The sequence below is a fragment of the Mus musculus genome, chromosome 9 (assembly GCF_000001635.26).
Source record: "Mus musculus strain C57BL/6J chromosome 9, GRCm38.p6 C57BL/6J".
Taxonomy (NCBI): domain Eukaryota; kingdom Metazoa; phylum Chordata; class Mammalia; order Rodentia; family Muridae; genus Mus; species Mus musculus.
Window position 1 is genome coordinate 96,671,967 of NC_000075.6, and position 138,739 is coordinate 96,810,705.

Genomic DNA, 138,739 nt, shown 5'->3' on the forward strand with positions numbered 1-138,739 from the left:
GAAGACCACACCCCTTCCCCCAGCATTCTTACTCGTCTGTAGTTCTTTGTGAAGGGGTTGAGGCTTTGTGGTCTTTTGCCCTTCAACTTTGGCATGTCTTTTGGTGTCTGGGTTCAGCTCATATTCAGGCAGTCATATTGGTGAGACTATGGGTGTAGCTTCTGGCAGTACTAGGAGACACAGTCTCACAGAAAACTCCCTGACCTTCTAGACTCTGACTCTTGACCTTCCTGCCACAGTCTTCTGAGTGGTAGGATGCGTGTGCTACCACACTATGCTTGAGTTTAAAAAAATTATTTTGAGACAGGATCTCAGTATGTATCTCTGGCTGACCTAGAGAACTCACTTTGTAGATCAGGCTGACCTAGATCCATATGCTTCTGCCTCCCAAGTGCTTGTATTGAAGGCATACACCACCACATATAACGTCGTCGTCGTCATCGTCATCATCATCATCATCATCATCATCATCATCATTTAGTATGTGTGTGTGATGTGTTGGTAGTGGTGATGGGGCATTTCCTTTCTGTTGCTGTGATAAAAATACAAGATCCAAAGCAACTTAGGGAAGGAAAGGGTTTATTTCAGCTGACATCATTGAGGGAAGTGGATGCAGAAACTATGGTGGAACGCTGCCTACTGGATTGCTTTCTGACTCAGGCTCACCTGGCTTTCCTTCACAGCAGAGTCATCTGGCAGTGTGCCAGGCCCTCCTGTGTCAATCACCAACCAGGACAGTCCCCCAAAGACATGCCCATAACCCAATCTGATGTAGGCAATTCTTTTTCATGATTGCTCTCTCCTTCTGACTTTAGTTTGTATTGACAGTAAAACCTCACCAGCCCAGAGCACTCACAAATCATAGCACAAACTATAGAGTCAACTGTCTCGGTCCACTGTGGGTCTCAGGTATTCTGACTTTCAAGTTCACTATGCACTGTGGCAATTCTCCAGCCCCTACTTTCTCCTTTGAAGGATGTTTTCTTTGGTCTGGAGGGCTTGGCTGTGCTAAGTATAGACATCTTTGCCATAAACCGGCAGAAGCTAACCCTGAGGGAAGTAAGCAGGAATGGGGGAAAGAGGCAGAGGAGGAGAGAGGATATTATTGTGTGAGTTCTTCTATCCAGCTTTGCTCAATGCCTATGATGGTGTGTATCACTTAACAGTGGGGTAAGCTCTGAGCTGTGTCACTAAGCAAACTTGTTATGGAAAGAACCTCATACTTGCACGGACTTAGTATTGGTGGATTGCTGGATGCACTGGAGAAAAATGGCGACCATGAGATGGTTGAGGCTGTTGCTGGCCTTACTGGTGTATTCCTCAAAACAAACTTTGACACACACAAACACACTCTGAAATCACCATAAAAGCACAGTACCGGAAATGCATAAGCCAGCAACACAGTTGTTACACTTTGAGTCTGAAATGTCCTCCCCAGGATCCTGGTCCCTAGCTGGTGGTGCCATTTCTGGAGACTGGTGGGCCTGGACGTAGGCTCCTGGAGTGGGCCTTTGAGGCCTGCTTTTAGTGGAGACCTTTCTGCTTCCAGATCCACCAAGATATGGACAGACCACCCGTACGTTCCCATGCCTTTCCTTCAGTGGTGGATCCTAGCCCCTGAACTTGTAGGCCCAAATAAATCCCCCTTCCTTCATTCTGTCTGGTATTTGGCCATGTAATGAGAAAAAGTGACCCAGTTAGTACTTTATGGTCATTATCAAGTATTGTGCAATACGCAGAATTGTGTTGCCCTGTTTTTATATGGGTGTGTATATATAGTGTATACAGTGATGTAGAAGTGCTCACACTAGCGTGACCTAAGTCCTGAGTGACATTGGCCTTGACGTTCTGATGGCAACTGTGTCACTAGGTGCTGAGAATTTTTCAGCTCCATTATACCCTCATGGGGCCTTCCATCTATATCCAGTATGTCATTGATCATATAGCACAAGACCATTCATACAGTCCTTTCCTTATGCTGAACAATGCCTTCTGTCTCTGGCATCTGGAAAGTTCTCAGTAAGGTCCTACTCAAGCCCCAGTCACCTGATCCTGATTTCAGATCTGCTTGGAAAGCAGGGCTGTTGAAGAAGAGGGTCAGGGTGGCTTTTGAAGGAACTTTAGGGGTTTTCCTCATAAAAATAAGAAAGGGCTCAGCAGGAAAACCCACAGATATCCTATACTAAGAAGACTTGGAAAGGCCAGCGCTTTTTAAAAATTCTGGGGGAAGTGCCTTGTGTAGGCAGCCAGAAGCCACTTGCTCTTCAGAGAACTGCGAGTGGATGGAGCTATGTGAGTTGACTGAAGGACTTCAGTAGGGTCTGCAAGTGGGCCCCATGGGGATCCCCTCTCTCTCCCAGCCTGGACATGTACAGCCAGGACGCATTTCCATGTGGTCCGATTTCTTTTCCTTCACTTAGGTTCCCAATTCCTTCTCCTTCCATTAATGGGTAGCTAGTTCCTCTCCCCAGCCCCACCTTTCTAAAGAGACTTCCCATTTCCACGACCAAACATCCATCCTCACTTGTCAGTGTTCATGCTAAAAGGTCTGCGTGCTGGGAGTGGCCTCAGTCTTGGGCAAACTGGGATGTTGGTCAGGCTGGATGGCAGATTGTATGCTCGGTGGGTGTCTCACCTTGATGTCACTATACAGTTGCTTGGAGGACCGTGCTGGGGAAAGGGACCCTGGGCTTCACTCTTCTCGAGGGTCCTGCTTCACGTCAGAGGCTGAGTTGAGGATGGATTTTCCCAGAGAGCAGGCCAAGACCTGAGTGGCTGTGGGGTTGACCAACTGGAACAATGAAGGGATCTTTGAAGAAAGGACAGACACACAGACATGCATACAGAAACTCTGAGATCAGGTGGGCTGTATGCTTTGATGGAGACACACCAGCAGCTGCCCAGAAACAGGGCATTTATTTTATACATCCAAATTGAGGAGATGGATATCTGTCTGTCTGTATGTCTGTCTTAATGAGGAAGCAGATCTAGCTTATCCTGGTAGGAGGTCTCTATAGGGTAGCTGTCTCAGGCTGTACACACTGGGGAGGAGGAAGCCGTAGTGCATTCTTTTCTGCTCATACTATCAACATCTGCACAAGGGTAAAGGGAAGGTTTCATCATTCCCATGCATCTGAGGCATTAGGGTTTGTGACACAGCTGTGCTCATGTCCACAGCACATGCTCACCAAGGACTTCATCCCACAGAGTAGCAGTGAGGCCCCAGGCAAAGAGATGCAGAGGTCTGAGTCTGTCTCTCACCAGCACTGGGGTGCAGAAACTGTCATATTAAGTGTTAAGAAATGACCCCATGGACAGAAGAGACCATTTTAATAGGCCAGGAGCTTGAACAAAGACATACGGTGGAGAAAGGGCTAGCTGGTGTCTGTGGGAGTGGTGACAGCCGGCCCCTCCCTAAACTCAAATGTAAAGGACAAGAATACAGATGGAATCCTGTATATTATGTGTCTGGGTATTTGAAAGCTGTAAGCAGGGCTAAAGGTCTTAATTAAATATGTTCTCTTTGCCTCTTGTACGTGGTCTCAGGTTGGTTGACTGTAGGAGAGAAAGCAGCCATCTCAGAGATGTGTCAGCTCCTCTCTGGCAGTGCCTGGCTGCTCCTGTGACGTGAGTAACCTTCTATGGCTGACATGCCATTTCCTTGCCCTACCATTAGGGGGACCAGGGTGTGTAGCTGATTGCCCAGACTTTGGGCTTTTGCTATTCTACAGCAGAGGGCACTGAACGAACCTGATCTCTGCAGACACTGGTTTGTCCTGAAGATTCTGGCTCCCATCTAAGCTCTGGCCTTCTCCACATGTCACCCTTTTGGGGGGGTGGGTGCATTTCTTTGACTCATCTTTCATCTCTGGAACTCTGGCTTCTTTCTTATATAAGCTTCATGGGAGACATCTTTCATTTCCGGTATGAATCATTCTAAAACCAAAAGATGATCCCTGGTCCTTCCTTAACCCTAGCGTCTCAAATCCAACCCAACACCAAGTCCCACTGATTCTACCTTCTAAGTCTCTCTCAGCTTTTCTCCTTCTTCCCCATTGCCACTGCAGACATACAATCTAAGTCACTATCACCTTTAGCTCAGTCACTTCCTAACAGCTGTTTCTAGCCATCACCGTCCACCAAGGCATTTTCTACATTCAGCCAATGTGGCTTGCTTTTTTTTTGAAACAGGGTTTTTCTATCTGGCTGGCTCGAAACTTAATATGTAGACCATGCTGGGGCTTGAACTCAGGGGGCTTCTCTTTCCTCTATTTCTCCCTTTCTCTCTCCCTTCTTTTTTCTTCTTCTTTCCATCCTTTGGATTGAACCCAGGGGCTCACACATGCCAGGCAAGCACTGAGCCACGTCTCTAACCTAAGTGCCTCTGGGTTGCTCTTCATACAAGACCCAGATCTACAGCACAAAGGCCCTGCATATCTCAGCCCTTTGTCATCCCTATTGATCTCAAGCCTGGCTCACCTGCATTCTGGTCAGGACCGGCCTCCCATGCAAGGCGATCTCTCCAGAGGCGGACCTCAGCACACACCATTCCAGGGCCCAGAACTCCTCTCCTTGCTACCTGTTACTCAGCTCACATGTCACTTCTTCAAGGCCAGTTTTTCTTAAGGTTTAAACTAGGGCAGTGGCTTTCAACCTTCCTAAGTCTGTGACCCTTTAATACAGACCCCATGCTGTGGTGATTCCACTGCTCCTTTCTAACTATAATTTCACGAGTATTATGAATAGTAATGTAAATATCTGATACACCGGGTATCTGATACGTGACCCCCAAAGAGGTCACGACCCATAGGTTGAGAATGACTGGACTAGGGCATGGCCTGCTAGCACCAGGCAGTAAGCGCCTCTTCTTCACAGCACTTTACAGTGGTTGCAATTACTCATTTTCTGGTGTGTTTCTCTCCGGATCATGCAAACCGCTTTCTGCTTCTCCTGGATTCTCAGGACCTAACTCAGCTGTGCTTCAGGGACTTGGTGCCAGTCTCATTTGAATCTCTGAGCATGTGGCTAGCGGTCTGTAGGCAGCCCCATTCTTCCAACTGCTCAAGTTTGAAAACTTAAAGCGTTAGCCTTGCTTCGTTTTTCTTATGTCCTGGCACCTAACCAACACCACCAACAACTATTAAAGCTATCTTCAAAGTCCACTCAACGTCTTCAGCGTTGTGTGCTTCCTAACGGAAGAAGAGGGTTCCACTGAGGAAGACTTCTTGGCAATTCCTACATTGTGAACACCTCATTTCCTTATGGCTAAATTTAAAAGGGGGAGGAATGGCGTCTACTGATCAGGAAATGATGCCGCAGACCTCACTAGATTCTCATTCAAATTATTAAATAATAGCAATTATGAAAATAGGATATCTTAAGATTTATGTGTATCTTTTATAGTCATGTGTGTGTGTGAAGTGACGGCAAGAGAGGCTCTGTTCACACGAGTGCAGGCTCCTGCAGAGGCTAGGGCTTTGGGTCCCGTGTAGCTGGAGTTACAGGTTGTTCTGAGCTACCTGACATGGGTGCTGGGAATCACATTTTGATCCTCCTTAAGAGCTGTATGCTCTGTTAGCCACTAAACCATCTATCTCTCTGAGTGAGCAGAGGAAGCCTGGGGGAAACATGGATAGTTGACATGGGGACACCCATGAGCCTAAGACTCATGGCAAGGCCTTCCCTGGGTCCATGTGCAGATGGTGGTCCTGTGTGCAGTATCAGCCACAGCTTTTCTTCTTCTTTTTTTTTTTTTTTAGATTTATTTATTTATTTATTATATGTAAGTACACTGTAGCTGTCTTCAGACACAGATCAGGGCATCAGATCTTGTTTCGGATGGTTGTGAGCCACCATGTGGTTGCTGGGATTTGAACTCCGGACCTTTGGAAGAGCAGTCGGGTGCTCTTACCCACTGAGCCATCTCACCAGCCCCAGCCACAGCTTTTCTTCTCTCAGATGCCTTCAGGTCACACAGAGAACCCCACTGAGATGAGCTAACCCACCTCCTCCTAACCTACCTCCTCGTGTGTGTTGTGTTTAATAAACTCATTTGAGTTTCCCAGCTGCTGCCGATGCATCAGCTGCTCAGTCCCAGCTTCTCTGCATGTGTGCCTGCCTTCATCATTCCCCAGTACCCCAGGCAGGTCAAGTCCAAAGCCGAGACGGTCATGGCAATCTCGATAGTCCAAGATAATAAAAAAAATTCGAGCTGATGAAATTTAACATGAAGTAACATTTTTTTGATGTGATATGTGGTGTGTGTGGGTGCGCGTGCATGCATGCACATGAACTCCCACACAGAGGCAGAGGTTGTTATCAGGTATCTTTATGGTGCTCCACTTTAGCCTTTGAGTCAAGCTCCCTTGCTGAGTCTGGAGCTCACTGGCTGGGCGGGCTGGCTAGTGAGTTGTGGGGATCCCATCTGTCTCTGTCTCCCCAGAAGTAGAACAAAAGGCATGCAGCTTTTTTAAAAGAAATATTCATAGCAGCTTTATTCATAATAGCCAGGAACTGGAAACAACCTAGATGTCCCTCAACTTAAGAATGGATAATGTGGTCATTTACATACTGGAATATTACTCAGCTATTAAAAACAATGACATCATGGACTTTGCAGGCAAATGGATGAAACTAAAATAGATCACCCTGAGTGAGGTAACCCAGACCCAGGAAGACAAACATGGTATATACTCACTTATAAGTGGATGTTAGCTTTAAAAGTAAAGGATAACCATGGTAAAACCCATAGACCCAAAGTAGCTAAGTCAGCAGGAGGGCTCAAGGTGGGGATGCACGAATCTCACTGAGGAGGGGAAGTAGGATAGACATCATGGGTGGAGTCGGGGAGGAAACCAGTGTGGGAGGGGCAGGGGTGAGAACAGGAGGGATCAAGTGAGGGGATGTCTTAGGGTTCTTTGCTACGGAAAGACAACATGACCATGGCAACTCTTATGAAGAAAAACTTTTACTTTGGGGAGTTTCAGAGGTTTAGTCAATTATCATCACGATGGGAAGCATGGTAGTGCGCAGGCAGACATGGTGCTGGAGGAGCCCAGAGTTCTACATCTTGAACCACAGGGACATGCAGCTTTTTACACTGGTGCTGAGAAGCCAAAGTCAAGTTGTCAGGCTTGAGTGGCAAGCACTTTATTGACAACAGTCTTCCAAGCTGGTAACTATTAATTTTAAAACATATTTTTTAGACTTAATTATCTTAAGTATATGAGTATTTTGCCTGCATGTATGTATGTATGTATACATACACCACGCACATTCCTAGTGCCTGAGAGGGCCAGAAGAGGACATCAGAACCCCTAGATCTGTAGTTACAGATGGTTATGAGCCACCATGTGGGTGCTGGGAATCGAACCCAGCTCCTATGAAAGAGCAGCCAGTGCTCTAAACCACTGAGCCATCTCTCCAGCCCCCTGCTTACTTTACTTTTTAGAATGAGCATAGAGGCATTAGTACATATGACATGGAGAGGGAGAGCAGGACAGGGCACAGCTAAACCGTGATTGGTGTTGAGTCACTGGCATGGGATTATGGGTCTATGGGAGCTGCACATTTGAAAACGTCCACATCAAAAGATCTAAAAACATATGTCCAGAATGCAACATGCCCTTACTGTTTCTATCCTGTCACCACCACCTCCCACCCATCCACTCACAATCTCTCATCTGCTCTCCTGTCTCCAACCTTCCCTGTCTAGTGGTCTGCTCATGACGCTGCAGGAAGAAGTGATCCTCAAATGTACCAGATCTGTACCAGATACCCTTCTGTGCAAACCCTACTAAGGGGTCTTACTTTGGAATGAATTCTTGGCACCTTTCTGACCACATCCCCCTACCACCCAGTCCCTCGCAGGCAGCCCCATGTGTCAGAAGAGAACTTCAGGGCTGTGTTAAGGTGTCCTTTGACTGCCTGTCCAGGCTCACCCAAACACAGGCGTTTATATCCACCTATGGTTCCTTTGTCCCTATCATACCAGTATGGACCTGAGCTTGAAGTAGGGGCTCTGTCTTCTTTCTTCTCTGGTTTTGAACCCTTGGGAACTCTGGCTCTAGTTGTTTTTTTGTTTGTTTGTTTGTTTTTTGTTTTTTTTTTTTTTTGGTTCAAGACAGGGTTTCTCTGTATAGTCCTGGTTGTCCTAGAACTCACTCTGTAGACCAGGCTGGCCTCGAACTCAGAGATCCGCCTGCCTCTGCCTCCCAAGTGCTGGGATTAAAGGCGTGCGCCACCACACCCGGCTGGCTCTAGTTCCTAATTCTTTGTTGCTTCATCAGCCTCCTTCATGAGACTTAAGTACCTGGAACATACATACACGCTGCCTCATGTATCTGTGGCCCAAGCCTTGATACAATGCACAATACTAAGAAGTGTGGGAAAAAGAAGAAACTACAAAGTAGCAAAGACCACCACTGTGTGTGTGTATGTGTATGTGTATGTGGTGTGTGTGTATCTCTCTGTGTCTGTGCGTGTCTCTGTGTGTGTGTTTATGTTCCATCACAGCTCCTGAGGAGGTCAGAGGGCACCCTTCTGTCCTTACCTTCCACAATGTGGGTCCTGGGGATCAAGTCCAGTGGTTAGACTTGACTGCAGGTGCTTTTACTAAGCCATCTCCTTGGCATACAAAAAACATTTAAAGGAATTGACATCTTTGCTACTGCTAATTAATAAATATAGCAATTCAATTATGGCTAGGCTTTTCATCCATTGTCTATAGTTGGAGAGATTACTGCATACCAACATCATGCTCAGTGACCATAATGCAGTGATGAACAATCAGGGTCAAAGGATGTAAACCAGGGAGGGAAAAAGAATTCCTACCAGAAGGTAAAGTCAGTAGATGGCCAGAGTTTAGTGAGAGAGGGTAAAAAGTTCTTAGATAGAGACAAAAGTCTTAAGTGGAGACATCCTTGCCACCTTAGAGGGTGAAGGTCATAAAGAAGCTACACCAACCAGGTGTTGACTAAAATATGTTTAAAACTATGTAGCAATGGGGTTGCCTCACCTGACCGGTTTTAATGTGGGTACTTTTCTAATCCTCACCAGCTCTTACTTTTTGAGACAGGGTCTCTCTGAATAACCCTGGCTGTCCTGGAACTCACTATGTAGATCAGGTTGGTCTCAATCAAACTCACAGAGATCTACCTGCCTCTGCCTCTGGGCAAGAATCAAAGGTATGTGCCACCACGCCTGGCTACAGGATGCTTCACTGTTTAAAATGTTGTACAACTAGATAACACATTTTTAAAAAGCAGCGATAATGGTGATCAGTTTTGGGGTAAATCTGGGTTGTTTGCCCTACAAATAGAAAACGGATGCTACAAGTAGCCACTTGAAAGTGTAAAAATAAAAATTGACTTTGTGTTGGTGGATTGTATTTGCCGAGCTTAGAACCCTCTTCACATTTCCCTTCATGATTGCCTGCATTTGCCACCGGATAACTGGCTAAGGTTAGTGTGATGGTTTGTATATTCTTGGAGCAGGGAGTGGCACCATTTGTTGGAGTAGGTGTGTCACTGTGGGTGTGGGCACTTTAGTTGCCTGGAAGGCAGTCTTCCACTAGCAGCCTTTAGATGAAGATGTAGAACTCTCAGCTCTGCCTGCACCATGCCTGCGTAGATGCTGCCCAATGCTCCCACCTTGATGAGAATGGACTGAACCTCTGAACCTGTAAGCCAGCCCCAAATAAATGTTGTTTTTCTATAAGACTTGTCTTGGCCATGGTGTCTGTTCACAGCAGTAAAACCCTAACTAAGTCAGTTAGTCTGTGGCAATGGGATTCCTTTCATGTGAAATATTGCCAGCTGATAACAGCATGAAGCTATAGTAGGTTTTATGGGACAATATCCCTGGCCCAGAAGAGGAACTCAGCGCTCAATTCACATGACACCAATCTGGAAACAGCCTCCTTCAAGCCCATTTCACAGAAGTCTACAAAATGGTGGTTCTCAACCTGCAGGCGGTGAACTCTTTGAGGGTCGAAGGACCCTTTCCCAGGGGTCACCTAAGTCCATCAGAAAACACAGATATTTACAATGCAATGCATAGGAGTAGCAAAATTATAGTCATGAAGTAGTAATGAAAGTAATTTTATGGTTAGGGGTCATTAAAGGGTCGCAGCATTAGGAAGGCTGAGAACCACTGATCTAGAACATTTCAAAGCTGCACGACTTTGTCTTGTCCCCTCACTCTCCAGTGTCTTATAAGCATTTTTCTTGAAAGAGTCAAGAAAGTTCAAACTCCCTGCCTTGCTGTGAGACTGTCTCGAAGTCACTACAAAACAGGTAATGGGGATTTCTTCAGAGCTGGGGGTTAATAATGAATGCCTAGATCCAAATACATGGCTAAGCATCTGGGAATTCAGTAAATATTTGTTTTCTGTAATACTTCCAAGTGAGGATTTCACTTTGAGGTACCATAACATCAGGCTTATCCCCAACACTTACCGGAAGTATTTGATGTCTCTTATTCAGGTTTTCCCCCTTCCCCCTCGGATTGGTTTGTTTGGTAGCTCTGGCTGGCCTAGAATTCATTATGTAGACCAGCTGGCTTTAAACTCAGTTCTGCCTGCCTCTACCTCCTGAGTGCTGGGATTAAATGAATCTGCCACTATGTCTGGTCCCTATTTTAATATCACAGTTTATGAGTCCTAAGCATGTAGGTTCCATGAAATACACGCAAGGAAACAGTTATGGTGAATGAGTGTTGTATGTAACAAAGCCATGACTCATAAAGATGAAATAGCTACACAGAAGAATTAACAGTAAGTCACTTAGAAAAGACACTTAATGTAGGAATAAGCTATTTTAATCAAGCAAAACAAATTTATATTCATTATCTCTAAAAATAAAATTAGACCTTTCCAACCCTTAACATCTGCATTTAATCATATTTCCTAACCAAAATACAGATGCGAAGACAGTGAGTTACAGTATATCTCGTATGGCATACAGTATGTCCACTGTTTACACTTCAGTTCTACTTGGTCTTTACGTACTCGATGCAAACTTAAACACCAGTCATAACATTTATACAATCAACAACAACAAAAACGTCACCAGTTGTCTTAAAATGGCTCTTCTATAAATTGTATAGAATGTACAGAAATACAAAGTCAAGTATTTTATCAAAATATACACCCCTCCCTGAAACTAACACAAGCTATCAACATTTTAAACGAATAATACAATTATAGAAAATATTTGCAAAATTATTTGTATGTATAAATATTCTGCCATATTTACTTTGGTCTAGAATTATCAGCATACAAGTCCACTTAAAAAATATCCACATATAAGGGCCAGGAGACATCCATACATATAATTATTTTTGTAGTTAAATCAAAACAACTTAAACCTATAATTTTTTATAATTATAACTGAGATAAAACAAATTAGTGGATCACAGGATTGCTTGTCATCTAGTTATTAATTCAAAAGTGATTTTCATAAGCCCTTTGTGACTCTCTCAACAAAACTCAAATGATGTGGGTGTACATATATACAACGGACAAAACAAAGCTCAGTTTGCTTGCAGTTCCCCATCTCCTCTAGTATATAATACTGTATGTAGGTGGACGTAGATGAGCAAATGATAAATGCAGATACATACTGGGGTTAACAGCAAAGTGCTACAGTATACAAGGTCACCTTGAATCATGTCCTTGTTTGTTCTGGGTGTTTAAATATTTTTTTATTTATTTTATTATTATTATTTTTTTTTTGCCTACCCCAAACCACACTAAGCCTTCTTCATGGAGACAACACAACATTTGGTGCGAGAAACAGGAGTCCTCTGATAACCTTCCAGCCTTGGCTTTCCATCTACTAAACCCATTGAACAGGAATGGCTGCTTGAACTGTTCTGAGTTTTGCCCATCCTGGGGCTGGAAGGGCAGGGTGTGCTCTCCCTCCCTCCTATTCTGGAAGTTTTAACAGTAAGAATCTTTTGAGTTCCAGCTTTCCAGGATCTTAGTTCACAGGAAAAAAAAATACTTGTAGGGCAAGCAGACTTCTGAAGGCAATGTTGACAGTCATGTTAATATAAAAATTATTTAGAAATGTAAGTGGGGCTAATGTCTGCACACATGAGGACAGAGCATCTGGCTTTGTGGATGCTTCTGAGTCCTGTCTGTAAGGGACAGAGCCCTGTCCTTCCATATTCTATCTCCCCAACCCTCAGAAACAGTGCTGCTGTTAGAGGCAAAGGAGGTCACCAGGTCCCCTTGTCCCCATGTTATCAGTGGGGGACAAGAGCCTGTTGTTAACCACTATGTACCTGTGGGCTGCATTATCTCCAAGGATGTGTAAGATTGAGGAATTAGGCTTTCTGCCATTTCCAAGTGCCTGAGACTTGATTACCACAGAGGTGTGTCTTGCTCTCAACCTCCTGCGTGCTGATTCAGCGGAATGGGAGATATCAGGATTATCTGACCCCTTAAGTCTGGGTAGGGTAGCCCCCAACATCCATGGCCTTGGAAGACTGCAGAGAGTTCTGAAGAATTTGACCATTCTTCATTCTCTGAGGTGAGGCCACTGCAGAGGATTATATGGCCTAGGTAAGCTTAGGTAAGTCTGGGAAGGCTTTCCCCATAGATAAGGCATGACCTATGTTCTGTGTGACTTGAGTGGACCAGTTCTAATAACAGCTCAGCTGTACTTCAAGGGAACAGCACAGCATTCCATTGAGCAGCATACACATGCTCGCCAGTCAGATTCCAAGTGCTCTACTGATTTCTACAGCAGTCCTCATTCTCTGAGGTCTATTGCTCGTTAGGATTCTCTACAAGGGACATATAGACAGCTAAAAGTTATAGTGATTCATATATGTATTTTACAAGGTTTATGTTGCAGAAAAGTATTTCTAGATGATATGTGAATGTCCTACTTTAGGTTATCCATTACATATTTTCAGTTATATTGTTAAGTATTTTGTAAATACCCATTAATTTACCAAAGATTAACAGTGCAGAAACTCAATGGCAATAAATCCTGTCATAGCTCGTTAGCACGTCTCAAAGACGCTGTCTTCATGATCCTGACCCTTGCTCTCTCCAGTGACTAACAACAGTTCAGCAGACCTCATTAGTGCTCGTGAGAAAGGGTTAAATTAGGCTAAAATTCCGTTGCTGTTTTCACTGTTCAAAATCCCACAGCTAAGAACTTCATTAGCCTTCACAAGATACTAGGGTCGTTAGAGGATTCAGCTATTTTGTTTTTTACTCATTCTGTGTGAAGTAAATGATAAAACCCAAAATAGTTGTTAGGATCCTTTTTTTTTGGAGTTTACACAAATGAAAATTAACACTGCCCCCCCTATCCTTTGTGACTATTATGTGAACAAAACTAAGCTTAAAAAACTAAAAAAAAAAAAAAAAAAAAAAAAAAAAAAAAAAAAAAAAAGAAAGAAAGAAAGAAAAATCACAAACAATTTTGAAGATTTCTAACTGTTGTTGTCACTCAAAGGACGTTTTCAGCAAAGGCTTTTATGTCATCCTTTTGTTCGCTGTCTTCGGAATCAGTGCAAAGCTGACTTTCCAAGAGATCCGCGTTCTCGTGGCACGTGTCGCCTGTTTCCTCTTGCTTAGGTAAGGTCTTGTATAAGTGTTTCTTTTGGTGCATTCTGAGGGCAGCAGCTGTTTTGCATATTTTGGGGCACTGGAAGCAAGCAAAGCCTTTCCCATCATGCTCCCGGATGTGCCTCCGCTCGTGGTTCCGTTTGGTGGAGAGATACAAGAAACCCTGAAAGCAGAACTGACAGTGGTAGCGCTTCTCCCCAGTGTGGATTCTCTCGTGGATCTTGAGCGTCTCGTTGAGTGTGAATGCCTTGTTACAATACTGACAGATGAACTCCTTCACGCCCAGGTGTATGCGCTCGTGCTTCTGTAGGTTCCCCTGCACCGAGAAGCACCGCCCACAGGTCTTGCACTGATACGGCTTTTCTCCAGTGTGGCATCTCATGTGCATCTTGAGTGTGGAGGAGCTCTGGAACTGCTTTGCACAGAGCTCGCAGATGTAAGGCTTCGAAGTGAGATGCTGGTGGGGCTTGCCTTCGGCTCCCGCCCCTGCTGCCCCATCAGGGCAGCCATCACAGAGCTCACACTGCAGCTTGGGCATCTCTTTATTCTCTTCTTCTTCTTCTTCTTCTTCGAAGGCCTTATCTGGGGGCAGTTTCACCTCTGCACGATCCAGTTCGGCTGGGTATCTGCACCGGCCGACGGGGCTTCTGCTCCTGCGTTCCTTCCTCCATTTGACTTTCCTCATTTTTCTCAGCTGTTTGGATTTCTTCTTGGGTTTGTAGTTGTAGTATGGGCGCCACGGCTTATCAGTGGAGTCCTGGTCACTCACTTCATCAAATGCTTCACTCATCTCTACACATTCAGCCTGGCAAAGCCCAAGGGGGCTGTCCCCAGGGGTTTCTGGGTCATTCTCCCGAGGCAGTGTCTCTTCCTGCATTTGATACTTAGGTTTTCTCCCTCTTTTGTAAAACAGCTTAGACCCAAGGATATGCCTTTTCACGATGGCTTCGTTCCCAATTTTTACTGTTATCTGGCAAAGGGGTGCAACATTGCTATTTGTGGAGGTACCGGGCAGAGCAGGTTTTGCGATATAAGTTTCAATCTTACTGGTTTCTTCAGCGTTTGTGGTTTTGCCTGAAGACCCTCCGTGATCAGCAATATATTTTGCCTCCTCTGTTATTTCTCCCCTGTTACTCGGAGCAGTTTTCTTTTTCTCCTTAATGCTTTTGGGTCTGCTTGCAGGTTTACTGGCTTTATCTGTCTCGGGCTTGCTGTCCTTGATCAGGGACGGGCTGACCACCGGTTGTGAAGGGGACTTGTGGTTGCTGTTGGTCAGGCTAGCGATGGTGTTGCTGTGCTTGATCACCGACGAGAACTGGCTGCTGTGCACAATGACGGAGGGCACCGAGCCGCTGTAGCTGATCACAGAGGCCGAGTGCTCACTGCCTTTGCCCACAGATGAAACACATGCGGGCTCTGTCTGTAGGGTGGCGCTGACGGTGTTTCCAGTGGAAGAAACTGACACCTCAGTTGAATCGAAGTTATCGACGAGATTGGTTTTCACTGCCTGCTTCCTCCATTTGATGCCTTCTGCATTTTTTACTCTGGCAGAAGTGGGTGCGCCCTGCCGTGAAGGTGTTTCCACTGGCACGGCAGGGCTGCTGGGCAACGTGTTTCTGCCATCTTGGAAGTCCAGTGTGGGCATTTCAGAGCTTTGCAGATTCGGAACGATGAACGTATCAGGGGCAGATTCACCCCTTTGACTGCTTCCTTGAGCACTTACATAGGAAGAATTCCGGTAGCTCTTATAAGGTGCCCTCTTGCATCTCATAGGCAAGAGCCTGTAAAGTTTGTATGGATAGACAGTAGGCTTCAAGCCTCCGTTCGCTGTTTTTTTATTGATGGAGAGTCTGTGATCTATGGCATGAAAGGACTTCTGATGGTTTTTTAGTATGTAGTAGGTCATAAAAGTTTCAAGACAGAAAATGCACTGGTACCGCCTCTCCCCAGTGTGCCAGATTTCATGTCGCGTCCTGTACTCAGCCAGCGCAAAGACCTTGTTGCAGTAATGGCAAGGGTATGTTCTTCTCCACGAGTGAACATTTGCATGCCGCCGGAGGCTGGACAAAGTCACATAACTACGTTTGCACACGATGCAGCTGTAGAGCATCTGCCCGTTCACAAATTTCACCATGTGGTCCGCGTCTGACAAGGCACTCCCCGCGCTGGATAGTTCGCCAATCCTATTTTCTGGCCCTAATGATTCCGGGCTTCTGAATGAAGTTCCATCTTGACCAATAGTGGGGTAGTTTTCCAAGAACGGTGGGTTTCCTCCTGGGATGGGCACGTGGCTAGACCTCATGCAGATCTGCTCGTGCCGGTCCAGTCTGTTGAGGGTGGTGAACTGCTTGTTGCAGTACTTGCACACAAAAGGCTCCTGGGTCGGCTTGTGGAGCTGCATGTGGGCACTGAGCAGCGTGCTGCTGTCAAAGGACTTGGAACAACAGCTGCAGTTATAAACGAGGGGCGGGACCTCTGCTGCTCCTGGACCCGGAGCATCAGAGGGCTGATTTTCATCTTCCCTGGGAAAATGGATATCCCCTTCATTGCTGGGAGGCTCTGAGTGTGACAGATCTGGAGCTGGCTGTGGGCTTCTTTCTTGATTCACCTCTGGGCAGGTTACTAGAGAGAGTGGCATATTTTCTGTGGTTGAGTCAGAATCCTGGGTTTGGGGCTTTGGCTTTCGGCATGGCTTCGCTTTTGTGGCAAGAGCATCACCAGTTTCTTTTCCTGTTTTAGCAGATGAGCTGCTGTCCTGTTCCCTCGGAGGCTGACTCCTGTAGGCCTCAGTGATGGACGAGACGGCATACGAGTGCTCAGCAAGCGTGCGGACAGGCTCTACCTCATGGCAGACGCTGGCTCTCTCCTGGCAAAGGCTGGCTGTCCTCATGGAATCAGACACCTTTTTGAAGCTTGCTCTCAAGTCCAGGGGAGAAAACATGTTATTACTATTTTCCGTCTCAATGATGGAAAACGCGTTTGTGATCCTTGGCCCATTAGTGACAGCTGGTTCTTCGTGCCTTTTCTCATTTTTTTCTTCTTTAACCACTCCCTTTTCAGTAATGCAGACTACGTAAGGACCTGGGGAATTTGAGAAGTTGCGGTCACTAAGGTCTTCTAAGAATGATATTCCCAGCTTTTTCCCTGCAGCTGCAAGATCAGTGACGGTTTCCTGTCTTTTGACCACAACGGTAGAGCTGTAGATATAATTAAGTATTTCTGTAAACACTTCGGCTTTCAGATCATCCAGCTCCAAGACGTGACTGGAAATGCAGATCGTATGGCTCCAAAAGATGTTTTTGAAATAAAGACTTGAGGCGGCCAGGACATTGCTGTGGGCTTTAAACTTGGTGTCTTCCACGATGATGGTGACATCACATAAGATGCCCCGAATGCGCTGCTCATTTAAGATGGAGAGTACTGTGTCACTGTGAAAGTCGTCCTTGAGGTCCCTGGAGAGGGACATGACTGTCATCTGAAACAAGAAACAAATGGTCAGGGCGCCTCCCATAGGTGCCTTGGTCATTTCTAGGCTATGTGCTACTTCTGGGGAAACTTTTTTTTTTTAAACACATAAGAACTCAGCCGGTTATCTCATCCTGTTGTTTTCCCTAAATCTTGGAAGTCAACAGAAGGCCAGCCTTCCTCTTGCCCCAGACTGTTTCTCATGCCATTGCAAGTAGCTTAGTTGGAAATTCTCCCAGGATTCCTTCCCCTGCCTTCTGCAAAGGCTTGGCTATGTATATGTGTCCAAATATGGGTAGGGCAAGTTTCTGTATCTCCAAGCAGAAAGGGTGTCCCCACTTGAGGCTGCTGCACAGAGACTCTAGAGCTGACCGGCATCGTGGTCTTTTAGAAGCATCCACGTTTTGTCTGACTTTCTCCCTGTAACACAAGGTCTTACTATTTTGCTCCAACTAGCTTGTAACTTGTTATCTAGACAAAGCTGGCCTTGAACTCAGAGATCCACCTACCTCTGTCTTCTTTCAAATGTTCTCCCCTGATACTCCATGACCAGGCTATCACATGTGCTAAGTGAGTCACATCCCAAGTCCTACTGGCCTGGAACTAGTTTATGTAGGTTAGGCTGGCATTGAGCCCACAGAGATCAGTCTGCCTCTGCTTCCTGAGTACTAGGTATAAAGGCATTTGTCAACATACCTGGCTTCATTTGATATATGTGTGCGCCCATGTGTGTGCGTGTGATTGCGCATGTGTGTGCTGCTGAGGACTGAATCCCTGGCCTCTACATGCTGGTTCAAGACTCTACTATTGAGACATAACCTCAGCCTCTTCTATATGTTTTCAAAGATAACCTTGATAATCTGATCCAAACATAATTCATAAAGCCGAAACAATTTATTGATTTACTTTTAAAAGCTTCCCATAAGTGACTGGTAGCTTTACATGAGGGCTATCTGCTCAGAGAAGCAGCAAGAAAGGAAGGAGTCATTCTAACTTGTTCCTCTGAGATGCTTCTCTTCTGAGTGGCAATGTCTGTAACTGATCTGACCACCAGAGACACCCTGCCTCCTTTCCACACATGGCCTGGGGAGAACCAGCCTACTCTTTGATTCTCCTTTTATTATAACCAGACTAGACTAGAGCTTTTAAAACGAACCCTGTGGAGTACTAAAGGCAAACCAAGAGATGACAAGACAGTAGGCCAGGGAAGTATGTTTCTAAGTCTATAATAATTCAGTTTCATCACAGCTTCCAAAGTTAGAACACTGAAAGGCCCAGTGGCTCTTGGATGGTCTAAAAATGTTACCCTCTTTAGACTTGTCACTGTTGTGAAATGTGCAAGAAACAATTGTTCAAAGGGTTTAGTTGACTGTAGAAAAGTCAGTTCATTGCAACTGACAGATGGAGGTAGGAGGAGGGGGAAAGAGAGGGAGGAGAGGGGGAAGGAGAGTGAGGGGCAGGAGGAGCCTGGGCTAGCTAGCTTGCTTCTCCCAAGGCCTTTACTCTAGTTAAACTCCCAGTCTGACGCTGCCCACATTCAGGCACATCTTTCCCTCTAATCCCTTCCAATGCATCCAGAGCCATGTGTTACAAATTTCCTACAGACCTCTCAATCCAATCAGGCTGACAATTAGGGCTGACCACCTGTTCTTATACCTCTGCGTGGGTGGCGGCGGCTGAATGACCTTGTCAGTCTACCATAGAGAGAATGGTTTGTCACAATAGCAGCAAAGAAAGCAGGATGTAGGCAAGAGGGGACTTAGGGCAGCTCTGAAGGGGAGGAAGGGCCATTCACACCAACATCTGTACTCTCTGACATTACAGACTCAAGCACCTGGCAGCAAACCCTCCAGAGTTCTCCCAGAGAGTAACTGAAACCACGGGGGAGTCTCTGCACAGAGGACCCACAGTAGATTTTGTAACAAAGAGTGTAAGTCAGAGAGAAGGTAAGATTTGATTTACGTGTAATCGCTAAAATGTTTTCTAAAAGGAGTTTCACGCAACAAGTTTGTCGTTCTCAGCAGTGTTACTGAGATAGAGAAACATGAAGAGATTGGGGGTGGGGCAGGGCTGGCTCGGCAGTTATGAGCACTATGGTTGCTCTTCCAGAGAGAACCCATGTTTGATTCCCAGCACCCACACGGCAGAGCACAACTGTCCTTAACTCCAGTTCTGGGGAATATGATGCCCACTTTTGACCTCTCTGGGCACTAGACACACATGTGGTAGACAGACATATATGTAGGTAAAGCATCCATACACATAAAATAAAAAATATTTTAAAACGCTAATAAAAATTAAAACAATATGTAACTAGAGAACTGTCACCACTCTCTGTGCTGTTTAACTTTACTGACTATTATCGTGTGTGTGTGTGTGTGTGTGTGTGTGTGTGTGTATGTGTGTATGTGTGGTGATGGCTGCGTGAAGGAGCACACATGGAGGGCAGGGGACACTTTAGTGGAGTTATTTCTTCTCTTCACTCTTGTGTGGGTCCCAGGGATTGAACTCAGGTTGTCAGCCTTGCCTGACAAGTGCCTTGATATCTTTTGAGCCATTGTATCAGCCCCAAGTTTGTATTTTGTCCAGAATAACTTTTAAAAGCACCTTTTATTGGGCAGTGGTAGTGCACACCTTTAATCCCAGTGCTCTAGAGACAAAGGCAGGATCTCTGTAAGTTGGAGGCCAGCCTGGTTTATACAGCAAGTTCTAGGACAGCTAGGGCTACATGGAAAAAGCCTGTCTTGAAAAGCCAAAAAAAAAAAAAAAAAAAAAAAGAAAAGAAAAGAAAAAAGAAAAAGCCGGGCGTGGTGGCACACGCCTTTAATCCCAGCACTCGGGAGGCAGAGGCAGGCGGATTTCTGAGTTCGAGGTCAGCCTGGTCTACAAAGTGAGTTCCAGGACAGCCAGGGCTATACAGAGAAACCCTGTCTCAAAAAACCAAAAAAAAAAAAAAAAAACCCCAAAAAAACAAAACAAAAAAATCACCTTTTAAATATATATAGCATATATAATATATATTCAAATATATATATACATGCATGTATACATGCATGAATGTATATAAACAAATGAAAATATGCATATATTACAATTCTATTTTATAAGTACAGATCTAGAAATAGGGTGAATTATTCAGCACCCAAAACAAGGCACTAGAGAAAGAAAGAAGTGTAATTAATAACTATGCCAGGGAAATAGCATGCACTAGGACTCGATCCCCAAAAGATAAACGGTCACCCCATATTTACATACCTCAATATGAAAACAGAGTATATGGTTCTATAAACTTCAATATAAACATTTTGTGTGTGTTAACATAAAATATATCTTATTTGAGTATTTTACAGGGAAATTCTAGTTAATCAGCATATGTGGACTCTTCTGCTGGCTTGTCTCCTGCCATACTACAGGTATATAGAACAAATACACATACATGCAGTATAAGCATGGGCACCTAAGTGTGATACTTCCCATGACTAACATGACTTTGCAAGGCCAGGTGCCTTGCTACACACGTGTAAACTTGTAATCCTAGCACTTAGGAGGCCGAGGCAAGAAGACGGTAAGTTCAAGGTCAGACTAGGCTACATGGGAGAACCTGTTTAAAAATAGATAAATCTAACAAATAAGTAAATACAAGTAATGAAATTATTCTGCTATACTTTCATTCAAAATTAACTACCATGTGCATGTGTGTTTACGTGTGTGTGTACAGATGCATATACTGGGGGGTTCAGGGCATGTGTGTACATGCCTGTGTGGAGGTCAGAGGTCACTCTAAAGAGCCATCTACTTGTGTTCTGAGACAAGGTCTCCCTTTGGGACTTAGGACTCGTTAAGGTGATGCAGGTTCCAGAGCTATGCCTGAGTCTACCCTCAGTGCTGGGACTGCAGACGTGCCCAGCTTTCTCTCATGGGCAATGGGTCTTGTGGAGCAAACTTAACTGAGTGACCCAGAGTCACAGCTCCAGAATTGTCTACCTCATAAGAAAACAAAACAAAGTCTGTTCATTAGATTCAAACAGCCAGGGGCAGCAGTCTCGACTCCATCTTGGCCTTCCTGTCTCACACCCAGATGTCCAATCGGCATTCTCTCCCCTTCATGGACCACCTGTCACAAGCTCTGGAAGACCTCCACTTCCTGTGTCCATCTTGCTTCCTTTCTCTTCAAGCTCTGCTCCTCCTCCAGCCCAGAGGTCTCCTTGGAGAGTAGCTGAGAGGTTCAGAGCGCCTGAGACAGATATGTTTGTTCACATGTATCTTTCTTGATGACTCCCCAAAGAGCAGGAACAATTTTGCCCGGCTTTGTACTCTCTGTAGCTATAGCATGAGGTGTGCTGGCCATGTTGATGATGAGCAGAGAGCAGTTTGAGCAAATGTCTTAATATACAGACTGTGCAAACAGAACCTCCTGCGGGAGAACCTTAAAAACCAGACCAAAGAGCCCAATTCTACTGTACTGGGAGCAAAATTAAGAAGAAAATAGAAATTAGTTCTTGCCCATCTGTATTCCTTTAAGCCTAGCTGTTTTAAAAGCACGTTTCAAGGGCCTCTGGGTTTCCTAAGACATTTTCCAGATTTGTGAGATCAAAACTACTTTGTGATGATGTAGAGTTTTATACTGAAAAGTGTAGTCTGGGGCAAGGGATGACAGGGAGGTGCTGGCAGGCACCGTGCCAGGCGTACCCAGGGGAAGAAGTAAAAACTAATCATTTTATTAACTTTTATTCTTAAGATGTGTGTGTGTGTGTGTGTAAGCATTCTGTGTGATAAAACAAAGTGGTATTTGTAAAACACTTAAAGAGTGTATACTGAGTGCTGGAGAGATGGCTCAGGGGTTAAGAGCACTGACTTCTTCCAGAGGTACTGAGTTCAATTCCCAGCAACCACATGGTAGTTGCTGTAATGGGACTGATGCCCTCTTCTGGTGTGTTTGAAGAGAAGTGTGCCCACATACATAAAATAAATAAATAAATAAATCTTAAAACCAAGATAATGCATGTGTTAAAAGGTGCAAAAGATACTAGGAGACTTAAATGTAAAAAAGGTTCAGAAACACTATTGCAACCAACTTGTAAGAAATCATGATGTTAAATTTGGGTGTAATATTTAAGAACATCCACAGTTAACCAGAAAGGCTATTTAAAAAAAAGTCTTTTTCAGCTCTTTTTATGCAAGATGAATTTCTTTCTATACCTCAACTAATATAACATACTGTATTACAACCGGATGCAGGAATAGATGTAAAATCAAGTTGTCTTTCTATTAAGCCAAAATTGACGACATTTGACAAAATATAATATCACACTCCTCACTGGGGTTTGGTTTTTTTTTTTTTCCCCACACAATCATCATTTTAAATGAAATGTTTCTTTATTGTTTAGTCATTTTGCATGAGTATTTAGATACTCACGTGGATTTTTGAATATGCTAAATGATGGCAGACCTCAGATGAACAAAGCCGCTTTGGATCTTCAATGATAAGTAAGACAGTTCCCAACTGCAGCAGAATTTTCCCTGTCCAATTAATTTAAACATTAATACAACAAGAAGCCTGTGATTGGACGCAGGAGGGGGAGGCGGATCTAGGAGTTTGGGAGACAGGGGAGAGGAGTGAGGAGGGGAGGAAGGAAGATGGAGAGAGGGGAAGATGATCCAGATTCCGTGTGTCTATAAATAGCCACACGAAACCATCCATAACTCTAGGTCCAGAGGAGCTGGCACCTTTTTCTCGCCTTTGTGGGCACTGGGCATGCAAGTGGCACACAGACAAACATGCAGATAAAACACGCATACACATAAATAAAAAGAGGATTTTTTCAATTTACTGTGCTAATCTTCAGGGGAACACTTATAATACCTTGAAATAATTTCTGCCTCCAAGAAATTATTTTACTAAAGAAAAAAAAAATCACATGTATGCCCTAAAAGAACCAAATACAAAATGACTGAAAGTAAGCCGTAAAGCAGATATGCCGGCAGACAGTGGGGGAGACCGGGAGAGGGAGACATGTGCACTGCTACACAGATGTGAGCTGTTGCCCACCTTGATTGCTCTCTTTGAATTTGAGTCTGGCTAAGCAGCTGGGGGTGAAAGGTCAGGGGGAGGGACCACACAGAGCCCGCTCCCGACTATTCCCAGTAAAAACCGTTCTTTAATTGGCATGGCTGCCATCTTACTCTATACAGTTTACTATTTGCTTGCGTCTTGTTTTCTAAGTCTCAAGGACTACTTTGGTCACAACAGTCTTCCTGCTCAGATGATTCTGTCCACCCATTTATTTACACGCCAGGCCCTCACCGTCCTAAGGTGAGGATGTGCAGGTTAGCAAGATGCTGTTCTTAGGCCTTTTCTCCCAGACTGAGTATGAAACAAGGAGGCGGCGCGTCTTGGTGACGATGCACCCTCCACTTCCCGATACTGCCAGCTTCATTAACGCTTCGTTCCCTCTAACCAGTTGAAACAATTCTACTAAAATATAAAGAGGTAAAAATGGTCAGAACTAGAATTCTCATATAAACTATATGATTTACCATATACCTCTGTATAGGGCTTCTTATTAAAATCTGGCATTTGGTGTGCCTGTGTGTGCATGTGTGCACATGTGCATGTCCATGGGTGTCTGTCTGTACATATGAAGTCACCTTGGGTTTTTTTTGTTTGTTTGTTTGGTTTTTTTTTTTTTCGGTTTTGTTTTGTTTCTTTTGGTTTTTTGTTTTTAAGAGCCAGGGTCTCTCACTGAGCATGAAGGTTACCGGTCAGATAGCCAGTGAGCTCTCGATATTCCCGTTTGTCCCCCAAGCCCTACAGTTACAGGCCCTGCATTGCATGCATGTTGCGGATCCAAACTCAGGTCCTCGAGCTTGCAAAATAAGTGTTTAATCCTGTGGGCCATCTCCCCAACTCCTGAAGTCTGTTGCGTTTTATCGGTAAGTCTCTAGGACATGACAGAGGAGAGGAAAGAGCTCTTTCCAGGGGAAGGCTGCTCTCCAGAGCCGGTCTGGACCCCAGCTTACTAAATCCTCCCATCAGAGAAGACCAAGCCTTCCAGCCAGTGCTCAGGCAGATCAGTTCCTGACGTAAATAAAATAATAGAGTTGAACCGACAAACAACTCTCCCCCCCCCCCCCTACTGCAAGTCGTGTTCTATAAAAAGAAACTTAGAAATCAACCCTAACTAAAAAAAGAATGCTCTGTATGAGGGTACTGACCTGGAATCCTGCAAAAGTCAAACTCACATTCCATATCCGGCTAGCGCAGGCCTAAGGAAGAAGGATCCACTGTGTGGGGTTGCGAGGCCCTGTGGAAATTTTCTGACAAAGGACGGTTTGCTGCAGGGAGCTGGCTCCGCCATCCCACACACATCCTCGCAGTACATTTGCTCACAGTCATGGTGAGGTCTACGTCAGACCACACGTGATGGGGTGTTAGAAACACAAGCACCAGATCTCAAAAACAGATTACAAAACAGAAGCCCTTTATAGCGCAGGGCTGCGTCTAGGAAGAGGAGCACCCCTTTGATTTTGTCTTCAAAACGGGGCCTAGCAGGAGCCTGGATGAGCTTTGCATGTCAGGCTGCAACACACTGAAAACTACCAGACTTAAGATCACACAGTGTGTGACGAGGGAAGTTCGCTTTCTTACCTGAAACTCAGGAGTGACATCGTGAGCTACCGAACTCACTCCACATAGGGGTGGCTGGCTGGGGCAATCTCACCCATTATGGTGTGTGGCTAAACAACAGGTCTCCAGACTTGCAGTTGCGTGCACAGACGGTAAGAACAGGTATTGTCAGATTCGAATGGTGCAATGGGCTCAGCTAAATATTTAGCGTTGCTTGTTTGCAAAGATGAAAGGGGAACAGGCCCATGGGTTCTTTTCCCCCCGTTGGAACAGAGCAGTGTTTAGGATGGCCTGCCTGCCCCGGGTTCATCTCAGGATCAAGCTTGCCCAGACACCTGCTGGCTTGAGAAACCTGGCAAACAGGCTCAGAGCCTGCCTCCTAAGCCCTCGGAGTGCCGTGTCCTTATTTCAGCAAATTCCACCAGCACTCAAGAGTCCCAAATGCTGAAAACACTTTCAATGTGAATACTGTTCCTTAGGATGGACTCCTGTTCTCCGAAATGCCCCAGCACAGGGCCGAGCTGTCTCTTAAGATAGTTGGCTTTTAAAAGGGCAAATACGGCTTTCCTGTGAACTTAAAGAGCAGGCGGGCAGAGCAGAGGATGGCCTTTCTTTCTCACTCGAATGCCACCCCTGGGAAGGTTACAGTGAGGGACGGTTGCACATTCTGGCTTCTGAGCAAGAATGCACATTTAACTTGTGGTAAGGACAGGTTATCCTAAAATGGACAGAGTACCAACTGCTGCTTAGCTCTGAATCTGCTGCCATTGGTCCCCAACCTTCCCCGTGGATTCAACACAAGACATGAAATCATAGTTCATGCTGATTCTTCCTGAAAGTTGGTAGAGGGGATGAAATATCACACACACACACACACACACCATCAAGTGCATCACTGAATGCACAGTAGGGGTTCTGTGACTGTGTCTCACAGAACCCAGCAAGTACATCACTTAGTACAGAGTAGGGGGTCAGCACAACCTAGCAAGTGAAGTATGTTGCACATAGTAGGGGTTCATCAAATGCTAGCAAACAGGTAGAGAACTAAACTGACTGTGACCAGCCAATTGACTATGGGTGAAACTGCTCACACACCTGATCTTTGATTAGAGTACAAATACAGAGAGATCTGGCCAATCCATGCTACAAACCTTCAGAGGTCTTTCCCCATCCTGGGATAAAATCCAGGCTTCTCTGCAGCCTGCAGGGTATTGTGTTATCCATGGGGTTCCCCACTCTCTCCTGTCTCACTTGTTCCTCCCTGCTCTACACTTAGGCTCCGTTTGCATCTCTACCTGACAAGTTTCTTCTGGCCCTGGAACCTTTAATGAACCCTAACGCAGGCCCTGCTTAGGGATGACTTCCTCTCATGCTTCAGGCCTGGCTCTGAATCCCGAGGCACGTCTTCTCTATGGCCCTACCTTATCTCCCCTTTGCTCTGACCTGGACATGAAGTGTCTGCCATAGGCCCCTCTACGTAGGACACTTGGTCCTCAGCTGGCAGTGCGTCACTGAAGGAAGTGGGCTGCTGGTAGCAAGCCCCCGCTTTGTTTCCTGATTCAAGGCAATATGAAAGCAAGCGCCACCTGCCCCGGCCATCCTGAGCTATCACTAACTCTTCAGGCCTTCCTTGTACACCCTTTTCCCCTTATGTCACTTCTTTGAGACAGTTTGTCTAAAGCAACACCAATTTGTATCAGAAAATTAATGTGTTTGTAAGTCAACACTCCCCTCACCACTGTCTTCATAGTGCTTTCTCACCGACAATTACCACACATGTCCTAGTCCCTAGTTATGTGCAGGGCCCTGAGACTTCCACCCTCACCACATACAAATACAGTTTCCCTATGCATACTCTATGATGAAGTTTGACTTACAGATTAGGTACAATTAGACATTAATCGTAATTTAACAATTAAACAGACTATAATAAGAGTTAGTTAGAACTCATGAGTTGCTTCTAGACCTTTCCATTACATACGATCAGAGTATACCTGACCTTAGATAACTGAAACGAAGGACTGTCTAACCGTAGATAAAGGGGGGGCCACTGTTTCCTCTTCACTGCCTTCCTAGGAAGTAGAGTGAGCTGTGGGAGGAAGGAACAAAGCCTTTCTACTCTTGCTGCGTGTGACACACAGACGCCACTCAGGTTTTGTGGAGTAAGACGAGAAAAGCGTATAAAGCAAAGATGGCTCAGCCTGGTGAGAAACCCGGCCTGCAATGCCGGGTGTGGCCGCACAGGCCTGGAATCAGCACAGAGATGGTAAGGAAGGAAGAATGGGAGTCTGAACAAGTAGCAGGCGACATAGGTTTGAGACCAACCTGGGATACACAGGAGACCTTGTCTTAGAATCAAGCAAAAATGAAAATTCAAAGGTCTACCTCCTGTACTCGCATGTCCATCCACCCCCACGGCCTTCTGGATCCACAGCGCATGGTGCAGTCCAGCACCACACACTGTTTACTCGGCTTACACTGCTTACATTGACCACCCACCGGTCTGCTTGATAGAATTCAGCCCCACAGTGCAGCAAGCTTTGACTTCACTGATGGATCTTATGCCCCTGGAATAGGGCCTGACATGTGAAGGCCCTTGGCAAATACTTACTCAAAAACTAAATAATTTTTACCATAAATAGGTATATGTTTATAAATCATTACTACATAAAGACAGTTGTTGTGGACTACAGTTTTCATCTTCTAAATTATCCAAATCCACTTTGCTTTCTAAGATTTACTTACTTTTATTTATACATTTGTGTGTATCTGCGTGAGTTTATGTGCATGACACATATGCAGTACCACTGGAGTCCAGAAGAGGGTGCTGGATCTCCTGAACTGGAATTTCAAGGGTTTGAATACTATCCGATGTGTGTGCTAGGAACCAAACCTGGCTTCTCAGCAGAGAAGTGCTCTTAACCACTGAGCCATCTCTCCAGTCCCCAAATCCACTCTCAATAACTATTTTTCTCAGTACATTTCAGGTTGTGAAGCATTCTGCATATTAACTCATTTAATGTCCACCACAATCCTGGGATTCTACCAGACAAAATGAAAAGATTACTATACCCTGATAGGAGTAAATGAATGAACTGAGGCGAGGCTTGAGATATAGAAGCTGTATCATTGTCACGCTCATAGGAGAGATGGAGAAACAGCCCGTAGCAGTTACTCATATAACAAGGGAAGTGGTTTCTGATGGGGGATGGTGCTCAGCCTGCTAGAAGGTACTTGTTCTATAGGCAAAAGGGCACTGGGTCCAAACTGCAAGTTTATCACACAGGATCACCGCTGAAGAAGCCTGCAGAGATGGACCTGTAAGGCTTTAAGCAGAAGGGCTGTCATAATAACCAGTGAGCCACAGGTCAGGAGATCACTGGAAGCTGCTGAGGAATATGCTCTAGGGGCCCTCAAGTGGGGCAGTGGAGGATGAGGGCCAGAGCTGCCCTCACGGCACTCTTCAGGACAACCTGGGCCTTGCCAGACAATGGGTCTTGATGATGTCCTGGGCCAAGGAGCCCTTAGCAGTGCAGGTGTTTACAGCAGCTGTACCAAAGGCATTTTCCAGGTGTAGCCTGGTATGTAATCAGTCAGTGTTCAGTGCACAGCCCCAAAACCATCCACATAGCCCAGATTTCCTGGCCTGAAGGAAGGCGAGCTTTGGTGCTTCCTCTAACAGAGAGTATAGACTGACCCTTTTACTACAGTCAGTGAAGAGGAGGACTGTGAGGTTCTAGTAAGGGTGTACCATGAGATCAACTGTGGGAAGCCTCAGAAGAATGCTGGAGGGGGAGGGGGAGGGAGAGGGAGAGGGAGATTGATTCTGTACATGGAGACCAGCTTCCAGTCTGAACCTCCTTCATGAGATATGGAAGATTCTCTAGGCCAGAGAAGAGTTAGACTCTTGTGTGTGGATGCTAACATTCTTACAAAGGCTTATGAGGTTTCTTCACCATCCAACCTCTTTTTCTGCTACTCTAATATGTCCCTTTTCACGTGTTGCTTCTGGAACCTAGAATACCTTCTAGCCCAGAATGCAAGCCACCCTGGTCTCCATCTGACATTCCCTCCCTCTTCCCAGAAACCACTCAATTGCTGCACACTCTTGGCATGCAGGCTCTCCCCTACCTTTCCAGTATACTGGTTAAAAGTTACTTGGCAGTGTATGCCTTACTACAGAGTAAAGATGCTAGGAGGGCTGAGACTATTTACCAGTTTCCCAGACTGTTCAGCTATGCAATTGCCACTACTGTTTCCTTTATTACGGCATCAGCACTAGGCAGCGATGCTGGTGCTGTTCCCAGTTTACAGGGCTCAGCCCTGGCAGTGTGGACATCTCTGCTATCTCCTGTGCTACTGGGGGAAAACATGCAAGTGCGAGAAAGTCAAGAAAGCTGTCTGACTTGGAAAAGGAAAAGCACTCCGACAAATGATCATTTTGGGGGATCTGCCTGCCAGGTACACCACTCGAGCTGGGCTGCATGGGACATGCCAGGGCTATCGATCCACAAAGATACTCTGCACGCACAAGTCAAAACACCCAAGTTTGTAATAACGAACAAGATACTGTGTTAGCTTTAAGTCTCTGAGACAAACACCTACAAAAACAATCTAAAGAGGGCGGATTTGTTTTGGCCCGTTTCCTTTCAGTCCATGTTTGGTGAGGCAGACATCTTGGGGGAAGAACACAGAGGAGAGAGGCAGTTCAGCCATGGCAGCCAGGGAGCAGAATGGGTGAGCGGTGCTGGGACCGAGCACGTTGACTTACTTCTTCAAACTTGCCCAGGCTCCTGGTTCCCACCCACTCCTGGCAATGCTGTCAAGTTATGGATTCATGACATGAATATGGATTCATCTGTGGAGTAAGCCACTGAGGAGGTCAGAGCCCTTGGGATCCAATTACTTCCCCACAGCCCAGCAGCTGGCAACCAGGGCCATTTCCACCCCAAGCTAACAGTACCACTTCTTTGACTTGAAGGAAGGAAAGGAGAAAACAGTCCTTTAAGCTCTATGGTAACATTTTGCTTAGAGCCCATGGTCTAGGCCTTTGTCTCAGATACCTAGAATGAATTGTCAACAGTTTTAAAGTTAATTTCCAGGCTAAGTATGGTGGGGTACACCTTTAACCCCAGCACTTAGAAGGCAGAGGCAGGCAGATTTCTGTGAGCTCCAGGCCAGCCAGAGCTACAAAGTAAGGCTATATCTAAAAGGTTTTAAGAAAGTGCTTAGCACTGAAAATATAAAGGTGGCCCCATGTATGTATAACTGATGTTAGGGGTGTGTAAAGAACTAAGTTTCCGAGTGGCCTCCTCTCTCGGGCTCTCATGTGGCTCCCTGCTTCCGAATGGCCTCCTCCTTCTGGCACTCACCCAGCTCCTGGCAGTCATTTTAATGCCTTCTGAGCACAGTTCCTGCCTTCTTTACGGCGAGTAGCTCATTTGGATCCAGTGCTGGGCCTGTGGCCTACTTGTGGGTTATAGGACTGTGGGTGCCTGTGCATACCAGTGCCTGGTATGTGACTTAACCAAAAGACACGTGTGCCAACTTCCCCTGTGAGGCAACCAACAGTAAATTGAAAAATGCACGGCAGTACGTGCTTCTCGAGGTGGTGCTCAGCACAAGGGTGCAATCGGATGCAAGGGCAGGACTCAGAAAGAATCAGCAGGGTCACTGACGCTACGTCGGGCCTTGGAGTCGGGACGCCATGCTTGCATCCCACTGTGTGCTTGGCATCCTTAGAGAAGTTATGGCGTGCCCTCGAGTCAGAAGCAGACTCTGGCTACTTTATGAAATAAATGACTATTCTCATGTGTGTTTATATTGGAGCCCCTCTGGGCAGCTTTTCTAAGTATTACTGTAAAATGGCCTTCACATTCTTCATGGATGCATCAAAAGCCCCACCGAAGACTTGCCTGCTGTCAGGGAAGATGAGCAGGTAAATATGTCGTCTTTATGCTGGACCCAACACGGGACAAGCACAGCTTGTGCCTAGCACCATTGTACACATTACATACGTTACCCCGGTAAGCCTTGCTGCTTGGGTAAACTGTTTGTGGGTGTACACGTGGTGTATATGTGGAGGTCAGAAGACACCTTGCTGCGGCAGGGCCTACTTTAGAGTTTCCTGTTGCTGCTATTTAGGCCAGCTGGCCCATTGGCTTCCGGGCAGTCCTCCTGTCTCCATCCCTCATCTCACTGTGATTACAGATGTGTCCCACTGCATTTGGCTTTTAACAGGGGTCCAGGAGCTTGAACCCAGGTATGAGACTTGTGTAATAAGCGCTTTTACCTGCTGTGCCACCTCGTCGGTCCCAATGGCGATCATATTTTACAGTGATAAAACTGACTTGGAGAGACTGTGGAGCTTGGAGAAGATCATTTAGATCTGGGATTAAAATCACAGACTGACCCAAAACCCGTGATTTTCATTTTTTTCATTTCAAGTTCAAGAACATGAAGACAGAATAAGAACTTAGGCTTAGGGGCTGGAGAGATGACTCAGCAGTTAAGAACACTTGCTTCTTCTGCAGAGGACCCAACTTCCCTTCCAAGTACCCATATGGTGGCTCATAACCATCTATAACTTCAGTTCTGGGCATCTGCTCTGCTCTTCTGACCAGTGTGGACACAAGGCATGTATATGGTACATATGCATGCAGGCAAGACGTGCATACTCATAAAATAAATAAATCTCAGGAAAGAAAGAACTTATATTGCCTTGTCTTCTAGGATGCATGGAGCAATGTGTACTGGGAACTGCAGTCCCAGAGAGGCCTGTATGGTATCAGTCTTCTTTCTACCACACGCTTTACAAACTGTATCCTAACTGAGCCACCATGTGCCTCTAGGTATACAGTTTATACCCAGTGGTAGCTGGGTGCTCCATGTTCTGCTTGTACCCATTTCTTTTTTATGCACAAAGGTACCATATGCTTCACAGGTGGCCCTGGCAAGAACATATAAGGGAAAATCAGCATTTTCCATAACATTTTAATTCATTTTTTAAAAATACATCAACCTAAACGTAATATATATCAGTTGAATATCACTTTAGCTTTTATTTTGTTTCAAGGCTGACCACCCTACTACCTATTGCACCTAACGCCTGGGCTAACACAAGATGGGGTAAGAGAGAATGCAGAGTGGGGGTGAAAGTCACTAATCTAGGAGAACAGAGAGCACCTCAATGCCTAGACGTAGTCTACTCATAGGATACAGGTCTACCGAAGGAGAACTTAGGATGAGGCAGGCTGGCACTGTGGGACTCTGACCTTGGTGTAAGGTCACCCTGGGTTTGCCGTGACTTCAATCTCTTGGTACTACAGCTTCTTCAGTGGTCAAATAGTACTGGTAGCAGAATATGGGAACTGCTCATGTTTCTTCTAGGCTGATGCAAATGTGGGCATTAGCAGTTTAACAAGAGTCTTTTAAGGTAACTACTTGTTAGCTGGTAGAAAAGAGGCCAACGAGACAACTGCTTACATGACCAGCACATTTCTGTGGCATGCATTTTCCCTCTTCCATGGGAGGCTCATGCAAACCTGGCTAAGGATTTAGGAATAAACACTTGCAAGACCGATATGTTTTAATCTTCTATACTTATTTCAGATAAGAGCAGTCCCTTCCCTTCCCCCACACTGTGTCTCATTACCTTAACTACCTACTTTTATACTCTCCACAGACCACCTCTGCTCCTTTGTCTTCATGCAGGAGGGATTTTTTTTTAAAGATTTATTTATTATTATACATAAGTACACTGTAGCTGTCTTCAGACACTCCAGAAGAGGGCATTAGATCTTATTACGGATGGTTGTGACCACCATGTGGTTGCTAGGATTTGAACTCAGGACCTTCAGGAGAGCAGTCAGTGCTCTTAACCGGTGAGCCATCTCTCCAGCCCCACAGGAGGGATTTTTTTAAGAGTGCAGTCTTGGGACATTCTAGCTAGTTCTTGCTTAAATCTAGGATCATAAGACCTTAGCCGTTTGCTAATTTAGTTTACAGTATATATAGTATGTATATTGTATACAGCATATCTACAGTATATGTACTATATATAGAATACAATATATTAATACTTAAATATATGCTGTTTATATATACTGTATATACACATAGAGTATATATACTATATGTTAATATAGTGTATATATTAGTTTAAGTATTAATAGATGTATTAGTTTGCAGTTTGCCCAGTTAAAAAAATTAGTTTCAGTTTGAGGTTTAGCACAGTTCTGTACGTTGTTGTAGATTACGCTTTGAACTGCCATCAAATTCTTTGATCAGAATCATCAGAAAGTGCCGGGGTTAAGCAGTAATTCTAAGAATCCTCGCTTGGCTGGACTAGCCTTTTTCTTAAGTGATGATCTTTCTCCTCTGAAGGCAAAGTTGGCCCCTGCCTACTGTAGTACCTGGGCTCTGCTCGAGCTCGGCTAACTTACTTGCTGTATGACAATATCACTAACATAGTTCTGTAGTTCCTGGGGCAAAGCCCTTCCCTGATGGACGCTTTGTCAGGGCTGCAACTTGGGTTGGTTCGTAGATGACGACCAAAGCCCACTTCCGGTTCACAAGGCAACGCCTACAAGATGATAGAACATACCCAAAGAAACACTCTAGCATCCTTACCAGCTGGCAAACCCACTCCCACTAAAATGTCTCTCAAAACAAGAACAGTAAATTTGAAAAAAAAAAAAAAGAAAGAAAGGAAGAAAGAAAAGCTTCAACAAGGCAGAAGAGTTTCACTCGGGCACTCACAGGCACGGGAGGAGCCCACACTGAAACTCCACAGATTCCAGAGCTGGTCTGAGGCTGCCCCACTCCGTGTGAAACCTTCATCCAGAGAAGCCTCCACCTCCAGGGACCCCAACTGCAGCCCCTGTTCCACTTCACCCCAAGGGATCCTCAAGTGCGGCCCCTGTCCCACCACAGCCTTTTGAGGTCTCTCTTTTCCTGACTAGAATCTAATTCCTTGAGCCATTCCCTTGTAAAGCGAATGTTACAGAGAAGCTGAGGGAAACAGATCTCCAGACCTCTGGTTCACAGGCCTCCCTGCACCGGGCCTGCAAACTGCTGAGCCAGGACTGTACCCTCTGACCTTGGAAACTGCCTGACGTCACTAAGCCTGCTTCAGCCTGTGAGAGGGAGCCCAGGCTGCTTCCGGAGTGCTGGATCAGACAGGAGCTAAGCATGCCGCGGCAGCAGCCAGGAAATACAAACACCGCTGTCGGCTTTATTTTGGTGATGTATTTTAGAGAAAGGCACAGAGGCTTCATTCTCAAACAAGGAAGTTTTCTGCCATCTCTAATTTCCAAACGTCCAGGACTGAGATTTACAGTCAAAATTCAAAATTTCCTGTTTATTTTTACTGTCTAAATGTGTTCATTTGGCTCATTCCCACTCCACCTGCTGACATGCTGAAAGCACCAACCGTATCTTAAAGGACATGACAGGTTGCTTAGATGTGCCACACTGCTTCCTGCTTCCTCTGTGGATACTGCTGACTAACAGGCATGAAGGGAAATGTTCTTGCATGCACTCTGCTTGTCAATACTGTTTATCCGTGACTCCTTAAGACACATTTTTCTATTTACCTTTCAAAATAGGACTGATAAAGCCTCAGTCTCCTTCCAAAAGAGGGTGGCTGAAGTCACACGGCCAGCATGTGACTCGACTCCGATGCATGGTTTCCAGACACTATGAACTTGAGGTAAGTGAGGTCTTGACCTCAGATCCAGGAAGCTTCAGAGCTGCAGGAACAGCCTCAGGAGGAGAGAAGAAAAAGGTCTCACAATACCTGGAGCGAGTGACCTGCAGCTCGGCTGCTCCTTTTAGCAGAGTGAGTGCAAAGCCATACAAACAACGCACTCTGCACTCGCTGTCTCAACAAGTGTTGGACCAATTTCCTTCCACCTCCGTCCTCTCAAACCCAGCCCCAGCATCTTGTGATCGCAGCATCCTTGTGCTCTGCCCAGCTATGGAATCCAGACAGCCTGTGATTGTTTCAGCTCCAATATCTGCTTACCAAGCAAAATACCTCCTTCCCCATCCTGACTCCTTCCAAAGGCCAACTTTGTGGACTCAAACACAACAAAGGCAAAAGCGCCCAGCTGTATCCATCCTGGTGGTCCTATCTCACTTACAAACGCTCTCATACACACCAACTCACTTTCCTTCATGTGATGTCCATGCAGCTATGGAGTGATGTTTCCAAAAGGAGACGCTGAGGCTCAGGTGAGTTAGGCCAGAGTCCTAGCACTATACAGCTTATAGCAAGGATGGGATTCTAATCTTGGTTGTGTGGCTCTGAGTTTCAAAAATATTTGTGTGTGTGTGATTTCAATGTTAGTAAACATTAAACCACTATCTCTTTTTAACTAGCATGTTTGATTTCTGGGCCTTTAAGTTTTTGCTGGCCAGCCTGGACGCCATCACCATGCCCCAGAGCATGTGGTCACTCCTTACTCGGCTTTGCTTCTTCATTACCTGATCACAGCATTTTGTTTAATGTGTTCTGTAAAATGACAGCAATGCCCAAGATGATAATGGTAATTATGTTAAAAATAGATCTTGGCAAGAAAATGCTCAGTCAATGGTATGACATATTACTAGTTATGCATTTTAAATGCACTCCCTAAAATTACCTACTTTTAACTTTTACTAACAAGTGTCTCAGGCAATACTGACTCAAACAGAACTATTCCCTCCTCTTGGCCTTTTAGACTCCTTCATTTCTTCCTCTGCTCCTCCTGGAGGGGCTGTCTCATGGAACAAATAATGTAGGCTTAGATCTTTCAAAGCTACTTTATTTAGGGTTCTTGACCGATTTAAGCTCCCTTCTAGCCCACCGACCAAAGGTACGGGAGAAAGATGGTTAATAGGACAAGGGGGTTGTAGACCTGTTTAGATACCAATCTTTGTTGTCAGGATACCAGCAGTCTAGCTCAACAACAAACACCAAGGACGAATCAGAAGCGGTGGTAGAATCTAGCAAAAATCGCAAGGCTATGCCTGCACGAGTCAGCAGAAGACCAGAAACAGCTGGAATACCATGAGAAATTCTTTGGTGTGTTTCTATGAAGTGAAGACCAGCAAAGCATTGCATGGCCAACAAAGACCAGCAAAGTGTTGCACAGTGTCACAATGCAAGAGGGGCCTTTCATTGTCTGTGGGCTTCTACTTACACTCCTTCCAAACATCACACTCCCTCTCAAGTGTATGTTTCAGCAAAACATCACACGCCCTCTCACAAGACAGCTTCCACAAAAACATCATATGACACAACTGAATTTCCAAAAAAACCAGAAATTTCCACTTCATGAATGGGCTAGCAGAAACTCCTATATCTGATGTCCAGGCCTGAGGAGGGGGGAGCCTTAGCTTAGTTTGGGGGGGGGGTGTCAGGGAAAGGGGGAGGAGCTGAGTCCCGGAGATCCAGGAGGGAACACTGTAGCCAACTCCAGGCAGAGGACTAAGCAGCACAGAGCCAGGAAATGGAGTGACACATCCGGAGAAGGATAGAGAGATAGGCTGCTTCCCAGGGGCTGATGGGAGATGCAGAGGTAGAGAATGGCAGGGCCCCAGACAGGAATGTCAACGTCATGAGGACCTAGACTCTCCCTCTAGTCCTAACACTCTTAGCCCTAACTGCATAGTGGAAAGATGAGAAAGGCTTCAAAGTCATCGGTGTGGGAGAATCTCCTAATGAGGCATTAGAGGAGAGAGGAAAAGACGGCCGAGTAGCCATTAGCAGGTAGGGATCCCAGATCTAGTGTGGGAAGAGGTTAATGAAGCCTGAGTCCCTCTAAGTAGCCTTGGGAAGGCGGTGGCTCTTGGCCGTTGGAGCAACTGAACGGTGCACTGACATGGGGTGGGGGGCTGCAAATGTGATCGTGGATTTTGTTCAATTGCATGAAAACAACTGGCCCAAAGGAGCCCGAGAGGAACAGGCAAGCTACCAGAACCACCACCGGGGACCCTTATTAAAAACTGTTTCTAGCTGTCACCCTGAACTGGAATAGCCTGGAGTAAATCTGAGTTTAACAGGAGCCCAGATGTTTTTAGATCAAAGGTGATTTGGGCATTAAATTAGTAGAGATTTATTCTCTACAACCCAGGACAGAGCCTGGCAGGGCATTTGTAGGCCCAGGCTCCTGATCACAGGGCATTCGCAGAGCCTTTCCTTGCTGCTTTTAGCTCTGGCTTATGGCTACAGGACCCTCACTTTTACCTTTCTCTTCTCATCCTTTTGTGTGTGTCTCTCTTCTGTGCGGCTGCCTGATCATCTAGGACGATCTCATTTCTAGTTCCACAATTATGATAATCTATGAGATCATTTTCCCAAATGAGATCCCACTTGCAGGTTCTGGGTTGTAGGCATATCTTTTGGAAAGCCTTATCATTCAGCCCAGTGAAACCGTCACGGCCATAACTTATGGATGAATGGGCGAAGGGCATGGATCCAGAAGCTGCAGGCTGAGTTCCCTAGCAGCTGACAGAGAAGGAAGACTAACCATCGCAGAGACCACTCATATACATGGCGGCTCTCCCAAGCACTCCTTGGTACTGGGAGACTCCATGGGGCTAAGAATCAGGGCAAAGGCTACCGGAAAGTACTACAGGTTAGCGGGGAAACACCCACAGGTTAATAGAGTTAAAATGACTATGCTGCCTTCTAAATGGAGGCAAGCACTTTGAGAGGCCGAAGACTTAGTTCATTTTCCAAACTGGATTAATTTGACAGGAAGCTCAGATTTCCTCTCTAAAATACAGTGGCATGCTCCTCCCCCGGCCCTTGCACTTGAAGTTTGGACAAGCCATCATGGCAGAATGGGATTATTTCCGACTTAGTTGTTTTCTTCGGATCAGGCGGCCATACTGCTAGTCACCAACACTAGAGTTAGCACTGAGTTCCTTCTCGCCACATTTATAGGAAGCGGCTCTCCCCTTACTGTATAGTGATACACTCCCCTTACTAAAATCCTCCATTCGAATGGTTCCTGTTACTTCCCAGACACACAGAAAGGCTTTCTGTCCCCTCAGACGGAAATTTCTCTTCTTGGAAACCACTTCAACAGTCTTCAGAATTTGAGTCTTACTGAGATCTGTTACTCCAGCATGCATTTCTAAACGGAATCCAACCCACATCCTCGAAGATTGTCCTTAAAACAGGTTCTGGTTAGCAAGCTGGCAAACTCGTCTACACACGTTTGCCTCTGCGTATGGCAACGTTCCCCAAAGGATAACCTCACAGGAGTCAGGGAAATCTTAGGTGCATTCTTCCACATAGCGGGACTGGAGTGGTGTGGGAGGCAAGATCTCAGGTCACGTCCCCACTGCCAGGCCAAGGTCCACACTGAGGACCAAGCAGGACTTCCCTGCAGCACTCTCTGATAGCTTCTCATCTAGCAGCACACCTTGGAGCAAATCCCTGGAACAAACACATCCTGGCTCCCTACTGTGACCCGCTGGACACCAAACCCTACAGCCTTCCTCATATAATGACAGAGACATGCCTTAAGTGCTCAAGAGCCTCAAAAGAAGACTGATAGCTGTAAGAAAAGAGGATAAGGGAAACAGAACTGAGCCTACAGCACTGCCTTAGATGCGTGCTCCATCTTCATTCACGTCTACACGAGTGGGTTAAGTGGGGTCTACAGAAGCTGCGGTGCCTGCCTCTGCTGAAAGGGTAATAGCTATGATGGAGAGGATGAAAGCCAGTGACACGAAAAGCTAACATCTGCTGAGCACTTTCTGTGTGCAAGGTCTCGTGCCAAGTGCTGCACACACCCCATGACATGCTGCCAAGAGCAAGGAGCCACTAAAAGATGCTGAGAAGAGAGGGACGGCATTCCATACTCCATGGCGATGGTCAATAAAGTGTTACTAGAAGGGGAGGGGACAATTCTGACAATTCCTGGACAACTCAGAAAGTTGCTGTTCGGCTGCTTAGTGAACATCCTTGCTAAGTGAACACCTTACATCACATCTGTCGGGGGATGCCTGTCGTCCTTCTTCGTTGGTACCTATCACCTGATGCCTGGCTCCATTCTGCTCCCTTGGGAGTGACAGCCCAGATAAGGAGGGACTTCCTCTGATGGGTTCCTCCGGTGTCACCCAGTACTGGGCAGCCTGACAAAGGCTGCCACATGTTCCTGATGCCTCTCCAGATAGTAGAATCATATGTTTCTTTCTGTTACAGAACTTACAGAAAGAATTTTGCTCACATGAAATGGGCACGGTTATATATGAAGTGGGCGATTTATATGCAGTTACATGGAGAAGGAGAGGTCAATGGTTATTATCTTTCCTTGGGTTAGGCCTGGGACAACTTCAAGCCAGTGCTCTAAAGGAAAACACTGTACAGGCTGCCATTGTGGTGGTCCTGATGGGCGGACTCAGACAGTGTACAATAAAATCCACAACTGACCATGGCGGTAAGTCTCTAAGTATGCACAGTAATTTTCAAAAGTCTTGGGGCTGGAGAGATAGCTCAGTGGTTAAGAGTAGGTACTGCTCTTGCAGAGGACCCAAATTTGGTTCCTAGTGGCACATGTGGTGGCTCACAACCACCTATAATTGCAGGTCCAGAGGATTAGACTCCTCTAATATAAGGGGGTACCTGCACTCATATGCACCTACCCATTCACACTCATACACCGAAGAAGCAAAGCAAAGCTTAAAAATAAAGGCTTGCAGCATTAAAACTACTTCTTATCCTCTCATTATTAGCCCGTGTTTACTGTTCATATTACCTCCCTGAGCTTTATGTACATTTTAATCTATAAAATGTAAGTTTAAGTTTACTTCAGTTTTTGCAGCTGGTCTTACCGCTTTTTCTTCTTTTCCCACCCCTCCTCCCCCGGTTTCACTCTCTTAACACAGATAGGAGGGGAACAAGGACAGAAGGGCAAGAGATCCCTGAATCTAATGTTTCTCTTTTGTTTCTTCTTTGACCACGGCTACAAACAAACTGCAAACAAGCCCCTTAAATGACCAACAACTTTGCCCCTTGGGACCCTCACATTTATACACCCTCTGAAAAGTCTCCAGAATTCCAAACATCACACAGTCGCAGAAACTCTCTGCAGCTGGCAAAACCATGCCTCTGCTAAAGCATGAGGCAAATCATGGTCAGCTACCACGGCCTCACACCTGGGATTAAGAACACCAAAGCACATTCTTATAATATTTCGGGGGTTTTTAAGGAAACCAAAATTCCAAAATGTTACTACAAATTTTATTCTGTTCCTAAAATTTCATCTGTCCAGCGACTCATTGTCCTAACATTTGAATGGTGACATGTCAGTACCCAAGGTTTCCATGAGCCTTCACATGCACTGCATGTGGGTGACACCCTGGTTCTCCAGCATCCTTTCAGCCTGTTTGTTCCTACAGGGAAACTTCGAACCCGAGAATCCTGGGAGGCAGAGTCTGTGCATTTTCAGGATGGGGTCCCCTCGAGCTCCAAGTGCTGATCAAACCATCAGATCCACCCATATCCACCTTGAGCAGGTGGTGTGACGGGGAACAGGGATGGCTGAGTAACACACAGGACTTTATTTAGCTCGAACTGTGTGAGAGGACTCTGAGGTGACATCATCCCACTGCATCGCCGTGCCCTCCCTAATATGACAAGGACAAAATGACAGCGAGAACAGAGCCTGGCGGTCGGAGCTTCAAGACAATGAGTGGGACAGCACAAGAAAACAGATCTACCAAGACACGAATCAAAACCACTCCTTTGAATAGAAGAAGCCAACGCTAGGAGGCCAGCTTCTCTTCTAGAGGTGTCATGGAGACACAGAGCTGACCCCTTCGGACTGGAGAATAGTCTGAGTGGTCACCGTGCACTGGGAATTCCTAGGAGACCACTCTGCTGCTTTTGCCTGACTCTGCTTTCACCTCCTCTCTGTCTCTCTGCCTTCAACTGACAGCCTCACATTTGCCATGGTTTCCCACAGAGTTCTAGACCCAGGGCGTCGAGGTGCAGCAGCATTGGTTCAGGACGGAGCCCTAGATGTCCGTACTTTCCCTATGCACACATTTCTGCAGAGATGCTGAACAGGCACACCAGAAGGTCCGAGGAGACACACGCATGGCTTTTTTGACTATGGAAAGGCTACAGAAACTCTGGCCAGCGTACAAATGGATGCGTAATAGTCTAGACTGAGGAAAAACAAGAAGGAAAAAAATGGCTACGAGAGGAATAGAATATGAAGAAGTACATTTTGGGGTGGCTTTTTGCCAACTCCACCCTGGAGTTGCTTCCATTAAAGCAGAATGTATCAGGGGTGATGTCGAAAGCCCGTCACTCGAGCACTGGGGAGGCTGAGGTAGGAAGATCATGAGTTGGACCCTAGCCTGGGCTAGCCTGGGCTACACCAAGAGGTAATCCCTCTACCACAACAAAACTCTGAATGCGTGTTTCTGGCACTATTTTGGTATTTAAATAGTTCCCCTGTCCACAAGTTCGAGAGAGAATCTATCTACATGGTTAAAAAAAAAAAAAAAAAAAAAAAAGGAAAGGAAAACTCCTCGCACAAACCCAAGCCATCACCAACAAAGCCACGGGATGCTGCTTAGAGCAAGTGTGCTTTAAGTGTACTCATCTAAAAATAACCTAAATGCAGGTTGTGTTATTTGAATACTCCAGCCTCTGCCTGTGCTTTCGTTTTAGAAAACAGGCTCACGGGCTGCACAGTGGGTGGAGCTTCACTGTGTACACTCAGTGCAGAAAATGGCCACCCGGCTGGGCCTGCACACTACAGGCGGGGCACCTTCTGGGGACACTCTCCCTCCAGACAGAGAACCATCCTTTCCCACCAATACTGGATTGGTTTGCTGAATACCCTGGTACGTAATCATCAGAGCTTTTACTATCTCCCGAGCCAGGGAGCCTCTTGGGGAAAACCACATTATTTTTAATGCAAGACGGTCGGTTGTTAGGATTAAAAGGAAGACTCCTATTTAGAAAAGAAGAAAACCACGTTGGTAGGTATTTCTTGAAGAGAAGTGCAAAGCAATTTGCCAGAAATTAATAAACAGAAAAAAAAGTCTTAAAACAAACAAACAAAAAGTCTCTTAATTGGTTTTCTGGTAAAATGCAAAAAGAAAAAAAAAAAAAACCAAAACCAAAACCAAAAAAAAAAAAAAAAAAAAAACAACAACAACAAAACACCACAAAAAATAAAAAGACAAACGCTGAGAAATTAAATAGACACCAAAGCAGGGTAAGAGTTCACTTGGACGTATATTTCTATTTAGGAAAGGATGTGTCCTTCCAGGTGATGGACAGTACATCTGTGCAAAAAGGGCAACTCATGGAGAAGGGGGCTAAAGACACTGCAGAATCACTGGACCTTGGTAGGAAAGAAACTGAAGGTCAGAGTTGTTTTCTTCACAGGCCCCAAGGACGGCCGGGTGCTAAGGCCCAGCCCTGGAACCAACTCCGCTCAGTCACCCACGTTAGTGAGCAGAGCGATCCCTCTCCTGTCACTTCCCATGAAAGCAAAGGTGAAACCCAATTCTGCCAGGGGAAGGGGACACATACGGGAGGTGTGATTCAACAAGCACGTAGAGGGTGTGACTGTGACACTTCCATCAAACAGATGTGTGACTCAGCTCTGAGGCAGTGGAGAAAATGGCTATTTGAGTCATGTCAGGGACCACAGGACCAGAAGATGGATGTTGAAGCAGACAGTGTGGTGTGTTTGTAACAAAGGAAATCCTCCTCTACATCTGGGAGCCAATCACAATCCAGCTAGAGCTGATGAAAGGCTTCTGGGGTCACACAAACACACAGAGCTGGGAAGGCTGCTGTGGTTACACTGCAGCAGGGAGCAATGGAAGGTGGGGTGGTGCCATTCCCTAACACCCTGCATGCCTGCGGAGCCCTTGGAAATGGAGGCACCGTCCATTGTGAGCTGCCATAGACATGCTGGGAACAAGTCCTCTGTAAGAATAGCAAGTGCTTTTAACCATCTCTTAAGACGGCCCTGGTAAAGCCTTGATCCATACTAAACTCCTGGTCACTTCAGCACACACAGGATAGAACAGTGTAATGGTTGGTTTCAGTTTAATAGATACACTAAAATGAAACTGGGAGACAAGGCCTCCAGTGCAGCTTCATCTTAGCGTAAATGTACACCTATGTGCACAAGGTTGAGAGAGGACGGGACTCACCATTTATCAGTTGCCTGCCATGCTGTGGCTACTGCTCAAATGATCACTCACAGTTTCAAAATAGACCAATATAAGCTTAGGATGGAAAAACTCAGCTTACCAGGATTTTGCTCACCTCACAAGCCTGGAAAATGGCCCAGCTGGTTCGAGAGACTGGGTTTATCTGACTCTCGTCTCCTCATTCCAGTGTATTAAGCTCATATGCTCAGAAAAACAGACCCAGTATTTAATAGATATAAGCTCAAAGGCAATGGAATTAAGTTACTGCTGGAAACTTTTTGCAACAACGGAACGGTATTCCTTTTTCCCCCCATTCATTCTTTTAAGAAAGATTCTCTGATCTGTCTGCTCTTAACACGCACACAGTGTGAATACCACCATCAAACATTTCGCAGCCTGAATTTTAGTAACGAGAGTGTTTGGGAGCACGCTAAGGTCAGCGATTTGTGCAGGATTTATTCTCGATTTGTGCAAGCTAGAAACGTATGCAAACGAAGCCACTTAATATTCATTGTGCGTATCATATTACCTTGCAAAGGAAAATGGCCACCAACACATAGTGCACTGCACTGTTTGTCAGTCTCCTGTTCTTGGGCCCATCCCTCCTACCCACGGCTCAAGGAAAGCTTTGTTCCAGAGGCTTCTGGGAATACATTCCTCTGAGGTTTTCTGCTCTCCTGACAGGGTTCTTTCTGGCTCCACAAGTCATTTCTTTTCTTAAAAGGCTCGATAGTCAACCACACTCTTCCTACACTCTAATGGGAAACCTCTTCATCTTTTCCTGTATACCAATAGCTCCAGATCTGGCCTTCCCCTTCCTAAGGGGTTCAGATGAAAGGTGGCAGCGTGAGTACCTTATATATATTCAGTGCCCCTAGGATGGATACAACTCGTCACCTCCTTCTCAGGGTCCCCATGGCACCACGGCTCTGGGAGTGCTATCAGGTACTCCTTCTCCAGTGAGACAGCTGAGTGCCATTTCTTCTCATTTGCCCACTTGCTACCCCTAGCAGATTCCTGCTTGCTACTCTGGGCCCAACTGTTTTCTTAAGAGGACGGCGGCAGCCTTCTTCCTAATTTCCTCTCTTCCCAACCTCTTCTAAGCTATGCACAAGGATAGGCTCCTCGGGTACAGCCACTACAGTTCCTTGTTCAAAGAGCCTTTAGGACACTGCTGATTAACACATCCCAACTTCCTAGTTGGCACTCAAGACCACTATTGTTCAACCACACATATTCTCCAGTTCTATTTTGCCCTGGACGCCTGTACAGACCAGTTCTAACTCAACTGGACTTGATGCTTTTCATGGATGCACTCTGTGCTCTCTCAGTCTTCCTCTCTTCCTATTGCAAAAGCATCCTCCAATCAATTACCAGATTGCTTTTTACGTCCTGGAAACAGACAGACAGACAGACAGACACACACACACACACACACACACACCGCGCGCGCGTGTGTGTTTCTTGTTTGTCTTTTCAAGCTCTATCGACAGTCTGAGGGGGAAGTGTGAGGTTTTTTTCCAGTTGAATTCTCTAGTCCCTCTAGTGGGGTCATACTTATGGCAGCACCTTGATAAATATTTGCTGCCTAACATTTATAGGACTTCATATAGTTCACAAGCCCGTGTGCAGATCCGTGGTCTCATTTGTTTTTGTAAGAGACTTATGTTGTAACAAGTAGCGGTCAGGTCCTGTAATCTGATTTCTAGGGCTTAATGCAGTTCCTGGGGCTGCCATTTGGTGTTCTAGCCCATAAATCACACAAAAGTGTTTGTGTGTCTTCAATTGCTTTATTTTAGAACCACCAAAGTCGTCTGATCTACAAAGCCAAGAGACTGTTTTGAATCCAAATTTGAACTTCTCTCGTCAAACTGCTTCCTCTCCTCTCTGCCTATGGGTAACGTACATAAATTTAAAATGGTCTCCATTGCAAGTGACAGAAACGGAAAAAATGAACATTTTAAAGTTAGATTTCATTTTGAAAACGAAAATGATGTAAATCACTCTCCAGCATCCTTATGTTGATTACCAATAGCAAATCGCTGACAGCTGAACAAATTAATTCCTTGCTAAAAGACTGGACGAGACTAAAATGTGAAAAATCTCTTTGATTACCCAAGAATCTCAGAGAAGTTCGATAAAATAATAAATGAATCCAGAGGCCTTATGATTGTGGATCAACTGAAAGCACAAGTCTAACAGATGTTAAAAGTGGACAAGAATTAAAATTCGAATTGAAAAGCAAGAACTTTGAAACATCAACGACTGTGGTCTGTCCCGGTGACCGATGGCATTGTGTAGCTGCCGGAAGGAGGAGCAGTTAGGGAGAGCCATGACTGTGGGCTTGCCCACCAACTCTGCCTCTTTCCACTTCAGGTAGAGTTTAGACTGCAGGCTTCTGGAGGACAGGCATTTAACTGCAAACTTTGTGGCTCCAGCAGAGCATTGTGCAAGGCTGCGCCCAGTACAGCAAGGGCTGGCTGTAAAGCCTCCCACGCCATGCTACTCCCAAGGCCTGCTACGGTCTGCACATTTCAATCCCATACATTTCTTCTGCCTCCACTCTCAGGAGTACCGTTGAGGAGTAAATTGTTTTTTTTTTTTTAAATATATTTATTTATTTTACTTATAGGAGTATACTCTAGCTGTCTTCAGACACACAAGAAGAGGCCATCGGATTCCATTACAGATGTGGTTGCTGGGAATTGAACTCAGGACCTCTGGAACAGTCAGTGCTCTTAACCGCTGAGCCATCTCTCCAGCCCCCAGAGGAGTAAATTATTAACACACTGCCTGACACATAAAGACACACAATCGTTTGACAAATGGTAGCTGTTTCTGTCACTGCCTAGGACTTCGGAACCACATATAAGTTAGAGCTTAGTGTGCTGGCCTGTCAGGACATCTGCGTGAGAAACACAAATGTCTCTTCATGCTTGCATACTCTACCGCTAGCAGGGGGCTCACTCTACAGCAAGTGGAGAAGCTGGCAGCATGTCTGCCCTGGCCTCAACCCGCCACGGGTAACAACAACAACTCAGTTAAACACTCCGGCCTTCCATCTTGTTTTCGGATCCTTACGACTTGAGGAAGCCACAGATCTATCAAGACACACACACAAAAGTTCTCATCACATCTACCAGTAGAGCTAACATGAGCTGAGCCTGTTGCCTTGAAGTTTCGTTTGCTAGTTCTCCCTCTGCACAGAGGCCTGGCACACCGTGTGTTCTTAATAACAGACTGCTTGAGAGTCGTGGAAATTTCGTAGTACACAAACCTGGCAGGTCGAACTCATGATTCAGTAACCTTGAGGATTCTTTTAGAAACTGCCATTTCTTATTTCATGCTGACTAAGGAAAGACATAGACCTCAGTTACCTCAGAACACGCCAGCCTTGACGGAGTTAGCTTCTGTGCTTTGGCAGAAATCACTCGGAAATCCTTGGTTCTGAGCCCGCCATGTCTTCCATATCAAGATCTAAGAGAAGATGAAAGTGCAGGGATTCAGGACTAGTGTCTAGGATTCAGGACTAGTGTCTAGGACTCAGGACTAGTGTCTAGGATTCAGGACTAGTGTCTAGGATTCAGGACTAGTGTCTAGGATTCAGGACGAGTGTCTAGGATTCAGGATTTCAGCCACAAAAGTCATTGCCGTTAGTATATGTGAGGTGCCTTTAGGACATCGGGAACTCCACCAAGTGCTCTCAGCGGATGGGTAAATCTCCGTAACACCCCTCAGCTGTAGGGAACAGTTCCCCATTTTACAGCTGCAAACAGTGCCGTGAACCTGTTTCTGGAGGTCACCCTGGGTGAGTGTCGGGATTCAAACCCAGGTTAACATCAGCACAAACCCAGTCTGATTTGGGTGCAAAATCCCCACCACAGAACGCTAAATTGGAGTCTTAAAGGCTTTTTTGACAGTGACCCATTTTATTACAAATGATGTTATATAAGCCAAAGGCTTCATTAAACTATGCTTATCTGTACTGTGTGCAACGGTTACTTTTTCTAGTCTTTTCGCACTATATATTCTAATCTTTTCAAAATTTTCAGCAATGACCCATCAAAGGAATTCTAATGCGTGTTTGGTCCTGGAAAAACACTGGTAGAAGGCCTATCATCCTAGCAGTCAGTCAACCGCTGCAAGTGGCAAGTTCGAAACCAGCTTGGGCTAACCTATTAACCATTCTAGGCTCCTTAACCAGACCCTGTCACAAAACACAAACTCTGCTCTTTGATCTTAGCTACTGTAAGACGCTATAAGTTTCTCTGAAACCACAACAAAACGAGTCTTTCCAGCCACGCGAACCAGAGCAAGCACTTGAGCTTCCCAATTAGGTGAATGCCCTTTAACCTTTCAAATATGCATACGCAACATAAACGGTTATCATTTAGAACCGATCATTACAAGGGTTTTCCAATCAGGCCCAATATCCAGAATGGGAACCAGGCACTTACCCACCGCAAAGCAGGAGTTATAAAGTGGAAGCGCAGACAGATTAAAATCTCAGGTTATTTATCAGCTAACCTGCAAAGAGGTGTCTAAAGGCTGACTGTTGAATTGTCCCAACGGACAGACGGCTGCAGCAAGCAGGAGCAGGAGGCCAAGGCTGCAACCCCTGGAGGCAGGGCCCTGCCTTTGAACATCCGGTTCAATTCCAGGGGCTTGGTGTCGCACTAGGATCTCATCGCGAACGGGTAGGGTCAGGAAGCAGCCCGGGTTTGCGCTTCACCGGAGGGGAGGCGCGACAGTCCCGAGCCCCAGGTGCGCGTCACTCCCCGCTGCCCCCCTGCAGCCGAGCCTGGTGGGGCGGGACGCGGGCACCTGCGGACGCTGGCTGCTCCGTAGGCTCCGCTCCGCTCCGCGTCCGCTGCAGCCCGGCGCGAGCGCTGCCCACCGGCTCCCGCCTCCCCACCTCCACGCCCCGGAGTCGCGCGGACCCCGCGCACTTACGGGGCTCCGCTCCGCCGCCCGCGCGCTTCCCGCGGGGTCCATGGCGCTTCCGGACCTGCGAGTCCGGCCGCAGCGCCGCCCAGAAAATGGACGCCGGCGGCTGGGCCCGGACGCCCCGGTCTGCCCCTGGTGCAGTGCAGGCCGGACGGTCGCTCGACCTCGGGCGCCGACGCGCAGGGCTTCCGGGACGCTGCAGGCCGCGAGGCTCCCGCACCCCCCGGCGCCACTGCGGCAGAGCCAGGCTCGCACAGATGCTGCGCAGCCACCGAGCAGGCCCCGGGCACCCTATGCAGTTTTAACCCGCACCAAATTCTGAGAACAGGGTGTCACCTGTGCTTTCTCATGGCTGTCAGGGGACGCCTGGATTATTTCCCACCATGGTATAAGAACTGTTTCATGCAATGAAAAAAATAAAAGCCACCGACTGCCCGCTGACATCCTTCCCACACAGATTCGCAGTGTGGCACCTACTGCCCCACGCACACCTAAGTGCAGGTGTTTGTTTTGAACCATCCAGCATTGAGTCTTTAGTATTTTTTGTTTGTTTTTAGTTTTTGATTTTGTGTGTGTGTGTGTGTGTGTGTGTGTGTGTGTGTGTCCTTTGGAAAACGACTCGCTCCCTGGCAAAACCTTAAGGTTTTGAAAAAGGGTATTTTCCTGGAATACAGTACTTGCCATTTATGCACCCCAGTTCCTTGACCAAACATTAAGAATATGATCATTTTGGTGAGCTGAGTAGATTTTTAATACTATATGCAAAGTAAAGCCCCATAAACGATGCAGGAAGAATGGTGTCACTTAAAAAAATGCAGAGTTGTGAAGGCTGACAGGTTGGGCAACGTGCATACACATGTAACGAGCAGTTCCCGACCTTCTCGATGCCAAACACCCTTTTATTCTCTCGCTCCATAGGCCAGTGTTCACAGATTAACTCCACTAAACTGCATGTATTAAGTAATGATTCATCTTCCCCTTAAAAAAAAAGGGAGCTTGAATGTTTTTGTCTACATAACTGCCAATGAGAACTTCCACAAGACCTGATCTAACTTGTTGGCAATGGTAGATACCAGCCTTAAAAAACAAAACTGAAGAAACTCGTGGTCTAATTGCCTGTTTGTGTTTCCATTGAGGCTTTTAGAAACTCTGAAGATGATTTTAAAATTCGGGAAAACTGGTGCACAAAGACTGGGAAGTCTGTAAGCTGTATGGCTGTGGCTGATTCCCTGGGACCGGTGGGAGGTAGCGGGCAAGGTTGGTTGGCCTTCTGGATTCAGCAGGCCTGTGTTGACAGCCTAGGTTTGTTGCTATGTACGGCCACTTCTCTGACCTTCAGCTTTGGTACCTAACATGCAATATGTTTTAGTATTAATGTCTACCTCCTAGGTGATTTTTTTAAATTGAATTAAATAATACACGTGGATCATTTACAATAGCACCTAGCATTGTAAGTGCTCTCTAACTTCAGACACGTCTGAGCATTGAAGGTTAACTATTCTGAGTTAGGGCTTCTGTTGTTTATAGTGGTTTTACATTGGTGATCTGCTAGGGTCACTTGGGACCTATGACCTAAGTCTGACTCCAGGGTGTTCGGGGAAGTGTCTTGATCAGATCCTGTCAACGGTGTGTGAGTAGTGAAACTTGGCTCTGGCTTTAAGAGTCAGTGTGTGGATGGCTCCTTACCTCTAGCGGGCCATCACAAACACTTGCAATTTTTTCTCATGGGAGCCAAATATTTCTCCAGAAGCAAGCATATTTCCTCACATTGTTTTAAGAACTGAACTATCACAGCAATGGCTTGAAGCTTATGTAATAAGCCAGTCGTTCAAAAATTTCCATCCTTCCTCATAACCAGACTCTCAATCATCCTTCTGAGTGTGGGGGAACTATTTGGAAATTTCCGGAAACATCCCATCTTATCATAAGTACGCTCTTTTCTGTAAAGTTTCCTTTACAATGTTCTGAAATTACTACATGTGATGTTTTCTTTGTAATAATTCCCATTTTAATGCATTTTAAGAGGAAAAAGGAGAATCTAAGACTTTGTCTCCTTACCCTTCTATCTGCTCATCTTTACGCCATAGCTCCTAGGCCTTGCCCAGGAAGCTGTCTTTGTTTTCTGTCTCATTTTGTTTAATTCCCACAAAGTTTCTATTACACTGCATGCGCTTTCTGATTAAGGTTATGGGGCAGTTTAACACTGTTCCCTTTTCCCGTTTTTTTATAGGTCTCCAATGTAGCAACTACACAAGACTAAAACGTTGCCTTTTAAGCCCACACAAGATGTCCTCCACAAGGCAGCAAGGATCAAAGAGGAAGGGGAAGCCTGTGGAGTGTGGGAAACTAAGTGTCGGATGAGAGGGACTGTGTGACACTTACTTGCAGTTGTGCTTGTTTAATAACCTAATTGGACAAATTCATATGTTGCCTATGAGACGTGATGGCATTTGGCACTTGGGTTTGGCCCCCACAGCTATACATGGTTTCAATAATCTACAGTTTAAAGTCCTTTTTTTTTTTTAATAAAAAGGAATATTTCAAGCTTCCAGAAGAACTAAGAGGATGGTGATAGGCCTTTCCCTGTTTCTCACCCTCCCTCCCTCCCTCCCTCCCTCCCTCCCTCCCTCCCTCCCTCCCGTTTCCCTCTCTCCTGAATCTCCGAAGGCTGCAGACATTATTCTTTTAGCCCTATGTAAGTAGTTCAGCATTTCTTTCTTTTTTTTTTTTTAATATTTTTAATTAGGTATTTTAAGCATTTCTTTTCTAAGACGAAATTAAGGTTCTAACTATTTCACAGTATGTATATCTTAGCTTTCTAAGAAAAAGTAATAAAATTAGAAGACAAAAAAATAGAAAATGTTTTCTGAAATTGGGGCCAATGAAATGGCTCTGTGGATAAAGATATGTACTGCCAAGCCTGATGACCAGAGTTCGATCCCCAGACAACTTATTCTCTGATCTCCACGTGTGCCACAAGATGCCCAACACACACACACACACACACACACACACTGTTTATTAGAAATTAAACAGGACATATTGACTCAATCTGGCTAGTTGGTCCCCAGAACAGATTATAATTTACAAAATAGAATCATCATCTATGCCTGTAATTACAGTACTCTGGAAACTAGGGCAGGAGGACCATGATTTTAAATCCAGCCTGGGATACAAAGGAAGGCTCTGTTTCAATAAAAGGAGGAAGGGGAAGGAGGGGAAGGAAGAGAAGAAAGGAAGGAAGGAAGGAAGGGATAGCTCTTCAAATATGAATCTAACCTGTGACCTACTTTTATATGGCCTAAGAATAGCTTTGTATTTTTTAAGCTTAAAAATATTTTTAACTTTTGTGTATTCACAATATGCGTCTGTCTGTGTTGGGTGTGTGCACCTAGCACGGGTGCCGGAGGAGGCCAGAGGCAGTGTATCCTCTGCCTCTAGAGCTCTAGACAGCTGTGAGCAAGGTGGGTGCTGAGAATCCGGCTTGGGTCCTTTGCAAAAGCATGGTTTTCTCCTCATCAACCGAGCCATCTCTCTAGGCCAAGGTCTACATTTTTAAGTGATTGGGTAGAGTGTCAAAAAGAACATTTTCTGATGAGAAATCATATGAAATTCAAATGCCATTGCCCATAATGGTGTAGACACAATCACAGCCATACCCATTATAGTTATTATAGTTAATACTGCATTTTATATTTTCTTTCATCGATACAAAGTTTGTGGAAATCTACATTTTGCTTTGTTACATAAACAGCTGTGTAACATTCTCAGCATTTCTTCAACTCGCTGGTTTTGTTGTTTTATTTTTTGAGACAGGGTCACAATAACTCTACTAGCCTGGAACTCACTATGTAGACTAGACTGGCCTTGAGCTTTCAGAGCTCTGTCTTCATCTGCCTCTGGAGTGCTAAGATGAAAGGTGTAGAGCACCATGCTCAGCTTAAATCAATTTTCTGGGACACTTCTGATACAGACTTCCTCATGGATCCCATGAGGTGAACCAAACCGGAGTCGCTCTCACTAAAGTCCTGAACACTAAACCGGAATTAGGTTGGTGTTTGACCTTCTGAGAAAACAGTAGATAATCCTGACGTAGGCTAGCTCTGGCGGCCAGATAAGGAAGTCCCTCCGCTGTAACCCTCCCTCATAAGGGAAGAAACCTGAAGAAGCCTGGTGTGAACCTCTTTGTTCCCACTCAGTCTACCTTATACAAGTAGGCTCTTCATCCAGGCCCAAAGCAGCTCATGGTTTCTATAGACCAGGTGCTGCCTGATTCACAGATCTTTAGTCAATGCCAGCAAAGTCAACGCCATCTTTAAACTTAATTTGTTGAAGTTTTATTTCTTTTGTTTGGCATTGCTGGGGCCTGAACCCAAGACCTTATGTATGCTAGGCAAACACCCTACCCCATATTCCTAGTAAAATTTTTTCTTTTTCTTTTTCTTTTTTTTTTTCATTTAAAGGGAAAAAAAAGCCTCAGCCACTTTCTATCTGACCTTTTATAGACAAAAGGGGGCCAAGCTTTCCTGTACCTGAAAGCAATTGGTTTGGTTGGTGGAAGGGTACTAAACCAGTATTAAGCATATGAGTCTACAGTTGACCCCCCCCCTCCCCCAGACAACCTCCAGAAGGAACAACTTCTCAGGCCAGTTCCTTCAGTGAGAGAAAAAGAGCCCTGCCTGGGGCAACTGAGTCTGGTTTGAGTTTCTGGAAGAGGCGAGCAAGAAGCACAAGGAAGACAACAGACTAAGTGTTACCATGCCCCCTATCCTGCCTTTCTGCAGACTGAGCAATTCAGACAGTCAGAATATCCTCTGGGGATGGTCAAGAAGCTCAGACCACACACCAGGAGGGAGGGAGGCAGGGAGAGAAGGGGGAAGAATGGAGGGAGGCCAGGGAGGAAGGAAAGGAAGGAGAGAGGAAGAGAAGGAAGGAGGAAGCAGGCTCTGAGGGAGCTAAATGCAGAGAAACATAGATCTGGGGAAGAGGCTGTCTTGCACGAGCAGCTTACGGTGGGCATTTCTGTGGGTACTATGAGCCACGGTCACACCATTTTATAAAACCTCTATTTTGGTTTAAAAAAATTGACAATTCTCAGAACTAAAATAACTCGTATTTCTAGATTCTTACCCTCCCTAACGTACTAACCCTTAGCAAAGGCTGACCATCATTGAACAGTTCGTTTATTGCTCACAAACATTCTTTAACCCGCTGTTCAGCTTATTTCTCTGGCTACTCTAAGCACTGGCCGAACCCCGCCCCCAAGGCCAAAAAAGGGACATCTCCTATCCCCACCTCCTTTTCTGTCCTAGGACTATATCCTTCCATCAAGTCTATGCTACCCCTGTGTCACTGGTTCCTTTGTTTGTCTGTCTTTCCTTCTCCCAAACCTTGCAGTAGGCTCCAGTCTCTGCCCTGTAGCAATCCAGCAGCCCTTGGGCACAGCACAAATTAAACGCCCTCTTATCTTGTTTAAACGCTGGTGGAGATCTAATAGGACAGTGGGGAAGGGGGTCTTCTCTGGCAGTCTTAGCATGAAGAATAGAACCTTCGTTTTTTTTTTTTTTTTTGAGACAGGGTCTCTATAACCCTTCTGGCCTGGAACTCACTATGTAGACTAGACTGGCCTTGAGCTTTCAGAACTCTGTCTTTGTCTACCTCTGGAGTGCTGAGATGAAAGGTGTATGGCACCATGGCCAGTTTAAATAAAATTTCTAGGACACTTCTGATCCAGAGTTCCTCATAGATCCCAATAGGGACACGTTGTAAGGCTCCTGGATTTACCACGTTTATGAAGATCCATCAGTGGTTGCTGCCCAATAGGCAACATGGAACAATCAAGTAACACTGTCGACAAGGTATCCAAAGACCAAGAGAGTGGCTTAGGGTTCTGTCTCTATGAAGCTTAGCCTACGCCTGAGGGCTCTCTAAGACTTTTCTATGCCCTCTCTACATTTTCCTTGTTCCCTGTACCCCAAGGTTCAAAGGCAAGCAGCCTTCCTGTTTGCTCTCCTCTGCTGGCTGCTCCCTTTGTTCCCATTTTCTGATTCTCTGCTCCCCAACCTGCCTTCCTGTTGAGCCCTCAGTGAGCCACCGCCCCATTTCACTTCCCAGATGATACTCCTGTTCTGTGCACGTGGGTTTCCCAATACCCTGCAGACTCTGAAGAATCTATGGCATAGTTCCTCCCTGTCCAAAAAAAAAAAAAAAACCCTTCTTTCCCCTTTCTGGGTTGTAGAACTAAAGAAAAAAGGGGGTGGGGGTGAGGATTACGAGGGCACGGCCCTTCTCGGATTTAACCACGTTCTCAGCTGGTGGCTTTTGTTCTCTCATCTCACTGACTTGTAAGGCCCTCAGGCAGGCACTCTGGCAGCCAGCTCAGTGGTGGGGAGAAGGGCAGCCCTGTGAGGCCTTAATTAGAGCAGGGCCTCAGACCTGGTAAGGGATTTTAGTATGCAGAAGGGAAAGAAATTTCAAACCAGTCATCTGGTAGCAAGGAGCAAGGGTAAAAGAAGGTGTCGTTCTATTGTGTAAAGCACACAACGGAAGCCCCCACCCACCCACCCCATACATTCACAAACACCCAAAGTATTTAGACTGGCATTTAAAAAAAAAACAAAGCAAGCAGTTCTAGAAAACAAACTCCCTCTGCAGGCTTAGCACAGTGAGAGTGGACACAAATACTAGTCTCCATCACAAATACCAGTCTCCAACCCTTAGCAGAACAAGCAGCAGCAGCAGCAGCAGCAGCAAAGATGTCATTAACTGAAAAGATGCAGCAACAGATGCCAGACCTAAGAAGGGTTTCATGATCACTGAGATGTTTTAGGCCACGGTGGTGACATGCTAGGATCACCTAACAAAGGTGAGTGATCTAGCAACTGGGTTCAACTTACCTGCTGCCCCCCAAAGCTTTCTACAGACCTGTCAGACATCAGGCCTCCCCCCAGCCCCCTCCCCCACTGTCAGCGATGCACGACTGCGACGGCGAGAAATCAAGAGCATTTGCCCGCATCACAAATTCAAATTTCTGCATTCGGGGGCTTTTCAACCTAACATCTGCTCGTGAATTTAAAAGTGGCAGCCGTTATTGAGGTCACTTGGCAATGTAGGCAGACCAGCTTGGGAAAGGGTAGACAGGCATACGGTGGCTTATTAGGAGCCAACTCTTCTTAGTAAGGTGATGAGAGAAAAGACACAAAGTCCAAGCGAAGACCTGTCCTTGACATTGGCTGAGCTGCCTGGAAACAGAAGAGTGGACTTCAGGGAACAGTAACAAAGGATTCCTTCTGTACCAGGAACGCTACATAATTGCGCCTGTCCATATCATTATCTAGCCTTCTGTGGGAACCCGACAGAGCCCCATGGGGGCCCTGTCATATTCCATTCTGCCTGGCTGAAAACAGTGTTAGTTCTCTAGAGAATACTCAACAAATATACCAAGATGCGAACCAAATTGCCAAAGTGTCTCTTCCTTCCACCCATGACAGGCAGTTAGGTCTCTACAACAAACAACTAGAACAAGCTTGTCCTGAAGCAGGCTGCTTCACAAAACCAGTGAGGTGTGAGAGGCCAGCCAGACCACCTCTGTCATACTAAATGACCTGCTAAGTTAAGGCTCAGTTTTAGAAAGTGCTTCTAGAACGTTCAGAAGGCTTTTAAGAACCATATGGTGTTTAACTTGTATCTCAGTTCACCTTTGCTTTCTGATCCTCACCGCTGGCCTGACCTGAAGCATGCTGGCTCCTAAGACCTTTCTTAGCCTATTAGGATGATAGAGAAAACAGTTATATCAGTAAAGCCATGACAGAGCCCATGCGCACTGTGCTTTAGGCATTCCAGACCAAGACTGTTGGTTGACCAGTTGACCTTCCCACCATTTTGCCTTTTGGGGGAAAAGAAAAAAAATGAAATGGAAGTCTCAAGTGTCTCGCTGCGAGTTTAAATCCCAGGGTCTGTATGAAAAGCAAACCAAGATATTTCCAGAACATTCCTTGCTCCAAGAGGCCATTACTGAGTTGACGTTGGGTCTCTGCCAGGATTGCATCACTCCTGGAGATGTGATGCCAAGAGTGTCACTCACTTTCCCAGATAGATTCGGGGTGCTTCTGGGGTCAGAGGCACCCATATCTGGTGTCTGACAGGTTGAAACCAGCCACAGGGCCCTGGGCTGCCTTCTCACAGCAGAAGCCTGCCTAAGGCAGGGACAGCCATGAAGCTGTGAAGCCTGGCTCTTGGAAGCAGCAGGGTCCACAAGGGGCTACAGTCTGTGTTTACACACTCGCTGCTGCCCAGTATCGCCTCACCAGATCCTTGCCTGGCTTGATCTTTCTTTACCCTGCCCGTCTTGGCACCAAGGCACCAGTCCCAGGAAGGCTCTCCCAAAACAACCATTTCAAAGGGGGCACTCCCTACAGCACATTGCCCTTGCTTTTTTAACTGTTAGTTTCTCTTCTTCCCGTGTTTTTGAGACAGCGTCACTTGACCAGGCTAGCCTCGAACTCACAATCTGTCCCCAGTGCTGGAACTGAAGGGCATGTACCAGTGCACCCAGCTACTCTTCCTTCTTGTTCATGTGTTTGTTAGTTAGTTGCTTACATGTTTGGTTTTGCCCCTCCCCTACTGCCTACCCTGCCATAGTAAAGACGGGAACATGAGAAGCAAGCTCTGCTCTGTCTTGGTTATTGTGGAATAAGCCCGAAGCCCTGTAGACGGCAGGTACTCAGTAAATGCACCAAGTGTTTATTTAACCTGGGGAAGTTAGCTGTTAGAACAAGTCACGTGGGACCAGAAACTCAAGGGCTTACTCAGCATGATTTAGTAATAAAGAGAAAGGTGCTAGGTTAATTTTTAGATTTTTTCCCCTCCTCCTCACATATAAAAAGGCTGTAAGTCTAAGCTGTGGCCTGGCCACTAGATTAGCTACAGGGGACTCTCAGAAAAGGCCGAGTTAGATTCCCATTGGTGTAATAGCCTTGTGTTCTTACTGAACTAAAGCTTGGGAAAACATTTTTCTATTCCCAAAGAAAAACAAAAGTTGACAATTTTATACTATAAATCATTCAGGCAGAGGAGCCACACGGTTGCCCATTCCGTTTGTTGTCAGAACAAAGCAGTCGTTTGCACATTTTTCCTCTCACGCCTGCTCTGGCCTGCCCAGCGCAAGCACTGCAGCCAAAATGTGTAAATGAGCTAAGCTTACCTAGTCAGTTAAACGGGGAGGAGTCAGTACCATCTCCGCTCATTGCAGCTAATCTAGGAAATCCAATAATAACTGTAAATGGGTAAGTTTAGAAAAGCTTTATGCCCTGGCAAACATCGCACTAAGCGACACACAACAACGCAATAAATAATTCTTCCATTTACTCGTCTGTTTATTGGGGTGATAATGTTGCAGTGTGTTTCCCAACAGTTGTGTTTGGTTTTTCTGGCTCAGTGAATTATATCTGAAATTCTGTTAGGCGTGACTACAAGCAACACAAATGGATAATGTCATTTAAAAGAAAAATCATTAGCTATGAAAATCTACAAGATGACGAAACCATGCTTAAGTTGAACAAAAGGCTAGAGAGCATAGAGTGTGGGCTCTATCAGGCATCCATTCACGCTAGAACGTCACCTGCAGGTCATCCACCGAATCTTGCAGCTAAGATTCAGATTCATTTAAAATGGTTCATTTGTGCTGGCCTATCAAGATGGAGGACATTCTGTTAGAGCCTTTCTGCACAGCAAGTGTTTTAACTACAAATGCCGAGTTCACTCTTTGTCCAGCAGCAAGTGACAATCGGTCCCATCCTTCTGCAATTGTTAATGACGCTGGTCTTAAAATAAATGTCCACCCTAAATCAGGTTTCTGACATTTCCCTGTGGTCTGCAGTCTGATAAATACTATATTCAAAAGGCACTTAGTCATTTTAAGACCAGGGCAAGAAGCAAAATGGCTCCCAAGCAGCCTTTCGGGGTGGGGGTTGGGGGGAAGGTGTTGCAGAAAGAAAGCTCTTCTCCGGCAAGCCCAGGGAACAGAATCGCTAGATGAATCATGTTCTGATATAACTGAGCCACAGAACGATTCCAAAGACAATCATTTAGTTGACCTCAAAACACAATAACAATAAACAGCAAGCACTCTTTAACCCATGAGAGATTTGACCATGCAGCTCCTGCTATAGGGAGTGGAAGAGACTTGCTGGAAACAAACATTTACATATCCAGCTCTGAGGCTCAAATTTCTTCACTTGGGAGCAGCTCCCAGAGGTTTCAGATGTGGCAACAGCTACAGAGACGCTCCCATGAGGGCTCAGGGTGCACTTGTCACGGGGAAGGAAGGCCTGGGTTTGGGTCCAGCTCTATCTACCCTGAGCTGGGAGGTTACCATGGAGGGCTGAGGAAGTTAGAAGCAGGAGGATTTCTGAAGCAGCTTTTGTTTCAGAGGCACAGGTGAGCGCCTGAGAGTGAGAGTCCACCTCTCTCCACAGTCCTTGACCTGCATTCTAGAGTGAATGGTAGGGAAACCTTAATTTAGAACGAACTGAGCACAAAGGGAAGAGAAGGGCTCTCCCAAGCAAGCCTCCGTACAATTGCAGATGGAGCTGATGTGAAGGCTTGAAGACCACATGTAAAAAAAAAAGTCTAAAGCCAGTTCGAATTCTGTAGGAGAGGACACACAACTATAGGGTTCTCACTTGGCATGTGTCTCCTTTTCTAAGACAGCTTTGTGCATATCTATTACTGCATTTTAAAATGTGAGTCAGTTGCCAAGGAAACAGGTTCTGGCCCAGTGTTAATTTGAAACTAAAATATTTTTGAGGGGTTAGGCTGAAAGGAAAGGGCACATGAGATGGTTTTGAAAGATGCCAGGATTGGGCACTTGGAGAGCCACAACTGTATTTCTGCAGTGAGCCGTTCTAGGGGTTCAGCTTCATTTAGTGGAGCTCAATTTCAGCTAGGAGGGCCATGGACACTTAGCCTTTTTCCCTTTAAAAACGATAACTCCCCGTCCCCCTGCTCCATGCACAAACAAATGGTGGATTTATCATTGTATTTGACAAAATATGATTTTGAAAGATTTAATTTTCATCTTTCATATAAAATACAGTTAATGTCCGCGCCTTAGAGATTAACATTTTTGATAGTTCCTTTTGAGCCTATTTACGCTCTTTGAAATTGTCTCCAAAAACCTATTTGATTTTTAGTTTCAAACTAGAATTGAGCCAAACCACCAGACTTTTCCAATTTTTCTTTTGTCTAATGGCGCCACACCTATCCCACATTTGAATTTTTTTTTTAAAAAAAGAAATCACCCCACTTTAACAGCAGAATCACTTCATAAGTTTATGCTTATATCTATGCAGTATTTGATGGGAGAGGCCATCAAATACAGTTTAATGTCATCCCCAAATATTACAGGGATCTTAGTTTTTAATTTTAAAAGTCACATTTTAATGCATCTGATGTTTTTTCCTGCATGGCTCAAGAAAAAAAAAGTCTCTAAAGCATGCAAATTCCAACGTACCTGTGCGTATCACTCAGGGCAGTGTTAGCATAACAAGACGCTCGGCCATTTTTATGTAAGGCGATGGAGACCAACTGATTTCTCCGTCTTCTTGCTCACAAGTTTTAGATGCGATTGTCACACACACCAAAAATCATACGCCGAGCAGCTTGAGAGCCCCGTGATCACGAGGACTGAATTTATCAACAGCAAAACAGGACTGAAAAAAAGAAGTTTCTTATCCAAGGATTCTCTGAGGCTGCAACCAAGGAGGTGCTGTGTTGAATTTTTTTTTTTCTCCTTTGCTCCTCTGAGAGTTCAAAGCTCAGAGCTGACCACTGCAAAGGCCACTGTCACATTTGCTGAAAATCAAACCACTGACACGGGCTCTGCAAACACAAACGTGAGAGCCGGAGTTGCTTGCACCGGATGCAGTGGCTGGGAGTTAAAAATAGTCCACCTTTCCTCCTACCTGCGTAATAAACATGTAAGTTTCGGGTGTTTAATTTGATATTCACATTAATTAACAATACAACATACATTATTTAAAAGACAGCAAATGCAAGAAGGACGGGGAGACACCATCTGGTAACAGGGTTCTGTTGCTCTCGTTTGGGTTTTAGGGTTTTGTGGGATTTATTTGGCTTTGTTTAAAAAAAAAGGGCATAATCTTATTTTGAATGGGATGCAAAGCAAACCCCCAGAAGCAAATGAATCCTGAAAGAAAGATCGTGTCGCAATAACGAAGGTTGTAATGAGGCAAAACAAGTCTTCCCTACCAGATGATGTGGCATAAAGAGCATTTACATACTCACATCTGAAACACTAGGCAACGTGTAATGAATTCTACACACAGCATGCACACACGGCACAGCACGGCTAATCCTGCCTGCCATCTTAGGCTCACACAAGCAAGACGCAAACTGCATGCAGCACACAAGCGTGAGGGAAGGAGGCGGCGGCAAGGGATAGCTCACCTTAAATGCGGGATCTGATTAATGTTGTAAGTGACATTGCATTTCAGCCTCAGAGTCTTGGTTCAACTGGGTAGGAGGAGGGAACAAAGAAAAATGCCATCAAGTGGTGATGCAAGATGAGCCCAATCACTAACCACTGCTTAGCAAACTCCAAATTCTGCAACCAGGCAGTTGAAGGCATTCCATGCACTTAAGCAGCAGCGCGGCTGCACAGTGAATGAATCGTCTGCTTCTGCAAATCAAACAGTCCTTGTGCTAAGGAAGGAAATCAGCTGGAATGAATACTGTCATATCCTCTTCTTGGAGAAAGCTTGCAATACAGTAGGTATCTGCTCGGGGATGCATTTTATAGACTGTTAATTTCACAGAATTGCTAGCAGCAGCAAGAAACGTAAAAAAGATAATAATAATAATTTTAAAAAACCCAACAAACCTATTAAGCTACTGCCAAGTGAAGACGGATTCTGATAAAGAAAATAGCATTTGTAGATTTTTCTTTTCAAAACCCTAAGGTGCCGGCAGGCTTGTAGAAGAATGCATGATCAGTTGTCTGTATCCGTTCTATAACCTTTAACCACAGGCGGTGTAAATGTATCCAGCTAAATGTATCTGCAGTACAGAGCGGCAGATACCGCAGCAGACAGGATTGTATGAAGATGCCAGTGAAACCAAATAAAATCAGTATAGAAAAAGGAACTGCTGTCAGGTTCCTTCAGATGTACAGCTGGCCTTCATAAAGAATTAAGAGCTATCTTTAGAATATTAACCTAAATAATAGTAAGATTTACAGCAGCCCACCATCCATGTTCCAAACATAGGAGTGATTTGTCTTCCCCCTCCCCCTCCAAAGCGAACAAGCCCGTTATAGGAATAGCAAAAGGCTGGCGACGGTATATACTGGTGAGAAGAGACGAGTGCGGAGAGGCGATGTCCCTTTGTCTGACTTAGAGGCTTATTTTAGCTTCACACTTGCACCATAGCATTGACATTAGGAGGTCAGGGCTGATACAGGGTTGCTATCCATTTCATGAGTGAAATGTTTCCTGAAAATTAAATCTCGTCTACTCAGACACCAAATTTCATGTCTTCTTCATGCCACTCCCCCACTGCTCAGGATTGATGGGATCTAGTGTGGCTGTACGTAATAAACGGAGGCTGCTTTCGATAGACTCCAATTCATAATTATGAGGAATTATTTTTTTCAAAAAAGCCTTCAAGATTTCTTAGGTACAGACCTTTCCTCCCTCAGACATATACATATGCATGTGTGCACATGTGTGCGTGTGCACATGCACGCACGCGCAAACACACACACACACACACACACACACACAGCTCACATTTCAACAACATGTTTAATATGTGGAACAAAAACTGTTTAATAGCAGCTTATTCAGGATTTAAAAGAAACACCTCATAAGCAAATACTATTTTGCTATAAAATCAAAGTGAAATAATAGTAGCTTGGTAGATTTTTTTTAAAAAGATCCCACCAGCAGATTAAAAAAAGAAAAAAAAAACATGCTGTATAACAAGTAGACTTTTAAGAAAACCAAAGTGATTCTTTCCTACAAAGAGACCATACCCACCCCCAGAGCCATCACTACAAGCCAGCCAGCCTATGAAACGTTCGGAGCCTGATTTTAAATACGTAGTATCTTTACATTTTTCATCTCATCTCTCCAACAGACTTTAATTGCCTATTGCGTCATCAAACATGCTAATAATGTTAATTAATTTTAACAATGCAACCATAAATTACTATCTTCTGGGTTTGTCAGTTTTTCAGCGACGCTGTCTCCAGTGAGGACAGCCTGGGAATATAATGAGGTTAGCAAAGCATTCATGTGTCCTAAAAATTGCTTAAAGGAGAAAATACATTGGAAAACTCTCAGCCTGGGTACTGGGCTCCACAACTGGATTGTTTCCAGTTTGATTCTATCTTCTTCCTCAGAGCAGAAGTGGTTTCTAGCTGGGTGGAAAGCATCCCTGCCCCGCTCTAGCCCGTAGGCTATATTCTGTCGGTGGGGTAGGCTGTGGGGAAGGTGGGTCCCTCCTGATCCACAGCAAGCCCTCTGCTTGTTGAAGCTCACCTCTCTCTCAGGAGTACTCCAGAAATGCCTGTGGCTTTAAGGGAAACAGTAGCTCCTGGTCTAACACCAATGGTGGAGCTGCCTTCCTGACCCCCACTTCACTGCTCCCTGAGTCACATCGACATTGACAGTGACAGAATATTAGCATGGAGTGTCCTTGGCTAATTCCTTCTTTCCTGAGGGGGTCTAGAAATAAACAGTTATGTAGAGTTACAGGCACCAAGTTAGCTACCACACGGTCACCTATAAAGCAGGATCCTATATATAGCTGGTCCTTGCTACTTTGTGGGTCATTATTCCCAGCCTTTATCCCCACCCCTCCCCCTGTTTCACCCCTAACACTAGATAGGAGAGAAAAAAAGGCTAGAGGGGAAAGAGATCCTTTTATCTAATTTCTTTCCTTTTGTTTCGTCTTTGACTAGTCTAGTAACAAATTGAAAACAACCTCCCTAAACTAATAACAACCACCCACTATGCCTCTTGGGGGCCCCAGCACCCTCTGAAAAGTTCCCAGAATTCCAAACGTCACACAATTGCAGAAACTATCTACAGCTGGCAAAATCATGCAACTGCTAGAGCATGAGGCAAACCTAAGTCAGCTGCTTCGGACAGTCTGAAGCAGCCCCACATCCTAATCTCTCTGTCTGTCTGTCTCTCTCTCTCTCTCTCTCTCTCTGTGTGTGTTTTTAAAGAAACCAAAATTCAAGAATTCTCAAAAATATCATTACCGGGTTCCTTCAAGATGAGTAGAAAGTTGAAGGAGACACGTTGGCATTCGACACACACTGCCAGTTGAGATAGTCCCGTGAATGACATCTGAAGGCTGGACATTCACATTACACACTCACAATATATTATTAAGGTACAGAATCAGTGGTGACTACATTGAGCCATGTGAGTGCCTCCTCGGTCTGGGATAATAAATGACAGTGACAGCGGTGATGATCCATCCCAGGTTCCTTGGAGACCAGTGAATGAGCACTGTCCATTCCTTTAGAGCAGCAGCAGTTCTCAACCTTCCTAAATGCCACGTGTGACCCTTTAATACAACCCCTCCTGTTGTGGTGACCCCCAACCATAAAATTAGTTTTGTTGCTACTTCACAACTGTAATTTTTTTCTTAGTGTTATGAATCATAATGTAAATATTTGATATGCAAAGGGTCCTTTGACCCCCAAAGAGGTCATGACCCACAGGTTGAGAACCACTGCTTTATAGGGAAGGCTGGAGGCTGAGGTTGGGCCCTAGACTTGTACTTCTTATAACAAGGTGTCAGGTCTAGGGTTTCTACATCTCTCTGTCGAGCACCCTTGTTCACTCTTTGTCAAAATAAACAAAAAGACAGATATTGGATGTTATTTTGTGATGTTCCCTAAACAGTGAGCAAACATGATATATTTACCAAACCTGCATGGTTTAAACAAACATGAATTCTAGCTGTAAATATTCTAAGGAACGAGTCTGGGTAGATGCTGTCACCTAATAAATCTTGTTTTGTACTGGAGGGGAAAAAAAAAAGCCTTGCTCATGTCTGAATTATTTAAGCTTTATCATGATTACAAGTGGCAAAGATATGCATTCGATTGGGGTTTTAAAAAATCGCATGCGCCTCATCCCCAGGGAATATGCACAGACATTAGCTTAAACAGGAATCCCTTTCCACAGTAAAAACTGTAGGCTTTGGCAAGTCAAACACATGGTTCCCAAAATAATTCAGCAAGGACAAACTGGAGGCCAGAGCAAGGCTGCAAGGAGTCTTTCTCTGACTTACGCTCTTGCTTGCCCATGGCCTCTGTGCTCTGCAGGCGGAGCTAATTTTATTTCCAGGCCTGTGGGTTAAAGTTAAATTGCCTGGCTTATGCAAAGTACATAATTCAAGTCTGAACAGAGCTCGACTCTTCTCATTTAAAAAAAAAAAAAAAAACATCAAGTCAGGGCACTAAGTCCCAGAGGAATCCTCCATTTATAAACATTTGAATTGGATTCTATGTTTCTTGATGCCATTCACGCTTTAAACATTGCAGCTGGCTTCATTTTATACCTAATCAAATACAAGCAGGTGAGCTCATGGTCAGGTTAGCTAGTCAACTGGATTTTAAAAATAAATGTTCACCATGCTTAATATTTTTTGTTTAAATTTTGAAAATTTAAACAAAAGGCAGAAATATTTTTATAAGGTTGATGAAATTCAGGCCTGGAAACAATATGGGCGTTTTCTTTCTTTCTTTCTTTCTTTCTCTCTCTCTCTCTCTCTCTCTCTCTCTCTCTCCCTCCCTCCCTCCCTCCCTCCCTCCCTCCCTCCCTCCCTCCCTCCCTCCCTCCCTCCCTCCCTCTCTCTCTCTCTCTCTTTCTTTCTTTCTTTCTTTCTTTCTTTCTTTCTTTCCTTCTTTAAGCATTAATTAGTATCTATGGCTGGTCAGGAACTCACTATGTAAGTGAGTCTAGCATCAAACTCACAGATACCCATCTGCCTCTGCCTCCTGAATGCTGGGATTAAAGGTATGTGCCGCCTCACCGTCAATAAAATGATTATCACTTAAAATAATTTTGGGGAGCTGGAGACGTGGCTCAGCAGTTAAGAACAACTGGCATTTCTTTCAGGGTATCTAGGTTTGATTCCCAGCACCCACTTGGTGGCTCACAACCATCTGTAACTCCAGTTCCAGGGGATCCAATACCCTCTTCTGAACTCTGTGAACACCAGGTATACTTGTGATACCCAGACGTATATGTAGACAAAACTCTCATACACATTTTTTTTAAAAAATCTAAAAAAAAGGGGGGGATAATATTTTAGCTGACATTTTTGAGAAAGTCCAACACAGTTCCAATGGCTATATCTTGCTCAGAGATCTGGTCAGAAACTTCTGTATACTGATCAAAGCTGAAAAATCATACTTACTTTAACTGTGTTATATTAATAAATGATGCTATGTCACCTTGCTCCCCAAGTTAATTGGTTAATAACAGGCTAAAGCCTGTGATTGGGCAATAGATTGAGGTAGGCGGGTATTCTGTTACCTGACTGGGGGTTGCAGGTAGAGAGAGAAGATGAAGAAGAAAGGACTCAGAGAGCGGAGGAGACTACCATGAGAGGAGATGGACTATGAGCCCATGGCCAGGAGAAACAGCAAACAACAAGGGACATCATGGTTGGGAAATGAGTTAGAATAGCTCCAAACCTGCCCAATCGAGGCTTAAGGCTTGTGAATAAAATACCTGGATTGTGTGTCTTCTATATGGGCTAGCTAGACTTTAATTCCAGTTACAAAAAAAAAAAAAAAAAAAAAAGTCAACGCACCCATCAGGTTGTCTTAGTTTCAACTCCAAACAGTATTGTTATCTTGAACAGAAAACCGAGTACATATTATGAGGCCTTTCCCCCAACACGCAGTTTTCCTTTACCTTATTTTTATTGTGTGTGTGTGTAGGTATATGTGTGTGTGGGGGTGTATATAGACCCATGTGTACACATGCCAGTGGAGAGCAGAATTCAGTCTGGGTGGTAGCTGTTTCTCAGGATGGATGTCCACCATTTTCTTGTTGTTGTTCCATTTTTATTTTGTTTTTCCCTGAGACCTGGGGCTATCTCCCCAGCCCTTTCCAAATCCTGCATGGCTTTTAGCAGACTTTTTTTTTTCTACTTTATTGTAATGAACTCACAAATAAAAACACCACATAGCTAGATTCAGGCAGCCACTCAAACACTTTTGCAGTCCCAAATGTTATACGCCTCAAGGAAAACTTTCACATAGCTACAATGGCCATTCTGAAGCCAAGGAGTTCCACTTGGGATTTACACTTTCTCTCACAACTACATTTTAATGCACTTTTCCAGCATTAAAAAAAAAAAAAAAAAAAAAAAAGAACTATAATGGAGTTGAATGTAGGAAAACATTTAAGGTATTTAAGTTCTCTTTCATGACTTAGGTCATGAACCTAATTTTTGTGTAAGACCTTAAGACATTTTTCTCAACTAAGTGTTTAAATGTATCATTTTAATGAGTGATGTTCAATAGTTGTTCATTCCTCCTCCTCCTCCTCCTTCTTCTTCCTCTCTCTCTTTCTCTCTCTTTCTCTCTCTCTCTCTCTCTCTCTCTCTCTCTCTCTCTCTCTCTCTCTCTCTCTCTCTCTCTCCCTCTCTCGTCTTCTATGTAGCTCTGGCTGTCCTAGAGATTGCTATTTAGGCCAGAGTGCCCTCAAACTCAGAGACCTGCTTGCTTTTGCCTCCTGGGTGCTAGGATTCAACTGTCCATTTATTTACTCCTAGCTAAAATCCATTTTGTATGTGACCCTAAAAGAACCCACCCCAGCTTGCTTTCGCAGTTGGGTAGACTAAGAGCTAGATTCCAAGCCCCTGCCTCCTGTATCTGTGACAGATTATTCTGATTCGTCGTCAGCAGTTTTGTAAGCCAGTGAGATGGCTCTCCAAGGGGCTTTCTTAGCAACCCTCGCCACCCTGCCTGGGGACGGGAAACGATGACCTCATTCTGTGTAGTGAGGTGGTGAATGGAAGGGGCGCCTGCGTAGTTGGAGTACTAAGAAGCCTTCAGGTCTTAAACAATGGCTTTCTACTTCCAGCCATTAGCGAGTGGGAAAGACTGATGGTAAGAATCAGACAGACAGCCTCGGGGACCACACCCTGGTGAGATGGGAAGGAGACGGTGCACCTCAACCCAACCAGACATCCTCAGATGGAACACCCTCAACTCGTGCCACCTTTCAATGGTCATTGCTATGTCAGCCTTAGCAACTACATGATCTTTGCTCTTGTTTCCCAGTGCATTTGAAGGGTGGTATGTGAAGAACAATATTTAGATGACCTTGAGTCCATGTGGGTCACTGGCATTCCCATACCAGGCCCATTTGACACTATGATCATCTGCCCCTGACCACACATACAGACAGACAAGACGATAGGCTAGTCTAGCTAAGTTTCTTCTAGAGAGAATGGAAATCAGGTAGAAAAAGAAAGGTTGGACTATAAACAAGATTTCCTTGAGTGAATAGCATGTACCTCCTGTGAGAGAACGATGCCTCCCTCGGCTCCTATGGAACTATACCATGTACCTCATGTAAGAGGAGCCTCCCTTCCTATATGTACCTCCCCTCGACAACAGATGTTCCCAGGCTTAACCTAGGAGTGCCTGGTCTTTTCTTTTGTCAGATAAATGAGTCTGTACCTCAGAATCTCAACTGTGTACCTCACTTCAGCCAAGGCAGCTCAACCAACATACCCCCAGTGACCCCATTTTCCTTGGACAGAACAGAAGCACGGTAGGCATTTGGTATATCGAAGTAGCCAAGTAGCTGTCTTTACCTGGGTCTCTGGGCTTGTCTCCTGTGGGGTCTTTGTGTCTCCCCAGGCTCCTGGGGCTTTGCCTCATGCAGTGGAATGGCTCAGTAGAGTCAATGACATTGCTATTGACTCCTAACTCAAGGATGGAACTCGTTCACTAGTTCCCTTACTACTAGGGGCATCTTCCATTTTAGGTAGTGATACTGTCTAGAACTGGAGAGCTTTGGCCCATGTGTGAAGGAATGGCCCTGGGGGTCCCTTCAAAGACCTTTTAAAAGTTCCATCACTCACTCCTCAAAGAAAAACCCGTGTTGACTGAGAAGCAGGGAAACCTACCCTTTCTGGGAGAGGAAATGGAAAATGCAAATGATGGTGGACTGACAGACCACCTCTGCCTCCAGAGAGGACCTCGTCATCTCCACAGACCCTTGGGGCCGGAGTGTGCTTCAGAGAATTGTAAGGCAGGAAGATGGTTTAGAAAATACCATCTGCACTGTCTCAAGTTCAAAGATAGTAAGTACCGCACGCCTAGCAACCCTGGCAGCGGGAGAGAAACACACTCCTTACACTGCAAAGCTCTGCTCTCAGTGATTTCATAGACTGACTCCTTTTAGACCAAATTCCAGACTGTCGCTTGCTTATGAAGCTGCTGCAGATTACACAAAAATGGTCAGATGCCAGACGATGAGCGCTTGTAATGTGTTTCTCGGTTCCTCCCCAAAGCAAGTACGCTTACATCTTTAAAAGGCGCAACTAAAAATAATTTTAAACAAAATCGTAAGTATAGCTTCAAAAGTCCCTAGGTCCAAGTGCCTCTGATACGTGGGTAGTAGCAGACGACCGGGCTTAACTGCTGTAAGTCAAGCAGTCTAAATTTAGTTCGCTGAAGTCACCTTTCTGCTATTTGGTTTGCAAAGAAAAACATCTCATGAGTTAGCATGAACCGCTAAAAATAAGCTGCGAGTTTCATTTTCTGTTGTTCACCATGGCTTCGAAACCAATCGCGGTACAAACCTGACAAAAAGTTATCAGCAACCCAAACTGCCTCTGTCCCTGCCCTGATGACCAACTCACCACCAGGCCTGAAAAAGCTCACACTTTTGTTCTTCTCATGGCCTTGAAATGAAACACACACACACACACACACACACACACACGCACACACATGCACACACACGCGTGCGCGCGCACAAAGACATGGCAAGAAACTAGTTACTGAGGCTAGAAATGGGATGGGGACAGTGGCTTGTATGTGGATGTATCACTTCCGCACAGGATGTCACATACACTTCAGCCCAGCTTGGCCTGAATCTTAAGGGATGCCAGAGACCCTTCTGCAGGACCAGGGAATAAATAAGCCGTGAGTTCCATGATGACAGGTTCTGAGGTGTTGAGTTCAGAGTCCCCTTTGACCTAAATGCCCACATTCTTATGCAATTCCATACTGCAGACCCAGGCAACTCACAGCAAGTTCAGTTTCAAAACCATCTTTTCAGGGCCAAGTCGGGCAAGAAGGTGTTTACCGCAGTTCCTGTGCTTCAAAGGGAAGGCAGCCATCTCGCTGTGGAGCATTCCGCCCTGCTCTTTGCCCAGCCAGCAGCGCTGTGAGAAGCACGCTCTCAGCTAAATGAGATTGAAAGGGAGCGAAGAAGGGTTAATCTCCCTCCATTAGGGAGGGGCCCCTTGCTAGAGGTGAAGAGAATGATCTGCATGAAGTGCAGACCAGACAGAGCACTGGAAACGGAATCACAGAGCAAGGCGAGAAGGATGGTTGGCCCGATTTTCACTGGGTGACTATTTCCTAGCTCTCGGGGTCTTTACCTAGCTTTGACGTTACAGCCTCAGGGAGGAGGAAGAGGGTACGTTCACATTGACTGTAGGAATATCTGAGCTGTCATCCCATAGAGCTGGGATGTCTGGGAGCAGAGGGTGTGGCCACAGCTGCCTGGACATGGAACAGGCCAACCCCACATTAGACACCGACTGGCCAAGTTAGCAATAGGAGAGTTGCTTCTCTGGGATGGGGAATGTCCCCTGCTTCTTTTTTTCATTTTGTAAAACCTTTTAAAAATGTTTATTATTCAAATTTTTTATTATTATTTGTGTGTATGTGCGTGCATGAGCGTACACATATGTGTGTGTATGTGCGCGCGCGTGCGCCCCACCCCCCACAGACACAGACACATATATGCACACACATGACCCAAGAGCTCAGAAGCATGGTGAATCCCTTGAAGCTGAACTTACAGTTGTAAGCTGTCTGATACAGGTGCTGGGACTCAGCTCGAGTCCTCTGCAAGAACAATGCATGCCCCTAAGCACCGAGCTATCTCTCCAGACCCTGTTTTATTTTAAATTATGCATGTGTGTCTGCGTCTGATATGTGTATGTGGAGGGCAGGGGCACTGGATCTCCTGGAGCTGTAGTTATTTGTGTTTGAAAGCAGCTTGATACGGGTCCTGGGAGGCAGACTTTAGCTCTCTGGAAGAAAAGATGCTCGTACCTGCTAAGACATCTCCCCAGCCCCCTGTTTTGAAAACAAAAATTAAGAAATTAAAAAAATAACATTTTCTTTCTTTTTTGGGGCAATGTGTGTGTGTGTGTGTGTGTGTGTGTGTGTGTGTGACAAGAAGTTACAAGAAGAGTATAGGAAGCTGACACACACCTGTGATCCCAGCAGAGGTGGGAGAGTGGGGAACTGAAGTCTAGCCTGGGCTCAGGGTGAGACCCTGTTGCAAGTAAGGAAGTGGGTAGGAAGTGTAGTACTCTAGCAGGATCTTATGAGGTACACAGTTTTCCCACACCCTGGTCTCCACTTGCTGACAGTAGTATTTTCTATTTGAGTAATTCCTGTAGATATATGTATCGGCCCCTTTTGCTCACCTACGATAAAATGGAAAAATTAGGACACTGACTCTGAGTCCAGGGATGGAGTCTATCCGAGTTCTCTGGCTTTTACATGAACTTAGTGTGTTTCAATAGCTCTGTAACATGTTTTCACAGAGAGCATCAACCTGGACACAGATTTGTCCATCGGCACCACTCCCATGGTCTCCTTTAGAGTCACATCACCCGAGTGCTGGAGCCTGGCAGCCTTGGCGCTCACCTTCCTCACTGCCATTTAGTTCCAATTAATGTATAACCCTCTAAATAGGTCTTCTTTTACCCTGTATAAAAAACCTTCTGATCCTTTCAACTTGTCAGCAAAAAAAGGTGTCCTTTCCTCAGACAGTGTTACACACCCTACAGTTGGCTCTCTGTTCCCCTGTTGAAGTTATCTGGCTTTTAGATTTTAGGTGTTATGTGCAAAGCCATGGATATTTACATGCAGACCATTATGTGAATGTACACTTTCATCTTTCTTGTGTAAGTATCCAGGAGAGGATTTGTTGGGAGGTATAGAAAGAAAGTTTTACATTTTAAGAATACTTTCAACTAGCCGGGCGTGGTGGCGCACGCCTTTAATCCCAGCACTCTGGAGGCAGAGGCAGGCAGATTTCTGAGTTCGAGACCAGTCTGGTCTAAAAAGTGAGTACCAGGACAGCTAGGGCTATACAGAGAAACCCTGTCTTTAAAAACAAAACAAAACAAAACAAAACAACAAATAGAATACTATCAACTGTTTCAAAGGATGGCCGCACCATCTTAGATTCCCACCAGCAAGGTACAAGGCCTCCAGTTTCCCAACACGCTGGCCTGTACTCACTGACAGTAGTATTTAGTATTTGAGTAATTCCTGTAGGTATCTAGCAGCTCATTTTGCTCACCTACAATAAAATGGAAATAAAGTTGGGGCTCTTGATCCTGGGTAGGATGGTCCCCAAAAACAAAAACAAAAACATTCCCTGTTCCAGCTTTCCTGGTAACTGTCTACATGGCCATTTATGCTGCCCGACATTTAGGTGGTGAGAAATGACTGGCCTCCTCTGGTTTGCTAAGTAGCTCCTGGCAACAGCAATGGGATGTCCCATTAGGGACTGCTGAACCTCTTTGAGCCAAGGCCCTCTTGGACAAGTGGCACCACTTCTACAGGGCAAGGAAGGTGATACAAATTCATGGGGAAGGGACAGAGTTTTCTTGGGCTAGATCTTTCCTGCAACTATGGCTGTAGACTGGGTAGATGCTGCTCTCATAGTGGAGATGAGGCATGGAGTCAACACAGACAGGTAGAGTCAGGACACCAGCAGTACCTGGCCATTAGAAGACCTACTGAGTACCTTTTGCTTTTTGCTTATGTGAAATTGGAAATCCCGCAGTGGGATGCAGAAACCCCATCTAGATGTCACAGAACCCTGATTTCCCTCTCTCACTGGTTAGGTGCCGAAGTATCAGTCTCATCAATTCCCTAGCCTACGGACCCAGTCCTTTGAGTGACCAAAAGGTCATGTATCAGAAGATGCATCAGTTGAGTAGGCTTTGAAGGAGCAGGAGACATGGCTTAGTGGTTAAGAGCACTGCTCTTGCAGGGGACCTGGGTTTGGTTCCCAGCACCCACATGGTAGCTCACAACCATTGCTAACTCTAGTTTCCAGAGGATCTGACCTGCTCTTCTGGCTTCTGAGGGCAGCAGGTGCATGGTGCACATACATACATGCCAGCAGACACACATACACATAAAATATGAATCTGAAAATTCTTTGTTTGTTTGTTTGTTTGTTTTGGGACAAGGTCTCACTATATAGCTTTGGTTGTCCTAGAACTCAGTATAAAGACCAGGCTGGCCTTAAACTCAGAGAGATACACCTGCCTCTGCCTCTGGCTGGGATTAAAAGTGTGCACCACTACTCCCAGGGCTAAAAAAAAAATTGTTTTGAAGAAAAATTTGCAGGACATCAGGAACGTGAACCTCATATGGAGCAAACACAGCAAGGACATGATTGCCCCAGCCATTCCTGAAATATCAGCCTCCATCAGTTGAACCCCAGACTCGAGGGAGATTGTAAACACCATTAGAATCCGGGCTGATCTGAGCTTGTATCCATAACTTTGGACTAGAAAGCCAAGAATCAAGAGAGTTACCTATGGGACTGAGGCCAGCCATGAAATGGTAGGATTGGTCATGACAGCAGCTTCTCTGGTGTCTCAGCATGGAGACGTGCTATCACTGGGTTTCACCCCTCGCCAGCTGACAGTATGACTATGGGTAGGCACAGAACTACATGGAGGGTTATGGTATTTGAATGTGAACAGGGGGACTGTGGACAGTGGAACAGTCTGTAGAGGCAGAATTTGAAAGGCAAAGGACAGTGGTGCATGCTTTTAATCCCAGCCCTCCGGAGGCAGAGGCATGTTCTACCTGAGCTCTCTGAGGTCAAGGCCAGCCTGGTCTACAGAGCAAGTTCCAGGAAAGCCAGGGCTACACTGATAAACTTGGTCTTGAAACACACACACACACAGAGAGAGAGAGAAGAGAGACGCATAAGTCAGGATGTACCCCCTTGACAGCTGAGTTAGAGAATGAGAGGAAGTGGGGGCTGTCAGATTATCACATGACATATGGGTTGATGGTTTTTGCAGTGTTGTACTGATGCAAGGGACCATTATCTGTTCTCTGAAATGATACAGTTTCCCTGGCTGAGGCAAGGGGCTGCTTCAGGGGTCAGTCTTGTTGGTTCCTTCTGTTAGCTACTAAAAGGTTAGGTATCTTTGGGTCCTATGTTTAGTTCAGTCTCTGCTCCTTAATCTGTGGATGATCATAGGAAGTAAATGACCTATGTTTACTGCATTGCTCTCATGTTTATAATAGTTTCCTGGTTCCCTGTCTAACCTGGTTTCCTGGTTACCTTTGTGCTGTAACATACCAGCTAAAGCAAAAACTCAGAAGCCAAAAAGAATCAAGATAATTTCTCATTTGGATGTGTGCTATGGACTTGGTAGTTTTTCCTCCAGAGTCTATGTGCTGAGGCTTGGCAGTATTGAGGCTGTGAGATCTTTAGGAAGTGAGGCTCCTGGAAGGTCATTAGGTCATGGGGGCATTGTCCACAGGAGGGATTATCATAGGTCTTGTGCAGTGGGATTAGTTTCCATGAGAATGTTTGCTGTAAATAAACCTGGCACCTCTCCTGGATCCCTCTTCTCTGTGTAACAGGTGTTTCCGCTGCTGTGATGTCATTTGCCCAGAGGTTCTCATTGGAGCAGAGCAGATGTTTGCACCATGTTCTTGAACCTCCAGAACTATATGCTAAATAAATGTCCTTTTTAATGATATTTTTATCTATCGGGTGTTTTGTTATAGCAATACAGAATATGACAATATACTAGCCAAGGGTTTCCTAATTTTTTTCTGTGTAATAAATACCAATGGAATGAATATGTATCAAACTAGACATATTTGCATGTGTAACATATAAGCAGGTCTCAGGCTCTGACATGTATATGAATATCAAGGGCTCATTAAAATGTATATTTATAATGTCTGAAAGATAGCAGGTGAAATCTAGACATGGTTGGCCAACCCATGAAGTGATATGGATAGATCTAAAATGCCTGAAATTGTGATCAGAACTTCTGATATCCCTGGGACCCATGAATGTGCATTTTTGTCTAAGAAACCAAAGGGGATCAAGTTCTGCCATAGACACTGATGCCCTTCTGGATCAGAATTTACTAATTGGTAAGTTTAAAAAAATAGATTGTCCAACTTGTGGGAATTTTTCTTAAATTATTCACAAGGTGCCCATCAACACCCACAAGAGTGTTTACATATTTATAACAGTGGAGCACCAGAGGCAATCAAAATGGCCATTTTTTAAAAAGGGGCTAAATGAAAATATGCCTGTGCAAAGATAATAGTCATTAAAGACCATGTTTTCAAAGAGTACTTGTTGATCTGCAAAGATGTTTACAATAAAAACCTAACAACCGTTAGGTAAGAGGGGACAAAGCCAACAAAACCAACAGAAACCCAACAAACAACAACAGCCAAGATTAAAACAAACTACAAAGGGATTTGTCTTATATAGAATGGAAAAAAGGGAGAGAAGTGTTGTAATAAAGTCGAAAGTCTAGCCAAGCACGGTCTAGCTGCAAATGTAGGATGTGATCTATCCCTGGGGCGATCCTAAGCTACTTCTTTTGCAAGGCAACCTTGGGATAGCAGATGCCAAGGAACTTAAGTCAATGAGAAAGGCCTTCTCACTGGCTATTTCTTTCCTTCCGTGATTCGGGATGATAGCCTGCGGTGAGATTCTGGATAGAAGCGTGACCCAGTTACATCAGCCCGACTGACGACATTGCTGCATGCTTGGGAAGCACAGCTCAGGGTCAAGGCCTCTAGGATGGTCTGTGTTCAGTGTCAACCTGACAGGCTCAACCGTCACTTAGCACTCAGGCCTCCAAGTATACGTGTGAGAAACGGTCATTTAAAAGTCAGCCTCTGAGAATGTCTGTGATGCAATGTGTCTCGATTGGGCTCACTTTTGTGGGGAAGCCCATCTTGATGGCGGGCAGGACCATTCCCCAAGTGCGGATCCTATACTGTATGAGCTGGAGAAGAACAGCCGAGTGTTAACATTCATTGCTCTCTGCTTCCTGCTTGTGGATGTGCCCTGTATGGCTGCTTCAAGCTCTTGTTGCGGTGACTTTCCTACCATATTGGACCCTCCTAGCCAAAATAAACCCCTTCTTCCCAAAGTTGTATTTGCCAGATTATTTTATCATAGAAACAAAAGAAGTAAGATATCGTCCACGGGGTAGAGATCAAGCCTCTTCGTTCCCGTGTGCTAGGATCCTCAGTAGAATCCCAGGAATCGGCTTTTGGCACAGAGAGAACTCAACCAGTTTCTTTCAAAGATGTTACTGAAGCCTTTTGGGCCTCTGGTCCAGTCAGACCTTATCAAGGGGCTTGGAAGTAGTCGTACCTCATCGGTTAGGCATGTTGCTAAAGATCACAGAGGAAAGATGATTCAGAGACAATTTTTTTCTGTTTTTCAAAACAGTGCTACTTCCCAGCAGTCTCCAAAGCAGAGACACCAACACTAACCAGGAGGGAGATAACTGTTCTCACAGCGTGTTCTTGACTTAGCCTTCACGTTCCCGTGTTGCCCAAACCATTCTGCAGGTAGAACCTCGCTCACTCTGTCTTACCATTGCAGTTTTTTAAACAAAACAAAACAAAACAAAACACCCACTATTTTAGAGGAGGGAAAGAACTTTAAGATTCTGGTAAAAGCCAGAGGCTTCTTGAGTTAAAAACAAAACCCCAAACTCTTTTGTGTGGTGTTTTCCAAACTGGTTTTTGGCGAGAACTAGGGGATTTCAGTGTGAGAAATGACAAAGCCCAATTACTATGAATGCTTAGCTTTCGTAAATATGACGTGAGCTTGTTGCAAAATCCTCTAATAAAAGGGGTAACAGGGCACTCATAACTCGGATTCAGGAAGAAGGGAGCTAACGCTTCCGTGCTTTGCGAACTACGAAGGCCCTGAGGTCAAAATAACCAACTGGGCCAGCTTGTTGCCCGTGTGGGACTGCTGTGTTCAACTTGCCAGTTTTCCTCACGGACAAACAAGGTCAGACAAACATCTTCAGGTGACCTAACTCTGCACAGACTGTGGTGTATCCAATGAGGATCACACAACTCACATATAACTAAAGTGGAAAAATAATAAACTATGAGATCAAAGTGAAACCAACTTATGAAAGCCCCCTTTCCCACTGAGATCTATTTTGATGCCATTTTAAAAAAATGTCAAATACTAAAAATATGAAATGTATGCTTGCACACAGCCCTGCCTGGTTGGTGACATCTCTGGGGTCACCACGCCTGCCATCCTGACAATGCCAATGGCCATGAGGATCTGTGGCTTTCTTTCAGACACTTCATGCTTACTGTAGTGAAGTCCTGATGACTCCTTTTGCCGGTCACACACCTCTCCTTGTCACATAATGTAGCTAGGGACGTCAGAAATCACTCCTGTGTAATCTGGAATGCTGGGTGCATGGAGTGAATCCTATCAGAAGGCAGCTGAAATTAACAAGCCATGGTTAGTCAGTATTATGGTTGGAATAGGACATGATCCCCCATGGGTTCCTCGATTGTACACATGGATCTCAGCTGGTGATAACCCTGGGAGGTTCTGGAAACTTTGGCAGATGGAATCTAGCTGGAAAGATGCAGGTCAGCGATGCCATATTGTCACAGCTCTATTTGACCCTGGTCCCTTCCTAGATCTCTTTCATAGATGCCTTTTTGTTTTGCATCTATGATGAGAATCTCCTCCACCACCACACATTGCTCTTGCCAGGATGTGATGTTCTGTTCGGGAGCACAGAGCACAATAACCATGAAGTGAATCCGCCGGAACCGTGAGCCAAAATCAATGTATCCTCCTCTGGTTACTGTGCCAGGTGGCTTCTCACAGCACAGCCATTCTCCTAAGTGAGTGGACCATGACACCACTCTTTCTGACTGTGGCCTTTAGCTCTGTGCTTCCTGAGAATCTGTTAAGCTGAGACTTTTACAAACCTTATTCTTATTCTCAACTCACTCCTTCAGATGCCTGCTTCCAGTGAGCAGCACGCCCCACCCTCAGCCTCTTGACTCTTTTCCCAGCCAGCCCCCAGCTCAGCGGACACTTAGTCCTGGACAACCCTGGAAGGTGAACTTTCAGGGCTAGAAGCATTTTTTGAAAAAAAAAATTAACTTGTTATTTATTCAGTCCACTCCTGAGGTGAAGGGACAAACAGCGATCTAAGAGGCCATCAAACTGGCCAGTAACAGATCCTCCCACACAAGGGACAATGCTCATTCTTCGGGGTGGGGATATGGAAGCCAGGAATATCAAGGCCAGCGACAAGACCGAATCTGTTTAGACAGATGTTGACCACAAAGCTAGAGAATTATGCACCATGGAATCCAGGCAGAGACTTAACTGGGGTTCGTCCCTGTCATTTACCAGCGAGATGAGGATTGTACAAAGACCTACAGTGACTGAAAATCTACACAGAGTACAAAAACGAGCTAAGGGTCTCCAAGTAGGCCTCATACCTTTACCTCTCACTGTTTGGGCAAAAGAAATTTTGCCTGGAAAGAAAAAGCTGGAATTATACATCGAGGATAATTTTTTTATATTTTGATGGCGGGGGGATAGCATTAATGTTCCTGCCCAAGTCTTTTAGTTTATATTAAAATATTTTTCTAATTCATGTATTTGAAGGTCTCTTCTTAGAGGACTCCTCTTATTAATTAAGCATCACAGGGCCTGGGACAGATGGGATTGAACAGTTGCCCAAGTCCCTCGGACTGGGCAGAACCATAGACTCGGGACTCCAGGGATGTTTGATAGATTACTGTAGCTCATGATTGTGGGAGCAGAATCCCATTGAGAAATTCAATCCAGTTTGTTTGACACAAGATACATCAGGAACAAAGCAAGAAAAGGTCTTGAACAAATGATTGGATAAAGGGATGGCAAGGGGGTAGGGGACATGCCTTTCCTGCTGCACTGGCCACTGGCAGCAGGGATACGTTTACCTCATCTTAAGATGAGAACGGACAAAGGCATCTTAGGAAATTTCTCTTATTGTTCTATGTCCACATGACCAGGTAAAAACCTATGAGTATCCATTAGGGAATTTGGCATTTCCCATAATTTGTTGCTGATGGTTTAAGATAGGGTCTTATTTTGTATCCCTATTTGGCTTGGAACTCACTATGTAGACCAGTTGGTCTTGAACTCACGAGCAACCCCTTTGCCTCTGTCTCCTACTTGGGTTTACTAGTGGGCAGCTATCTGCCTGGCATTCTAATATTCTTTTAAAGATTTATTTCTTTTTATTTTATGTGTACACACTTATTTGCCTGGAAGTATTTTGTGCGCTGTGTGCACATCTGGTGCCCAAGGGGGCCAGAAGAAGGTATTAGATCCTTTTGAACCGGAGTTACAAATAGTTGTGAACCCCTATGTGTGTGCTGGGAACTGAACCTGGGTCCTCTGCCAAGGGCAGCAAATGAGGCATTTTGCCAGCCCATCTTCTAACATCTACACCCCACCCCACCCCCACACATCACTTCTACTCTACAGCTTTATATTTGAGTGTTTCCAAGTTTTTACATTCAATGTCAAAGAAAATTACCATTTTCCCAGCAATTCTCCCCGGTTGTCTCTGAGGAGCAGCAGCTCTCTCTAGTTAGCTATAGTCATGTGTCTTGGACTTAGCCAATGAGATGTGAGGAAAGATGATGCGTGCAACTTCCAACCATAAGACCCTCCCACGCACGCGCCTCACGGTCTTCGTTCCTCCTACAGAGGAAAGCAAAGATAGACCCGTGACTTTTGAAAACCACGCGCAGCCTCCTTCAAACTTTGATTTTCTTGTTTCGGTTAGTGTTTGTTGAGGATCAAACCAGGGACTTGGACACATTGGGCAAGGAGTCTCACACTGAACTATACCCCCCAGCCTTGAATCTGAATGAATGAATGAAAAACAGTTACCCCCAACTAACCTGCATTGTCGCATGACCAAGAGGTAAACACTATTGTGTTTGAGCCAATCTATATTTGGGTTCTATAATAGCAATAAGCCTGTCAGGACATTTGTCCTCTTTGACACAACTGTTGCCTTTGTGTGCAGAAGTATCTGGGCCCTGTACCACCCTTTTCTTTATTATTCTAAAACTTTAAAAAAAAAGTAGAATTAGAGACTTAAATATACGACTCACCAAAGTATTTGTCACACAGCACTCAGCTCTTTCAGCCACAGGAACAGTAGGACGTCATGGCCTCAATTCAAGACAGCTCGGTCTGTAAAATTATATTTAAAAAGTAAAACACAAGACCTACAAACCATATATTAAAGTGCGATAGTTAATCACACAGGGAGTTTGTTCACAATGAATTTGTGTTTCCATTAAATGACAAACTTCTGCATTGCCTTAAAGTAAGGTCCATTTTTTATAGTGCCCGAAACCACATTAATGTATGAAGAACAGACAGTGTGCTGTTCTTCATACATTAATGAAGAACACACAGAAAATAGACGCTCACTCGGGAGGTGACTTGAGAAGCCAGAAGAACAGAGGGAAATCTATATCTATGCCTGTCTGCTCCGCAGTTCTCATGCATGTGCATAAAATGCTTTTCACAGAAACTGAAATTTCCTGAGTAGAAACTTCTAGAACATATAAATGACAGGTTTTGCCTAGACCTAGGAGGTTTTAGACAAAACTAAAACAGACAACCTACGTTTCACCTTTGCGCTTAACCTCCCCGCGGCAGCGTTAAGAGGAAACAAAGAACCCTAACCAGGACAGCCCTGAGACGATGAAGGTGCATCAGCCTGAGTGGTGAACAAGCTCCCATGGCAGACTGAGGACCCTTCCTAACAGGCTTGCCATTCTTCCCCCAGGCCCCCAAAGTGGGAAAGTACTATTTGGCAGCATATGTTTGCCTAGAATGGGGCTTGCTTTTAAGTCTCATCACCCCATAGAAGATCCATGAAGCAAGCAGTCCAGACCCCCAAACAAACATTTTGGCCTTCTTGAAGCAGGGCTCAGGTTGGGAGAGAAAACGAGGAGCCTGGTCCCTGGTGTTCCCCCTGAGTAGCTTTTGCTTCTGCACTCTTGTTTGGCTCTGTGGGGAAGAGAGAGAGAGCAGGCCCCTCTGAGGCTGTATTTAGAAAGAGTCCCAAAGGCTGTCCCCACACCCTCTCTGGGTCTCGGCCTGCCAGGCCCAGCTCTCAGGAGCAAGATGGCGCCCATAATGCTGGGCCATGACTGAGGGGCTAAGGGTGGGCCTTCACTTACTCGGAGGTGCTGGCTCCTTGGAAGCCCACACTCTGCCAACTCCCTGGGCTCAGGAGTTACCAACCGCATTCGTCCTCTGGATTCCTCAACTCCTGGTTGAGATGTGCTCCACATAATTTTCTCATGACGTCACTCATTCTGACTGCTTAGATTTGGAAAGTTGATCTATAAGAAAAGGCCGCCTTACGGCTTAAAAAGAAGAAGAAAAAAGGTTAAGATGGGTTGTGGGGAGATGGGGAGAGCACAGCAGTGAGCTCCCGGTTTTGAGATTTGCTGCCGCTATGAGAACCACTCCCTGGCCAGGTTCCTGGCTGCAAACCGAGGCCAGTGGCAAGCCGTGGGTGACGTCAGGGCCAGGCCTGAGTCATAGCCAGTGGCCCGGCTGCCCTGCCACTCGGAAAGGGACAAAAGGAACCTTTGATGTCCAGAGGCCCTCCTCTCTTGCAGGCTGGCTGCGCTGAACAGCAGGCCAGAACATTCCAGCTGTCTCCCCGCCCCACCCGCCTCCCTTCCTCCTTCCGGAACAGTCCCAGACAGATTCAACAAGGCCTCCCTGAAGGGCATCGCCCTCCTGTACAGCCAGGGTGAGACCACTCTCTGTAACCGAGAAGCCTGGAAGAACAGGGGTTCCCCCAGGACCCTCTCACTTCCCCTATCACGTATCTTCCTTCTTGTAGCTCTCACCTTAGCAGAGTCTTAATGGTATTTAAAGACGAGGAAAGATGGACTCACTGTCACTGTCCCTGGGCAGCCCCCAGTGCTTGGGGCGTGTTTGCTTCTCCATGTGCTGTGGAAGCAGGCCTCAGCTCTCTGCTCTCTTCAGCCTGGGTCTCAGTGGCTTTTGTCTTGGAAGACCTAGTCATACCCCAGTACCTGGCATGAAGCTTACTAAGTACACTATGAATGAATGAATGAATGAATGAGTGAGTGAGTGAGTGAGTGAGTGAGTGAGTGAGTGAGTGGTTGAATGAAAACTTTAAAATAAATGTGGAGGGCATATACTGAAAACTTACTGTGAATGTTTAAGTCTCCACGGTAAATACTTTATGTCAGTATTTCACTTTTTGTGACAAAGCTGTGCTTCCTACATCTATAGATGAGGAAACGGGTTCTCAGATTCGTCTCTTAAGTCTCACAGCTAATCAGTGGCAGAGCCTGGGTTGTCAGACCTCAAATCCTCTTTTAGCTTCCAAGTTGAGAGGCTGGCGTGAATGAAGGGCTGCCGACTGATGCGCCTCCCAGGGGAGGAAAGACAAGAATAAAGGTCTTGAAACCTGGCCAACCCTACAGGAACACTGCAGACCCATCAGGTATGTTCTATCTAGGTGAGGTAGGCCTCCTGTGCTCTTGATGGGCCAATACCACAGGCTTGACAAGCGACCGGTCTGTCCTGAGAAACTGGAGCCAGACAAAGCAAGGGAAGCCCAGTGGCCGAAGCTCTGGAGTGTGGTGGGAGAGCTACGGCAGGCAGAGCACCTCAGAGGAAGCCATGGCCACCTCGCCGTTGTCTTCCTGAACTCCACGTGCAGCAGTGAGATTAAAGGGCTGGGCCTGGGCAGGTTGGAAAGCTAAGGGGGAAAGGACACAGGAATGTTCTGGAGAACTGGAAGGCCCACATGAGGAGGTGAAGCAAATGTGTTTTCTGAGGACAAGAAGGGGCCTCAGCCTAACAGAAGCAGCACCGTTCTTAGGCTATCTCTGTCCCACTGGGAATAGTGATGAGGCTAGATCACATTGAGAGCCCCTGCTGTGCTCTAAGTGCCAAGGCAGGGGTGTCAGGAAGAAAGTCTGCTCAAGACTTGGGTCCCCATCAGGATGGGCTCCTTGGCACCTTCTCCACGGTGGTGGCTTGTGATTCTGTCTTGTACTTTTCCATGACTCTCCAATGCCTCATTTCAAGAGGAAGACAAAAGTCAGGAATTTCCAGCCCTGTAGGAAAGGCACTGGAGACTTAGGTATCAGTGACTGTGGTTTCATAGTGTTTCCTCTCTCTGGAGGCGGGGCAGGTTCAGGTCATGGGACCTCTCACCATGGCTCATAGAGCCTGCCTCTGGTGAGCACCTTTTCCTGAGAGCTCTGCGGTTCTGGTTCCGTTCCGTGATTCTCGGGAATCACGCTTGTTTAGTGGAGTTGGGATCCGTGGAATTAGCAGATAATCTCAGAGGAGAACCCCGCATGCTCTTCATCAAAGGAGAAGTGATAACAGCCAGTGTCTACAGAAGTGCCACCGGTGCCTCTCTGCTCTGCTTCCCTGGGGACAGGGTGGGGCAGGGGGCGGGGAGGGGGGGTGGTCTAGCCCACTCCACAGACACCAGTCTTTATTTCTTTAATAAGAAGACTAGTGGTTCACTGTTTTCCACTGTACCTAGTGACAGGGCAAACAGAGAAGGAAAAGAAAAGCAAAAGTAAACTAAAGCAAGCTGCAGAACCTTGCTTTGCAGATGCTGAGGTTGATGCTAACAGGGGGAGAGGGGAGGGAAGAGGAGGAGGGAGGGAGGGAGGGAGGGAGGGAGAGAGAGAGAGAGAGAGAGAGAGAGAGAGAGAGAGAGAGAGAGAGAGAGAGAGAGAAAGAGAGAGAGAGAGAGAGAGAGAGAGAGAGAGGATAAAGCCAGGGAATTGAGCAGACCAACCCTTAGAGATACAGAGAAGTTTCCCAGAGACCTCTCCTTGCCTGTACCCTGCTGGGGAAACCTCTTTTCTGACTATAGTCTATAACTGTATATTGCTAATTTTCTGGAAAACCTTTAAGGAATTCTTCAGACCTGTCTATACTTTTTGCCTCTGACTTCTCCCACTTTCTTCAGTCTTAAAAAACACAGTTAAGATATGGGTTATGTAGCAGAAAGTCCACCCACTTAAAAGGTAATTTGATGGATTTTAATATATTTACATGTATTTAGCACATTTGTATGCACATAATCTATTTTTACAACATTTTCATCACACATTTCCCCCAAGAGAAACATGTATATTTTAGCCATGGGCAACCACCAGTGTCCCTTCCAGTTCTAGGGATCTCCCTCCTGTGGTGGTTCACACAGTGGGATTATGTAGTATATGGCCCGTCCAGATTGGCTTCTTTCACATAGCATGGTGCCTTCAGAGTGTGTCCATGCTGTAGAATATTTCCATGCCTATTCCTTTTAAATCTGAGGAATATTCTACTGTATGAGTACAAGACATTTTGTTTATTATCTTTGAATCAGTTGGTGAAAGTTTGAATTCTCCCACCTCTTTCTTTGTACAATACAGAAGATTGAACTTAAGAGTCTCACACAAGCCAGGCAAGTGTTCTACCACTGAGCTATATCCCCAGCATTAAAAAAAAAAAAATCCTTTCTTTTGTGTCCCAGGCTGACTTTGAACTGAGAGCTCTCCTACATCAGCCTGAGTTGCTGAGATTGCAGGTGTGTAATGGACAATATTGCCATGGACTTTGGTGTACAAGGTTATTGTTGCCGGGAGGTGTGTGCGTGTATGCACATGAGAGCAAGCATGTACGTAAGCGTTTGTTTCTCTTGGACGGATACCAAGGAGAAAGATCGCTGTGCTGTGTTAGTTGCTTTTATCGTTGCTATGAATATATGATAGAAAAAAATGTAAGAAAAGATCCATTGTGGCTCATGTTTCAAAGGGTTTGGCTCGTGGTGGCTTGGGCCTATGTACTTATGTAACATCTGGGTGCCAAGAACACGGGACAGGCAGAAAGCAGAGGCAAGGGAGAGAGAGCCTGGGGTGGTGGCTCAGTTGGTCAACTGTTTGCCACGCACGCACAAGAACCAGAGTTTGGATTCCTAAAACCCATGTTAAAACAAAACAAAACACAAAAACAAAACAAAACAGCAAAGCAAAGCAAAGCAAAGCAAAGCAAAGCAAAGCAAAGCAAAGCAAAGCAAAGCAAAGCAAAGCAAAGCAAAGCAAAGCAAAGCAAAGCAAAGCAAAAGTCAGGCAAGCATGGCAGCCATCTGTAATTCCAGAGCTCAGGAGGACACGGGAATCTTTGGGGCTGTTTAGACTAGTTGATACTGGCAAGCTGCAGGTTCAATGAATCAACAAGTGATGTGGAAAATGACTGAGGAAGACAATGCCAACTATAAGCTTTCGAGTGTCCGCTCGCACATGTGCACATGACCCCCACATGTATACACGCGCGCGCACACACACACACACACACACTACCACCACGCAGATACACATGCAAAAACTAAACCAAAGATAAATAATAAGTAAAAATTTTAAAAGAATCAGAATAAGAGACGTGCAACAACAAGATCTCCCCAGGGCTCACCCATTGACTTACTTCCTCCAGCTGAGACCTGCCTCCTAAAGTTCCCAGAACCTCCCAAAATAGTGCCACCCACTGGGGACCTAAACCTGGAGCACCTGAACCTGGAGGGACATCTCATTTTCAAGTCATGACATGGCTGGGGTGGAAACTCTGGGCTTAACATTTCTGAAGAACTGTTGCACTGTTTTGCAAAATGCCACCTCAGTTTGACACTCCCACCAGTCACATGTGAAGTTTCTAATTTCCACATACCCATGGCACCAGTCTCACCATCTTCCCCCCTCCCCCCCTATCCCCACCACCCCTTACTGTCTCTTTATTAGTCATCCTCGTAGGTGAGCCATGCGGTCCCATTGTGGCTTCTACCCAATGACTAATGATGTAGCTGGCCATTTGTATACCTTCTCTAGAGAATTGTCTAAGTCCGTTATCTGCCCTTAAATTGTACCTTCTTATCTTTGAGTGGAGACGCTCTTTCTATTTTAAGTTTATTCTGGATCTAAATCCTTCATCGTCCACGTTATCTCCTTGTGTGTGGGTTGTTCCTTCATATGCTTTAAAAATACTTATCATTTTCTCTCCATGTGTATGTGTGTCCATATGAGTAAGTATCATGTGTGTACAGATGTTCTCAAAAGCCAAAAGCAGGTGTTGGGACCGCAATTACAGATGGCTGTGGTCGGGTCTCCCAAAAGAGATGAAAATGCTCTAAACTCCAGAGCCATCTCTCCAGCCCTTCACATGCATTTTTATTTTAAAAGAGTTTAATGTTGTTTTTATTATTTATGTGTATGTGTGCATATCTGTGTATGTGCACCTTTGTGTGCAGGGCCCACAGAGGCCAGAAGAGGGTGTAGGATCCTCTAGTGTGGGAGTTACATGCTGCTGTCAGCTTCCCAATATGGAGCCAGGCTGTGACCACTCTGTAGGATCAGCAAGGCTGGTAACTGGTGGATGGTCACTCCAGCCCCACGTTTCTCCACATTCTTGATGTTACCTGCAGCACAAGAGTGTTATGTTCTGAAGAAGTGTCTGAAGAAGGGCCAATGCTTGCTCTCTTTTATCGCTGCTGCTTTTCACATCGTGGTTGAGAAACCTTTGTCCAAAGACATGAAGACGCCCACCTGAGTTTCCCGTAGCAGCCTTAGCGGTAGATGCTTAGCTCTGTGAATGGTTTTAGGTGGTGTGAGGTGGAATTCCAAGTTCACTGCTTTCAGTGTGGATGCCCGGCTTGTCCCTTAAGCATCCCTTATTGAAAGGACTGTTCTCAAACTGGCCTAAAATCAGGTTTACTTAAAAGGCACTTTGGGCCAGGCAGTGGTGGCACACGACTTTAATCCTAGCCCTTGGGAGGCGGAGGCGGAGGCGGAGGCGGAGGCGGAGGCGGAGGCGGAGGCGGAGGCGGAGGCAGAGGCGGAGGCGGAGGCGGAGGCGGGCAGATTTCTGAGTTCGAGGCCAGCCTGGTCTACAGAGTGAGTTCCAGGACAGCCAAGGCTACACAGAGAAACCTTGTCTTGAAAAACCAAAAAAAAAAAAAAAAAGGCAGTTTGCTATCTCCTCTATTGACATGTCTTCACTTCTTTGTAAAAAATCGATTGATCATAGTATTAGTGATTTTATTTCTGGTCTCTTAATTTTTACCCATCAATCTAGGAGTCCTTATGCTGGTATTCTGTTTACAGCAGAATCGTGTTTACCCTGCATACATGATGACTTAGGTTTGATTGTCCACGCTGAGAAAAAGAATCAAGGTAGAGAGACAGAAGGGGAAGGGAGGGAGAAAGACAGGAGGGGAAGGGAAGAGAGAAAGACAAAGGTGGGTATGTTGGAATATATCCTTTTCTTTTATTGAATCATTTAAGTAACTCCTAAGAGGTGGAGGATACCTGCCATTTCTATCATGAAGGGGAAAAACAAGTTTCAGGGACAGGGTCCATCAAGCACGAAGGACCAGAAGCCACGCCCCTCTTCTCTGGGCTCCTGGTTCCCTCAATGTGCGCACAAGCACAACGTCATACTGAACTCCTGTGGAATTTTCTATCTTCTGAGACTCTCACACACCCCATCCCATTTTATGTTCTCAGCTTCCCCAAGAAGTAGATGGATCAGATTCAAATCCCTATTTGATCACACATCTCAACCAAGTGACCCTAGGCAAGTTACTAAATGTATTAAACTCGGACTCCTCAGCTCTGTTATATGTAAAACCAGAGAGGCCGAAGAACTTGACCAACCTCACACAGCCTGAAATTGGCAGGATCGAGGAGAGAACTAGGGTCTTTGCCTCCTAGTGTAAATGTTCCACAGGCTCCCCTCGTGGAAATTCTTTTTTTAGAAGGATGATTCATCTGGCTGCCTTAGGAAGAATGTTTTTAAAAGCCAAGATCATTATGTTCTCCCCGCTGTGTCTGAAAACACCAGGAAAGCACAAGACCAGCGACGCTTCGTGCCTCAAGGCGAAAGGTTATCAGTCCCAACAGGAAAGACTATTAAAGCCAGAGTGTCTGAAGTAGAGACCAGCCAACAGGGATGGAGACTCCGTCTCCGTCTCCGCCTGCTCCTGCTGCTCTGGTTGTGTCTCGAACAGCAGAGTGCTCCCTCTAGTGGCTTTGATGAAAATAGCCCTTATAAACAGATTGACAGCGTCAGCGCTGGAGAGAGCAGAGAGCCAGTGCTCTGGGTTTTTCTTCACAGTTCTCAAGCAGAGGTGATTTTCGTCCCCTGCGGAATGTTTGACGACATTCGGGGGCAAAACACCACTGCACTGATGCGAGGAATGGTCATCCCCAGCAAAGATTCATGTGACCAGGCACGTCAGCGTCAGAGGGGCTGATGTGGAGGAGGAACACCCTCCCCTCCCCCATCCCTCCCACCCTAACCCCTCCCCCCAAGCCCCTCCCACCCACCCCCAGGAGGTGATTTGCCCTGACTTAAGACTGGTGGCTTCTTCGTAGTTTATGAAGGCTCAGACTGAACTTAAAGATTTCTTTTGCCAGGCGTGGTGGCACACGCCTTTAATCCCAGCACTTGGGAGGCAGAGGCAGGCGGATTTCTGAGTTCGAGGCCAGCCTGGTCTACAAAGTAAGTTCCAGGACAGCCATGGCTACACAGAGAAACCCTGCCTCAAAACAAAAACAAAAACATAAACCCAACTAACAAACAACAAAATTGTTTTAAAAATTCAAAAGTAATCCAGTAATCCATACTCCCAAATAAAAGCAGTAAAAGAACTTATATTTCCTCATCCCTTTCGGTAATTCAAGTTGGCATCCTTGAGAGTTTGCTACGTTGAACTATATTAAGATGCCAACTGGAGACCACTTAGACCAAAGTAGTACATTATTGTGTTGTCATGTTTATTTTATGCCAACATCTGGGTGACTAGTGGTTTGGAAGACAGAAGGAGTGTCACAATTACAAGGCCAGCCTGATCTACATAGTGAGTTCCAGAACATTCTGGGCTACAGAGTAAAAGCTTGTCTTGAAAAAAAAAAATTTTTTTTTAACTTAAAAAAAAAAAGAACAGGAAAAATAACCCTTTTGTTTATAAGAAACAATGTAATAATATCTTTCTGTTGACAGAAGAGATGAAATTTATTGCAAATTTATATAAAAACTGAAATAAACATTTTAATTTTAGTTTTATTTATTTTATATGTATGGGTGTTTTGTTTGTATATACATCTATGTACCACTTGTGTTGCCTGGTGCCTGCAGAGGTCAGAAGAGGTTTTCGGATCCCCTTGTAACTGGAGTTAACAGATGTTTGTGAGCTACCATGTGGGTGCTGGGAATTGAGTCAGGATCCTATGGAAGAGCAGCCATTGCTAGTAACCACTGACCCTCCTCTCCAACCCACAAAAATATGGTAATGGACCAAGGCTGACATTGAGAGTAATAACTCTTGGTTTGGCTGATCACATGTCATGTAACAGTCACAACTGAGAAACAAATAGGTTTATTTCTAGGAGCTAAGAAAAAAGTCATTCTGTCAAAACAATCATGTCTTGTTTCTATTTTCATGTTTTAATTTCTATTGAATACATCATTCAAGGTGAGAATGATCATTTTTCATTTCACATATCTTAAATTTTAAGTAGATAATTTCCCTCAAATTAGAAATAAGTCACACTCCACCTGCCAAGGTGTGTTACGGTCTTCCCTTTTGCTCTAGATGTCACTACTGGATATTGTCATTCTTTTAGTCTTATGAATCTGATGAGCAATGTGACATTTTCCTGGCTGGACTCCCATCTAGCACTTGAGCCCACGGGCTCTGAAGCCAAACTCACCAAGGTTGAGCCTGTTACCTGCCGACTAATGTCTTGGCTATGTTTTCATGCCCGAGAGTTTTGATACTTTTCACACCTGTCAAGCTAAGATAATAAAGTCCCACCCATTAGAGTCTCGGTGGAATTAAGTGAGTTTGTGAGTTCATATGCAGGTAAGGAAAGGGCCTGGGTCCAGAAGCCCTCACCATGTGTTAATATTATAGGAGAGTTTGAATCAGAAGCTCTAACCACGGGGCTGGTGAGATGGCTCAGTGGGTAAGAGCACCCGACTGCTCTTCCGAAGGTCCAGAGTTCAAATCCCAGCAACCACATGGTGGCTCGCAACCATCCGTAACAAGATCTGACTCCCTCTTCTGGTGTGTCTGAAGACAGCTACAGTGTACTTACATAAAATAATAAATAAATCTAAAAAAAAAAAAAAAAGAAGAAGCTCTAACCACGTCAGCATAGGTGAATATGAACAGGTTTTGTTATTGTTTGTTTGTTTGTTGTTGTTCGTTTGGAGAACATTTGTGTGTCTTCTTTGTGGGCTTTTACTTCTCATCCTCTCATTATCTTTCTGTGGCCTTGCTTGCCTCTTACTAGTTTGTAGGTACTTTTCGATGTCAAGGATATTTGGGCACACATAAGATATCTATTACAAATATACCCTTTGCACACTTTGACATTGGTCTTTTGACTTTAAGCGAAATACATGTATTTAAATGAGCCATATATTAACTTTGTATGTGGTCACTTTCCTTAATGGAGTCTAGGTTTCATCTCTTTGACCTTTCATGTTAAACAAATGTATTCATGAGTCGGAAATGAATTTCCATCGTTATGGGTTTTTTTTTCTCCACTTTTCATGCTTTACCATCGTGACAATGTTAGTGAGGACAACACCCACATTCGAGTGTCTAACTTACTGCCTGCAGTGCATCTCTCATCCGATCATCTGATCACGGTGCCAAACTGCTCTCCCGTGCCTGGTTCTATGAGTTCCCATATTCCAGTTCCTCCCTTCTTGCTCTGTGATCTAACAGCATCTTCCCTGTAACTAGAACATGGCAGTTGAAGGTTTCTGAGGATCTTGTAAAATACAAGGGTCACGTTTTTCTTGGCCTTCATTCTCTTGTCTTCCCTCTCTCGTTTGACTCCATGGTCCAATGTCAGACTAATCTATCTCGAGATTTCCTGTCAAGATGACAAGACAGCATGTCTCTGTCATGTAAGCCATTGTGGCTCAGTGTTCTTATTTGCAGCCAAGAAATGGTTTGCATTGGCCTCCCAGCCCATGCCCTCACTTGCATCACTGTCTCTGCAGAGCTGGTTGGGAGAATTCTAGCTTGAGCCTTTAGTGATATACTGTGCCATACATGAGATTCCAGAATAGGGAAATTATGGAGAAGAAAATGGAGTTGCTGCTTAGGGCTAAAATGAGGTGGGGACTTGGGAAGGTGACAGCAGAAGGTTGGGGGCTTCTTTTTGAGGTAGTAAAAATGTTCTAAAATTGACTGTGGTCACGATCATTTATGTCTGAGAATATTCTAAAAGCCATTGAATTATATAGAATTATATGCTCTAAACAAGTGCTTTATATGGCATATTGATTCTGTCTCAGTGCTGATGTGGGTTTTTTTTCTTATTACTGATTTGTTGTTGTTGTTTCTTTGTTTGTTTGTTTTATTTCTTTTGTTTTGGTACTAATCTGGTTTATTTTGTTGCTGTGATAAATCCCAGAGGGTTAAGAGGCCACACCCATCATGGTGGGGAAACATGGAAGGAGGCAGGCATGGCAGGCTCAGGATGGGCAGCTGAGGACTCACATCTTAAACAGAAAGCTGGAATCATAGAGTACTAATTTAAATGGCAAAAGTCTTTAAATTTTCAAAGTACAGTGACAGACTTTCTTCAGCAAGGCCACACCTCCTAAGCCATCCTAAAAGTGTCAGTACCAAGCACTCAGATCTGTGTGCCTACAGGAGATAGTCTCATTCAAGCCATGTCATTTCACACTGTGGCCCCTATAGGCTTGTAGCCATATCATAATGCAAAGTACATTTAGCTTAACTTCAAAAGTCCCCTGTAGAGAGAATCTCTATTGTACTGTATGGAAGCATCACCTGTCAATAAAAAGCTGATGGCCTATTAGCTGAGGCAGGAAATAGGAGGTGGGAGTTCCTGTAAGAGGAACTCTGGGATAGAGTCAGGCATAGGAAAAGATTTGCCCTGAACTCTGAGGAGACAGTCACATGAAACTAAGAAGAGATAACCAGCCACGTGGCACTCATAGGATAGAATAACGGGCTAAGTTATAAGCTAGTTGGGGAACAAGCCCAAGCTTGTGACCTGGGCATTCATTCATAGTAATAAGTCTCAGAGTCATTATTTCAGGAACTGGGGTGCAGGTGGAAAAGCCGGTGGTTACATTGCCCATATGAGGGGATGCTACAGGGAAGGACAAAGGGATGGGGTGAGAGTGGCCACTGCCTGACTGTGAGGATGCCCGTGGATGACAGAAACAGTGGAGAATTATAGAGGTGGACCTGGGGCATAAGATGGAGTTTAGTATTTGTCAGAGGGGTTTACTCATGAGGAAGCTAGGATTTCTGCGTGAGGATTACAGGCTGAGAGGAGGCCTGGAAGGAGGCCTGGAAGCTCCCACGGGAGACACCAAATGTGAGCAGCTCTGTAGGTTAGGAATGATTTCTGGGCCATAGTGTTACAGCATATTCTTAAAAGTTGACTTTGAGCTATAAGCTATATTGTATGTATTATGAATGAAACTTTAAAAAATGATTTATACTTTCATATAACTTCATTTATACTATTAGCAAGAGGGGATGAAGGAAAGATTGACTTATGAAACCAACAAGCCCAGCCAGGAGGGCGTGGGTTAAAGAAATTTGGACTAAGCTCAGACAGTGTTGACTTCATAAGGAGGCTACAGATTGCAGCAGAAGCTGGGAGATGAGCACGTTGTTCTGCAGAGTCACACTTGCAGGAGGGGCAACAGGGCTGTCCTTAAGACCAGTGGCGGCCATGACAGTTTCCAAGAAAGCACCAGAGCTGCTGGAGACCATAGTGAGCCAGGACTGTCACATGACACCCGTGAACCATGGTCATATGCTCACATATTAAGTACTGCACTTATGTTTGCTAAGGCACTATGACAGGTTCCGGCTTCAGTGTGTGTCATGGTCTCTATAATCCAGTGTAATCCAGTGGTAAAGACAGATGTGAGGCAGATGTACACAAACAGCCATAACTTGAACATGGTTTGTTTGTTTGTTTGTTTGTTTGTTTTCTTTCCTTCTCCTGCTTCCTCCTCTCCCCACCACCTCGTCTTTTGGGGAAACTGATACTGGTTGTTCGGGGAGGTGACTTTTTTTTTTTTTTGTAGATTTCTTACCGTGTCAACTTTCGCATTTGGTTAGTAACAAGACAGATGGTCATTTTAGTAAGACATTTCTAGAACTCCTTATCTTTCTGTACCTTCCAGAGTCTGTGGGTTGGAGGAAGTTCTCTGATTTGGCCGAGATAGAGATGCAAACTGGAACAGGGTGGAGGTCAACCCCATGGCAAAGGGTTTAGCATCCCCTGAAAACAGAGAGGTTGAGAATTGGGTTGGAGGCCAAAGGTTGACTTGGATGGAAAGGAAAAAGGAGAGTAAGGAAAGGGAAATTGAGAAGCGAGTGATGGAGGCAGGAAGAGAGATCTAAGCATCCTTGGGAAGCCAGGGAATTGGGGGAAGGACTCTGGCCTATCTGAAGGAAGCCTTGCTGTGTGTCGCATTAGGGGACCCTTTCACCATGGGCCATACGATGCTACTTCTCAAGGTGCTCTGGTGTGAGTGTGTCCTTCAAGGTTTATAGTTCATAGTTGGAATCTTAATCCCCTATGCAGCAGTGTTGGGAAGTGAGGCCTTTGGAAGGTGTTTGAGTAATGAGGGCACAGCCTTCGTGAATGGATCAGTGCTGTTAGGAGAGAACATGAGAAAGGGAATTAGCTCTCTTGCTCCCCTGTCTTCTGCCACACGGAGATACAGAGGTCTCCACACTCTAAAGAAATTCAGGGTTCACGCTACCATCTTGGAAACAAAAAAACTATCCAAAAAATAGCCCTAACCAGTCAGTACCTTGATCTTAGACTCTACAGCCATCAGAACTGTGAGAATCACATTTCTAAATAAGTTGGCATGTCTGCGAAATTCTGTTAGAGCAGCACAAATGGTCTAAGACAAGAGGTCAGATTTTTACATTTTATTTATTTCTTTTCTTTTTTTTTTTTTTTTAATGAAAGCCATTAGTGAGACTGAAGGCAGTTCAGGTTTGGGGGTGTTATGTCCCCTTCTGTTTTACAGTCAGATTATATATCTCTGCATGTTTGACATCTGAGTTCATTGGCCTGAGTATGTCACAGTTAGCTTCAGTTGTTAACCTGACACACGGGAGGAGGGAACCTCAACTGGGGAATTGCCTCCATCAGAGTAGTCTGTGGCCAAGTCTGCAGAGCATTTCTCCTTGATTGCTAATTGGTGTAGGAGGGCTTGGTCCGCTGTGGGCGGTGCCAACACTGGGCGGGTGAGCATGAACTGTATAAGATAGGAGCTGAACAGCCCAGAACACAAGCCAGTAAGCAACACTCCCCAACAGCCTCTGCTTCAGCTCCTGCCTCCAGGCTTCTGCCTTGAGCTCCTGATCTGGCTTTTCTCAGTGATGGACTGTAACCGGTGAGCTGAAGTATACCATTTCCTCTTAACTGTAACCGGTGAGCTGAAGTATACCATTTCCTCTTAAAGTTGCTTTAGAGCATAGTGTTTCTCACAGAAACAGAAAGAAAACTAGGGCTATGGGGGGGGGAGGGGGGAAGGGGTATTATTTTAATGAGTGTAGCAGCGAGTGAGCCTGTTTGGTGTGGCTATTCTTCCACCTAAAGAATGCAGGCTTCATCTACTTTGTTCCTGCAGACCTTCGAGGTAAAGACATTCCCTTTTGTTTATTCCCTGATCTTCCCCCTGTTTCATGTCATGCCTGGAATCCGTTTGGCTTTAAGTTCCTCCTCAGCTCTTCTTACCCATGTGTACCCATCTTCCCTGACACCTCTCCATTGCTCTTCCTCTGCCAGTCTAGGCAAAACCCTTTTTAAGGACTGTTCTTGTCATTCTCACTTTTTAATGCATTTTCTTTTGACCTTGAAGCCCTCCCATTTACCCTTTATTCTAGATACATTCACCTAAACACAGGCTGACTCTCACTTATCCATTTTATAGAGTTTGGTTTTGAGAGTTCCAGTTATCAACTGTGGTTTTTCCCCCCATAATCTACACATACCTTAACTCAGATATTTGTTCATGTATCTCCAAGAGGAGTGGGGTGGTGTGTGTGTGTGTGTGTGTGTGTGTGTGTGTGTGTGTGTGTATCCCCAGATAACCAAGAGATTCCTCTCTTACTCCAATGGGTCTCTGAATGAAATGGCAACCCCTCTGTATTGGCCAGGGTTCTCTAGAGAAACAGAACTAATAGAATGAATGTGGCTTCTACTGATTATAGTCTGTGGTTCATCTAGTCTAACAATGACTGTCTACCAGCATCAAGTCCAAGAGTTCAGTAGATGTTCAGTCCACAAAGTTGGATATTTCAGATGGTCTTAAGTATATGCCAAAATACCAAAGTGTAGGCTCGAAAGCTAGTGGAGGAGCAAATGAGAGCAAAAGTTTCCTTCTTCCATGTCCTCCTCCCTCTCTCTCTATTATCTATCTATCTATCTATCTATCTATCTATCTATCTATCTATCTATCTATCTATCTATCTATCTACCTTTCTTTCTTTCTCTTTCTTTCTTTCTTTCTTTCTTTCTTTCTTTCTTTCTTTCTTTCTTTCTTTTCTTTCTTGCTAGCTAGCTAGCTAGCTAGCTAGCTAGCTAGCTATATCTTTCCACCTCAAAAGATTTGGATGAGAAATGGGTATTCCCACTTCAAATGACTTAATTAAGAATAAAGTCCCTCACAGGTGTACCCAGCTGCTTGGGTTTTACTTAATTCCAGATGTGGTCAAGTTGATAATCAAGAACAGCCATCATGGGGCTGGAGAGTTGGCTCAGTGGTTAAGAGCACTTATTCTTACAAAGGAGACAGCTTCTATTTCCAGTACCCACATGGAGGCTCACCATTTCCTTAGGTACCAGGCATGTATGTGGTGAACAGACATACATGTAGGTAAAGCACTTATACACACACAATTTTTTTAAAATCTAAAAGAAAAAAAAAGAATAGCCATCACACCCTTCCTAGTTCCTTCATTTCCTCCTGATTTATTTCTGTATTACTTGCTCTCTAACATGCTTAATTATTGTCCCTAGATTTAGAATGTAAGATCAAGAATTTTTTCTGTATTTCCAAACCTAGAATTCTGCCAGGCATAAGTGTGCGCGCGTGTGTGTGTGTGTGTGTAGTCCTGTGTGTGCATGGTGGAAACCAGAAGTCAACTTTGAGATTCTTCCTTTATGGCTCTCTATTTTATTATTTTTGAGATAAGATCTCTAATGGAGATCACCATTTCTGCTAAACTGTCTAACAAGTCCCCCAGGATCTATTTCTCGCTCCCCAACTCCCACCACTGGGATCCAGTCATGCACCACCCACACAACTTTTACATGGATACTGGAGTCCAAAATCAGGCATTCATGCTTGCTGTCACAAACTACCATGGCCAAGGAAATGCATAAAATAAAGCATTTAATTTGGGGCTCACAGTTTCGAGGGTGAGTCTATGGCTGGCATGATGGCAGACCATGACAGACAGCCCTGGTGCTTGTGCAATGGCTGAGAGCTCACAGCTTATCCACCAACATGAGGCAGAAAGAGAGCAAGCTAACTGGGGTGTGACAGAGAGAGAATAAGTCAGCTGCTAATGGTGTGGGATTTTAAAACCTCAAAGCCTACCCCAAATGGCATACCTCTCTCACAAAGCCACACCTCTTAATCCTTCCCAAATGTTTCCACCAAACAGGTACCTAGAATTCAAATATATGAGCCTTTGAGGGTTATTATTATTCAAACTATCACAACAGCCTTAACCAAGATATCAATTAAATATAATAATTGATTCTGAAGTCAGAGATAATTTACATACACTTCCTCTTTCTTCTCTCTCTCTCTCTCTCTCTCTCTCTCTCTCTCTCTCTCTTTCTCTTTTCTTTCCTCTCTTCCCTAAAGATATTTTTCTGAGGACCTACAACAGCAAATAACAGAACTAAAACCAGAAAGAACAAAGTCTAGGCTCATGGAAGCAGTCAGATCTGGAGAAGACTCTGGGTCTCAAGAGCAGTTTGCCCAAATTGAGCAGGGGAAGTCTCAGACACACAGAGGACTTGGTACAATGCCTCATATATGAACTCGAGTCATGGTAAAGGTTCTTAGAATGGCAAATGCAGACTTCAGGGTTGAAAAAGTCTAACGAGCCTATAGGAAGGAAGGTAAGTCAGAATGATTACTAGACCACACTAGCAGCAGTTTTTCATGGTCACAATAATCTCTTTGTGTGTGTGCGTGTGTGCTTGTGTGTGTGTGTGCACAGGCACACACGTGTGCTTGTGAGACTAGGGGAGGACCACAGATGCCCTGCTCTATCACTTTCTACTTTATCCCCAGTATCCCTCATGAAACCTGCAGCCTACTTTTGTCCAGGCCAGCGAGCCCTGCATCCCTTCCATCTACATCTCTCTTCCACCACTGGACCAGTGCTGGGGTTTCAGGTATGGGAGACATATAGGCATGCTCTGCTTTATAGGACTGTAAACACAAGCACTCACGCTGGCTCAGCAAGCTCTTCTACCCACTGAGCCATCTCCCAAGCTCCACCAATGTGCTATTCATCCCTAAGGAAGCCTCAGTTTTCTAATCGTTCTTTTTGTCATCCCATCCTGTTCTTTCATGATACCAATGCCTTCTTAAGTTTCCCTAAGGATGTTATTGGAAATCTCTTCTGTTTCTGGTTTGTACTTTTTCTTTGTGTTCGTGGTTATATATTTATTTTTACCCATTTTATGTTGTAATCCTTCTTCAAATACATGGTTATTTCTGTTACTTTAAATATATATATTATATATTTGTTTGGGCCTGGAGAGATGGCTCAGTGGTTAAGAACACTGACTACTCTTCCAGAGGTCCTGAGTTCAATTCCCAGCAACCACATGGTGGCTCACAACCATCTGTAATGGAATCTGATGCCCTCTTCTGATGTGTCTGAAGACCGAGACAGTGAACTCATATACATAAAATAAATAAAAATATAATTGTTTCAAGAAAAGGTTTGTTCTTATTTTATGTGTTTGAATGTTTTGCCTCTGTTTGTATGTATACCACATGTACACAGTGCCTTCAGAGGCCAGAAGAGCTCCTCAGACCCCTTAGACCTGGAGTTGCAGATGGCTTTGAGCCACCATGTGGGTGTTGGGAATTGAACTTGGGTCCTCTAAAAGAGTAAACAATGTTCTTAACGTCTGAGCTGGCACTCCAGCCCATTACTTCTCAACCTTCCTAATGCTGAGACCCTTTAATATGGTTCCTCATGGTGTGGAGACCCCCAACCATAAAATCACTTCATTGCTACTTCATAATTATAATTTTGCTATTGTTATGGATTGTACGGTGAATATCTGTGCCTTCCAGTGATCTGAGGCGACCCCTGAGGAAGAATTGTTTGACCATCCCAAAGGGATCAAGGCTCACAGGTTGAGAACCGCTGCTCCAGCCCCTTCGGCTGTTTTTATTGCAGGCATTGAATGAGGTATTGTGGTTCCACTTCAGCTAAAGTTTCTTTGTACTTGGGTGGGGCCTGTTGTTTGGCGGCTTTCCCATGTGGAGATTTATCATCACCTCTTCCTTGCTGCGTGCATCAGACTAATGATAGCAGGTTCTGCTTTTGCTAAAAATGTACTGCCTCCTCGTCTGAGCCTACAAGGTGACTGAAAAGGCCATAAAGCCCGCTCTGTATCTCCTCAGCTTCGGCTTGGATGTCAGACTCCCGTTCCACTTCATATGTCAGCATGTCAGTCATTCGAGGAGTGTCTACAAGCAAGTGACAGAAGGAGGTTCAGCCCTAACTTATCTAACCCTCTTCAGGCTGAAGACAAAAAGATAAGACTAAGGTATTTTACTATCAGCCTGTATAGCATTGTTCCAGGTCCCAAAAAGGCGCCTGAGAATCCCCAGTCTCTGTCCCAAACCTGAGTCACCTTGGATTCCAGGAATTCAAAGCCTCACAAATGACCCCACCATGAGATTGCCCGTAAGTGGGAGCCATTTCCCTATGTTGGGAACTGAGGAACAACCAACTCATGGGAACTGGCTCACCCTCTCAAGTGATACAGGCTTCTCCAGAGTCCCTTGCAGAATGAAGACTGGGGTAGACCACAGATTGATGGAGACTGCTGAATTATCCATGTGCTCCATGCTCTCTCTTCTACCTAAGCCTACAGCTCCTGTAGCAGGTCCCAAAGCCCTGTGTGCTTCATCCAATCTTCCCAGAATTGCCACACCTGGTCAAAATGCCCCCCTGTTTTCCCATCATTACTTTCTCACTGATTTCTGGGAATATGAACGGACCTGATTTGTTGGGACTCCTAGAGTCCAGCTGCTAGACAGTCTAGACGTTAGTAAGTGAGCTGACACATATGGTACTTCTTACAAGGTGGTGTAACTGTTGCTTTGACTTTGACTTTGATAATTAGATCCAGCTGCACTGCTCACTCAGCTGATGTTGACAGGTTGTTTTTATGGTGAAGGGTCTCCCTCTGGGTTTTAGCCTCTGACCTGCACTCATACAATGCAGGTTTGCCACCCCTCGCCTCCTTCTACCTCTGTCCCTCTGTCCACCATCCATCACCAGACATTTTTTGAGCTCACATCTCTGCTGTAAGGTGCCGTTATCATTGCTCACTGGGTATCGTTTCTCAAGTGCCTTTACTGTTATTTTAGTATCATCTTGGTTAGGAGAAATCAAGCATGTTTAATCTGCCATCGTTCCCTGAATAATTATTTACTCCCTGGGTAGGTTCTATTCCAGTGGTCCATGTTTGAAGTCCTAGCTCTTTTATGTGTTTTTCCTCAAGTAGTAGGTCCTTGACGTTTTCATAAGATGAGGCAAGATGGTCCTAGCCGGGGTGACTTGCTTTAGTTGAGAGCCCTTCAGAGACTGTCTACAAATGCAACCCCCCTCTAGATATAGTCTTTCTGAGCTTGCAATTAGCAGCAGAAAGGATTTTAGGCAAAGGTTCAGAAAGGATGTTACAAGGAGTGATGGAAAGGAACCATTTGTGAGGAAGATAGCATCACTGCCAAGCCCTGAAGTCCTTGTGAGTATCCTTTTACTGTAACCATTATCAGATCGTTCCTCTGTGCCATTGCAGGAGGTCGGCACGGATACCGGCTCCAGAACGAGGGTGGGTTCTTCCTTTAAAATGTAGAACTAATTCCATCCTGAATATGAGTCATTCACTAGCTCCTAATTCACGGTCACCATCACATTTGCAGTAGGAACATGCTGCGTAAAACATTGTGGGATTAGTGAGCATCTGGGCATCTTAAATTTTGACTGGCAATTGACTCTAACTTCAACAGACGAAGATCCACCCTTCATCCAGCTCTCCAGGAATAACAGTAATTGGTAAGCATATCCCTAATTAAGGGATGTAATTGTAGTCATCCAGGTCTATGGCCATACCGCCCTGAATGTGCTGGATCTCATCTGATGGTAGCTGTCCATGCTCTTTTAAAAAGCCATATTATAAAAATTAAAACACTGTGGACAATTTTCAGTATTAGGTGTGTTTAGAGCTCATCTAAGAGTCTCAGGTAAGCAGAAGCACCCCTCCCCGAAGCTGGCAACTGGCACCTGATTTTCTTGGAATTCTTAAAGAGCTAGAAAGTTGCTTGCAGTCTGCTACATGACAGAACCCAAGATCAGAAAATGGAGCAGTATCCAGCCCCAGGGTATCCATCAGATAACAACTGTGCATCCTGAAGGATAGATAGGATGGGGATTTGGAAGGGGGTGGGGTTAGAAGAGTGTAGGTACTGTCACTCCCTGGAGTCCCTGGGGGAAAGAGGGCAGTTATCTCCTGTGCCCTCTTCTCTCACCAAATCAACACGCCAGCCATCAACACCCTTTATCCACGTTGTCTCTTCCGACATCACGCTATCTTAACAACCGCTGCCCTTTCACAGCGTCTTCTCAGTCACGTGTGTATTAATCACCACAAAGGAAACGAGAAAGGCTGAGTGAGAGGCAGCCGAGATCAGCATACATGTAGTCAAGATGGGATTTTAAATGGGAAATCGGTTACACAGACGTCAGAGAACCAGAGAAGCTCAGACTAGTGGCAACAGAGAGTCACACCCAGTCTGTGTGACAGGAATAATCACAGGGGGGTCTACAGGAGTCACTGACAGCAGTCAGACTGGGTAGATTTTTTTTCTGGCTGGAGCCATCCTGTGGCTCCAGTAACACCATTCAAGGGCCACAAGCTTAGCAAGGCACCTGGCCTTTTCCTCCCTCCTGTCCTACAAAGGTTTTCTCTTGGGCCGTGTCCAAGCTAGAGCCTCCCTGACCTGCATTAAGCCCGGGAAACCTGTCTACAGAGGTCAGTACCTGCCACCTAGAGCCACAAGGAGAAGCATGAAGAGCGGCTCTGAAAGCAAATAGGCTATGACCTGTGCACTGTATTGTGCTCATTATGGGCAGCCCATAGTTAACTATATAGCAACATACTCTGCATCTTATAAATACATGTATGCTCTGCAGCTCTCTGCTTTCAGTCCAATGAGCCATAACCCATTGCCAATATGGCTGTCAATTACATGATATTTAAAAATTTAGCAGCCAGGAAGTTTATTGACCATCCTTCTTTGAACAGAAAATTATTTCCATCTTCTGGTTTTATTTTCAGTCATAACACTAGGAGCATCTGGTTCCAAACACACAGCTACCAATCCTGCAAATGCATAAATGCCACACTACCCACACACATACAGCTTCATCTGTGTGGCCTTTAAACCAAGGCCATCTAAGCCTAATGACATTTTTGGGTAACTTTCACAAGAAGACAATAGAATAACATTTTGAAACCTGGGCTTTACAAGTGGGAAAGGACTGCTCTCTCTCCCTCTCTCCCTCTCTCCCTCTCCCTCTCCCCCTCCCCCTCTCCCCCTCCCCCTCTCCCTCCCCCCTCTCTCTCTGCTAAAGGAGAACTGTGCTGACTATTTTCTTTCACTCTTTCCACTCCGCAGGAGGTAGAATAAAGCATTAGTCACAGACAGCTCCTGCTTAGGCTCTGAAACCTGTAAGGCATCTGGAGAATGCTGGAGTCTGGCTTCCTTGAACTGAGAACATCAAAGGCAATGAGAAAGACTGAGAGGTACCTCATCCTCTGTCAGCCTGCGTCATCTTCCAAGTCTGAGGGTTCTGCAGGCAGAGAGCCAGGCTGCACGCCACGAACCCGTGGCTACCGACTCACTTCTAACTTTTCTGAGTCCAGAGGTCTCCTTTTGATCAAGAAGGCTTTAAATAATAAGAAAATGGAACCCTGACACTATTAGGTCGTTCTGGCTATTGCTTCTAGCCTTTTGCTGCTAGCAGGTTACAACTTGAAACAACAAAAAGAAACCACATACTCAACTTAAATAATGGTAACAAAATTGAGTAGGAGGGAGAAAAGGAAACTATGTAATAAAAGGAGCGGGAGTAACAAGGACACACCCCCCCACCCCACCCCCACCCTGACCCTAGCCAGTGATCCATCCTTACTCCAATGGTGTCAGGCTCCGTTTTCAAGGATAGGCATAGAGAAAAATCTCCCAATAGCAGGCTGTGGCGCTAATACCCAGGACTGTACAAACCGCCATTGCTCAGAACAGTTAAAGCAGTCTCTAGAATGGCCTTGACAGGCAAGTATTTTGAAGGGCCCTGTCAATTTCAGCCATGCAGCAGTTTCATGAAGCTCTAGTGAGCCCTGAGCAGCAATGTAGCAAGGGAGACAACAGGAGTTCCTGGAGAGGGATGGCTTCGGCATATAGAAATCTCAGCAGTGTTCAGAACCCAGCAGAGGGGAGATTTAGATTTGGAGGGTGGGGGTGAGAGGACTCTACGTAGTACTTACAAGCTTTTACCTGGGCATATTTTTAAAAATTTTCTCTTGTGTGTAGAATTAGGGGAGGAATTGCTGGCCACGTGGGAAGTTTATCATTCTCAAGACCTGCTGCACTCTTTTCCCAACTGGCTGCACTGTTTTAAAACCCCACGTGCAGAGTATGAGCCTTCCAGTCTCCTCATCCTCGTCCATGGTTGTTACTATCTGTCCTTTTATTGCCGCCACCCTAGAAGGATGTGACATGTCCTTGTGATTTTGATTGGCATTCCCCTGGCGATTAATAACTTGAGCATCTTTTCTCATGTTTAACACTTTATTTATTTTACGTGTTTGTATGTGGTATGTGTGTATGTGAGAGAGAGTGTGTGTGTGTGTGTGTGTGCGTGAGAGAGAGAGAGAGAGAGAGAGAGAGAGACTCCAGTTCTCTCCTTCTGTCATGTGAGCAGGGTCCTGAGACTAGAACCCAGTCATCGGGTGCCTTTACCCTCTCAGCCGTCTCACCAACTCAAGCCCCTTGTATATTTTTTCTTTAAAGAGATGTCTATTGGGGTTATCAATCATTTCATTGTTAAGCTGTAAAAGTGAATCTTCATATGTTCTAGATACAAGTCCCTGTTTAGAAATAATTCGCAAATACTTTTTCCTATTCCGAGGACTGTTTCCTCAACTGTTCTCTACCTCAATAATTGCAGGCAGACATGGTGCTGGAGAAGTAGCTGAAAGTTCTACATCCAGATCTGCAGACAGCAGGAAGAGAGAGAGAGAGATACTGGGCTTGGTGCATTTGAAACCTCAAGCCCCCTCCCCCCCCCCCCCCCCACCCAGTGACACACTTCCTCCAACAAGGCCAAACCTCCTAACAGTGCCACTCCCTGGTGACCAAGCTTTCAAATATATGAACCAGTGGGGGCCATTCCTATTCAAACCATGATATCATCAAGATGTTATGATCCAAATTTATATCCCTAGATTCTTTCCCTAGTGGAGCAGTTAGCTGATTGAGTACTTGCAGCTGTAGATCTAACAATTGTAACCATCATGATGAAAGTAGAACCGTTGGTTCCTAAATTTATTCCTCCACTCTCTATACTACACTAGGCCTTCTAATTTTAGTAGTAATTTTTCCTCCAATAGGATGCTCAGGCAAAACCCTAGGAATCAATCAATCACAACTGCTCTTCTTCCTCGGAGGTTATCCAACTCCAACTCCCCAAAAAGCCTTGCCCTGGGACTGAGAGATGACTCAGCGGGTAAGAGCACTTCCTGTGCAAGCAAGAGGACCTGAGTTCAAGTCCTCAGTACCCACGAAAGATGTCATCATAGACCGCACGTGCCTGGAACCAGTGTTCTGGGGCAGAGGCACAGATCCCAGCTCAATGTCCAGACACCCCAGCTGAAATGGTGACCTTCTGTTTCAGTGAGTGATCCTGTCTTACATGAATATGTGGAAAAAGAGCAAGATGCCCAACATCTTCCTTTGGTCTCCACATTCGTGCATGGGCACATAACCTGCAAACCTATGATACACCAGTGCTTGTGCCCCTCCTCACCAGAGAGAGAGAATGAGAGAGAGAGAGAGAGAGAGAGAGACAGACAGACAGACAGACAGACAGAGTGGCAGAGAGAGAACCTTGTCCTTACCCTCTAAATACACCCAAGTCTGTCACCTTCTTATCCCCTCCAGAGTCCAACACTCTTTCCCCAGGCTCTGTTCTCTTCCCTGAGTTTCTCTGGTAGCATCTCTTTGATGTACTTGATTCTACTCGATTATGTCAATTTGACACCATGTAGACTGTCCTGGCAGGAGGGCCTCCGGCACACCTGTGTTAAGGAATACCTTGACTATGTCCGTTGATTTGGGAAGACCCATCTTAACTGTGGGTGTCAACATGAGGTGGGTCTTAGATTGAATGGAAAAGGGAGGGAGAAGCGAGCACATGCAGACATTGCTCTCTGCTTCTCAATCACACATGTGATGTGTTCAGCACCCTGAGTCTGCTGCCTGTGACTCCACAGTCATGAGGGACTAGAATCAAGAAATGAGAGCTAAATAAACCCTTTTTAAAGTTGCTCTTATCCTGGTATTCCCCATCCCCCCCCCCCCCCGCCCCCAGGGCAACAAGTAAGAAACTAAAAAACCTGTCTATACTCTTATCTCCACACCAGATCCAGAAAGATGCTATAAAAGCTCAAAGCAGATCACACTACTCTGGTTCAAATTCTCCTGAGACTCCCCATCACACCCAACACAATCCCAGTCCTAACCCTAACCTTGAGAGTTCGAGAGACTGTGCGTGGCCCCCTCCTGGTTTCCTCTCCCACAAGGACTCCAGTCTGGTCTATTTCAGTCTGGTCTATTCCAGTCTGGTCTACTCATCAGATTCTTCTGTAGCTCTCTGTTCATCTGCTACCCTGCCTGTGTGATGTCGACTCTTAATTGTTAACCTGACGACATGTGGAATTAACTAAAACCCAAGCTTCTGGGCACACCTGTGAGGTATTTCACTTAATTAAATCATTTGAAGTGGGAAGAACCACTTTCAATCCAGATCTTCTGAGGTGGGAAAGTCCACCTTTAATCCTGAACTTTTAAAGTGGGAAGATCTACCTTTTGTTGTTGTTGTTTTGTTGTTTCAAGCCAGGGTTTCTTTGTGTAGCCTTGGCTGTCCTAGAACTAGCTATGCAGGACCAGGCTACACTCGAACTCATGAAGATCTGCCCGCCTCTATCTCCTGAGTGTTGTGGTTAAAGGTGTGTAACACCACTGCCCAGCTACAGAAGATCCACCTTTAATTTAGGCCACAAGTTCTGGTGGCAGTGCTCTTACAGTCCATCCATTCCTTCATTGGCACTGGAGTCCACTTGTTCAGGATTCCAGCATATACTGAAGACCATCTGAGACATCCAGCCTCATGGACTGAACAAGTATTGGATTCTTGGAACTTTCATTGGTAGACAGCCGTTTTTGGACTAGCTGGACCACAGCCTGACAGCCTATAAGCCACTCTAATCGCTTCCATATATATTTATTCATGTATAATATATAGTTCATTACATCAGTTCTGTTCGTCTAAAGAACCCTGCCTAATACAGCCTGCAACATTAGCTTATATGATCTCTCTCTCTCTCTCTCTCTCTCTCTCTCTCTCACATACACACACACACACACACACACACACACACACACACAAGCACTGGAACGAGCCGGTTTGTTTTTAGTATTTCCCACACCCGGCCTGGAGCTGGGACCTTTAGGAGACGATTAGGTGGAAGATGAATTAGTGTTGCTGTCACAGTAATGGTTTTATTGTAGCCTGAGCTCTGTGTCCCCTGCCCATGTATGTCTCCTTCCTCCATGATTTGATGCAGTGTCAAGGCTCCTGATAAATGCTGGCACCAGGCTCTCAGATTTCGCAGCCTCTAGTCGTGAGTGAAAATAAACATATTGCTAATAAGTTATCTAGCACTAATGTTGGATCTTAGATTACTCCCAATGTCCCTGCATTAAGGTTTGGGGGATGCCGTTTCAATGCAATTTGGAGAGGCTTGGTGGGTTGTCTTTAGGTCCTTCAGAGTCTTCCCTGAAGCTGGGTGGGACTCTAGTCTCTTTTGCATCATATGTCAGAAGTGAGCAGTTTTGCTCTCCTAAGCACCCTTTGTCACAATGGCTACCTTGACACAGACCCTCAAAGCAACAAGGCCAATCATTAGAACAAGACCTGCAAAGCTGTGAGCCAAGACAAACCTTTTCTCTTTATAAACCATCTCAGGCATTTTATTATAGTCACAGAAAGATGACTGAGCTACCCTGCCTCAGTTATCTTGTTACAGAAGCAGGAAGTGGACTAAGGCAGTCACCAGTCCTGCTTTCTTAGGACCAGGAACTTATGGTCTGCAGCTATTAGCCCGAGGGTCACCCACACTCCTTTAAATAACCTGAACAACTCATTGATTTGCCAAGCTAGACTCAGGCAGAAGTGTTTGCTAACTGTGTCTTATATGGGTTAACCAAACATTTGTTCGTAGCTTGCCAGGAAAAGTCACACAGTATAATTGGTACCTGAACAGAGAGACTGAATCAATGATGGCTTTACAAGAAGCAGTTGTACGGTCCCTGCTGTAGGCGATGTTGGACAACTGAGACTGATCATCTATGTATGTACTGTTCCTAGGGACAGTCACAATATGGCTGCCTTTCTCCATGTGGCACAGGATTATGCACCTCCTTGTTTAGTGGCAGCAAGATGGCCCCAGATATGTGTGATGGATATACAACCAAGGCTGAGCCATCTGAGAATGATGCATACGTCATGGGGAACCTAGGTACCATATTCGTCTACATGGTATGGGGGAGCATGCATCCTTGATAAATGAGAACTGCCACCCCAGTATAGGAATGTCGCCCAAGTGGCTGATGCATTAGAAAATGCATTGCAGACTTCAAAAGTAGCATGTGAAGAATGTAGTTGGAAGCAGGCAGTAGTGGCAATGGCTTGGTCTTTGCTATAAGTGGTAAGGTGGGCAACTAAGGCTCAGCTCTCTGCCCAGACCGGACTTACCCAAACAAGGGATGCTGCTCTCCATGTTAGCTTCTGATTTGCCAGGAAAAATGGGGACAGAAGAGGATACCCAAGGGTCCCCCATGCTGCTGCTGTAAGTAATGCCAATGAGCCCACTGGCTTAGCAGGCTGCGTGTGGGTGGATAGTCTCTGGTCTGTTGTCAGTCTCCTATCTGATGTGAGCAGGTGTTTATTTACATCCACGCAGGAACAGTCACACGGCATAGGCAATGCCTTATTTGGGGACAATAATTCTCCTTACAACTTTCTGCTAGGAGATGCACTGATAAAGTACCATGCAGCATCTACAAAGAGGAAGGCATTTCTCTATGTTTAGACATGGAAAACCCAATGTGCAAATAAACACAGAGCTGTCTACACAGCAAGAACACCTTACCACACCATATGAATATACAGTGGTTTAAAGTGTAACCTGGTTACACTTGAAGATGTGTGGTCACAGACACTTGTCAGCCTTACCTGTGACATTTGATTACAACGGGCATGTGCCGGGGCTGGAGAAGTGGCTCAGCAGTTAAGAATACTTGCTACTTTTGCAAAGGACCCAGGTTCAGTTCCCAGAACCCACAAAGTGGCTCACAACCATGTGTAGCTCTACTTCCAGGACCTCTTCTGCCCTTCCTGGCACCAGGCACATATACATACACATACATACACACTGGCAAAATACATAGTATTTCATTAAAATTATTCATTTAAAACATATTCATTTTATTTTATGTATATGTGTGAATGCCTGTATCGTATGAGTACCTGGTGCCTGCAAAGTCCAGAAGAGGGTGTCAGAATCTTTGGAATTGGGGTTCCAGATAGTTGTAAGGCTGCTGTGTGTATTGGGAACTGAACCTGGGTCCTCTGGAGCAGCAGTGAGTGCTCTTAACTACTGAACCATTTCTTCAGCTCCCAAACTATTTTTGCATATCACTGGAAGGAGAGGATGCTCAGTCAGATGATATTTGAGATAAAGTGAAATGATCTACTTCCCACAAGTCAATATCCTCAAATAACTTATCGCCACCCTTGGAGGGTATTTATAAATGCCAGGAGCAGTTTGGGTTGTTATAGAAACTCCTTGGGTGTTAGAGGCAACTGGTATTTAATCCCCTAGGAATGAGAAACGCTAAATATCTTGTTACGGGGGAGCTTCACAGCACACAACAGTGCCCCACTTAGATGCCTGCACCAGCACTAGTGTAAAACTACACAAAAACAGGTTATAGCTGCTGATTAGTCTTCCACCCTACAGGCATAAGGATTGTTTTTCCTTTCAACTACTAAGATGGCCGGCAGTTCAGTAAACTAAGCATCATTCAAGAAGGATGGAGTGCATTCGAAGAACTGGTACCCATGATGACTGGGGTCCTGCAAACCACAGGACATTGACCCTGCCTGAAAGGTGGCTTGTTGCCATGTGAAGAAAAGACATTTAACTACCTAGAAGATGGAGACAGCGGTACTGTTCTCTTCTGTGACTCTTAGGTCAATATAACACATATTCTTGGCAGGAAGGAAGAAGGGAGGGTGGTGAGAGGAAAGGAGGAAGGGACTTAAGGTTGGGGCACACCCCCCATATTTTCACTGGGGGATACCCGAGAGCAAGCCTGCATTTCCATAGTTATTGGGAACCTCTTCAGCACTGCGGTCCCCAAGGAGATTTCTCTCTAAGGGTTTCTCATGAAGCTTAGCCTGGAACAGCGCTTCCTAATCTTTTCTACTTCAATTATATGATACCACACATTTTAAGAAGCTGGGCCTTTGAATGCAAACCAAAGATGTTGCTTGGTTTAAAAACAAAACAAAAGAAAACAAAAAAGCTTACCTTTTGTTCTGGGGCTGAGGACAGACTTACTGAGAGTTGTGTGTATCTGTGTGACTTCAGGCTCACAGTGGTAAATGCCAAACAGAGATGGGCAATGAGAAACAGGACAAGTGGGCCTGAACAACCATCCCAGCGTTCCTGGGCCTGGCCACACCCGATTTGATGACATAGCCTCATCCTCCTGTCCCTCCATCCCAACCCCAACTCCTTTTATGGAGCTAGATAACGGTGAATTCTGTCTTCCGTGCCCCAATAAAACTTTACTGGACACCTGTCTGTGCCCTGTCTGTTGGAGTCCTCAGAGCTCTGTGGAGGCATAGAAAATAGAGACAAGTCTCTTACTGTGTAGAACTCCCTCTGACCTTCAGTCACGTGTGGCCTTTTGAGTTTGTCCTGAATTTAGGTGGTATTTTAGCACTTTTCTCTCATAGGCTGGCAGTTTTCTGCTGGTGTTGTGTAGAATACCCACATCATTTCTATTCTGATGATTTCACTGTGCTACAAAGGTGATTGACAATGTGGGCTATGAATTTCCTCTGGTGTCTATCACAGAGGCTGTGGAAATAATAGCAATGGTTGCTAAATTTTCAGCAAGCATCTTTTATTGTTGTTGTTATCATCATCATTATTATTATTATTAACTTAATGTTTTTGAAACCTCAATATAAAACAGACATAAGTGAGCTATCTTCTCTGACTTTCTTACCCACACTGGGCACCCTGGGGCTCCTTCAGGTGCCTGGGCCTTGGGCATGGGCATTCAGGCTGCTGCTGAGGGCAGTGGACCCTTCATCCTTATTGAGGCAAACATCACAGAGCACTTGATATGTATTATAGCCCCTCCCAAGCTCTGCAAATGCAGCAAAGTGGCAAGTCTGAGCCCAGTGTAAAGGATAGGTGGTTCAGATTGTGGGGAGCAGAGGAGGCCCTAAGTGAGCCAAGTCCCGAGTTCATGTCTCTTTCGATATGGGCACGACCATGTTTAGAACTCCAAAGCTTTGGACCCATGCATTCATCGAATGCAGTTCCTCACATGGGCCAGGTTCAAGAGGGGTGGTGAAGCTCTCCTCGGGGAGTTCAGGTATGCGTGTTTATAGACAATAAAGCAATGTGAGCAAACACTAGCAACTGGAGCTTCCTCCTCTCCACCAAGGTTCTGGGGTGCTCCTAAGAACCACCTGATCCCAACTTTACTGCACATGTGTCTGGATACCTGTTCTTTTCCATTCCCTTGAGGTCTCAGCTTCCAGGACCCAAACTGCATAGAGCTAGGTACCAGATGAGACACATACCAACATCAACCAGAGCCCATGCCCAGCAAGGTGGTGTTGTAAGCACATCAAAGCCATGGGCCTGAGAGATGGAGACTTGACCAGGGGCTAGAGTGGCTGGGGCAGGGGACAGGGGAGCTGGGGCAAGAGCAGGGTTTCACTGACCTTCCACAAAAGGAGAAAATGAACTCTGAGGTGTGTGATGTGAAAGACAGAGCCAACATGGGAGGGAGGGAGAACGTGAACCACAAGGGATCCAATGCTTTTCAAGAGACAAATCAACAATTTAACCAAGGCGGGAGTGGGGGTGGGGGTTTCCACGAGGAGGAGAAAGAAAAACAAGAAGCAATAATGAGGTGCCAAGCTGCTGAGCTGCTATGTCTGGCGTGAGCCTACACAGAAGCCTATAGTCAGCCAGGGAGCATGGGTGGCTTGTCTGAGGCTCGCCCTCTTCCCAAAGGGTCACAAGCTCTGGGCCTGCTGACGGTAAAGCTACATTATCTTCCATTTATTCACCAGGCATCAAGAAGCATGGTGACTCATCTGAAGTCACTCATCGGAAGACTCCATGGGCTCTGACTCATAAGGCCTTCCCGCAAGAGTCCTCTCTGGGCAAGGATGTGTGATCGCCAAGCAGATGAGCAGTCTCCTGACCAGGCTGGGGCCTCTTGAGATTTTTCTCTGGATACCCACACTCATAAAAGAAAGAACCACAACCATGGCCACCATGCCGGCATCCTGTGATTCTTTTGTGCCCAAAGAATGCTGGTCTTGTAGTCTAGCCGCTCCTAAACTATCAACACACACACACACACACGCACACACACACACACACACACACACACATACACACACACACACATGTACACGCACAGTCACCTGTAGCAGGAATGTGCATCAATACTGAGCAGGGGACCTGCAGGGGGCAGGGCTGTGTGTGAAAAGCAGAAGATGACAGCATGTCCTTTTCAGACACCATGACAGTAACATATTTGGGCTAGCCTGCTGCCCCTGACTTTGTTCAGCGACTGTCTGGAGTAAAATGGAGTCTCTTCATGGGAACCGACGGTAGCCTTTTTCCGTTACCCAGAACTCAGCTGCCAGCACCTGTGTATCTCTGCCACTATTGCTTGGGTACACACACCAACATAAAAGCAAACAGGACCTTGGGTTTGATGTCATAGGCGATTCACCAAGCTGAATAAGTGGGGATAAGTACAAGGAAACACTCAAACAGATGCTGCCCTCAAGCGAGACTGTTTGTAGTTGAAAGGACCCTACTCTCTTCTTCCCTTGATCCTTCTAAGACTCTGGAGTTGACCGGCTGGGTGGGGGTGATCCTTCTAAGAGTCTGGGGACATGAGAAAGCACGTTAGTTGTCTGGCTGGGTGGGGGTGGAAAAAGCCACCTGGAGCCTGAACAAAGCAGAGGGTGGTCTCTTCTCAGATCCTCAGGTCCCAAAGGCTGGGTGATTTCAAAAAACTACACGATGGGTCAGAAAAAGGGCAGAGAGAGCAGGAACTTCCAGGTGAGGCATCCTACGGCCATGAAGGAGTCTAATCCAGCCAAAAGGCTGAATTAACCTCCCAGCCCCATCTCCGAATTCCCAGACGTCAGATATGGAGGCTCTTGCTGAGGCCCTGCATTCCCCAGCCTGGTAGTCAGGAATGCTTGGGAGCTGTATGGCAGCTGGTGACTCAGACCTGATGGGAAGGCCAGATCCCCTCCCTGGGGTCACTGTGACACTCAGCCTTGAGCTCCAAAGGAACTCTTTCAAGAAGCCCTGGGCTGGCAGCCTCTTTCCCATGATAAACATACCACGGTCTCTCTGATGTTTGTCAGTCCAGATAGTCTTTCTAACTAAAACAAAACAAAGCACGAAAATCAACAACGGCAAAAATGACCCACAGCATCTTAGGTATAATCCGCCTTCCTTAGTCTCAGGTCTGCATTCCTGGATTCAGTCAACAAAGTATCAAAGATATTCAAAATGTGCTGAGAGTCTGGTCTGCAGTTGGCGCGGTGCAACAGAACAAGCATAATGCACCCAGCCCCAGCCTCTCCGGATGTGTGCTTGTCGGGCCTTCAGTCCCTGGCTGCCCCAGTTCCTCCAATCCCTGAAGCTGTGCAGAGACCACAATGTGTCAGTGTCACTAAATGTGTGCTGCTCAGAGGCTGGGCACGTAGTTCAGTGATAAAGTGTTTAGCGTGCTTTCATTCTCATTTTAAAATACTATGTGTGCACTATGTCTATGTGGGTATGCATACGAATATTGTGTCAATGGAGGACGTAGGTACTTTACTTGATACCTATAGAGCTGGGGTCATAGGCAGATGTGGCTGCTGGGAACCAGACTCAAGTTAGACTTTGATTTTAATCCCCAACACACGCACACACACAAGTAGAACTAACTCGCTGTTCTTCTGAGTACTGTGTGCTGGACAGTATACCCCTGCCTTCCAGGAGAGAAGATCAGAAAATCAGTGTGTGAAGCACAGTGGCTCAAGAGGGTGTGGTCCTCACCCCTTTTCACTGTTGCATCTATAGTATTTAGACCAGTCACCTACTGAGTGCAGTGACAGAGTTAGCCATGGTGGCAGCATTGGGGAGGAGCACCCAGGACACTAAAGATACCCATGCCAGGCTCCTTCCTGAAGAGGCTTGTGTTGAATATAGAAAACTACGCAGGAGTTGATCCTGGAGGAAACAAGGAAAGGTGGGATGGGAACAGGGCAGGGTGACGAGGTGGGAATGGTGACAGATTTAGTGTGCCAGGCTAAGCAGCCTGGATCCATCCCGGGGATGACTGAGAGTCTGAAGGGTTGTCACATTGGAGTATCATGGCCGAACCTTGTTTTGGAGACATCCCTGTACATTCAGGGTTCAGCAGGGACTGTCAACACCCTGTAGGTGTTAATATTGATCGATTGAGTGGGTGTTGTATGTTGTCTCCTCAGTAGAGTTACTCTTCTCCGTCTTGTCTGCCCTGTGCTCTTTGGAAGGAAGCCACTGGGCACTGGCCATCTTGACGGGGCAGGGGTTGTGTTCTGCCTCCTCGGGAGAAGATACTCAGAGTTTTGAATCTCACCCTGCGTTCGTTGCAAGAAATCATCTCTTCAGCTTTCTTTTAGACAGTCTTTCCAAAACACATAGGCCCATCAAGCATGGGGCCTGATTCTAAGACAACTTTAATGCGACTTAACATTTCTGAATTTTATCTACTGGGGCTGGAGAGATGATGATGCAGTGGTTAAACGTGCTGGCTACTCTTCCAGAAGACCCAGGTTTAATGCCCAGCAGCCACATAGCAACTCATAGCCATCTGTGATTCCAGCTCCAGGGGACTCAACCCTCTCTTCTGGCCTCTGTAGGCATCAGGCATTCATGTGGCGCACAGATATACGTGCAGGCAAACCACCCATACATATAAAAATATATTTTTAAAATATTTAAATGTATCTAAGTGTGCATACTACTAAAGGACTACGAGGCAAAATTGTAGCATGCAGGTCAGGTGAGTCCACTTCTGGTCTGGAGGCTTCCTTGAAGCAAGCCTGAGTGGATGTCTTCCAGGATGCCTCCCTGGCAAAAACTCAGGCTTGTGTGTCTTGTGATAGTGCCTAGGATGTGGCTGACTTAACCACACAATCAGGAGGAAGTGGCCCTCACCTCCCCCCCAAAAAAGGTATCAGAGGAAGTATTTGAGGAGTAGTGTTAGAGAGATGTCTTTCTGTCTAACACAACGTCCTTCCTTGTTCCCCAAAGAGCATTCATTTGCACCCACCAAACTTGGCTTTGCAAAGACGGCTCAATGAGAACAAGCAGCGCATGCCTACAACGAGGAGCCAGAGTCCCACACTACGACAGTGGGAAAGAGGCCTGTTCTTATTAAAAACTGGAACTCCAACAAGAATAACTGTCTTGGCAGTCACGAAACACACTACTTATATTGTTGTGTAATAAAATTTTATAATGTTAATTAAAAAAAAAAGTCATTGCACCCTGATAAGAACCTGCCTTCCCTCCCCCCCCCCATTTCAATTTTCCACAGTGGCTGTGTCTCCCTGCTCCCACGATCCCCTGCCTCTTCACAATTAAACTGTTTTTCTCCATCACGTTCTCCTCCTTATTGCCTGGACTTTGAAGTCCAATGTCATGTAAACATTAACTTGCTTCTTAGATAAACCCGCAAAGAGCAAGCTGTGATCTGAGCATCGAACTCACATTTCCCACGAGCTCCCCAGGAGTCTGATTTCTCTCCCAGTGTGTCCCAGCATCACAGGAGTTATGTGGAAACCGTCTTCCCTTATTTGTTATGGAAGTGTTTGGCAAAGAATAGCGACTAGAGATGATTTATCGTGGTAACACCCACCATTTCCTTTTAAATGTAGTCAAGGCCCAAACCATTGTTGATTTAAAGAGAAAGCATGCTAAATAGCAGTCCAAAAGGTTAAGGAAGATGGGGGTTGGGGGGCGGGGGAGAGGAGGAAAGGCCCATTGGCTGAAGTGTGAGATGCATACGTGACAGACTGAACATTAGAACTTCAGGCTTCCTTTCTGGACTAACCCCTGCCATGTAAGGTGGTGCAGGGGTCCCCTCTGCTGGTCCTGAGCCAGAGACTACCTGTTTCACCAACAAACATTTGCTTGTTTGTTTTTTATACACTTGTGGGGATCATGAGTCCAAATTCCCGTGGTGAACTTTTCAATTCACCTTAACGTGCACATGCTTCGTCGGTGTAATCGATGGGAGACCGATAACAAAGGATGGGTTTTTCCTTCCGAATTCCCTACAAAGATGTTTTCAGACTTTGCCATACATTATTTTGATGGCCTCTCCCAACCTGGTAGTTTGAAATGGTAGTAAATTTTCCTTATGTGGGGCATGGGGTGTTTTCACACACTATAAATTGTTTTCTGGGCTGCCAAGGAAGCAGTCTTAGCCTTGAGATTTTGATTGTAAATGTGGCACTTTTTTTTTTTTTTTTTTTTTTAGCATTCCCTTCTCCATCCAGTGGACTTGTTGGACCTGAATTGTGTAGCTGTATGACCTGAAATATATGAAAGACTGATACTAAAAGGATATATATATATATATATATATGTATATATATATATATATATATATATATTTCCTTTATCTTTTTCCCTCCTGAACTGAGTTATTTTTCCTTGATACACGATTAAATAGACAGAGCATTTGCTCTCTCAGCAGCAGGAAGCCTAGTGAATTTTCTCCACACACCATTTCTGATGAGCTGACCTTTTCCAGATGCCAAATGGACTAGTTGGAGTCAACTCTGTCGCCTCCACCGTCAGCTCCCATTTATCCCCAAAACACCCACTTGCTGACCCGAAACAAATCTTGCTTAGCTAATTTCCTTTGGAAGAATGGCAGAGACACAGAACAAACGGTTGCTAAAGTCAGGAAGAAGTTCTGATTGTATATTGAAATATGATCACTACTGTTTACACATGCACATTACAGACTATGTTTTGCTTGTCATTCCTCTATTCTTTTTATCCATTATCATTTTGCAAAGTGATATTAGATTAAACTATTCTGGGAGTTAGTGATAATGCATCTCTCCGGTTTGGAAAACAAGATGGCCAGCAACATGTTTCTCTAAACATCGCTGACATTTTTCCTACTCACATCTATCCTTCAATGCTTTCTTCTTCTTCTCCCAAACGCTTAGTGAGCACCAGTGCATCAGATAAGCACCGCTGGACGCTGATGAATTGATGGCAGCTAAACTCTAGGACCCCATGAAGCTTGGGCTGTTGATTTAAAATCTTTCCTTCTTGCCTGCCTGAAAAACTCACTTAGAAAAAAGGCACTATTGGAATTCCTGGCAAAGAAAGTCAACGCAGACAGCTTTTGCTAAGTTAGAGGCAAGCCACCAACCTTTAGCTGTTGTAGCTCATCTTCTTCGGAGACTGGCTATGCCAGCATTCTTCTGTTGTCCAAGATCTGGCTCTGAGGGAGTTAGCCTTCCTCCTTAGCACCAATAACCTTACATAGGAGGGTTTGAATGGACATCGATTGGATGTCACCCGGGGAAGCTAGAAAGGCTTTCTAGAGAACTCAAGTGCTCACTCTCATCTGATGCAGCCGCCTGAGTCCCCAGCTACAGAGCCCCAGCAGAAACCACAAATGTACAGGAAACTGGGGAAAATCAGATAAAGGTGAACCATTACATGACACATGCACAGAAGGGGAACAGTTACGAATTAACTCAAATTAATTTAAGGTTATGAGAGCAAATGGCGCAACGGTTTGGTTAATAAGAAGCTACACACCAAAGCTGTCAAATGACTAAGCGCTTTCAGGGATATCATGGAGCAGGTGGCTAGACAAAGAAACCCACGGCAAAGATAAATCCCTGTGGGAACCGGGAGCGCATGTTGCATGATGGATGGAGAAGGCTTTGTTTGTATGTCCATCTACCCATATGTACATCTGAGCACATACATTTGTAGATCCATTCGCCAAATGCCACCATTACAGAAGATAGTATTGGGGAATACTGAGGCAAATGGAAATGCATGCTTCAATGGAGCTTAAAACTCACCAGCATGCTGAAAATGTGTTGAAAAGCCCAGTGGACTATAGGAAGGGATTGTGCTACGAAGGCAGTGCTGAAACCAGGACCTTGGCTAGCTTCTTCGGAATATCAAGGGATATCAAGGCCCAGTGGAGTAAGCTAGCATCCCTCATCCTCTCCTAATCTGTAAGTTCCCAGACTTTAGGTTCGCAGCAGCATCTTATCCTTGGCTGTCTGCAGTTGCCTGTGGCTGAGCTTTGTGGATTGCTGATTTCCTCACTGTCTGGACCTCTACAAATCAGTTCATACCCATAGGTTCCCCAACTCAATGTTTACTCAATGTTTTCTGCCCGACACCCGTACGTCTATAAGATTCCACTGAAATTCCTAACCTAACCCTGGGGAGTTGGGCTCACCTGTGGTAGCCTATTTAGCGTGCTTAGAGAGGAGTCAATGAGCAGAGGTAAGCAAATCCAAGTTTGAGAGCCTGCGTCAGGCATACAGTATAGTCCAGAGGCATAAACGGGAAACCTGCTGCTTCTAAGACTCAGAGTGAACCAGGTGGTGGGAGCACGCACCTTTAACCCCAGCGCTGGGGAGGCAGGACAGGTGGATCTGTGATTTCAAAGCCAGCAGAGAAGAGATCCAGGACAGTGGGACTACACAGGGAAACACTATCTCAAAAAAACCCAAACAGACAGACTGACTGACTCAGATCTTTCTGAGAATTCAGGCTGGATTATTATGGTTTAGAGATAGTTTGTTGGGGAGAGTAAGGAACTCTTTATAAATAAAAACAGGGAAAAGATCATTTAACCCCGATAAACAGGTATAGAATAGATAACTACTTAGAAGAGCTAAGGGGAAGAGTTATTACTGTGGATTAGTCAGCTATCTGTTGCTATGACAAAATAACCCACAGAAATCAACTTTCAGGAGAAAAGGAGAGCATCGGCTCGTGATCTCCGAGGTTTGGGTCCGTGGTCACTTGTCTCCATTGTTTTAGGGCCTGTCTGGAAGCAGACCATCATGGAGGAAAACATGGCAGAGCAGGGTTACTCATCTCGTGGTGGTCAGGAAGTAGAAGGAGAAAGAGAAGCAGCCAGAATCCTAACACACGCTTAAGGCATGTCCCCGATAGACAGCTTCTTCCACCTAGACATCCCCTCCCTCCTCAAAGCTCCATTGGCTGAGGGAACCCAGTCTTCAACCCACGAGCCTCTGTGGTATGTTTAAGATTCAAACCATATTATCCCCAGTGCTCTGCAGAATGAGAGGTGAACGGCTCATCTTCCAGCCTGTTTGGGAGGAATATCCGGTGGACTTGACATGTAGTATGATTTCCTTCATTCCCTGATTTTTGTTTTGTTTTGGTTTTGATCACATACTGTGATCTAGATAGTACTGAAGAGAAACTGATAAATGAGACACAATCCGTTTCTATTTGGAGCTCACAAGGACAAGCTAATAAACAACGACTCAAAGCTCAGGTAAAACCAGATTAGGTTTCTGGTAAAGAATTCCCTTGTGACTTTAGAGCAGGCTAAAATTCCAGGGTGCTCCAGGAAACTAAGGGTCAAAACTGTGGATGAAAATAAATTCTGGAGAACGAGACTCTTTCCATGTTGGGAGTGAGCAGGTGAGAGGGCACTGGGCTGTCTTTAGTGGAAAAGAAAAAAGTCCCAGATTAGTCTGCCATGAGTATTTCAGCCTCATTGAGAAATATCACTCTCTTTGTTAACCAGCAAATCCCCTACAGCTAGGATTACAGACATGCATCTCTGGGTTTGGCTTTGTGTGGACATCCTTTCAAGGAAGCAGAGGGCCCAGTAGTTACGGGCTTTCTTGAGTAAGAGGACACTCAGAGAGCAAGAATGTGCAGAGAAGGTTGTTTGGAGATAGCGTCACCCTCAAATTTATATGTTGGACCTCTCTCTGTCTTCCTGAATGTGCCCACATTTGGAACAGAGCCTTCAAAGAGATGTACAAACTAAAATGGGCTACTAAGGAGGGTCCTGAGGATATCAGGGGCTGGCCTTTTATTATTAATTAATTTCATTATTGTATGAGGACTGAACCCAGGGATTCATTTATGCTAGGCAAACTCCCTACTTCTGGTCTATAGCCCCAGGCTTTCTTCTTACTTTATGTTTTGAGATAAGGCTTCACAGAGATGCAGCTCTGTCTCAAATACTTCCCAAAGACTTCAAAGCAATGACGTCTTTCTTTTTTTTTTTTTTTTTTTTTTAGATAGGGTCTCATTATAGCCATGGCTGTCCTAGAACTCACTAGATAGACCAGGCTGGCCTGAAACTCTCTTGAGATCCACTTGCTGTCCCTCCCACGGTCTAGGGTTAAAGGTGTGCACCACCATGCCTGGCTAGTTTTATGTCTCACTGTCCTCCCTATGTTACCTTTCTATTTCTTTTCTTTTTATTATTTGATGTGTATGAGTGCTTTGCCTGCATATGTTATCTGTGCATCACATGTATGCCTGGCGTTCATAGCAGCCAGAAGAGGGCAGTAGAACCCCTGAGTCTGGAGTCCCAGACAGTTTTGAGCTATCACATGGATTCTGGGAATAAAACCTGGGTCCTCTGCAAATACTCTTAACTGACTCTTAACTCTCCCAAGACAGCCTTTATTTGTTTTTTAATTGCACGGGGCTTCTTAAATTTTCTGTTAGGACTGATCTATCTGTCAATCCCAAGCCAGCATATTGTAGGTTAGAAGTGATGTCCTGCGTCTGGCCAGCCACACTCATGGAGGTGGGATGCGGGAAGGTCGCCACCACCAGGCAGGCATTGGGCTGTGAGAAGCCGCAGGACCCCACTGTGGGTGGGGAGGCACAGTCTGAGGTCCCCGGGGAACTGCTGGGGAGCTGGCTTATGGATCCCCGGGGCCACACAAAGGCCAGGGACAGCAGGTTCTAGCTCTTGGACACCACAGATGCTGCTCAAAGTCGAGGAAGAGCTGAGAACAGAGTGTGGCCCTTGGGCTGAATCTAACCAGGGGCGGAAAGGAAAAGGGGGGAGGAGAGCTCCAGCTGGGTCCCTTGGGGACAGGAGTGTCTCTGGCTTGCTCAGGCGGGTGGTTTGGCTTGGTTGAAACTGTGTCTGGGAGCTCAAAGAGGCCTTCTGCGTGAGATTAGATGCGGCTCTTTAGAGGAAGACCTGCTCCATTGCTCCAGCATGGCAGATCCTGTTGAAAAGAGGCAGACCATAGTTTTAAGGCATTTATTGTGATGGCAGAGAGTTATGATGAGTGAAACCATACCCCAGTTTCTCAGGGCGGGCCTGAAGTTAAATACCTTTTGCAGGAAGAAGTATCTGGGAAGGAGAGTTTAATTGGCCAAGCCCTTCAGGCCTTTAGGTACCTCATTAACATGGAGATCTGTCTTGAGGCTACTTGATCTGTAGTCAAGTTCTCTACCTATGGAGGGGCTTGGTACATTGCCCTACATGACTGACAGCCACAGAATTATAGAGAGCTGAGGCCTCGTGTCAGGAGCCTAGTGTCTTGGAGTGTGGCAAATGCCTTCCATTCCTTGCAGGAACACCTGCAGGGTCTCCAGGGTTTAAACCTAGCTCAACCAGAAAACAGGCTGCCTTTCAGGGTCCCCCAGCATATAGGTTTATAAAGTAAACATCATCAAACATTTACTGACATCATAAGTTTGTTTTAAATGATAATTTGCTTTTTCATGGAATTTATTAAAGACAAAAGTAATTTTGCACGCTAGCAAGGCAGATGTGTCCTTTTGTTTGTACACAAATCATCAGATCTCGGCTGCACATTTGATGCTGCAGGATGGGGCACAGTCACTCTTTTTCAGGACTGGTTGGTATAATTCTGGTTTTTACCATTGTTAATGCTGAAAATGCCATTTTGCATAGATACACAGTACAAAATAGCAGAAGCATGCTTATGCAAAGTATGCATCTCGTATGTTCAGGACCAAGTCTTTGGGGGGGTCACCAGAAGCCAACCATGCAGGCAAGCCTCCAGAAACTTATGGCCCATTCCTTACACATTTGGTTTTTGCATGAACTTTGGCTGCTGTGCCTTCAGAGACCTTCAGCTGTTGCCAAATGACCAACAATTTAGTTATAATATAAATGGGGTCATGACCCATAGTTTAAGCTGGGACTTAAGGGCTTTGGAAGTTTAGATGTCTTTATGGTTTCCTAAAATGAGTTTGGATTCAGGGTGTGGCTCTTTTACTTGGGGGGGGGGAGGTAGACGAGAGAATCTGACTAATGAGGAGATAGATGTTGGTGTCTTGCTTGACTCTAAGAGGGAGATGCACTAAGACACACATGATTAACAGGGTGACTTGTTCCTAGTGAAGAGAGTGTGGTAACATTACAGAGTATGACTTGCAGACCATAATTACATCAAGGGTTCTATCTTGCTTCATCTCTCTTGGATCACATGATCTGGGTAAAACTAGCTTTCACTCAAAGCCTGACAGGAGCCCCTATGGTCAATACCTAAGCCCTTGTGTCAACAGCCATGTCAGTTCAACATCTTGGAAGCAGAAGTCAGAACCACCTGGGTATTTCCAAAGTCTCAACACAGAAACCATCAGATATAAATATTTGTTGTCTTAAGTCGCTGTGTGGGGGTAAACACACACACACACACACACACACACACCACAGACACACACGGACACACACGGACACACACACACACACGCACACCACAGACATACACACACACACACATACACATGCACACCACAGACACACACACATACACACATACACACACACACATATACACACCACAGACACACACGGACACACACATGGACACACAGACACACACGGACACATACACACACACACACACACACATACGCACACCACAGACACACACAGACACATAGACACACACACACACATACACACAGACACACACGGACACACAGACACACACGGACACACAGACACACACAGGAAAAGACGCTGGAGGTGCAGATTCTCTACATGGCGCTGCATTTCATTATGCAATAGTTTTAAAAATTACATTTTTCAATTTTTGCTTTATGAATATATCCTACTTTGACACATAGACTAGATTAGAGGGTCATGTCCTTAAGGTTCAGACCTTGGTAAAATGACCTTATCTCATTCAGGACATTTTAAATACCATCAGCTTTCTAGGTCTTACTTCTGCAAGTTCAAGGGTACAACTACAGACACAGTTCAGTGCCTGATTCATTCACACCAAGGTGCCAACGGTCACGTCTATCCACCGTTTAAGATGTAAATATATGTGACTAAAATTCCTTTCCTCGAGAAGATGAAAACAAGGTCTGTCCCTCTACCTCAGGTTCCAATGGCAAACTGAGATGCTGCCAAAGTTCTCCCTGGGGAACCAGTGAGTTCACAGGCATACTTACTTACAGAGAGCCTGGGCGAGGGGTTGCTTACAGAGAGCCTGGGCGAGGGGTTGCTTACAGAGAGCCTGGGCGAGGGGTGCCGGGATGAAGCTTTTCCTCTCCAAAGGCCACAGCTGGACGGATTTTACCCCTCAGGGACGAGGGCTTCCGTGAACTTGCATAGATGGAGTCCTCTTCCCTGGTCTTGCCAGGCTTAAAGACTCTAGCCACTCCCAGAGGCCACATGCAATTAAGGCAGAAGTACATATAGCAAGTTGGGTCTTGTGACCCTCCCTAGCCTTCCATGAAAGGATGTAAGTGGTCAACAAGCCCAACTGTGATAATTCTTTTGTATGGGGGCCCAACTATACTTTACAAGACAGAAAACATATAACAACAACAACAACAACAACAACAACAACAAAATAGTCTTATTTTAAAAATTCAAATAACATTATTACTGTGAAAACAGGGATTTTTTTTTTCCTCCTCCTTTTTGCAACCCGGGATTTTAGACAGGGTTTTATGTACCCTGGACTGATGTTAAAACTAACAAGCAGATAGGGACACCTTGAAAGGCGTTTTCTTCCTGACCTCCGGAGCCCACATGCTGGGATACATCCAGTTCCTATAAATAGCTTAAACTGTGTAGATCCTAAAAGGGTCTGAGAGACCTCCACAAGGTTCAAGAAATAGAGCAACATGTCAGTACCTCTGAGTAGTCTATTCTTCATGACTGACTGCAGGATTGTGTCCTACGATACACTATCTCATAGAACACACTAATACCAGTCATTGTAGCTCCCTAAGAGTTAGGGACCTGTGTACTTGACTTAGGAGTTTAGGGGGGAAATTACTATGGGTTGTATAACCATCCACAATTCTGGACAGGGTTTATCACTTATTGGTATACAGCAATTATCCAGCATGTGCAAGGAACTGGGTTCAGGATCCCAGGACGCAGAGGTAAAATCCAAAAACATTAGTGATAATGTGTGGTGGGCCAGGCCTATAATCCCAGTATTCAGGAGGCCAGCCTTATCTACTCAGTCATATATAAATCATAAGCGAGGGGCAGGGTGGTGCATGCTTTTAATCCAAGTGCTTGGGAGACCAAGGCAGGTGAATCATTACAAGTTCAAGGCTAGCCTGGTCAGCTATGGCCAGCTCAGGATGACACAGTGAAACAGAAAAAAAGGAAAAGAAGGGAGGGAGGGAGGGAGGGAGGGAGGGAGGGAGGGAGGGAGGGAGGGAGGGAGGGAGGGAGAGAGGGAGAAAAAGAGGGAGGGAGGGAGGGAGAATTCTAATGAGGGAAACTCAGTGTTAGCTTTTTCAGTGGTGTACTTTTGGCCTCATTCTCTCTCTTCACCATCATTTAACCTTCCCATTCCCCCCCCCCCCCCCCCGTTATCTTTCAGGCCCTCTCATGTCCTGTAGCTTCCTCTTAGTCCACTCCATTCCCATTTCTGAATGCTCCCATCACAATCCTCAGATTTTTGTTTTGTTTTAAGGGGAGCAGGGGCTGGGGGGGAGCAGTGGGGAGTGGGGTAGGATGGGGTGTGATCTTTAAGGGCTGACAAGCTTTGAAGGAGACAGATTTAAAAAACAAAAATAAAAAGGCTGGGGTCCCAAATAAGTTGGAGTCTGAGGAATGACACTGAGTGGAGAGTCTTAGCAAGGAGACTAACAACCTCCAGAACCCCAGGTATTCGCTAGTATGAGCTGGATGGGCAGGGTCACAGGAAAACGTGGTCGGGAGCCACAGTACTGTTCACACTTGTTCCCACAGCCTGCAGGCACAGCAGAAGCTGCAAGAGAACTGTGACACGTGACACTCTACAGATCACGCCTGGAGGTTCAAGACTGTCTCTTCTTTCAAGAGGGAGCCTGACTGCGGATAAGGAGGAGCTGAAACCATGATCTGTTTCCCAGGGGACCAGTAGGGAAAAATGGCACCGGCCCAAGCAGCCTCAGAGCCATCCTAACAAAGCCTGGCTTTCTGTAACTCACAACCGAGCCCTGGAGGCTGACACCCCACAAGGGCCCCAGAGGACCCTCCCTACTGCAGGGCTTCTCACTCCACTTTCAACTTAAGGCTGCCCTAGGGGAAGAGGAGTTGTGGGGTAGGGGGCGAAGCTTTCTGGGAAATTCAGCCCTTTTCAAGAGGCTTCTGGGAGTTGTAGTTCATATAGGTCTTTGCATGCAAGCACGTTTCTGTGTGTGTCCCTGCGCCGCCCCCCCCCCCCCCCCCCCCGTTGAGGCTTCTATTGCTCCAGAACCCTGGGAAAGGTCATAGTTTCTAGTTCCTGGAGGCATCCGACCTGATGGAATCATAGCAGAAAATGAACTTTTGATATATGTAATATAATTCTACACTTGTCTTTTAACGGATTACTGTGCATTGCTTTGCTGTATCAGGCCTGACTCACGCTCTCACTTACATATTTTAAAATGTCCTTATATATGACTTTCAAGAAGTCTGATATGCAACATGATGGGGAAATTTCAGAAACTTTTTCAGTTAGATTTTGTTTTAATGCAAACACTTGTAATTTTTTTTTTGTATGACAAAAGTCTTTGTGTTGTCAAATCCTTTTAAATAAAAGAGATTTGGAGAAAAATTAGGAATTCTTACAGGCTGATGATTTTTAAAGATTATGCAATGTTTATGCTTATTAGTGACATCTATAGTTTGTACTGTATTGTAGATATATATTTGTATAAATAAACGTACAAATGAGGCTATACACTAAGGTTACATATAAACTAATATTCTAAAGAAATCTATGATTGTCATTATTAAAGCATAATGTCAGTATTCAGAAACTCAAAACATCTAATTTTATGATCTTTCCTTATCCTAGGCCAAGTTTTTAAAAAGGACAATTGGATAACTTAAAGGCATATGGAGTTGTTTACTTTGGACATAATATTTTATAGCAATCTATGGATTATTTCTTTTAAAAATCTAGGTGAGCTATGAAAATTTTATATAGGTACAGGGGCTTTAAAAGAAAATATTATAAGATTAATAGTTATACTAAAATATTGAATTAGCTATAGCTTTAATGTTTATATGATTTCCTATCTATATTCATTATGTGTATATGTATGTGTCTGCATGAGTTTATGTGCACTATGTGTAGGTACACCAGAGAGCAAGTATAGGGCGCCAGACATCTGGAACTGGAGTTAGGAGCGTCTCTATACTGGCCATGGTCACTCATCTTTGGCTCCAGGATAAGCTCTTTCTTGGTCCCTTTGAAGGGAGACTTGTGTTCTGCATTAACAATGCAGAATGCCTTACCAGGCTGGGGGGTCACATAAAATTGTTCTTGGTCCATGTATGTTCCCACTAAGAGCCTCATTTCTGGGCAGTAGCATGACTCAAACACTGTATTTTAAGCAGAGCTGCTCTTTATATAAAGGGAGTAAACACTAATCATATTGAAAGTCTTACTGTTATGCTGTAGACAGTGGCAATAACTAAACCACCTTGTCTTGTCACTGGCCAAACTTTCTGCAAAATTCTAACTCTAGAATCTTGTTGGCTGTGTTTTGTATTTTCCTTGTGATTTTTTTATAGCTGTTATCTGTTGATATTATATGAAGAAGGAGGAAAAGGAAACTCATCGCTTTCGATTATAAACTTAGTGCATTTAACAGACACCACAAGAGGCTGAACTTAGAACTGACCTTTAAAGGGAAAGATAAGAAAAAGCTCCCAGCCTACAGGTGCAAAAATGGCCTAGAAGCAAAGAAGTCTGCCAGGTGCACAAAGAAATGGGACTAGTGCCCAGGTAAACTTAGCCGGGTCACCTTTGGCTCTAGACCTCCCAGGTACTTAGATTTGGCTAGCAAAAAAAGAGCTTTTGACATTGGCTCCTCTACCTGCCACCCCTCCCAACACACACACAAAAACACACAAATACACACACACACACACACACACACACACACACATGTGGTCTGACCAATCTGGAAAAAAAGCAATTTCCTGGTGATGAGGTACAATCAAAGCCAAACCCCAAGACGACTTACCAGGTTGTCTCATGGTCCGGAGATAAAGGGGGGTTGTCGTCATAGCCAAATGGAATTATTTATTTCAGTCCTTCCCAAAGTTACTCTATCAGTTGCTTTTCTGTTGCTGTTATAAAACACCATGGCCAAAGCCACTTGAAGAAGAGAGAGTTTACTGTGGCTCACGGCCTCAGAGGGATTAGAGTCTCGTGTCAGAAGGAGGCATGGCGACCAGAAGCAGGCATGTGGCAGAAGCAGAGACTTGGGGGCTCATATCTGGAACCACAAGCAGGAAGCAGAGGGCAATGAACTGGAAGTGGTGGGAAAACTAACTCTCAAAGCTTACCCCTAGTGACACTCCTCCTCTATAAGACTGCACCCCTGAAACCTCCCCAAACAACTCCACCAATTGGGGACTACACGTTCAAATGCCTGAGACTACAGGAAATGTTTCTAATTCAAACCACCACAGTAACTGTGATGGGTTGTATATGCTTGGCCCAGGGAGTGGCACTATTTGAAGGTGTGGCTTTGTTGGAGTAGGTGTGTGACTGTGGGCATGGGCTTTAAGACCTTACTCCTACCTGCCTGGAAGCCAGTGTTCTGCTAGCAGCCTTCAGATGAAAATGTAGAACTCTCAGCTCCTTCTGCACCATGCCTGCCCAGATGCTGCCATGTTCCCACCTTGATGAACCTCTGAACCTGTAATCCATCCCGAATTAAATGTTGTCCTTATAAGAGTTTCCTTGGTCATAGTGTCTGTTCACAGCAGTGAAACCCTAATTAAGACAGTAACTAAAGTCAAAATGCTACAATAGGAGTAACAAGAGTCTAAAGAAAGTCACATGCGCTCCTCCGTTGGCTCCTGGGTTATTGTCAGGGAAGTGGTATGCAGGGAAAAGGAAAGGCTGAAGCCTGGGGCCAGCTGGAGAGGGGGCATCCAGAAAGATCTCACCGGTTCTGAGCACGTCAGAAGACTGGGACTGAGACAGAACAGAGCAAATGATCTAAGGGCCCACATCTCAGTCTGACTGAGCCTAGTTGTTGGGGCTGCCAGGGCCCAGGCTCTGACCTGAGCAGCTTTTAACTGAGAGATTATAGGAGAAAAATAAAAAAGGAATCTTGGGGTTGGAGAGATGGCTCATCAGGTGAGAGCACTTGCTGCCCCTGCGGAGGACCTAGGTTTGGTTTCCAGCACCCATACAGTGGCTCACAACCATGTGTAACTACAAATCCAGATGGTTTGCTTCACTCTCTGGCTGCTACAGGCATGTGGATGCGTGTGGTACACAAACGTACAGTCAGATTCTCTCATACATGCACATACAACAACAACAACAACACTTTTTTTTTTGTAACCTAATGCATACTTACCGGCTTGCTCGTCACAGCTTGCTTAGCTTACTCTCTGATAGAACCCAGGATCACCATCCCAAGGATGGAACCATCTAAAATGAGCTGGGCCTTTCCCCCATCAATCACTAATTAAGAAATGTCCCTACAGCTGGGTCCTATGGGGGCATTTTCTCAATTGAGGTACCTGCTTTTTCAGATGACTCTAGCTTGTGTCAAGTTAACATAAAAACTAGCCAGCACATTAGTCCCCAGAAATCCGTGCCTACCTCATCCACACCTAATCCTTGTCTTGTGGAAGAATTCTACTAATGTTGATGTCAGGGTTCAGGAGGCACCCCTTGTTGGCATTTAGCTCTAATCTACTCTGACAGACACAGATGCGTCGACTGGAGCTGCTCCTTCCTATCTATCCACAGATGGCTCCACAGACCCTCGACAGCAAGGAAACAGCCAACTCTCCTAAGACTGGACCAATAGTCCATACCCATACTCCTGTTTCCTAGAGACATGTCGCCCCAAAGTCAGTAGGAAATAGCTAAAGATCACTACGATCCTATTCCTGTTCCACCATTGCCTATTTCTATTTTTTCCTTAATTAAACCAAAATGGGGGAATGTTGGCATTTAGTATAGGCTCTGCCCCATGGTTGCCTGGCAACAGTCAGGTGTGCCTGACTCACTATAAAGGGGGTTGCTTGCCCCCTCCTCACCTTCTTACTCTCCTGTCCCTCTCCACCCTCTCCCCTCTCTCTTCCCGTGCTCATAACTGGACTCTATTCCTCTTCTCTCTCTCTCTCTCTCTCTCTCTCTCTCTCTCTCTCTCTCTCTCTCTCTCTGCCTTTCTCTGACACTAGCCTTTTTCTCAGCTCCCCTCCCCCATACCCTGAATAAACTCTGTTCTATACTATAGAGTGGCATGGTTCCACTGAGGCACCCCCTTCCCCCACGCCTGACTGCACTTCCACCAAACATATTCCTTCTCTCTTTATTTTTTATAAAACACACCACCACAAAAGGGCTTTCATGGTCTTGAACAAGAGCTTGAGCAGAGACACACAATGTAGCAGCAGAGGTTTAAGATACACCTCCATGGGAGGAGGCAGGTCTGACCAAAGGAGAATTCAGTCGTTCACTGCTGCACAAGAAAGGGGTTCTTATGTTAAAATATGGGCTTTTGGGGTCATTGGCACAACACGAGATTTTCAGTGTATGCATTTGATGCCATCTAGAGGTGAGGAACGGATTGATTTTCTTTGCAAATTAGTGACTAACAGGTGGCAGGGGTTGTGGGTGAGGGTGGGGTTGGGAGTGTTGCTGGAATGTCTTGAGGAAGCCACCATATGATAGCCATGAGATTTGTGTCCCCTCTCGGGAGTCTTGGTCTCTTTATTAGAAGAAGTTAGGAATGGCCCTGAGAAGGCTGGGCTGGTTCCATGACAGACTTCAAAGTGACAGTTAAGGAGACAAGGCCTAAGAACTGGGCAAGTTCAGGCAAGCCCAGGCAAGTCAATTACTAATAGAAAAACCCCAGGCTCCAGCCTTCACGCCCCATAATGGTTCTGGAATGCCTAGAGTTAAAGAGAAAGCTCACCTACCCCAGAATTCCTCAGCAAATGCCTAGAGATATTGTTAGCATCCTGTCTAAGCTCCACCCCACAGTTACCTGGCAACAGCCAGGTAGGTCTGACCCACTATAAGAGGGGCTGCTTGCCTCTCTCTCTCTCTCTCTCTCTCTCTCTCTCTCTCTCTCTCTCTCTCTCTCTCTTTCTCTCTCTCTCTCCTCTCTCTCTATCTCTCTATCTCTCTCTTGTTCTCTTCCCTTCTTGCTCCCTCTAGGTCCCCTCACCCTTTTCCCCTTCTCTTCACCATTCCCTTCCCCCTCTCTCCATGTGCTCATGACTGGCTTCTCTTCTTTCTCTCTTCTCTCTTCTCTCTTCTCTCTCTCTCTCTCTCTCTCTCTCTCTCTCTCTCTCTCTCTCTGCCTCTACTACCCTCTTAACTCCCCTCCTCATACTCTGAATAAACTCTATTCTATACTATACTGTCATGTGGCTGGTCCCTCATGGGGAAGGGATGCCTGCTGAGATGTCCCCCTCCCCCATACCTCACCACACCCCCACAGAGCATACCCCTTCTCTCTTTATCTTCTTATAAACACATCAGATATAGCAAGATAAAGCTCATTTGTCCTGGAATTTCAGTGTGCTTTAAATCGAGCCTGGGAGCTCACTTGGTTGTCTGTCTGGTAATGGGAGACCCCAGCATGCTGGACTTCCGCAGAATAAAACACTCTTTGCGTTTACATACTATTTGAGTCCCGGAAAGGGAAGCTTGAGGGTAATTTATTAGAGTTTGAAAAGAAAAAGTCCCAGGCAGGCAGGCATAACTCTGGCAGCTGCCTATCTGGAGAAAAATGAAGACAATGGGGTAAGAAGTTACGCCAGCGTGGCAGTCAACTCAGGCAGGCAGTCCCACGGTGGAAGCCAGCGTGGGGGTCAGTCACAGGCAAGTAGGCAATCACATGGCCGGGAAGGGAGTTATAGAGAAAGAATAGGGGTGTCCAAAGTACCAGGGAGTGTAAAAGGCTCTGGGTAGCATCCCAAAGAAAAAGAGAGAAGAAAGGAAAAGTTATGATCTCTGAATGAGGACTCAGATTGGTAGAGTGAGCCAGGCAAACCTTAAGGTGGATGATAGGGAATGTGCTAGGGGGCAGGAACCCTGGGAAGGGAAAGTACTGTGTGAAGGTGAACCCATCCTCTTAGGGATAGTCTCTTAGCCAGGTCCTCAGCCTGCCCTACAGAGGTAACTCTTTTGTTTATTTTTAATATTTACAGTTTTAACATAACATTTTCATTGACTCTTTAGGAATTTCACATCATGAACTCCACTACACTCACTGCCCAGTCCTTTCATGGTCTGCTCCCTGCAGGCTTAGATTTTTTTTTTAAATCTACTTTAATTAGGGTCCTTAAATACTTCCACCTCCCTTCTAGCCCACCGACCAGAGGTAGCAGAAGATGGTTAATAGGATAAGGGAGATGTAGACCTGTTTAGAAGTAGTTCTTTGGGGGAAGTTTTAACCTTCACTGTCTGGATATCAGCAGTCCAGTGCTGGGCAGATATCTATTAAAATCTATTTCCTGCTGATAACCCTGAGTTATGACTTACTATGTTTCATCTGGGCTGCTCTTAACTCCAATTGGCCAGCCCTTGGGGACCATGTTTTCTTGACTCCTAACCAATGGTGTCTTTCTCTTCTTCTTCACCTTCTCTCCATAATTCTCCTCCAATCTCCTCAAGTCTGAGAACCCTAAAACCTGCCTATGTCTCTTCTGCCCAGCTATTAGCTGCTGACATCCTTATTCACCAATCAGAAATAACTAGGGGGCAAGGTCACATAGCTCACTTGGGTCTACACGCAGACTCTCTTGTCTCTGGGCAACCAGGTCTTGGGGGACCTCACTTAGCATTACAATGCACAGCAACAGACAGAACCTCAACACTGTGAGATTGTAATCATGGAATATATATTACACCAACATGCAAAAAGAAAAAAAACAACATGAAGTAAGGTTACAATTATGGATAGATTTATAAATAGGGCTTATGTTGGCACATGATTTTGGCCTGTTTTAAAAGAACTGTTAACTCACTTAACTGTTTTCAAATGTAAGTTATTTTTGCCTCTAAAATGACATTTAGGCTGTGGAGACTCAGGAGGGACAGACTTTATTTTAGAAGAAAACTCCTCCAGTTCTTTTGGTCTGAGTGGATGGAGTTGGGACGCTGTCTATCCTGAGACGGTATCAGCAAATATCACAGGCTATGTCTTTGTCCTCAAAGTACCAACGTGCTCATATACCAGTGCTCTTTCAGTTGCTATGGCTTATAAATGTCCTAGAGAGCCACATGTTCTGGTGTATATGTGGGGAGGCTATGGGTCCAGGGATGCCCGCCCCCTGCTCAGCTTGCTCAGCCAAGGATTCTCTAAGTTATACCTCATTAATAGAAGATGTATAAGCTGACTCCCAAGGTTGGGCCTAGCACTAATTCTTTTGCCTTTTGGACATCTCCCACCAGCACTCGTTCCTATTCAAGTTCATCTAGCAAGAAGTCCTGAGTTATTGATTAAGGCAGAGAGCAGGGTCCTATTGTTGGAAAAAAATTTGATCACTTCTACACATTGTATCAAGAGTCACTCAAGGTGAATGAATGGTTGATTATCTGTAGCTGCTTTGGTAGGCACTTGCTAGGGATGTTTGAGCGGCTTCTGTCTTTAAGAACAGCCATCATTATGGCCCGTTACAGTGATTTGCTAGTGGAGTTGTTATGGTCAAAGCCTTGGCTCTGGCAGCCCTAGCACTCTAGGGCTCTATCCATCCTCAACAAGCCACTTAAACAGAGAAGAGAGAAAGCAGAGAAAGGAGCTATGCGGTGAACACACACCATTAATCCCAGCACTCGGAGGGTGGGGGTGGGGGACAGAGGCAGGTGGAGCTCTGAGTTCCAGGCCAGCCTGGTCTATAGCGTGAGTTCTAAGATAGCCAGGTGGGACCAAAGGAGCAGGAAAAGGAGAGTTATTCAATACAGCCACACAGGGAAGGAAAAAGGGACCAGTAATCCCTAAGCCCAACTTTGGGGTCCCAAGAAGAAAATATTTTGGTTTCAATCAAAAGCAAGAGATAGCCATAGCTAAGCAGTCCTAGTCAGGGTGTGGTCCCTAGCCAAGACAGGGTGTCGTGACTGTAGGGACTCTTTTTCAGGAGTCCAGTTTCACCTATGGCTAGCAACAGACTTCTCTCTTTTCCATTTCTCAGCATGAAACTGCCAAAGAGCTTCCAGTGCCCCGCGGCCCACAGTGACAGTAGTCACCGTGCCAGTGGTCTGACGGTCAATGAGGGCCACGAGCATTTCTTCAGAATATCTTCATTCCTGCCAGAACTGCTGGAGATGGCTCTTGACAGAGGGAGGAATCATTTTTCCAGAACTCCACCCCGGGAAGTTCTTTCCCGGTGCCCAGGTTTCCCCACAGCTATGGCAAGCATTACCTCGTCAGGGTTCTCTTCTGCCTGGGTGCCCCTGAGGGATCATTTGATTATCTGTCTCGGGGGAAAACGCATTCGCTATGGCTAAGGCTATTAATTGGGCTTGTCCTCGTGTGTGTAATCACTTCCCCTGAGCTCTTTGGAGAGATCCTTGGGTCAGTATCTTTCCCCATTAAAAGCTTAACAACACGGGAAGGCATTGGAGTAAACTTAGTCTCATCTCTACTCTGACTCTGTTGTAACCAGCTTTTAGTCAACCTGACACAGGCTACGGTGGCTTCGGGAGAGAAAATCTCAGTTGAGAAAACACCGTCATCAAGTTGGCTTGTAGGTAAGCCCATAGTGCATTTCTTTTATTATTATTTATTGAAGATGGATGTGGAAGGACCCATTTCACTGTGGGGGGGGTGCCACCCCTGAGCTGGTGAGTCCTGGGTGCTATAAGAAAGCAGGCTGAACAAGACATTTAGAGTAAGCCAGTAAGCAGCACCCCGCCACAGGCTCTGCAGCAGTTATTGCCTTCAGGTTCTTGTCCTGGTTGAGTTCCTGTCCTGACTTCCCCCAGCAGTGAACTGTTAACTGGAAGTAAAATCAAAATAAACCCTTTCTTCTCCAAATTGTTTTGGGTCACTAAGACACCCCAAAAGCCAAGTTTCAAAGTTAACTTGTAGTGTCTGGGACCCCACTCTGGCCTAGGTAACATTAACTGCCATTTTGACATAGGTTAGAATCATCTGAAAAAGGAGTCTCAATTGGGTAATTATCTTTATTGGGTTTGTCTATAAGGGACGATCTTGATGGTTAACTGATATTAGAGAGAAAGAGGGCCCAGCCCACTAGGCAGGCAGTCTTGGGCTGTGTAAGAAAACTAGGTAAACGCGAGCCCACAAGTGAGCCAGCAGAGTTTCTCTCTGATTCTTGCCCTGGGGTTTCTTCCTCTGCCTTTCGTCAGCGATGGCCTGTGACTTGGAACCTGAAGAGACCTTTGCCTCCCCTGCGTTAGTTTTGGTAAGACAGTTTACAACAACAGAATGGAAACTAGGACATGTTGCCTCTTTTCGCAGCTTCCTCCTACTGTCTGGAATGGGTCCATGATGAAGTGAGTGCCCAGCAAAAGTCAGGATAAATAACCTTCAGTTACAGGAAACGGATAGCGCGACGTTCCTATCGCACCTTTGTACTTGATAAATCCTTTGTGTCTCATTTTTAAAAACATTTATTTCTTAACACAATGAGTCTATTCTGATAAAAACACAGGAATCTGGAGTGCAGAAGGAACACATTAACAGTACTTAGGACACTTCTTTTTCTTCAGCCGAAGGCAGGTAAGATCTTCCCCTCTCCTTCATCTTGTATGTGTCTCCTTTTGTTTGATTTTCCTGCCTACGTAAATATGCTAAGACACAGAGATGAGTCTGTCTCCTGTGCTCTGTGTCTTTTGTAAAGAATTAAGCAAGCTAAGCAGAAAGCAGCTGTCTGGTTTTTAAATGATTTTTTTTAAACCATTAGTATCAAAATAACCAAGATAAAAACCTTTAAAAAACCAGTCAAAAAGAGGATGGCACAGGCAAAAAGACAATAAATAGTTCCCTTACTCCAACAATGCAGTTTCACATTTAAAATCATCCTACACACACACACACACACACACACACACACACACACACACACACACCTTAAGCTTCTAGTTAGACATTCCAAGAATCGTCCTTTTAGCACACAATACTTTTTTAAAAAATGTAATAATGAAGTAGCTGCAGATTTCATGACTCAGTTGTTTTTAGGAAATCTAGGGCAGATTAAGCTTTATCCCTGCTGTCTCAAACAGAAAATGACACCTAAAAAAAAAAATTCCATGAATATGCATGACACAGTTAACCCTGGTGCACTCAGTAGAAAGAAGAGGATGTAAGCCAGTAAAGCATCCAGTGATGAGACCTTGATAAACACCTAGGTCAGTATCCTTCCCCATTTAAGAGATTAACGGAAAGCGATGGGGTAAACTTAGTTTTCTAAGGCCTTGGGTAGCCTGTGGAGACACAAGGCAGGAGGGCCATGCCCTTTCCTCTAGTAAACACTCAGATGTTATCACAGTTAACAGGTTTCTTAATACATTAAAGAGAAATCACTATGACAAGCTTTTCTGCCTTGTCTGTGGGCCTCTGTTCTGGGCAACAGTCAGGTGTGTGTGTGTGTGTGTGTGTGTGTGAGTGTGTGTGTGCGCGCGCACTCGCGGAGGCAGGAGGCTGATCTTGGGTGTGTTCCTTTGTCAATCTCTATCTTATTTTTTTGAGGCAGGCTCTCTTACTGAACGTGGAGCTTTCTGTTTTGCCTAGGATGGCTAGACAAACCCAGACCCTCCTACCTATGTCACGGACCCCAGTTCTGTGCTTATAGGCATCCACTGCTACATCCCACTTTTGTGCGGCTGCTGGTGATTGGAACCAGGTTTCTCTGCTTGTGTAGGAAACTCTTTACCTACTGAGCTATTTCCCCAGCCCTCTAGCCCAGTTGATGGGGCTTTGAGCAAAGAACTCATCTATACATCCTAGCTTCCTCCCAGACCCTCTGTTTCTCTCCATACAGTAAGGGCCATGGATGTGTACTTTTATCATTTGATCAGACCTCCTATCACCCAGTCTGTATTGAAGACAAAAAATGTTGTAGTCGAATAATAACCTCTTTTCTTTAGGATCAAGCTCATTCCGATTAATTTTTTCTTTTTACTATTTATTGTATGTGACTTGGTGTGAGTTTGCCTGCATGTCTGTCTGTGTGAGGGCATTGGATGCACTGGGGCTGGAGAAGTTGTGAGCTGCCATGTGGGTGCTGGGAATTGAACCTGGGTCCTCTGGAAGCACAGCCAGTGCTCTAAACCGCAGAGCTGGCCCCATAGTTCCAATTCTTGAGGAGGCATTGGCATGGCTGTGGAGAATCTGTGAGAACTGTATAAGAGGCAGCAGAGGGTTCCTGGAGCAGGGGAAGGCATTTCTCAGCTCCATGTGCAGACTCCTCAAGGCCTGAGGGTTTGGGGTGTCACCCTGTTCTATTAGTGAACCAAGAATAGCTTGTTGTGTGGTTTAAACACTGGTTTGAGTTCCTACCTCTTCTGGGCTTTATTGATTCCCCAGCTGGGGTTTGAAATAGTCGCTGGTGTTGTCTCTCCATGTCCAGCAATAACCTTCCCAGGGCTGGAAGACAAGCCCCTGCTACATGCATCTGAGATCATTTCTTCCTACCTAGGTGGAACAAAGCCTCTTACTGAAGAGACTTTAGAGTGGCCCAAGTGTCTAGCTTCAAAGAAGAGACTTTCGTGATTGGCTCAGGTCTTTTTTCTCAATTGCCACCCAAGCTAAAAGAGCAAATGTGCAGGCTTTCCCTTCCTCCAGGACCTCATATTCAAGAGAGCGTGTTATTAGCTGGGAGACAGGGGCTCAGGCACATTTGAGATAGAAGAATTGGGTTCTTCCCCACACCAACCCCCAATTTGGTCAGGGTGTAAACAAATCCATTTTCCCTTTACCAAGTTCTGCTTCCTAAAGTTTTGCTTTAAATGCAGGGAAACTAAGGCTCTGTGTTTATGATGCAAGTGCAGAAGCAGACTGCGTGGCAGATGAGGTCAGGTAAAGGAAGATGTTGAAAATTGTGCTCTCTGCCGGAGGCGCTGGCATGTCTGCAGAGCTGTTGCATCGTCAGTAGCAGAATTCAAGGTCCACAAGCAAGCCCACATGTATAATCCGTTCACAGAACATGCAGATACACACACGTACTCACCCTCAAGCCATCCGTGCACAGAGCCACAATGATGCCTATACTTATACTGTGGCTGACTGGGTCTCCAAAGTTCATGTGTTAGAACATGATACAATAGTATTGAGAAGAGGGGTCTAATTAGGGGTGATTAAAGTCACAAGGATGCTACCATCATGATTGCATTAGTGACTCGGGAGCAGTTAGTTACCTTCAGAGTGGATTTATTATAAAAATGCACTTGGAGGTCATGGCTATGAAGGTGGTACCCCAGTGGTTGGAGGGTGGAGGGGAGGTATGGCAGGGTCTGTCCCTGCTGGTGTCTGGGAAGACTTCATCAATGAGATCCAGCAGTGGCCACATGGCTAGCTCCTGATTGAGGGCCCACTTTGGGGGGCAGGGGGTCACAGACCTTGACAGCTGTTGGACTTATTTAACAACATTCACTAGCATCTCGTGCACAGAAGTGTATCTCCAGAAGGTTCCGAAGAAAGTGTCCCAAAATGTATCCAAGAGTAGATGAGACGATTGTGTTTCCCAAGCCCTCCTCCTGACAGACCCCGCAGAGACAGGACTTACCATCTGTGGAGACAGAGGTGGGAGCTGCAGAACCTGTCTGTCCCCTGGCTGATGGAGGGATGGGACCCTTGCAGGAGCATCACTGCTTGTAGCACCTGCCAACAGCCACCATGACATTTGCTAACTTTCTAAAATGCCACGTGAGGGGTGGCCTCTAGTCACTCAGCACCCACTGTGGGTTTCCAAATGTATATGACACTAGCCTTCATTCATTTCTGAGAAAACACAGTGGTGCATTTCAGTTTAAAAAAACAAAAACCAAAAACCAAAGTCATTTAGAAAACATTCAGTTGGTCTGCTCACTGCAAAGTTTATTTCTTACCTGCCATGTGTCTTAGTTCTTTACCTTCCTTGAGCCCACTTCCCAGGCTTATCCCCCTCACAATGAGGCCTTGGCTCCATGAGGGATTCTCCTGGCTATAGTTTTACTAATCTATCCCTCAGATCTCAAAGAATTGATAGCTTTGTTGATTCCTTCCTTAAGATTTATTTCGCTGGGCGTGGTGGCAGACGCCTTTAATCCCAGCACTTGGGAGGCAGAGGCAGGCAGATCTCTGAGTTCGAGGCCAGCCTGGTCTACAAAGTGAGTTCCAGGACAGCCAAGGCTACACAGAGAAACCCTGTCTCGAAAAAGAAACAAAAAAACCAAAACAAACAAAAAGATTTATTCCTACTGCTTAGTTTTTCAAAACAAAGCTTCTTGGTGTGTGTGGGGGGGAACATTAGAAAAACATTTTTTATTATTGCAAGTATTCATAATTAAAGCAACATTTAATGCAATTCAGTTATTTCCTTTGGAGACTTGTGTTAGTATTGCATGATTCCGAAAGTTGGAAGATGTGGCGTGTTTGGCTTATCTGTGTAAGGGAAAAAGTAAGCAAACACAATAAAGGGTTAACCATCACACACAGATGTGACATATATTGTAATATAAATGACTATATATTATACAAATATATGAATAAATTTATGAAGTATATGTTTTATGTTGTAGGTTGTATGTTGCATATTATATCATATAGTATATATTATACATTACACATTATACATTAATCACATTAAATGTTACATATTATATTAGTTATATATCATATACATATGAATAATAATGTATGTTGTTAGTTATAAGTTTGTTCCTTAACAATTTTATGCATATATCTAATAATTTGATTAATTTCACTCCCTACTCTTTTTTAAATACCCCCATCCCTGTTTGTTTTCTTTCTACATGTCTTTTCCTATGGCCATGTCTTTTTGCTTTGCTTTGTGCCCACTTTGTTTACCAGGGCCATCTGTGTGACCACAAGTAAGGAACGGAATTCAACACACAGCCACATCGCAAGATAGAAGGAAACTTCAACCCGTTTGCCTCTCCCCAAAAGAACCGACAATCAGATGAAAACAACCTAACAGACCCTGAGGGTTCCGAGTTCGACTCAATCAGCAAAAATACATGGGCTCCTGCTCCTGAGTAAAGCGAGCAAGATCAGGATAGACTGTCACAGAGCTCTGTAAATCTGTCCCCCAGCAGCCCCGCCAACAACTTATCAGTAGTGACTTACAGTAAGGTCACTCATCTGAAGTTTCGGCTTTACGAGACCCTTGGTCTTTCCTGGCTGAGTTCTGTACCAAGCAGGTGTGGGTGGGCACTGGAGCTGTGAACCAGCCCTGATGAGATGCTGTTGTTTGGAGGACTCTAGATTGTGTGCAGGGCTCCTTAGGAGCAGCTAACCAAACAGCTCTTCTAAGAGAGAAGTTTCAAGTGGTGTTTTGCTTTCTGCCTTTGCCTTTTCTGATTTGAGACTGGGTTTCACATAGCTCAGGAACTTACAATTGTCGTCTATTATGACTTCGAGAGGCCAAATATCATTGTGCCTTCCATGTCCTTCGTTGAAGATGTCACCATAGGAGAAGAGGAGTCAATACCCCCTGATTCATAAAAACTTGGCGGATCCAGAATTCTGGGACAGAGGCCTGGCCTCCAGGGGTTTGTCTTAAATATGTTGGGGAGACCAGTTTAGACACGTGAACGTGGTGATGGTGAGATCACTAGAGCCCCTAGAGATCACAGACATCAGCGTCCAGATGTGCAGTCCCAGCAGAGCCAGGGACAGTGGCAGATGTGCACTGCTACTGGACTCTACTATGGAGATGTCATCTGGGTGATTCTCAGTGTAGAGGTGGGTGGACTTTTAGGAGTAACGCAGCAGCTGTCATATTTGAAACGGAATTCAAAAGATGGAATCCGGTGGA

The 138,739-nt window shown here is 45.3% G+C and overlaps 1 protein-coding gene and 2 long non-coding RNA genes across 13 annotated transcripts; 1 reads left to right on the plus strand and 2 right to left on the minus strand.

The window, feature by feature from the left end:
* Positions 1–10,800: 10,800 nt before the first annotated feature.
* Zbtb38 (zinc finger and BTB domain containing 38) lies at positions 10,801–59,709 on the minus strand. Of its 8 annotated transcripts, none has more exons than XM_006511191.4 (3): positions 47,324–50,286; positions 46,244–46,343; positions 10,801–17,063 (listed from the first exon to the last, which is right to left on the minus strand). In XM_006511191.4, exon 3 carries the CDS (start codon positions 17,061–17,063, stop codon positions 13,470–13,472), a length of 3,594 nt encoding a protein of 1,197 aa, XP_006511254.1. In that variant the 5' UTR covers positions 46,244–46,343; positions 47,324–50,286; the 3' UTR covers positions 10,801–13,469. The 8 variants fall into 8 exon arrangements, with proteins under 8 accessions (XP_006511254.1, XP_006511252.1, XP_006511258.1 ...); NM_175537.3 differs by lacking the exon at positions 47,324–50,286 and adding an exon at positions 59,326–59,709 and having other exon boundaries at positions 13,457–17,063; NM_001359959.1 differs by having other exon boundaries at positions 13,457–17,063; positions 47,820–47,884.
* Positions 59,609–80,865, minus strand: E030011O05Rik (RIKEN cDNA E030011O05 gene). The gene is made up of 4 exons (NR_015511.2): positions 80,419–80,865; positions 79,336–79,417; positions 60,282–60,347; positions 59,609–59,776 (listed from the first exon to the last, which is right to left on the minus strand). It is a non-coding gene; the product is annotated as an RIKEN cDNA E030011O05 gene (long non-coding RNA).
* Positions 80,866–93,595: 12,730 nt separating this feature from the next.
* C430002N11Rik (RIKEN cDNA C430002N11 gene) lies at positions 93,596–102,431 on the plus strand. 4 transcript variants are annotated; one of them, NR_102296.1, is made up of 5 exons: positions 93,596–93,712; positions 97,652–97,769; positions 97,985–98,130; positions 99,515–99,647; positions 101,270–102,431. It is a non-coding gene; the product is annotated as an RIKEN cDNA C430002N11 gene (long non-coding RNA). The 4 variants fall into 4 exon arrangements; NR_102293.1 differs by having other exon boundaries at positions 99,602–99,647; NR_102294.1 differs by lacking the exons at positions 97,652–97,769; positions 99,515–99,647 and having other exon boundaries at positions 93,596–93,750.
* Positions 102,432–138,739: the final 36,308 nt, after the last annotated feature.

Excerpts from the sequence above, each read along its gene's own strand:
- Zbtb38 (XM_006511189.4), bottom strand. The coding sequence starts at position 47,861 with ATGGACCCCGCGGGAAGCGCGCGGGCGGCGGAGCGGAGCCCC. Across the intron at positions 17,064-47,819 it reads GGGCGGCGGAGCGGAGCCCC|ATGACAGTCATGTCCCTCTC; the intron begins GTAAGTGCGCGG and ends TTCTTGTTTCAG.